This window comes from Bombina bombina, chromosome 2 (assembly GCF_027579735.1).
Source record: "Bombina bombina isolate aBomBom1 chromosome 2, aBomBom1.pri, whole genome shotgun sequence".
NCBI classification, from domain to species: domain Eukaryota; kingdom Metazoa; phylum Chordata; class Amphibia; order Anura; family Bombinatoridae; genus Bombina; species Bombina bombina.
The window spans coordinates 634,133,983-634,278,161 of record NC_069500.1 but is presented as its reverse complement, the minus strand read 5'-3'; the positions used below and the strand labels follow the sequence as shown (position 1 = coordinate 634,278,161).

At 36.9% G+C, this 144,179-nt stretch overlaps 2 protein-coding genes across 3 annotated transcripts; both read right to left on the bottom strand.

The window, feature by feature from the left end:
- Positions 1-8,516: 8,516 nt before the first annotated feature.
- On the bottom strand, positions 8,517-19,449 carry TYRP1 (tyrosinase related protein 1). Its single transcript, XM_053700614.1, has 8 exons — positions 19,232-19,449; positions 18,138-18,531; positions 16,108-16,430; positions 14,975-15,179; positions 13,885-14,052; positions 11,731-11,910; positions 11,031-11,177; positions 8,517-9,149 (listed from the first exon to the last, which is right to left on the bottom strand). Exons 2-8 carry the CDS (start codon positions 18,523-18,525, stop codon positions 8,959-8,961), a joined length of 1,602 nt encoding a protein of 533 aa, XP_053556589.1. The 5' UTR covers positions 18,526-18,531; positions 19,232-19,449; the 3' UTR covers positions 8,517-8,958.
- Positions 19,450-63,019: 43,570 nt separating this feature from the next.
- Positions 63,020-140,900, bottom strand: LOC128649350 (uncharacterized). 2 transcript variants are annotated; one of them, XM_053702568.1, is made up of 7 exons: positions 140,715-140,900; positions 136,486-136,650; positions 131,347-131,676; positions 105,557-105,680; positions 90,785-90,892; positions 77,787-77,894; positions 63,020-66,697 (listed from the first exon to the last, which is right to left on the bottom strand). In XM_053702568.1, the coding sequence occupies exons 1-7, from the start codon at positions 140,776-140,778 to the stop codon at positions 66,583-66,585; spliced, it is 1,014 nt and encodes a 337-aa protein (XP_053558543.1). In that variant the 5' UTR covers positions 140,779-140,900; the 3' UTR covers positions 63,020-66,582. The 2 variants fall into 2 exon arrangements, with proteins under 2 accessions (XP_053558543.1, XP_053558544.1); XM_053702569.1 differs by lacking the exon at positions 77,787-77,894.
- Between the last annotated feature and the right edge of the window lie 3,279 nt (positions 140,901-144,179).

Genomic DNA, 144,179 nt, shown 5'->3' with positions numbered 1-144,179 from the left:
GTAAATCTCACATTTGATGATGGACCACAGGTTCTCAATGGGGTTCAGATCAGGTGAACAAGGAGGCCATGTCATTAGATTTTCTTCTTTTATACCCTTTCTTGCCAGCCACGCTGTGGAGTACTTGGACACGTGTGATGGAGCATTGTCCTGCATGAAAATCATGTTTTTCTTGAAGGATGCAGACTTCATCCTGTACCACTGCTTGAAGAAGGTGTCTTCCAGAAACTGTCAGTAGGACTGGGAGTTGAGCTTGACTCCATCCTCAACCCGAAAAGGCCCCACAAGCTGGCGTCTGAGTCGGACTGGAGCTCTCTGCCCTTTACCAATCCAGCCACGGGCCCATCCATCTGGCCCATCAAGACTCACTCTCATTTCATCAGTCCATAAAACCTTAGAAAAATCAGTCTTGAGATATTTCTTGGCCCAGTCTTGATGTTTCAGCTTGTGTGTCTTGTTCAGTGGTGGTCGTCTTTCAGCCTTTCTTACCTTGGCCATGTCTCTGAGTATTGCACACCTTGTGCTTTTGGGCACTCCAGTGATGTTGCAGCTCTGAAATATGGCCAAACTGGTGGCAAGTGGCATCTTGGCAGCTGCACGCTTGACTTTTCTCAGTTCATGGGCAGTTATTTTGCGCCTTGGTTTTTCCACACGCTTCTTGCGACCCTGTTGACTATTTTGAATGAAACGCTTGATTGTTCGATGATCACGCTTCAGAAGCTTTGCAATTTTAAGAGTGCTGCATCCCTCTGCAAGATATCTCACTATTTTTGACTTTTCTGAGCCTGTCAAGTCCTTCTTTTGACCCATTTTGCCAAAGGAAAGGAAGTTGCCTAATAATTATGCACACCTGATATAGGATGTTGATGTCATTAGACCACACCCCTTCTCATTACAGAGATGCACATCACCTAATATGCTTAATTGGTAGTAGGCTTTCGAGCCTATACAGCTTGGAGTAAGACAACATGCATTAAGAGGATGATGTGGTCAAAATACTAATTTGCCTAATAATTCTGCACTCCCTGTATATTCAAATTTAAATGGATTTTCATAGCTAGGACCTCCATTGATAATAAAAATAATGGGGATAAGGGGCATCCCTGACATGTGCCATTGCATATTACAATAAGTGCTGATAAGGACTCATTAATTCTAACTCTTGCTGTTGGAAATCTATATAGTGTTAAAATTCTCTCATTTAGGGATGCCCCAAAGCCAAAACTTTGTAGGGTTGTTTTCTAATGTACTACTTTTATCTAATTTGTTTAGTTCTCTTTGCTTTCTTTGTTGAAAAGCATACCGCTTTCTGTATATATTTGCAATATGGCCCTGGGGAAGTCTTTCTAAAGGGTTATGGGGAAAACAAGATGTGGACACTTTACCCAATGTTCATAGAGGAATATGGCTGCACCTCACTGACGAGGCCCAAAGAAGGCCAAAATGATTGTCTGGGGATGCCATGTTCCTTTTTCAGAGGAGGATTGCTTGGTTAGGTGGGATCAGAATGATATACTTCAGGAAAGTTCTCCTCTGTGAAAAGCACAATTGGGCTAAACGAGACTGCTCCCAGGTGGTAAATTGCCATCGAACAAGCTACTGAGCTGTTGTTCATTCCTAGTAGAGTTCTTCTCTTTCTGTAAGTACATAACTAGGTATGCTCAGGAGCTGGGATCTAGCTGCTGAGTGGTGGCTGCATATATATATATATATATATATACCTATTGTCATTTTCGTACCAATGTGTTCAGCTAGCTCCCAATAGTGCTTTGCTGCTTCTTGGTTACTAGGAAAATGAAGCAAAATTGATAATAGAAGAGATTTCAAAAGTTTAAAAATCTAGGCTCTCTAATTGATTTGACAGATATTTTTGCACAGATACAAAAGGGTTAAATGTTTAAACAGTGCTCCTTCATGTGCACAATAGAGTTTGATGCCCTTTAAAGCGACAGAAAATTACATATTTTACAGTCAACTGTCAACGTTGACATTTAAGCACTGTACCACTTGCCTACACTGCTATCAAAACATAAAACAAATTTCAGAGTTGGGGCAGTCAGGGGACTATATAAACAAACACACATGAAGATTCTAAAATGTGCTTTATATTTATTTATGAGAACAATCTAGACAAGCAGTAATATTTTTAAAACCCACAATTTTCAGTAGGGTGTAAAAATATGTAGTTTTATGTCCCTTTAAGTATTTTCTTCTTAGGATGAAGAGTGGTTCATTACCCTTGCACCACATAAACCACACAGTCACATATGGCCTGCACTTACCTGAAGATGTATTTATTTATTGTTTACACAGCTGTGGCTGTTATCCTGTATTACCTTCACCCTCAGTGTACGCTCGCTCTCTCAATGAATGTACCATCAGCCTTCTCTTGCTAAGCAGCATAAAGCTGCATTAAACTGTTGGGCACAACTACAATAGCAGGAGGCCACCTTTCTATTGTTTTTCCTCATCTTCTTGCAGCCATCTTCAAAGCCGTTTTCTTATTTTATCTCTTTACTGTGGCAGGTTGGTCAAGCTTGTCATCTTCATATAGGGTGCTGCCATCTTGGAACTTAAGTATTCTTGCACTGTAAATGAGGCAGGACGAATTCACAGATCAGGGACATTGCTAGATTTTCAAAGCTGTTGTGTGCACTTTGAGTTAGCATGAAAGAGTTGGTACTTTTTATTTTTGCACTTGCTTCACTGCTCTATAGCACTGATTTTCAAACCTATGGTCAGGCCTCCCTAACAGGCCATAATTTGAAGATATATGAACTGGAGCACAGGTGAAATAATCAGCTAATTAGTAAACATCTTTATTTTACCGGCTCTCACCCAAGGTAATCCTGAAAATCTGGCCTGTTGGAGAGGCCTGAGGACAGGTTTGAAAACCAATGCTCTATAGTTTTCATAAGGATCAATATATGTATGTGTGTTATGAAACTTTTTCATTGTGTATAAACATGAAAACCTCCTGCTCTGTATTGTGTGCTAACACTATCACATATCTGTGAATATTTCCCACTTCTGTCATGGGGTACAAGTCTACTTGAGCTCCAAGATGGCAGCACCTAGTATGAAAAAGCAGAGCTTCAGAAACCGGCACCTGTAAATAGTTTAAAAAAAAAAGAAAATGGTTCTTAAATAAAGCTGCAGCCACAGCAAGAAAAAATAGCATGTTAAAGGGACAGTCTACTCCAGAATTTTCTTTGTTTAAAAAGAATCGCTTTATTACCCATTTCAAAGTTTTGTATAATTAAAGGGACATTCAACACTTCCCTTAAAATTATTTGCGCTAGAAATATAAGAACCGAAGATCCGCCTGCAGTATATCCCTCCTGCCATGCCGCCTTGCTTCTGTAGTAATCACTTTTGGTAACTTGTGTAATACCGGGTAAATATGGCAGCCGGACTCCCCCACCGTTAAGTAGCTGCCTTCTTCTTCAAATCATCATCAAATCAGAATCCAGTCCTCGGATAGAAATTGCACGCGTGTATTTATCTAATTATGCAAAGATAGAAAAAGAGAGCACAAAATGCTCTGAGAGAAGAGGCGGCCTTCAAGGCCTTAGAATTTAGCATATGAACCTCCTAGGTTTAGCTCAACTAATAATACCAATAGAACAAGGCAAAATTGGTGATAAAAGTAAATTGGAAAATTGTTTAAAATTACATTCTCTATCTGAATCATAAAAGTTTATTTTGGACTAGGCTGTCCCTCTAAATAAAACAAACCTTGAAGGTCCTCTTAGCAGAGTGTTTTCCGAGTAGAGAGTGATCTAAGTCTATGTCACAACCACCTGCTTCCTAGCATCTCCGGATCACACACGGAGCAGGGGCCATGTTACCTACGAATAACAGCTTTTATCTAGTTACACTGTGGATGAGTTAAATATTTGTAAAGGGATCATACTCAAATTACTTCATACACAACTAAAATAATCTAATTTAAATAATGAACAGAAGCTAATTCTTTAGAATAAATATTAGTAATCTGTTGATAAAATTGTTTTCTTCTGGTAGTAAAAGATTTAAAACCAGGTACCTCCTCATAAAACACATTTCCTTTTGGTTACATTTTATGGACATGAAACTATTTTTCCTTCATAATTCAAATAGAGCATGCAATTTTAAACTGTCCAATTTATTTCTATCAAATGTGGTTCATTTTCTCAGTATATTTTGTTGAAGAAAGAGCAGTGCACTACTGGGAACTAGCTAAAGATGTTGGGTGAGCCAGTGATCAGAGGCATATATGTGCAGCCAATCAGCAGCTTTCTACCATTAGTGCAGTGCTTTTGAGCCTACCTAGGTAAATTAGATAAATAGTAATTTGGAAAGTTGCATGCTCTATTTGAATCATAAAAGTTTAATTTTGATTCTATTAACCTTTTAAATAAATTTAAAAAATAAGCTCACGTCTATGGTAGCCTGACAGTATGCAATACATCCAAGTAGCTGTGTTTATCTGAGGAGGAGGATGGCAGAAAAAAAAAAAAAAAAATTAATGGCTCTCTTCCCTTATATATTAACAGGGCAACCAGGATCCCTTGTTCTTGAATTTAGAATATGAAAAATACTCAGCCTCGGCTTTACGAAGCCCCTTAATATACTTAAAAGCTGCTTTCATATCACCTGGTCTTTTCTCCTTAAAAAAAAGGGACAGTTTACCCAAAATGAAAATAATTTTTAAACAAAATAACTGACATAGTTAAATACATTACTGCTGGTCAATAATTACAGATCATTTTCTTTGTTTGTAAATTTTTTATAGTCTGCCTCTTTCACTGTGTTGGGGTTCCGCAAGGCTCTGTCCTTGCTTTCTCTTCTCAATCTACACATCTTTAGGTTCCTTAAGTCCCATGGGTTTCAATACCATTTGTATGCCAATGACACCCAAATCTACCTCTCTGCACCAGACCTATCTTCTTCCTTGCAAACCTGTGTCACTAACTGTCTCATCTTGGATGTCCTCTCATTACCTTAAGCTAAATCTCTCCAAAACTGAGCTCCTTATTTTCCCCCTTCTTCAAAAATCTCCACCCCCAACTTCTCTATAACTGTCGATAACTCCATCATTACCCCTACCCCACATACTCTATGTCTTGGAGTCACACTTGACTCAGATCTCTCTTTCACTCCTCACATTCAGTCCTTGGTTAAAGCCTGCCGCTTCCACCTTAAAAACCTATCTCTAAAAATTAGAAATTTCCTTTCACAAAACACAACTAAGATTCTAATCTACTCATACTTTCCCGCCTCAATTACTGTAACTCCATCCGCTCTGGTCTCCCTAGCTGCCACCTAGCTCCTTTACAATCCATAATGAATGCCTCTGCCAGGCTCATCTTCCTTACATGTCGCTCTTCATCTGCTGCACCTCTCTGCCAATCCCTTCACTGGCTTCCTCTTGCCTCCAGGCTTAAACACAAAATTCTCACTCTGACATACAAAGCCCTTAACTGCAATGTTCCACCCTACATCTCAGACCTTGTCTCCAGATACTCTTCCTCCCGACCGCTTTTCTCTGCCCACGATCTCCTCCTCTCTTGTTGCCTCTTAACATTCCCGTTTATATGACTTCTTCAGAATAGCTCCCATCTTGTGAAACTCTCTGCCTCACTCCACAAGACTCTCCCCTAGTTTTGAAAGCTTCAAGTGCTCCCTAAAGACAATACTATTCAGGGATGCATACAACCAACACTAAACTTTTCCCAACTCCACTGCTATCCCCTTGAACCCCTTACCATGTAAGCCTATCAGCCCAGCTGTTTGTAGATCACCCGCATAAGAGCCAATTACAACAGTGCAACTCTCGGCAGGGAACTCTACCCATTTGACCCCCCTATAAATGTTACCTTGTATACCACCTATGTTTATAGTGCTGCAGAATCTGTTGGCGCTCTACCAATACCTGATAAAAGTCTGTTTGCGTCATGCTCCAGCCCCCACGACGATGGTCACATCACACAGAGCTCTCGTCCTGTGAGCACTAAAGGCTGTTGTGTTTATGCACTCTGACCAGAATGTTCTGTAAGGCGGCCGTATCCAGTTTGTTATTTATACATATACACACACCTTTATAATGTTATTCAAAGCAACCACAAATATTGTGCTTTGAATAATATTTACAGATGTGATAGTGAGAATATATATTCTCACTATCACATCTGTAAATATTATTCAAAGCACAATATTTGTGGTTGCTTTGAACAACATTTTAAAGGTGTGTGTATATGTATAACTAACAAACTGGATACGGCCGCCTTACAGAACAATCTGGTCAGAGCGCATAAACACAGCTCTGTGCAATGTGACTGTTTAGCAACAAGACCGGACCACAGTCAGGGCAGCTGTTAGTTGAGAGCAGGGGTTGAGACCTGTATAGCTAAGTGTAGCGAGTGCACCGTTGAAAGAGTCCCTTGTACTCTGGCCTTGGAACCTATCACTGCATGCTGGAGAGTGTTATAGAGTACCCGCCTTATTGTATCTTGTCTAAATGCTGCAGTTTGCTGGCTGTTATTTGCAGAGAGAAAATCTTGCGTATGACACAAATGAGACGGACATATACTGATATATATATATATATATATATATATATATATAATCTCTCTCCAAATTACAATATTTAATTTGTAGATTCTACTTCGCTTGTTAGAGAGATTGCTTCTAAATGATTACATCTCCTTAGTGAACCGGTCCATTAAGGCTATACACATTTAGGCAATTGAGCCATTCCGGTTAACTTATTTTATATATTATGTACCATTTTAGTAGCTCTTTGCACAGATTTTAGATGGTTTATAGCCTTCTGGAAAGTCTCAGGAACTGCAAAAAATACTAAAGGGACACTGAACCCAATTTTTTTCTATCATGATGCATATAGAGCATGCAATTTTAAGCAACTTTCTAATTTACTTCTATTATCAATTTCTTTGTTCTTTTGCCATCGTTATTTGAAAAAGGCTTCTAAGCCAAGGAGCCAGCCAATATTTGGTTTAGACCATGGACAGCAATTTTGTATTGGTGCTGTCCAATCAGCAAGGACAACCCAGGTTGTTGACCAAAAATGGGCCATTATCTAAACTCTTGCTTTTCAAATAAACATACCAAGAGAATAAAGAAAATTTAATAGGAGTAAGTTAGAAAATTGCTTAAAATTACATGATCTATCTGAATCACAAAAGAAAAAAAAAATTGGGTTCAGTGTCCCTTTAAGGCACATTCCAGTCAATTTAAATGCACTTAGATCTTAAGAAAAACATATTTGCAATATACATTTATTGGCAAAAATGCGTTTAGTAAAAAAGTCACCATTTTTCTCAGCACATGCATGTGAAGCATAGCTAGATCATAGCAGTGTAACAGCATTTTAAATAATGTAGCTGCTCAGAGCACAAGTGGGGCTTGTTCTGCGTCAACAATTCAATTTAGTTAATATCAGATGATACAAGCACATTAGGCTCTTAACAAGTGCCGTTTAAAATGCTGGCACACAGTGCATACTTGAAACAGCTATTTTTGCTGATACATGCATATTACAAAAATGCTTAAAACTGAAATGCATCCATGTGGATTCCAATTTTTGGCTGGAATGTCCCTTAAGTTGAGGCATAACTAGTTATCTGTAAACTGGCATAAGAACCTTATTGCTACTTCAAAAACCTCGACCAGTACAACATTATTAAATTCTGAAGTAATTTCCAAGTCCTTTCTAACAAAAAGTCATTAAGTCTGTAAAAATGCATACCGTTGCACTTTAGATTCTAGTCATTTGTCAAATTTTCTTATCACCTCTCAATTGGTAATCCCCCTTGAACATATAATCTATTACACATTTTTGAATCTACACACACTTTACCTTGTAACTATTTGCTAATATCACTGAAAAATTAAACTAAATGGGTCCCATAACGACCACCACTAGTAACTGCCCCTCTTTGGAACGAAAGACACACTGTTTCCTATCTTTTCGCAAGCATTCTACACAATTTGAGTCTAAACCAAGGAGAACATCATGAATTTGTTGTGGGGGACAGAGTCACATGCTTTGTTGAAATCTAGGTATGCTACATCAACTGCTCCACTCTGGTTTGACTATATAACAAAAGTATTATATTAGCCGATCATTTTAGAGGATTGTGACTGGCCCTTTAAACTTGCTGATTTTTGCAACCTACCATGGACACCCTGACTGGTGTAAGAAAAGGGTCAGAGCCAAATCACAAAGTGAACGAAACTGGCTGTATTTCGCCTAGGCTTCCACCTCCCTATGATTATGGCTGGATTGGAAGTGTGACTAAATTATTTTCCTGCGCTTTTTGACTTTAAAAAAAAAAAAAAAAAAAAAAAAAGTTATGAAATCAATTTGGTCAAACAAAATTGCATTAAAAGTATGCTAAACATTCTAGGTTTTTAGTTTGTGATCAGATATTCTGCCCCCCAGTAAGTTGTACCAAAAAAAAAAAAAAAAAAAAAAAAAAAAATTACTACCGGAACAAAAATACACAAAAGACTTTGAAATTGTTTTTTATTTGAAGATTTTCATATTTTGTTTTAAATAGAGCTCAATGTGCAGACTGATTTTCACACTACAGAATTCACTGAAAAACTCTTGCCCCTTATGTCTAAATATAAATACTTCATAAAATATATTTTATCAACAGTATACAAAATATACTTTGTAAACAGGAAAGATTTGTGCACATTTTATCCTATGGTTAGAGATAAGCCCCATACTACAAAAGCAACTAGACATTAAGGACACATTTCAACTAATCATTTGGCATTTATTTATACTGTTACTATTCTATAGTGTATTTTACATAACATACTAGTAATGTCTTTATTGAACAGAGAAGCCTCATAGAATTTCTAAATATATAAAAAAAAAAAGTGATGTTTCATGGGGTAGTTTTAAAAATACAATTGCATTAAAGTTGGACTCTAACCAAGTTAGACAGATTGAGAATTCTCCTTTTCATCAGCATATCGAGGATGTTGTTCACCAAGTAGAGGCTGATGTACCTCATTCTTCTTTTTTCTGCGATGGATCAAACAAGAAGTGCCCGCAAACAGGATTGCAACAAATACTAAAGCGGATACAACTGCAACTGTTATGATCTCAGTTATGGTGAATGCACGTCCTGAGAAGACAATATACCAATTAGAGACACCAAAGATTACAGAACTTAACGCACATACCAAAAAGGATTTTCCAAATGTACAGAAACCCTCACACACAAAATTCAGGTTAAAAAGGGAGATTCTATCTTTTTTATATAACTCAAAACCTTGTTTGCTGCAATTGTTTTTTTAGTATTGAAACAACCCACCACTCTACTTATTTGGAGGAGACAATTTGAGCTTGAGTCTGCAGACAAGGCTAGCCAGTGTCATTAAAGGACCAGTCAACAGTAGTTTTGCATAATCAACAATTCTGTTATGTCTTTTTCCACTCCCCTGTACCATGTGAATCAGCCATTCACAAATGCACACACGCTTATTCTTGCACATACTCAGGAGCTGGTGACTCAGTTTAAATATAAAAAGCCTGTGCACATTTTGTTAATGGAAGTAAATTGGAAATTTGTTTAAAATGGCATGCTCTGAATAATGAAAGTTTAATTTTGATCGAGTGTCCCTTTAAGTACAAAGTACGTTCTTGTGGAATCACAAAGATTTGTGAAATCATGCACAGATGCAAAAATTACATACAAAGAAAAAACTCCATGGCCAAATTACGGTAATGTGTTGACAGATTTAACCATGTACATGCTCTCTAGTAGCAGATCACCATTCTTGAATCCTCCCATCCCACTCAGAAATATATGCTTATCCTATAGTAGAATAGCATATCATTTAAGTGATATCTTAGTTGTACATGCTCTCATTATGCCAGTGATACACATACCACGTGTATTAAAGGGACACTGAACCCAATTTTTTTTCTTTCGCGATTCAGATAGAGCATGACATTTTAAGCAACTTTCTAATTTACTCCTATTATCAAATGTTCTTCATTCTCTTGGTATCTTTAATTTGAAATGCAAGAATTTAAGTTTAGATACTGGCCCATTTTTGGTGAACAACCTGGGTTGTCTTTGCTGATTGGTAGATACATTCATCCACCAATAAAAAAGTGCTGTCCAGAGTACTGAACCAAAAAAAGCTTAGATGCCTTATTTTTCAAATAAAGATAGCAAAAGAATAAAAAAAATAGGAGTAAATGAGAAAGTTGCTTAAAATTGCATGCTCTGAATCACAAAAGAAAGAAAAAAAAAAATTTAGGTTCAGTGTCCACACATACTAATCCATATAGACAGCCATCTCATTGGCTAAATGCTAGAACTAGAGAGAGTGAATGAGTGTATTCTGTCATGCTAACAGTTGTGAATCTAAATTAGCTTTAATGTTACAGAATTGCCTAACAGGTAATGTATATAGCCATAGTAAGTTTTTTGCAAAGTGATCTAAAAAGCATTTTGTTTTTAAACTTCAATGTTTATTTAAATTTTAGCAGAGGGGGTTTGTAGGACCATAGTTAGAAGGGGCAAAGTGCAGCAACACAGGATGTTACAAAGCCACTGCTGTAGGCAGTATACTCACTACAGTTACCCAACAGTAAGTGGGGAAAGTGATCATTGTAGCATGCAGGAGCGTCAATGAAAACCTCTGTAAAAGGTGATCCATAAACAAGGTTGTGTAGAATTTTAGGTAAGAGGGTAGAGACAGTGGAATTATAGTGCTGAAAATGTGAGACAGCCAGGCAAACTGCATCTCAACATTCACTTCATGCTTTCCAGAACAGGGAAGTAAGGGGATATGTAGGCAGAGCAGTGACAGGAAGGGGTGGGAATGTTGTGAACTGAAACAGGGCCTACACTGTGGCATTTGCTCTGACAGTGAAAGCTAAGGGAGTGACAGCAAACTGACCCACCCAACCCATAATAAAAAAAAATTAAACTTAATTTCAATTTCTTTCCAAAACCACAAATGTAGAGACTAATATATGGCAGTAAACTTACCTGGGAAGTTAACAGCATAAGAATAGCCAAGATTTTCGGGTGCAGTTACAAACATCTCAATATTTGTTACTGGAGGCCAAAAAGGAACCATGTTGTATTGCCTGTTGTGGCCGATGGGGGCATTTTCCAGTGGATATTGGGAAGAATCTGAAAAATATAGCAACTCTTTGTTAAAAATGGAAACTTATATACACACTTTTATTAAAAAAAAACAAAAAAAAAAAAAAACCCACACAACTTAATGAAAGCATTTAGTCTACCGCGGATTCACACAAAGTCAGGAGTTTGTGCCCATTCAATAAATTTAGAATTATCCACCCTTTTTGATTCAGTTGAGAGAGTTTGCCGACTACATGACATTGCAACTTAAAAAAAAAAAAAAAAACCCACAAAAACCAAACACATCTTTCACTAATATGCATAATTAGTGTTCCTGGTTGATTAATTTAGTTAAAGTATTTAATATAAAGACGGCTGATGCAATTTTTTGCATGTTTGATATAAATCAAATCAGCTATATCCTCTATGCAATGGATGAGGTATATTTTGTTACAGGTAACTGTAAGGCAAAATGTATAACATGTCAACCAATTTTTTTTTATTTTTTGTAGGTTTAGATGTTAAAGGCTACAAGTTCTTTAATCTTTTGCAGTGACATTTGTCACTAATTTGTGAGTCAGGCTACAAGTTAAGCACTTACCGGCATTGTGTCTCCTTAGCCACTCATCAAATATAGCATCAGTAAATGTGTGCAGAAGTACAAATATTGGGTCATTTGGAGACAAATGGGTCTGTCCTCCTGTTCCATTTAGGAATAAATGAGCCAGATTATGAAGTGTTCTCACTGAGGGGTCATACCTTCCAGATGCCTCACTGTAGCCTACACAGGGGAAAAAAAATAAAATAAAAATTGTGGTTATTAGAGTGGCTATATGGATTAGTAGCAGAGCGCAACTTAGAGAATCTAATACTTATTCCTTTAAAATGAATACTTTGGACTTTGATTTTTTCACAACTATCCTACAAATCCAAGGTCTGAATTATCATGGCCAATTATAAATCTGAAATCAGCCAGAGACCATTTTTAAAATGGTTTTTGTTGCTTTAAATCTAACCACATGTTTAGGCTTCATGAATGGAACCGCTGCATTATATTTTTCAAGACTAAAATTTTGAACCCATAGTTAGACCAGTGTTTCCCAAACTCAGTTCTCCGGACCCTTAACAGGCCATATTCTTTATATCTTAAGGAGAGCACAGGTGAATTAATCGGTTCACCCATCAGTTCATCTGTGATCTAGTTAAGACATACATATGTGGCTGTTAAGGGTCCTGAGCACTGGAGTTGGGAAACACTGCCATAGACCCTAGAGAATGAAATATATTTGAGGGGTTAAACACACAGAAGTAATTCTGTGTGTTTAACACCTTTGTAGGCTGGCCTAACTATATCTATATATCCTTGAAGGCCGCCTCTAATCTGAATGCATTTTGACAGTTTTCTTTCACCACTAGAGGGCATTAGGTCATGTGCGTTATAGATAACATTGAGCTCACACATGTTAAGTTACCTAGGAGTCAGCACTGATTGGCTAAAATGCATGTCTGTCAAAAGAACTGAAATAAGGCTCAGTCTGCAGAGGCTTAGATACAAGGTAATCAGAGGCAAAAAGTGTATTTTAATTTTTATGCAAAACTGGGAAATAGGTAATAAAGGGATTATCAATATTTTTAAAACAAAAATTCTTGTGTTGACTGTCCCTTTAAGCAACCTGATTTGCATGTCAGTCTAGAGAACATAAATTACTTGAGATTTTAAATGACATCCCCTGTAAATCGTTCCCCAGTTTATTTTACCTTCAGGAGTTCATTAAATAGTTTACAAATAGCTAAATTTACCATTATTTTGGCATTTGAAATGGTTACTTTTGCCTGTGGTCCCTACTTAGACAGGTTTCTCAACTGTATTGGCAAAAAAAAAAAAAAAAAAAAAAAACTACATAAAGTTTGAAGTTACACACCCAGTGGAAGTTAGGAAAGAGGTAATAAAATGTTAATTTTCACTTGTTCTCTCTACTAGGCTTTGGAATACAGACATAATATAAAGAAGCATGTGTGTACAGAAAGTGGTAAAATTGGAAAGTTGATTTCTCTGCACGCTCAAGCCATTTTAATGGGCTGTGGTTGCAAAGAATATAAAACTGATATTTCATATACAAAAATAGACCTAAAGAATCAATGTCTCAGACATTTTATACACTGCAACTGGCATAACAAGTCATTGGAAACATTAAGTTTTAAAAGAATTAATGAAAAATATAACAGTGTGCTGTAAGATAAAATACAGCTTTTATAGAGACAGTGTCCCAGTTAATATTTTGTACAATGACGTTGCCAGTGACAAGGCTGCATTTGAGGTTACAGTTGTTGGAAGAGCAAGTCTCTATTAGACTAATAATGACAGGTGAACATTAGGGTAAAATCATTGGCTGTCAGTGGGTTATAATGTATCAAGAATACAAGATACATGTATTATATATAGGCTGACCATATTGCCGCTTTAAGAAGGAACACATATGAAAAATACATATGTGAGGGTTCTTATACAAAACCATTTCTTTAAACAGCCCTGAAAACAGCCCTGACATATGTATTTTTCATATGTGTCCCTTTTTAAAGCGGCAATATGGTCAGCCTAATTATATAATATGCTGCAGACTTGTTTAGTGCACACAAAAAACACCAAGCATACACCAAATTGTAGTGTATACCCATTGCTAATAGAAGCATATTGCAAAAGTACTTCTAAAATTAACCACTCTATTTTACAACTTTTATATATTAGTTATGTTACCTTCAATAGAATTTCGAAAGCTTTCGGAGGAGTTGGAAAAGAAGGGTGGTGTATCAAACATATTCACTTCTAAGCATAAGGCAACATCTTCTGGCTCAGGAAGCCTTTGCACCATTGGTCTTGCAGTGTTCCCTGCAGGATTTCTTCTAATAGGACCACCAGCTGTAGCTATAAAAGTGCAACATAACAAAAATTAGAACAAAGTGATTTTTACAGTAAAAACAAAAAAGTAGAAACGCAAATGGCAGCACTGAGCTATCAGGAAGGACAATGAATGCTCACATCAAGCTCAATCAGCTGTGTTAAAGGACATTAAAACTCAAATACATTTCATGCACCTTCCTTTAACCATGGATGCTGCCACTTTGGAACTTAGATTACGCTGCAAGTATCTGAAGGAGAGCTGCTGCACATATGCTAACAAAATTTCAACATGGCAGCACCCATGAGTGGAGGAAGGCCTGGAATATCCTCAATACGTTTTCATATTTAAACATTCACCATTGTTATTTTTTTCATCCTGAGGCACAGTTAACTCTACTGAAAGCCACCATTACATTTCAGATTTTCTAATACAATCTAAGGAGCGATTGGGGAGGACAGCAGCATCTCTACAGGAAATATTCTTCATTTGTTTTTTCCTCCCCACTAATAAGTATTCAGAGGCTCTAAATCTAAAAGACAGACTACGTATGTTAAATGACACACAAAAGATCTTTAGCTCAGAGGTCTTATGCACAACTTGCACCACTCATAGAACACTTAACTATACATTTTGCATTGCTGGTCACATTGAAGAGTGAGAAAGAGGCAAATCCTTAAAAACCCTTTTTTACAGGCACGTCTAGTTTTACATGCTTGAAAAATATGATTTTGTTTAGTTCTTTCTGGCTAAACATTACCACATACTATTAAGTCACTCCATAAAAATGAGTGATATAACTATGACGTGCAATTTCATTAAAATGTTTAGTTTGCAAGTTTAACACAATTGGATCTGTAAGACATTATGCTCACATAAGGATATCTGATTCATGGTCTGTTAGGATTTACTGCTGTGCACAATATGTTCTTAAAACATACAACTTACTATTGCAGATGGTTCCTAGCGATTCATAATCTTCTACAAATTGACACACAACTTGCCACCGAGAGAAGACTGAGTTAGGACTAAGCAGATTGATGTCAAAATTGCTTCTTGCACCAACAAGATCATCAGTGCAAATGTCACACTGATTCCCACCAATAGCAAAATTCCAGTAGGGAAGGGCAAAAGAGGGGTCATTAAGCAGGTCCTAAAGAAAGAAAACCCATACAACATTAAAGGATAATTTAGATAAACTGTAAAAAGTCCATGCTTTTTAATTTGATTGGAAACTTGCATTTACATAATTCTTCAGTTCAATTAAGTCATTTATTGTATAAAATATGTAAATGAAAATTTAGAAAACAATCCCATAGTCATTTCATAGGCACTCACTTTGTATCCATACTCTACATCCATTTTTTGTTCCAGTCATCTGCAATTCACTAATTCTCTATCCCCATTTACTATTGCCCCTTCTCTGCAATTTCTGTTCTGCCTCTTGACATTTATACAGTTTGTGTCCTCATTTTGCAGGTTTTATAGGAGGAAATTTCATAAGGGACATCATTTTCCATACATACTAAAGCAGCATGTATGTCCTATTTAGCACCTTGCCATATTCTCCCCACAAATAAATGGACTTCTGATATCCAACAATCAACATTTCAGTGTGCAACAATTAGTTTCAATTTAACTTTATTTTTACTCAACATTTTATACCAACAACAACTGCGGTTTTCATGTGCATGAACAATTGCCTGAAATTAAAATTTCCCCACCACACAGAATTCTGAAACTTAGATATCACTTTATAAAGGAGCCAATTGGTGCCGACTAACTCCATGGGAGAGAGAGCACATGGTTATCTATATGTCACACATGAACTAGTGCTGTCTAGTTGAGAAAAACTTAAATGCACTGAGATAAGAGTCAGGCTTTAGACTTAGAAATTAGCATATAAACCTACTTCGGTTTGGCTTTCGACAAAATATCAAGAGAACAAAGCAAATTAAATAAAAATAAAATTGGAAACTTGCATACCCTATCTGAATCAGTTTAAATTTAACTAGACTGTCTCATTAAGTAGAGACATTTTAGCAAGGTGACGACTCATTACTACAAGGATGACTTCATACCTGGATATCACGCTCTAGTTGGAATAAGTGGTATCTGTGCCATGTGAGGAAAGCTGGACCTTCATGAGAGAAGTCAATTCCTCCAGCACTCCCTTGCTCTGGATTAATAAATGTTTTGCTAACAGAATAGTAGTGAGTCCACACAAAAAAGTCATAGATGGAGATGTTTTCAAAGTTTGTTGTGTTTGACTCAGGATTTATGATCTCTGAATATCGCCTCGTAGCTATGACATACACAGGATGAATAGTGTTCTTTGCCAGGTTTAAAGTATTAATAAAACTTCGTCTTTCTTCTGGAGACAAATCCAATACATTTCTCCTGACTGGAATGAAAGGAATTAAGGTTAGGTAGTGGAAGTTTTACACGTGTTGCATAAAAGCCTTATAGATTTTGATAATGCCCTAAACATTTAGGCCAAATATTTACGCTAGGGTTGTCAAAACTATTGTTTGCCCGCTACAGTAATCCCTTCAAGGAGTTTGTGAGTCCCTCATTGCCACTTTTCATTAGGTAATTAAAGTTTCATTGTTGTGATGGACAAAAAAAAAAAAAATCTTTGAGAGTTAAAAAGATCAAAGTGCTAATCCACCTCAAAGTGCTATTCCCTCTCCCCCTTATAAGAGACTTTTAGGTTTTTTGATTTAATGTTTGTTTTTACTATAGGAGCACCGTTTATTATCCCTTTAAACATGTGTATGTAGTCTAAAATTTGAGAAGGATTTAGAGTTCAACATTACATAACTCTTAAAGAATTAAAAATGGTTTAAACATAAATTTTATATTTAAGTTTAGTTTGTGTAATCCTATAGTGCAGATTCACAAATTGAGAAAAACTTACGTCACATGCTCTAGTGATAAACATTAAATCCTAAATGTGCAGGCTTAATGAGGCTACAACAGTTTATATAATCAGCTAAGTAGTAAGAACTCTTGAAGGAAAATCCATAGTACCGTGTTAACCAAAATGCTGACTCCGTTAAAATTTTTAGACACCTCTTCATTTAGCAATTTAGTGTCACAGCACAATTTTCCAAACTCAGTCAATCTATATCACTGGTTTTTAAACCTGTCTTCAGGCCCCTAACAGGCCAAATTTTCATGGTTATATGTGGTGAAAGTAGGTAAAATAACCATGTTTACTAGTAAGCAGATTTCACCTGTGCTCTAGTTCAGATATCCTTAAAATCTGGCCTGTTAGGGAGGCCCAAGGACAGGTTTTAAAATCATTGATCTATACCAATCAGTATAAGTCTATCTGGCCTGGCATTAATAGCATTCTGTTACAGTCCTGGCTATTGCCTGACTTTTTTGCATAACCATCACTTATATTAATATAGTTTTTGCCTAATGATTACCTGTATTTAAGCTACTGCAGACTGACACTCATCTCAGGGCTTTTTACAATCTTGCATCTATATTGCACACATGAACTAGCACTGGCTAGCTGTTGTGCAACATTTAAAAAGCCCTGAAATAAGGGGCTTAGAAACAGGCAAAATTAGGTTATAAAGTATATTAATATAATATTTATAATTATGCAAAGCTGAAGAATGAGTAGTAAAGACTTTTTTTTAAAATATAAAAAAGTAATAATTCAATTGGACTGCTTTTAAATCAACCCCCCCCCCCTTTTTTTTTTTACTCAGTCAAAAAGCTCATTTGATGGATAAAATGTCTTTACCACATTTGATAGATATATAAGTGGTTAGCTTTAGATAATGAATACTGTAGTATGTAGTTATCTGCCAGTTTAAAATGCACTTGAACTTATTTTCCCAAGCTAAAATATAGGTTATATGCTGGCAACAACACAAAATCAATGCTGTTTTATAGTCTAGTTTAACATACAAGCAGCTCATCTTGTAAAGATTATACATGAATACATTTAACAGTATTGAGAGATTTGGTTAATGAGCGATTAACATTTGACCAAACCAGTTATAAAACTTGTGTCATTTGTGTTCATTTTAAGCATTTAAATCATAGATGTTGTGTAGAAGCTATTTCCTTTGGGTTGCTTATTACTTACCTACTTCTACTTTCTGATCACAATTGTCCCCCATCCATCCAGGCTTACAGCTACCACAATTGTAGCCATAGAAGTTACCATTGCACCTGCAACTCCTATTAAAGAAGCGTATAGGCCAGCGCTCCCGGTCATCAAGTCCATCAAGTTGATACTGGGGTCCATGAGGCCTGGAGTCCACAGTAATAGGCACACATTGTCCTCTGCCTAATGTAGAGCCACATTGATCGTTAGGGTCAGGGGACTGTCTAGGAAAGAGTCCTGGGCAACACTCTCCATTAAGTAGCGCCTGAGGAGTTACACATTGACGAGGAAATTGCGCAGAAACCAGTTTGTTAGCAGGTATCACCAGTACCAACATACAAAGCCACCAAATGCTGTGGTAAGACATAATGCGCTAGATAAAAGCAGAGGAAAAAAAAAAAAAAAAAAAAAAAAATTAACGAAATCTTAATATGCTACACTTAATTATAAAAGTCACAATATCAGAGGATTGTTTAAAACAATGGTGTTGCTTCTATAGATTGAAAGAAAACTAGCAGACAGAGCCTGTCAGACAAAAAAAAAATCCTAGCATTGTAGTGTGAACAAACAGGCTTTTATGGAGACTCGCAAACAACTTAGCTTGCTCACAGGGTTGCAATTATCTTTTAATTACTCCAACATTAATAACCTTTTCATGTAAAGTAGAAAAAACCCACACAAAATTAAATGTAGGCTCTATATTTAAGAATCTCTTGTAATAAACATAAAAGCACACATTAAGATTCTTGATAGTACTGGTGGGGTCCAGCAACATTGCAGAAGTTAATGCATAAACAAAACAAAAAAGTGCTCTTTTAAAATATATGTTACAGGCTTTATTGTCTACATTTCCATGATTATTAACAAATATCAGAGCAGTACATAAGATAGATATAACCCAGTAGGCTTATAAGTTAATATTATTCATTACCTTGCTTGACTAAAGCAAAACTCAGTTAAGAAGAAAAAAAAAGAAAAAACTGGAACCCCCCAAAAAAATAATGCAGCAATTTAGAGAATAAAAAAAACCCAACACAAATTGTATGTTAAGCAAACCTACAGCAGAGACTTACCTGCTCCTAGGTTGTAGAAATTACGTAGCGTCTGCCTTGAAGTGTAATGTGTTTTACAAGTTGCTAGATTTAAATGAGGCAAGCTCTAGTTTGTTTTATGGTTCATGTTTTGTTAATCCCATAAACACACTGGAAGGAGTTGTTTTCTGCCTCCTTTAATCCTTTTATATTAGAGTATACCTAGCACATGACCACTTTCATGCTGATTTCCTTGTGACCACAGGTCAAAGAGAAGCAAGCTAGAGTGCAACCAGTTATAAAATGCTTGAAATAAAGAGGATGTTTTAAAACATGTACTGGCATATCAAGGAGCGGACTAACTTCTTTCCAGCCCTTTTCACGTATTTGAAGAAAAGAATTATTGTCTAAGTCAGCTCTGCATCATACGCTCATTATAAGGATCAGATGGTTATGAAACAACTAATAAAATGGGTGATTAAAACACACTCAAAAAAATCATACTATATAGGCTGCAAAACAAGCATTAGATTATACCATTATTTCCAATATCCCTGACAAATCCTTAATTAAAATGCGGTATAAGAATTCCTTCATTGTGTTATTTAAGCATTTGACAGATCTACATTTGCATCAATAATTAAGCTTTTTATTTGTCTGTTAAACAGTAATCCCAATGTTAATAGAATTTATCCAACTATGTTTTCTAGAATTTTTTAATTTTTTTTTAATGTAATCTCTCCTGTCCAGTTGTGTATCAAGTGTATTATTCAACAGCTCCAGTGTTTAAAGTCACATTGTTAAAAAAATATATTTTTTAGAACATACAGTACTTCTTTTAGTAGTAGGTTTTGTGTAAAGAGAGTTAGAATTCCAGTCTTTAGGGACCCCCAACAGGCCTGATTTTAAGGATTACCTTGGGTGTGAGCAAGGCAATAATTATGGTCAATGACTAGTTAGTTATTTCACCTGTGATGGGCTGTAGTGCAGATAGCATGAACATCTGACATACTTGAAATACTCTGCTCTAACCTAAAGTTGTGAGGCCACAGTACAACCCAATCCAACTATTCCACAAATCCACAGTACTCTTCTAGCCACCCTTTTGCATCAAAAGGTGCTTTTATTTAAAGAGACACTGTACCCAATTTTTTTCTTTGGTGATTCAGATAGAGCATGACATTTTAAGCAACTTTTTAATTTACTCCTATTATCAAATTTTCTTCATTCTCTTGGTATCTTTATTTGAAATGCAAGAAAGTAAGTTTAGATGCCGGCCCATTTTTGGTGATCAACCTGGGTTGTTCTTGCTGATTGGTGGATAAACTCATCCACCAATAAAAAAAGTGCTGTCCCTAGTACTGAATAAAAAAAAAAGCTTAGATGTCTTCTTTTTAAAATAAAGATAGCAAGAGAACGAAGAAAAATTGATAATAGGAATAAATTAGAAAGTGGCTTAAAATTGCATGCTCTATCTGAATCATGAAAGAAAATATTTGGGTTCAGTGTCCCTTTAACAGGCCCATTCCAGTCTCACTGGGTGGATACATTGCATATGCTTTTGTGGCACTTGCCTCCCTTAAGGGGCATTGTAAACCTCTTGTTTTATGTAAAAAGTGTGTTTTGTCCCTAGAGATATCAAAAAGCAAAATCTGTAACCTAAGTTTTCAAATTGCTTTAAACTGCAGTAACCAGTTATTTGATTTGCAGGTTACAGAATTAGTTATTTTGCCTCTCTAGGGAGTGTGGAACAAGCACAATTTTCACACAATAGCAAAAAAGAGTTTAAAGGTATAGTAAAGTCTATGATTCAGACAGAGAATGCAGTTTTAAGCAACTTTCTAATTTACTCCTGTTATCAATTTTTCTTCGTTCTCCTGGAATCTTTATTTTAAAAAGCAACAATGTAAGCATAGAAGCTGGCCCATTTTTCGTTCAGCACCTGGGTAGCGCTTGCTGATTGGCGTTTTAATGTAGCCATCCAATCAGCAAGGGCTACCCAGGTACTGAACCAAAAATGGGCAGGCTCCTAATCTTACTTTCCAGCTTTTTCAAATAAAGATACCAAGAGAACGAAGACAACTTGATAATAGGAGTAAATTAGAAAGTTGCTTAAAACTGCTGCTCTATCTGAATCATGAGGCTATCCCTTTAATGTCCTTTTTAAAGTGTTATTGTTTATTTATGACCAACTGTTCCACTTAAAGGGCCACACTGAAAATATATTTTGTCAGCTGTTTAGGAATGCAATAATTTAAAGAAAAATGTTATACCATAATTTCATGTAAACAAACTTTGGTTCCATTTTTTATCAGGGGAGCCAAAAATATAAGGTTTAGGATTTATAGGGTAAAAATTAGATTTGAGTACCAAAGTTACAGTAGGGTTGCCAGCTGTGCTCCACAAAATACTGGACAAGCTGACGGTAACTGGGCCAAATGGTAAGCAGGGTCACACAATGCCCCCCCCCCAAAAGCTTTACCTTATCTCCTGCCATGCATATTGTTCACAACTGAGCAGTCATTTTACTCATTGACTGCCAGTAACATGTTAATAAATAAGTTTACCTCTTTGACTGATAGTAACAAACATAAACAGTGATTTGGCCCCCTTGATGGCCCCTCACTTTTTTCTGCCCCATATTTGTAATGTGTAGAGGCATAGGATGCCTAACCTTTTACATTCAATTAAAGGGAAAGGAAAGTCAAAATTAAACTTGCATGATTCAGACAGAGTATGTTACTTTAAGACACTTTTTAATTCACTTTTATTTTCAAATGTGCTTTGTTCTCTTGGTATCCCATGTTGAAAAAGAATACACACATATCCTACACTAGTGGGAGCTAGCTGCTGATTGGTGCCCGCACATTTGTCTCTTGTGATTGGCTAACTACATGTGTTCATCTAGCTGCCAGTAGTGCAATGTTGTTCCTTCAGCAAAGGATAACAAGAGAATGAAGCATATTTGATAATAAAAGTAAATTGGAAAGCTGTTTAAAATTGTATGTTCTATCCAAATAATGACAGAACATGTTCGGGTTTCCTGTCCCATTAACACTGATGCGTTACAAAAATGGACATTTAAAGGGACACTGAACCCAAATTTTTTCTTTTGTGATTCAGATAGAGCATGCAATTTTAAGCAACTTTCTAATTTACTCCTATTATCAATTTTTCTTAATTCTCTTGCTATATTTATTTGAAAAAGAAGGCATCTAAGCTTTTTTCTTGGTTCAGACTCTGGACAGCACTTTTTGATTGGTGGATAAATTTATCCACCAATCAGCAAGGACAACTCAGGTTGTTCACCAAAAATGGGCCGGCATCTAAACTTGCATTTCAAATAAAGATACCAAGAGAATAAAGAAAATTTGATAATAGGAGTAAATTAGAAAGTTGCTTAAAATGTCATGCTCTATCTGAATCAAGAAAAAAAAAATCTGGGTTCAGTGTCCCTTTAAGTGTCCGGTACTTTTGTGAGGATTTTACTGGGCAGGTTGAATACTGGACACCTGGGTTATCGAAGTAGTAGTTTATGGTTACGGTGTGGGTTTGGTATTGATATTTAGAGTATAATATAAAAAAATTATAAAATAAAAAGTTTCCATCTCTTGATGATGATGTGGATGTAATATATTTAGTTTTCCTTTATTGTTCCAGACCCCCTGGATTATATTATACTCTATTATGTGTTTACATCAAAGTTTTTTTATGCTTTCCCTGCATTACATATAGCACACCCAGAAACCTTTACCTCTTACTGTTCTCACCACACCCAAAACTGTTGAGGATGAAGTATCCATAATTCTATCTTCCCCTGTTCTTGAAAACTGCCCCTCCAACAATTACAATCATCTTTTCTTTTAATCCCAGTTTATCTCTTATATCACTTGCAACTACTTTAAAATATTCTTGAATTACACCCTTCCTTATAAACACCTTGAGTTTGTAATATCAAATACTTAATAGCAGTTAGTAAAAAAGCAACAACAACAAAAAAATAGCAACATACTTTCATATTATCATGTCCCCTCTTTACATATAATTTAACTCTGAGTTTTCTAGTTCTAAAAATTAGAAGTGTGCATTAGCACAGACTTTACAAGGCTAACCCTGGCACATATCTGTCCCAAATTGACATCAGAAGAAATTATAAGAAACAAAACTGTAAAACAATGCAATCTTTGCAAACAAAATGACAGTGGGTAGTCTTGTCTACTCAGTGCTAAAATGCAAGCACCATGGAGCACTAATATTGCTAGCACGAAATAGTTTCCATCCTGCATATATTTTTTGCCCTCAAACTACAAATAGACTGTGAATTTGTTGTGCTGGCGCAAAAACAAATACTTCCCTTCTGCCCTCTCATTGCACTATGTACTCCTAAACCTTCATAGCCCCCCTCACATCTAACCCCCTAAATGATAGACTTCCTGCTATTAGCCACCTAACGGCAATAACTGCACACTATAAACCCATTCTAGCTGACATTCTAGGATTCTTCTTAAACTCACTGAGCATTCTGCGCTTTTCTATAGCAGTCATACTTGCAGGACACCTATTCTTAGGGAGAGTAGCAAAAGTGCAACTGCAAAATTTGTGTCTGGTTTTTATAGGAGCAGCTCTAACCATCAACTCCAGTCTCATCTATTTTATTGGACTCCAGGTTAACTGACTTCTGTCTCCAAGAGCTCGATTTATCAAGCTGTTCGCCCAGCTCCAACTGCAGACCGCTGCTTTCTACCCTCTTCTCTACCTCTTAGGTGGAGAATTTTAATCTCCCAGGATTGACAGCTCCTGTCCATGTGTGATTGGCTGTGCGCGGGCAGGGGGCGGCATTGCACAAGAGCGCAAAATATTGCTTTTGTGCAATGCTGAATTCCAGCAGCAGATTGCTGACCGCCAGAGGAGAGCTGAGGCAGCCAGGGGTGCATATGTATGCTCCTCTCCACCCTATCTTGATAAATCGAGCCCTTACAAGTAAGGGCCAATAATCCTGGTCAGTTAGGATTAATACAGTAGGGTTGTAGAAGAAGGGGTAATTGTGATGATGGAGTGGGATATTTCTAATTTTAATAGGGGGTCTTGAGGGATAAAAGGGTTTTACCCATTATATACAAAAATGCTGCTATCCATGTACATAAATACGCATCAGAGGTTAGTGCCAATAAGATACAAGCATTTAAATATGGCCCACATATGGCGATTGTGATATTTGCTCTCCACTCATAATACCAGTGCACACAATTGTGAACGCGAGGAAGCTAGGTGCTCAATAGAGTGTGCTTCCATAGGCTCTAATGGGAGCCTCGTTCTCATGCCGTGAACTAGTGCAGCGAAGGGGATAAGTCAAGCAGCGGTGGGCTGCAAATGTAAATATATATTTATATGAATATATACATAGATATTTATGTGTTAATATGTGTATATACACACATTAACACATAAATATATATTTATATAAGATATAAATATATATTTACAGGGATCACACAGTCCCCAAAGACCACAATATAAAGGCACTTTTAATTGCTGGTTTTTATCACCCCAGGCCTGTCACATTTAACCCCATAAAAGTGCATCATGCAGTTTTTTAATTATTTTTTTTATTATTAAAACCCAACCTCTCACTAAAGTTTGTGGTCAATTGAGGCACTTTTTTTTTTTTTTAAATTAACCAGAGGTCTGATCTTTTATATTACTGATTACCCAACAAACTGTGATAAATATAAACTATACGTGAAATAGTGATAAACGTGGTTAAGTATCACAATATCCATATCCACTGTCCCACAAAGGAATCCTTTTGGTCTTTCCTTGAGTCCCAACAGCACCTCAAGAAAACAAAAGGGGAAAATAGTGCAATCCTGTTCATAGAAACCAAATACAGAGCTCTAAATGACTGTTTTTGATGTGTTTCAGAGCTTTTACCGAGCTCTATTGTATTATGGAAGTGTTATAATAGGCCTATAACCAGCAACACATCCGGTCAGGATTAAAAAGCTTTTATTAAAGATTAACATAAAACACATCAGTGGATAAGTGGTAAGTAATATACTGTTATACTGTAATATCGAACAATACCCTTATAGTCCCTTGCTCTTGCCTTAGAGTAAGAACTTCTTGTTAACCTCATATAGAGGGGTGTATAACAGTACAATTTTCATTTTTTTTTCGTTTTCAAAGCTTTATTAGTAATGAAAGTTAAATTACAAATACATTCCCAAACACAGTGGGAAGTGAATAACAAGTCGTGAAAGAGTCATAATACATATAACCAGAATTGTTTCCATTAGCATATGGGAGGAAAGAGAAAGAAGAGACATGAGAATTAGGGGAAGGGGGAGCTCTTATAAGAGAAAAATGAACAGGCTAGATGGGCTGGGGGGGGGGGTAATCTAGGTATCTGTTCTGGGATACCAGTTAGGTTTAAATAGATTGGTTCAGTATTCCCAGATCGCCTCAAATAGGTCAATCTTATCCAGAATAAAGAACACATTTCTTTCCATGGAATTGATATAGGCCATGGTATCTAGGACAGAAGCCCAGTTAGTGGGACTCTGTTGCTTCCAAGCTCTAGTGATCGCAAGTCTGGTGGCTGAAAAGAGGTATACACATATGTAGCTCTGGAACTTGGGGAGAGAGTGTAAACCTACATGTAGTAGAGCTGTTACAGGAGACTTTGGGACATGAACACTTAATCTGGCTAGTAAGGAGAACACCATGTTCCACAGCGGTTTGAGTTTGGGACAGTCCCACCAGATGTGGAGGGAGTCGCCTGGTGTTCCACAGAGCCTCCAGCATTGAGGAGTGGGGAGTAGGTTAAGGCTAAAAAGTCTCATGGGCGTGAAGTACCAATGTGGGATTAATTTATAATATGATTCGAAAAGAGTTGTGCAATGAATGGCTTTTGCCGTGAGGTCAAAGGCTCTAGTCCAAAGGGGCTGGGGGAAACACAAGTGTAGGATGTCTTCCCATTTTTTAATATGAGGAGCTTTATCGTCTGGGGTTGTCCCTTCCACTAGCAAGTAGAAATGGGATAAAGGCTTGCAGATTTTGCTGCCTTTTTTCCAGAGGGTTTCCCAAATGGTCAAGGGGCGGGAAGGTGACGGGGTAAAACCCCAATATTGTAGCATGCTCTTAATCTGGGTGTATTCGAAGCATAATTTGGGAGAGGCAGGCTGCGTGCCGGTAATTTGGGTTAAAGATAGGAAGGTGTCTGGAGATTGGGACGTCATTAGATCCGAGACCTGGGAGAGGCCCAAATTGGACCAAGCATTAGGTTGTGAATCAGGGAGACCAAGGAGCAGACCAGTGAGGGAGTGAATGGGCGAGAGATGAGGGGCAACCCCCGTGTTATGTCTCAGTTTATCACAAGAGTGTAAGCATTCCCTTATTATACAATTTCCAATATTGAGATTGCGTCTATAGTGTGGGGGGATCCAAATTAAATCACGTAAAAAAAATATGGTTGGGTAGGGATGCCTGTTCGAGGGAGCTCCATCTACTTGTCAGTTCCTTATTTCCCCAGTGTGAGATATGTGTAAGCATAGCTGCTTCGTAATAACGGGTAACAGATGGGGAGGCTATACCTCCGAAAGATTTTGGATATTGTAACGTTTTGTGTGCAACCCTGGCTGGTTTTCCTTGCCAAATATATTTAGAAAATCCGCTTTGAAACTGCAGAAGCAAGCATCGCGGGAGCCTAATAGGCAGGCATTGGAATAGGATTTTATTAGCTGAAACGCGTAGATCATACTACTCAGCTCCCAGATCTAAAGACACGCTAAACAGATCTCCCAGGACCTGTATCAGTATTGCACTGACATATTTAGGTGCAAACTGAATTGGTAGGAGACTGTTTGATCCCACTCCCAGAACCAATTCTGAATATAGATAGAAGCGGTAGGAGACGGGAATTCAACAGACAAGATTTTCAAAAAAGTGCGCGCACTCATCATACTCCACACGGATTGGATAAGATTGGACACAGCAAAACTCTGTATATAGACCAGTCGGTCGAAGCATCAAGTGAAACAAAGTAGCTTCTAAGAACTGTGAGTAAACATACAATATTACCAGCTCTGAAGCCGAAGAAACAACAGTGAGTACATATTGAAATCTAAATATAGCAACCATCTGGAACACAAACAAACCATATCTTGAAACAGTTGCTCATTTATCGAAAATTTGAATATCATTGTACCCAAACACACCACGATATACACCTGGACATTTCTAATTCATTATTCATACACTAAAAGAGAGTAATAATGGACTAATGTATTACTCATAATTTCACTGTATATCGGAACACATTTATCATTATTTTTGAATATATTTCCAGTATCTTATATTATCTTCATGCATGTAATACGTGGCTGTTAGTAGCAGCAATATTGAAATACCTCTATCATCAGATGATTGTATCAATGTTTTTATGCAGAGTTACTAACATTAGTATATTTTATTGATAGCGACACCGGTGTCTATATTTTATTGATTAATAATATTAGCATATACCGAGATATTGAATTGTCAATTTCTTTTTATTTTATACATTAAATTTTATTTATATAGATCCATCTTGTTGCATTATTTTTGACTAATTTCTCACTGAGCGAACATTGGGTCCGTAAGTGTATTCTCAAAGTATCGTAAAACACCATTTGAACACCCACACAGGGTCAAAATATAATTAAGGTTATTTATTTAATTCGCATCAGGGAATATTGTACTTAGTATATCTTCACATTATAGATACAATTTTAGTTTATATATTTTAAGTAAAGTCACATTCACAGTCAGCCTTTAGGGGCGCTCCTAACACAACGTCACTCCAAGGCATCGGAATAGGTAGGTTAAAGGGACATAATACTCATATGCTAAATCACTTGAAACTGATGCAGCAACTGTAAAAAGCTGACAGGAAAATATCACCTGAGCATCTCTATGTAAATAAGGAAGATATTTTACCTCACAATCTCATCAGCTCAGCAGAGTAAGTTCTGTGTAAAAAGTTATACTCAGCTGTTGCTCAGCTGCAGGTAAAAAAAAATAAAAAAATGAAGAAATGAACAGCAGCCAATCAGCATCAGCAGTGCTGAGGTCATGAACTCTTACTGTGATCTCATGATATTTGACTTAACTCTCATGAGATTTCATAGTAAGCTTCCTTTACCTGAATGGTGAAATAATATGAGAGTTCACGAGGCTCATCCTTTCAGCTGTCCCGGGACAGACATACTGATATGCTGCTTAGAAATCCTTTACAATGGGAGGTGGCTACTGAGGAACTTTTGAGGTAAAATATCTTTCTTTTTTACATAGAGATGTTCAGGAGATATTTTCTAGTGAGCTTTTTACAGCTATGCTGCATCACTTTCAAGTGTTTAAACATTTGGGTATTATGGCCCTTTAATTTATGTACAAATGTACAAACGACATCTTAAGGCCTGTAACCCTAAATAGCCAAGAGATGGACTTATAGTCCCATTTAGTCGTTAGGGATCTTAGTTCAGACAGAAGGGGAATGTAGTTGTCTCGTATTAATTGTGCTTTGTCAGGTCAAATGAACATACCCAAATGTTTGATATTGTCCCGATCCCAGTTAAAATCGTATGTCTGTATTAGGGCTTGGGTGTATTCTGTCAGAAATCCCTTAGAATAATACTCAGTCTTTGAGGGGTTAAGTTTGTAATAAGACATGTCACCAAATAATTTTAGCAAAGTCATAAGGGAGGGTATGGTTTAAGGGGCAGATGTAAGTATTGTGATATCATTAGCAAAGAGAGCAATTTTGTGAGTAGTGCCATGAAGTGTGATCCCTGATATTAGAGGGTCTTGACGTGTAAGCTCAGCTAGGGGTTCTATGGCGAGGGCGAAAAGTAAGGGAGATAAGGGGCACCCCTGTCGTGTACCATTGGACAGAGAGAAGGAGCACCGAGAAGGGTTTCCCTAGTCTGTTGGCTTCCATTACTATGTTAAGTAGGCATCTGGTGTTGTTGGGGCCCTCACGATTATGGATAAAACCCACCTGGTCTTCATTAATTAAATGAGGTAATAGGGTCGATACACGATTGGCTAGAATCTTAGAGTAGATTTTAATGTCTGTGTTTATGAGAGAGATGGGCCTGTAACTAGGGCATAAAGAGGGGTCCTTACCAGGTTTTGGAATAGTGATAATGGTGGCTTTGAGGAATTCCTTTTTAAAGGAGCCCTGTGTACCAGAATATTGAAAGAAGCGGTGGAGTATGGGGATAAGCTCTTTTCTGTAAGTTTTATAAAATAATGCAGGGAAACCGTCAGGGCCTGGGGCCTTAAGCGGCTTAAGAGAGCCAATTACTCGTTTGATTTTGAGAATGGATATTGGTGCTTTAAGAGAGTCCTGTTGCTCATCTGTTAAAGTAGGGAGATTAAGTTTATTAAGGGCTTGCTGAATATTGGGCAAAGTAGTAGCAGTAGGGGATTCTGAGGTCTGGATATTATATAGTGCTTCGTAATATGAAGCAAACAGAGATCCTATTTGGCTGGGCAGAGTGGAGGATTGACCTTTATAATTCAGGGTTTGTATGCGAGAAATACTTTCTCTATGTTTGAGTTTGTTTGCTAGCATATTATCTGCCTTATTCCCTTTGTAATAAAATAGCTGTCTGATTTTTAATAGTTGTTGTTGTGTCCTTTTTAATTCCAAGGCACAAATGTGGGCTTTTAGGTCCCTTATTCCAGTAGAGTGTGCCAGAGAGGGGGTAATTTGATTATGTTTCTCTAAGTCATTCAGCTTGCTAAAGGCTTGTGAGAGGGGTAATCGCCGAGCCTTCCTAAGAATAGCCTGTTTTCATATTAATAGGCGTCTAATTGAGGTTTGACAGCCCCCCATAAAGTGTCATCTTTAACTGCCTGATTGTCGTTAATTGGGATTAATTCCCTTAGGTCCTTCCCTAGTTCCTCCTGGAAAGGAATGTCAGACAGGATGGTATGTGGCATAGTCCACGCTGGTGGATATAACAGTACAATTTAATACAAGATTTTACATCCTGATCGGATGTGTGGCTGGTTATAAGCCTATCATAGCACTGCCATAATGCAATAGAGCTTGTTAAAATCTCTAAACCACAGGAGTAACAGTAATTTGGAGCTTTATGTTTGTTTTTTATCAATAGGATTGTACTGGAACTCAAGGAAAGACAAAAGGATTCCTTTATGGGAAAGTGTATCTTCATATTGTTATACTTAATCACGAATATCACTATTTCACTTCTCGTTTATTCTTTATTTTTATCACAGTTTATTGGTTTATCATTTGATTGTGATTATTTACTTTGTTACATTTTTATACACTATATTACTGATTACACCAAGAAAAGAGTAAAAATTGTTTTTAGTTGTTTTACCACTAAAATATTTATATTGTTTGGAGATATATTTGTATGATGTGTGTGATTTTCCAAACACTCATACTGCGGCTCCAAGCTGGTACAAGCATCCAACCACAAAGTGCATCACTGTAAAGTTACCCCAGCTTGGAGTGCCGGTAACGCGGTTTATCAGACTGCAGGCTTGAAGCCAAACAATAAAAATGAAAAAAAGCACTGCGTAGTGTGCTGTAAAATAAAATCCTTAATTTATTTGCATTCAAGTTAAAAAGCAACAGCATCATGAAGACAGGGTCACGTCTAGGAGAGGAGGATTCATGCATGTGATTCTCTATCTTATAAGCCTGAGGAAATTCTCACAAATTTTATGAATAGAAATGTCGAAAAAATACGTGTATAGTAATTCACATGTTTACCAGAAGATATTTTTTCAGATTTAATAGAGTGACTGTGGTGTGCTTTACAGGAGTTTCATAGAAAAAAGAAAAAGTTACATAAAAAGAAAGACCTTATTGTTTTCCATTTGTGGTGAACCAGTGCTCTATATATACATGCATGATGCACACATTTCCTAGAATGCTGACTACTTTATTTTCATAAATGTTTAAGGGTAATCATGCTATCATTTCATTACACAATATTATATATATACTGTATATATATATATATATACAGTATATATATATATATATATATATATATATATATATATATTATTTTTTGCTTTCACTTTGCAACTAAAGTGATAAACCAGAGTGAAACAGAGGGTATGGGCACATGTTTAGTTTATTTGCAAGTAGATGTGCACCAATACCCTGCCCCTCTTCAAATACCTTTAAAGGAACAGTGTACTGTAAAATTGGTTTCCCCCTAATATACCAGCTGCTGAATTTAAAATGTATGAGAATTTGCTCCTTTAGGTTTATTTGTTTATGAAATAGCTGTTTTTGTTCTTTGGCACCACAACCCTTAAAATGGGAGGAGCTTGCAGGGAAATCAGATTTCCTTATTTTATCACTTTCTATACCCTTATCTTATATGTGTATGTACACCAAATCCCCGATAATCAAAACACCCACAATGGGGCATTATATTCAAAAGGGATCCGGCACGGGAACGAGATTGCAGGTGAAATATTCAAATCTGCTGACATCAGTTTGAAGGCAGTCCCGTCATGTGGTGTTTTACTATACATCTCAGTGCGTGGCGATGCTGGTGATATTTTCAAGGCAGCATCGCCACTTACATTGAATGTGTAATGTAAATGATCCTTTTAGACAGTATTGTTTGGCAATACAATTTATATGTGTCAACAGAAACTCAGACCCTTTTGTTAAAATACAATAGTGAAACATCAGTAATAGACATGTCGCATGCATTTATTTTCTGAATGAATGCACCAACTAAATTTAAAAGAATGCACTAATTGACAAAATTTATCAGTATTCATTAGTTTTCTTCTTTTTTTTTAAGGATTATATAAATAAATACCTTAATGCGTTCATTAGTTTTCTTCTTTTTTTTTAAGGATTATATAAATAAATACCTTAATGCGTTCATTAGTTTTCTTCTTTTTTTTTAAGGATTATATAAATAAATACCTTAATGCGTTCATTAGTTTTCTTCTTTTTTTTTAAGGATTATATAAATAAATACCTTAATGCGTTTGTTAGTGCACTAACCCCATCGTCTTCTTGGCAGATCCACGGCCGTGTTAACAGGAGACATTGGGCTAGATTTAATTAGCAGCAGATGCTGCTTTCTCCGACTCGCTGGAAACTTAAATTAAGATGCAGCGGTTGTAAGATCGCTGCTCCTTAACTTGCACGCCACCTTTTAGGTTGCAGGCTGCAATCATCCTGATCTGATACATTTGGGATGATTGACACCCGACTGATTGGCCGTGAATATACAGGGGACAGCCTTGCACAAACATTTCACAAGAAATGCTTGTGCAATGATAAATGCCGATAATATATACTGTCGGCATTTAGCGATGTCCACCCGGCATTTAATAAACTGAACCTTTAGTGCGCTCAGTTCCCAGGACCTGCTCTAAAGTTAATGCAGGTCCTGGGAACCGAGAGCGTTGAGCAAGGTGTTAGCGTGGCCAGGCTCTTGCAAGAAGAGGATCGGGTTAGCGACGTGTTCTTCAGAGTGCGTTAAGGTAAGTATTTTTAGTTTTTTAAACAAAATAAAAATTAATATTGCAGTCAACGAATATAATTGGGGAAACAAATTTTCTTGAATATCCAAAACAAAAATTTCATCCGAAATGAAATTTTCAGGCCTGCACATGTGTAATCAGTAATACACATTTAGGAGCTGTGGGGATGTGGCTATATTATACATGCATATACAATGTTTTATTTATATATTTTATTATATTATGCTAGAATATGTATTGTAATTATTGTTGTGTTTTTAAAAATGCTATATTTTGTTTTTGCTTGTTTTTTGTTTTTTTTGGAAGAATATTTCATGTTTGTGATATTAATATTTCATAGAAGACAGTAGCTGTGACTTTCTAGTTTTCTTTCTTTATTGCCGATATAGGGCCTAGATTTGGAGTTTTGCGTTAGAAGGGGTGCGTTAGCTACGCGTGCTTTTTTTTGGCCGCACCTTTTAAATACCGCTGGTATTTAGAGTTCACAGAATGGCTGCGTTTTCAGTGGGTTAGGCTCCAAAAAGGGAGCGTAGAGCATAATTTACCACCACTGCAACTCTCAATACCAGCTGTGCTTACGGACGCGGCCAGCTTAAAAAACGTGCTCATGCACGATTCCCGCATAGGAAACAATGGGGCAGTTTGAGCTGAAAAAAAAACCTAACACCTGCAAAAAAGCAGCGTTCAGCTCCTAATGCAGCCCCATTGTTTCCTATGGGGTAACACTTCCTACGTCTGCACCTAACACCCTAACATGTACCCCGAGTCTAAACACCCCTAACCTTACACTTATTAACCCCTAATCTGCCGCCCCCGCTATCGCTGACCCCTGAATATTATTTTTATCCCCTAATCTGCCGCTCCGTACACCGCCGCAACCTACATTATAGTTATGTTCCCCCAATCTGCTGCCCCTAACACCACCGACCCCTATATTATATTTATTAACCCCTAATCTGCCCCCCACAACGTCGCCGCCAGCTACCTACAATTATTAACCCCTAATCTGCCGACCGGACCTCACCGCTACTATAATAAAGTTATTAACCCCTAATCCGCCTCACTCCCGCCTCAATAACCCTATAAGAAATAGTATTAACCCCTAATCTGCCCTCCATAACATCGCCGACACCTAACTTCAATTATTAACCCCTAATCTGCCGACCGGACCTCACCGCTACTCTAATAAATTTATTAACCCCTAAAGCTAAGTCTAACCCTAACACCCCCCTAAGTTAAATATAATTTTATTCTAACAAAATAAAATAATTCTTATTAAATAAATAAATCCTATTTAAAGCTAAATACTTACCTGTAAAATAAACCCTAATGTAGCTACAATATAAATAATAATTATATTGTAGCTATTTTAGGATTAATATTTATTTTACAGGCAACTTTGTATTTATTTTAACCAGGTACAATAGCTATTAAATAGTTAATAACTATTTTATTGCTACCTAGTTAAAATAATTACAAAATTACCTGTAAAATAAATCCTAACCTAAGTTACAATTAAACCTAACACTACACTAGCAATAAATTAATTAAATACAATACCTACAAATAAATACAATTAAATAAACTAACTAAAGTACAAAAAATAAAAAAGAACTAAGTTACAAAAAATAAAAAAATATTTACAAACATTAGAAAAATATTACAACAATTTTAAACTAATTACACCTACTCTAAGCCCCCTAATAAAATAACAAAGCCCCCCAAAATAAAAAAATGCCCTACCCTATTCTAAAATTAAAATAGAAAAGCTCTTTTACCTTACCAGCCCTTTTAAAGAGCCATTTGCGGGGCAGCTCTTTTGCCTGGAAAAAAAACATACAATACCCCCCCCAACATTACAACCCACCACCCACATACCCCTAATTTAACCCAAACCCCCCTTAAATAAACCTAACACTAAGCCCCTGAAGATCTTCCTACCTTATCTTCACCACACCGGGTATCAGTGATCGGTCCAGGCTCTGATGTCTTGATCCAAGCCCAAGCGGGGGGCTGAAGACATCCATCCTCCAGCTGAAGTCTTGATCCAAGCGGGCAGAAGAGGACATCCGGACTGGCAAACATCTTCATCCAGGCGGCATCTTCTATGTTCTTCCATCCGATGACGAGTGGCTGATCTTCAAGACCTCCAGCGCGGATCCATCCTCTTCTTCCAATGACTAGACGACGAATGAAGGTTCCTTTAAGGGACGTCATCCAAGATGGCGTTCCTCGAATTCCGATTGGCTGATAGGATTCTATCAGCCAATCGGAATTAAGGTAGGAAAATTCTGATTGGCTGATGGAATCAGCCAATCAGATTCAAGTTCAATCCGATTGGCTGATTGGATCAGCCAATCAGATTGAGCTCACATTCTATTGGCTGATCGGAACAGCCAATAGAATGCAAGCTCAATCTGATTGGCTGATTGGATCAGCCAATCGGATTGAACTTGAATCTGATTGTCTGATTCCATCAGCCAATCAGAATTTTCCTACCTTAATTCCAATTGGCTGATAGAATCCTATCAGCCAATCGGAATTCGAGGGACGCCATCTTGGATGACGTCCCTTAAAGGAACCTTCATTCGTCGTCTAGTCGTTGGAAGAAGAGGATGGATCCGCGCTGGAGGTCTTCAAGATGGAGACGCTCGTCATCGGATTGAAGAACATAGAAGATGCGGCTTGGATGAAGATGTTTGCCGGTCCGGATCTACTCTTCTGCCCGAAGATGGAATTCTTCAGCCGTCGCTTGGATCAAGACTTCAGCTGGAGGATGGACGTCACTCTTCAGCCCCCGCTTGGGCTTGGATCAAGACTTCGGAGGCTCTTCTGGACAGATCGGGACCCGGTGTGGTGAAGACAAGGTAGGGAGATCTTCAGGGGCTTAGTGTTAGGTTTATTTAAGGGGGTTTTGGGTTAGATTAGCGGTATGTGGGTGGTGGGTTGTAATGTTGGGGGGGGTATTGTATGTTTTTTTTTTACAGGCAAAAGAGCTGAATTCTTTGGGGCATGCCCCGCAAAGGGCCCTTTTAAGGGCTGGTAAGGTAAAAGAGCTTTTCTATTTTAATTTTAGAATAGGGTAGGGCATTTTTTTATTTTGGTGGTCTTTGTTATTTTATTAGGGGGCTTAGAGTAGGTGTAATTAGTTTAAAATTGTTGTAATATTTTTCTAATGTTTGTAAATATTTTTTTATTTTTGTAACTTAGTTCTTTTTTATTTTTTGTACTTTAGTTAGTTTATTTAATTGTATTTATTTGTAGGTATTGTATTTAATTAATTTATTGATAGTGTAGTGTTAGGTTTAATTGTAGATAATTGTAGGTATTTTATTTAATTAATTTATTGATAGTGTAGTGTTAGGTTTAATTGTAACTTAGGTTAGGATTTATTTTACAGGTAATTTTGTAATTATTTTAACTAGGTAGCTATTAAATACTTCTTAACTATTTAATAGCTATTGTACCTGGTTAAAATAATTACTAAGTAGCCTGTAAAATAAATATTAATCCTAAAATAGCTACAATATAATTATAATTTATATTGTAGCTATATTAGGGTTTATTTTACAGGTAAGTATTTAGCTTTAAATAGGAATAATTTATTTAATAAGAGTTAATTTATTTCGTTAGATTTAAATTATATTTAACTTAGGGGGGTGTTAGGGTTAGGGTTAGAATTAGCTTTAGGGGTTAAAAAATTTATTAGAGTAGCAGTGAGGTCTGGTCGGCAGATTAGGGGTTAATGATTGAAGTTAGGTGTCGGCGATTTTAGGGAGGGAAGATTAGGGGTTAATACTATTTATTATAGGGTTATTGAGGTGGGAGTGAGGCAGATTAGGGGTTAATACATTTATTATAGTAGTGGTGAGGTCCGGTTAGCAGATTAGGGGTTAATAAGTGTAGGCAGGTGGAGGCGACGTTGGGGGCAGCAGATTAGGGGTTGATCAATATAATATAGGGGTCGGCGGTGTTAGGGGCAGCAGATTAGGGGTACATAGGGATAACGTAGGTGGCGGCGGTGTGCGGTCGGCAGATTAGGGGTTAAAAATTTTTAATGGAGTGGCGGCGATGTGGGGGGGCCTCGGTTTAGGGGTATATAGGTAGTTTATGGGTGTTAGTGTACTTTAGAGCACAGTAGTTAAGAGCTTTATGAACTGGCGTAAGCCCAGAAAGCTCTTAACTCCTGACTTTTTGCTGCGGCTGGAGTTTTGTCGTTAGAGTTCTAATGCTCACTTCAGCCACGACTCTAAATACCAGCGTTAGAAAGATCCCATTGAAAAGATAGGATACGCAATTGACGTAAGGGGATCTGCGGTATGGAAAAGTCATGGCTGGAAAGTGAGCGTTAGACCCTTTCCTGACTGACTCCAAATACCAGCGGGCGGTAAAAACCAGCGTTAGGAGCCTCTAACACTGGTTTTTACGGCTACCGCCAAACTCTAAATCTAGGCGAAAATCTTCTTCCTGAAAAAAAATAAAAAAATAAAATATTGTATATGCATATATAATATACCAGGATCCCCACAGCTCCTATAACTTTAATAGGACTTTTTTTTTGGTCTTTCTTAACAATAAAGATTGCAGACATAACAAATATATAGTAACGTTGAAAGATAGAGTAATTTTAATTACAATTATATATTTTCTAACTGAAGACCTTGTTTTGGATTAAATTGTATCATAGGTCATTACAGGTAGTTGTGTTTAGGCATATCAAACATTGCACTCAAAACCCACACAAGAGTAGGTAGTAAAGGATGCCTTTGGACACAAAAACAAAAATAAAGTTAAAAAAAGTAATACATAAGACAAGTTAAAAAAAGTAAAACATAAGACATTGGGTTCAATTTATCAAGCTCTGTACGGATGAAGCAGCAGTCTAAAGACCGCTGCTCCATAACCTGTCCACTTCCTCTGAGGCGGCGGACAGAAATCAACCAAATCGAATACGATCGGGTTGATTGACACCCCCTGCTAGCGTGAATCTGCTGGGGGCGGTATTGCACCAGCAGTTCACAAGAACTGCTGGTGCAATGATAAATGCTGACAGCATACGCTGTCAGCATTTATCAATGTGCAGCGGACATGATCCGCTATATTGTATCATGACCCCTTATAATGTAACTTTTAATGATGCTACTTGTCACAGATACCAGGCTGCCAAGGCCACCTCCTCCCATATTGTGGAATTATTGTGTCCCCACCAGCCTCCATTGTATTGTTACCCTAATTGCATATTGTCACGGAAAAAGCTGATCTCTGCGGCTTGGCCCCTTCATGCCTTGCCGGGCTTCTGGAACTACTCGCCAGCTTCCTAGCGGGCCCCGCTGAACTTTAACCTTGGTCACCCCAGTGGCCCTTTGCCCCAGAGCTTTGCTCTTTTGAGTTTTTTTTAGGCCTTTGGTGGACAGGGGTTGGGGTCAGTGCTGAGGGGAAGCTCGCTCGGGAACTGGGGGTTTTGGACACCCCCCCACCTTAGGCTGTTCCTGAGTACCTTTGCCAGACTGTCATTTTGGTCCCCAGTAATGGATCATGTCACTTTCTGTGGCATCTAGGGGCCAGGAGCTTTCCAACGACACCCTGGAAGGGCTGCTGCTCCCCTGGGATCACCCAAAACCGTGACCTAGATACTGTGGGGGTCTGTATGTGACTATGGCTTCTATGGAGGCGCCAGCCTGTCTGGAGGGGTGGGAATGGCGGGATCAGATAAGGCTCTTATCAAGATAAGATTGCGCATAAAAGCTGTGTGGTTTTCTCAATAAAGTCTGTTCATGTTTCACCTTAATACTGGTCTTGTCTGGTTATTAGGGTGGGCTCTTGCTAAAATCACTTTCTTTGCTCTATAGCTACAAGTTCCAGGTACAGGAAGGACCCTTTTGGCGGAGCTACCCAGTCAGGGTAGCCGGAGTCTGTCACACTACTATAAAAACAGACAGCAGGAAAAGATACAAAAGTTAGCTGCCATGCTTAAAGGACCAGTCAACACAGTAGATTTGCATAATCAACAAATGCAAGATAACAAGACAATGCAATAGCACTTAGTCTGAACTTCAAATGAGTAGTAGATTTTTTTCTAACAATTTTAAAAGTTATGTGTCTTTCCACTCCCCCTGTACCATGTGACAGCCTTCAGCCAATCACAAATGCATACACTTACCATGTGACAGCCATCAGCCATGCTCAGTAGGAGCTGGTGACTCAAAAAGTTTAATTATAAAAAGACTGTGCACATTTAGTTAATAGAAGTAAATTGGAAAGTTGTTTAAAGTGGCATGCTCTATCCGAATAATGAAAGTTTAATTTTGATTGAGTGTCCCTTTAACATTAAAAACACTATAATACTAGTTGTGTTTCTATAAATAAGATACTTAAAATAAGTAGCGATATAATGAAAAATGACTCAGCCTATATTATTCAGATGAGAGGCTAAATAGCTGCACTCTTGTGCTAGTAACTAAGAGATCACCACAATGTGCTTAATAAATATAATATATACCTACACATGATCTGGTATGAATACTCAAATTTCACAAGGTATACTGGCTCTTAAATACAAAATGCCGACTGGAGGTATGAAATTGCTGTGCTTCGATATATACTATAAACTTGAACTGGGGAAAAATAGTGTCCCTTCAAGCTTATGGGTTAGTCAGACCTTGGAAAAATGTAATTCAGATACTTGTTGTGAGGTATAAATGCTCAAATGTATCATTGAGCATCTGAGAAAGTACATTTTTAGTTGATATTTAACCAAGTAAATTACCGCTATTGCTATCCACCACCCTGGCTTTGTGGCAGAAATGTGGTGGCATGAGTAGTTATATAAGTATCAAGTGACTAAGAATAAGTTCAATTAGCCAACTAGTAGAGAGCAAATTAAAATAGCGGGGCTGCGAACTGCCAGGATGTATTGTCAGTGTAATATCGCCCTTAGAATCTGATAGGTTGTTTGGCAACAAGATGTACTCTCTGAATTGGTCTATTGAAATGTCAATCAATTGTTGGCTTGTCATCACATGATGTGTTGTTCACAGAAACATACGTCTTAATGTATTGCTATGGGAACCATGCTTGTTTGGTAAACATCTACAGTTTATATGTGTTGAATGAGCAATCATATTGTTTTGGTTTACATCTGTGTGTCTTACCATCGGAACCCAGTTAGTCGATACACATCTACAATTTGTATGTATTCAAATGGATAATAGTACTCATTTATCATTGTTTTGATTGAAATATTCTCAAGGCAATCCCCAAAGGAGAATTTATTAGGCTAAGACGCAACTGTTCAGACTATCAAAAATTAAGCAAGAATCAGAAGATATTTCGAACAGACTCCGTGAGCGAGGTTATAGCAACAGATCTATCAAAACAGCCCATACAAATGTAATGAAAACCAAACGTGAGACCCTTTTGCAAACTAAACAAAAACTATTTGATAATAATATAAGGTTAATCACTTTTAATCCACAAATGAACAAAATCATTATTATTCTCAACAGCAACTGGAAATTGCAATCAATAAAAACAAGTACATTCAAATTCACAATTTAACACCTACTTCTCTTGTACTACTTCAGGAGTGATATGTTTTTAAATGCCCATGTGATTTATTTTACATGAATATGACGACCAGACAGGTCAGAACTCGCATACTAGAACATTGCAGAAATATTCGCAATGCCAAAAAAGTAATAGAAAAAGGTAAAATAATACCCAGTGTGACCAGACATTTCCATCACAAACATAATGGCAATGATACCACTCTTAAATATGCGGTCATGCAACAAGCCTCTTTGTTAATAAGAGGTGGGAATTTAGAAAGAACTTTACAGATGGAATGTGGATGGATTCACTTACTAAACAGTGTTAAGCCATTTGGCATGAGCAATAACAATAATTATACAGTGTATTTATAACATTTCAGGTCATCCACGTGATTTGTTAATTCACTTTTTATCTGAAGATTTTTCTCACTCTTTATTCAAGCAGTATTTTTTTTACACACCCCTTAAGACTCAACTCATATGTCTTATCTGTATTTATCTGTATTTAGTACAGCACCTAACGTTTGGATACTATTCCCAATATTACAAAATCCTATAATTGTTTAATCATCATGCACTCACTTTGATCGTTTAAATGTTATAATTTTCTTAAATAGTTTATATTCTTTCAGCACTTTACATTGCCATATGTCATATTAAATATGTGCTTCACTCGTTCTTCCTAACATCTCACATTCCTAGCACCATTAATTACACACATTATGGTACCTAAGCACATTAGCTCCTTAGAAATATGAAAAGTCCCTCACCATATACCCATATCCTGACTCCTCACAAATGTCCCAATTGTACACACTGTTTATCTCTTAATTTATATTTATATTTATTAAATTAATTCTTTAACACAGTTAATAAAAAAGAATTGTCTTTATTTAACTAACTCTTAGTCACAGTAGCAAAGTTTAATCTTTATTATATTATACACCAATCCATGTCCAAATTTAATAAGCTTTTGATCACAGAAGTCATATATAAATTCTTGTCACGTTCTGCTGTTCCTTTAAATTACTGAAATCCAACTTCCTGTTTAAGTCTATAAAGGGAACTCCTCTTCCTTGCTTCCCTGCTTGATTATTATAGTGTATAGGGATAGTTAGCTAGTGAAGCTTGTGTCTCCCTCTATCCTGGATTATAAGTATTCCAAAAACTTTACTTCATCACATCATCTGAACTTCAAATCAACCTAAACCATCTAACTTCAAATGGGACATTGACTTTTTCTCCTAACATCCAAATTCAGTTTCAAAACAAAAATCCACCTGCTGCTCTGAGCGTGTTCCGTGTGCCTGACAGAAATTTACACAGCATCGTGACGTCACACGCTAACCGCAGCGCAGTTCCTTCTCCTCTCCTCCATCGAGTGTTGGAACATCTGAAAGCCTGTCTCACGCTTACATCGCGGACAGGGTAAACCAAGCTGGATCAACTCTCCCTGATCCCCCTCAGTGGAACCTCACAAATTCAACAGAACCGGAGGTGACTTGGACAGATCCTGTCTGTCAATCACTGCAGTGGAATCAACCGCAAGTATTACTATTTGGTAACAATTGTATCAACAGCCAAGTACTTATACAAACTGTGTTCATATTTATCTAATCCGATACTGTTGCTACCTACACTTTGAATATCCACAGATTCTGAATGAGTGTTTTCTTTACAATACTACCAAAGTAGTTACTGCTGATTCACTAAAAACGTTATACAACTTTACTCATTGTGATTTTGTGTCTCAATCTAAAGTTTACACAATCCATCCATTATCTGCTATTTGGGTTTAACTTCCTCACAAAGTTATATGTGAATGAAGTAGTAACAAATAGCTACAAACTATCATTATACATTTTAACATCACTTATCATAAAATTGGTTGGTGAAACGTTACAGAATAATCAAGCCATAAAAAACTGAAACCGTTGAACATGGACCCAGTAGCCATGAGTAATGAAATAACCACAATTAATCAAAAGATGGACTTACTGGCACAAGGTTTAAGAGAAGTACAAAGCGAAAACTCCACTTTAAAAAGAGCACAAAATGAGTTAATAACTCAGAAAGCAAATGAAAGGCCTGAACCACAGGTTAACCCTCCTACTCCCTTTTCGGGTGACAGAACCAAGTTTCGTGAGTTTAGAAACTCTTGCCTGTTACTATTTGCAATGAAACCCAGGACCTACTGTAATGACAAAATAAAGGTCTGCACCACCATTTCATATTTAAGTGGAGAACCTAGGGCTTGGGCTAACAGATTTTTTGAATCTGATGACCCAATATTAAGTTCCTTAGAAAATTTCTTCCATGCTATGGCAGTTCTCTACGAAGATATGAACAAACAACAAACCGCAGAAACTCATCTGCGTTCCCTCAGACAGGGCAAAAGAGCCGTCGAGGACTACATAGCCGAATTTCAGCTATGGAGTATTGATTCACAATGGAACTCCATCTCTCTTAAAAATCAGTTCCGTTTAGGACTCTCTGAATATGTAAAAGATGAGCTGTCAAGGGTTGAGCTTCCTGAGACTTTAGAGGGACTTATCAAGTTGAGTATCTCTATAGACAGAAGATATAGAGAACGAAGACATGAAAAATTCCAACCTGACTCTAACCCTAGGAAACATTACTCAACAACTCATGAAAAACCCGCTACAACAGTAGTACCTATGGAAATCGGAACCATAAGAGGTCCACTATCGATAGAAGAAAAATTAAGAAGAAAACAGGCAAATCTATGCATGTACTGTGGAAATAGAGAACATGATGTTGCTACTTGCCCTCTACTAAACAGACCTAGAAAGGGTAAGATAAAATTATTACTTATCTCTGAAACTCATGAATCACGTACTCATCTAACTCTAACTCTATCATTACAGTGGGACCAGTTGCAGATCCAGGAACAAGCCACAATTGATTCCGGAGCTTATGGCAACTTCATTGATCAATCAATTGTTACAAAAAATAAAATACCCTGTGTGAAGAAAGCAATCCCTGTATTTGTGAGAGTTATTGATGGGTCTCAATATCTCAAAGGACCCATCACACACCACACTGTTCCAATACTCACTTTAACCAACACAGGTCACAAAGAATTAATCACCTATGATATAATACCTAGTTTTTTACACCCAATCATACTTGGTTTCCCTTGGTTACAGAAACATAACCCAGTTATTAACTGGCATAATTGTACACTCACCTTTGATTCCACATTCTGCTTACAAACATGTTTTCTGTATGTTTCAATTAATCATTTAGATCCGTTATTACCAAAACAATACAGTGATTTCTCTGATGTTTTCAATCTTAAAAGTGCAGAAAACCTTCCACCTCATTGATCCTTCGATTGCCCTATTGATCTCAAGGAAGACGCTATACTGCCAACTAACCGCATTTTTCCTTTATCACAAAAGGAACTACAACATCTACGTGAATACCTCGATGAAAATCTCAGAAAGGGTTTTATTTCACCATCATCATCTCCAATTGCTTCTGCCATCTTTTTCGTTACCAACAAAGACGGAACCCTACGCCGCATTATCGACTACAGACCATTAAACGCAATAACTATAAAAAATCGCTATCCACTTCCTCTAATACCAGAGTTGTTAGAACGTCTAGCTGGGGCCACCATTTTCACTAAACTGGACCTGAAAGGGGCTTACAATCTCATCCGGATGAGACCTGGTGATGAGTGGAAAACAGCATTTAAAACCCGTTATGGATTATATCAGTATAATGTTATGCCTTTCGGCCTCACTAACGCTCCCGCCACCTTTCAATTCTTCATAAATGAGATATTTAAAGATCTTATGGATATATGTGTTATAGTATATCTCGACGACATCCTCATTTACTCTAAGAATCTGTCGGAACATCAAAAACATGTGAGGTGGGTACTATCTACTCTGCGGGAACATCATCTTTGCGCTAAGATGGAGAAATGCTATTTTCATCAAAATACTATCAAATTCCTTGGTTACATCATTTCACCAAATGGAATCCAAATGGATCCAGAAAAGATCACTTCTATACTTAACTGGCCTACTCCAACCAATGTAAAATCCTTACAGAGATTCCTTGAATTTTCCAACTTTTATAGAAAGTTTATTGATCACTACTCCAGCACCGTACAACCACTTACTCGATTAACTGGGAAAAGCAAGTTTCAATGGAATTCTGAAGCAGAAAACGCCTTCCAAACATTAAAGAGGAAATATACATCTGCTCCGTTTTTACAACTGCCCAATCCATCCCTACCATACACTCTGGAGGTAGATGCATCCAATACCGGGATTGGTGCAGTCTTGTCTCAAACGAATCAAGAAACCAAGGAGGAACGTCCTATTGCTTATTATTCACGTTTGTTAACCCCAGCAGAGAAGAACTACTCAATAGGGGACAAAGAGTTGCTAGCTGTTAAGGCAGCACTTGAACAATGGAGACATCTGCTAGAAGGTTGTTCAACCCCTTTTACAATATTTACAGATCACAAGAATCTCCAATATTTGAAGAAAAGTAAAACCTTGACTTCTAGGCAGGTACGTTGGGCCTTATTTCTCGACAGGTTTAATTTCGTATTAACCTATAGACCAGGAAATACTAATGTTAGAGCTGATGCTCTCTCAAGAACTACAGAACCAACTTCCGAAAATATGGAAAATGTGTTTATCATACCTCCTACTAAGCTTATTTGCACCTTAACTACGCTTCAATATGATATTTTAGTGGCTCTCCAATCAGATTCATCAATACCCAACCACTGTATAAAGGATGCCACAACAGGGTTATACACATATCAAAATTTAACATACATTCCACCAACTATACGGAATCAAATCATACAAAATCATCATGATTCTCCTATGGCCGGCCATCCGGGCATAACTCGTACTACAGAACTTATAAAAAGACAGTTTTGGTGTCCATCAATGAAAAAAGATATTCATTACTACATAAATTCCTGTCTCACTTGTGCTACCAAGAAAAAACTACATACTAAACCTAGTGGTCTATTAACTCCGTTACCAGTTCCTATGAAACCTTGGAGCATCATAGGTATGGACTTCATTGTTGATCTACCTACATCCAATGGATATACTGCCATCTTAGTAGTTATAGATCATCTGACTAAATTGGCACATTTTGTACCATTAAAACAAGTCCCAAATGCAACAACAACTGCAAAAATCTTTTTATCGAATATCGTAAAATTACATGGTCTTCCCTCCTCTATAGTAACGGATAGGGGAACACAATTTACTTCAAGATTCTGGCTGAATTTATGTCACCAACTCAAAATCTCAAACAGGTTTTCCACAGCCTACCATCCCCAGTCAAATGGTCTAACCGAACGCCTAAATCAGACTAGAGCAATATCTTCGGTGTTATATTAGTAACTCGCAAGATGATTGGTCTGAATGGCTCCCACTGGCTTAATTTGCTTATAATAATTCTGTGAATGATTCTATTAAACAATCCCCGTTCCATGCAACCTATGGATACCACCCTGTCACTTTACCAAATCCCACCACTTCCTCCAACTCTCCTGCTGCTCAAGATTACTCAATGACACTCAAGAGTACTCTTGACACTCTTCGGGATCAATTGTATATTGCTAAAACAACCCAGAAGAAATATTTTGATGCCAAACACTCTACACCTCCTGCTTATGAAGAAGGGGATTTGGTATGGTTATCTACTAAGAACATTAAAATGTCAGTACCCTGTAAGAAATTAGCCTCTCAATATTTGGGACCCTTTCCCATCTCCAAAGTCATCAATGATAATGCAGTTTGTCTCCAGTTGCCATAAGACCTACATATCCATCCTTCTTTTCACGTTTCGTTGTTGAAACCGTACAGAGGCAATCCGGACACTCAATTACCATCTCCTACTGAGTCACTCTCACTAGTGGATGATCAACAAGAATACGAAGTGGGCAAACTTCTAGATTCCCGTATTCACAATCGTAAGCTTGAGTATCTAGTGCATTGGAGAGGTTATGAAACTTCCGAAGATTCATGGGTTCCAGCACATGATGTACATGCCCCACGTTTATTGGCCTCTTATCATGCCAAGTACCCGTTAAAACCGGGTCCTGGTCCTGCTTCCAGGGGATCTTAAGAGGGGGGATCTGTCACGTTCTGCTGTTCCTTTAAATTACTGTAATCCAACTTCCTGTTTAAGTCTATAAAGGGAACTCCTCTTCCTTGCTTCCCTGCTTGATTATTATAGTGTATAGGGATAGTTAGCTAGTGAAGCTTGTGTCTCCCTCTATCCTGGATTATAAGTATTCCAAAAACTTTACTTCATCACATCATCTGAACTTCAAATCAACCTAAACCTTCTAACTTCAAATGGGACATTGACTTTTTCTCCTAACATCCAAATTCAGTTTCAAAACAAAAATCCACCTGCTGCTCTGAGCGTGTTCCGTGTGCCTGACAGAAATTTACACAGCATCGTGACGTCACACGCTAACCGCAGCGCGGTTCCTTCTCCTCTCCTCCATCGAGTGTCGGAACATCTGAAAGCCTGTCTCACGCTTACATCGCGGACAGGGTAAACCAAGCTGGATCAACTCTCCCTGATCCCCCTCAGTGGAACCTCACAAATTCAACAGAACCGGAGGTGACTTACACAGATCCTGTCTGTCAATCACTGCAGTGGAATCAACCACAAGTATTACTATTTGGTAACAATTGTATCAACAGCCAAGTACTTATACAAACTGTGTTCATATTTATCTAATCCGATACTGTTGCTACCTACACTTTGAATATCCACAGATTCTGAATGAGTGTTTTCTTTACAATACTACCAAAGTAGTTACTGCTGATTCACTAAAAACGTTATACAACTTTACTCATTGTGATTTTGTGTCTCAATCTAAAGTTTACACAATCCATCCATTATCTGCTATTTGGGTTTAACTTCCTCACAAAGTTATATGTGAATGAAGTAGTAACAAATAGCTACAAACTATCATTATACATTTTAACATCACTTATCATAAAATTGGTTGGTGAAACGTTACAATTCTATTTGGCTGGGTATTATAAATTCTTTTACCAATATTAAACATAAGAATTACCTAGTCATCTATGATCTGATCCGCAGTTTATGATTCAATCTCAGCTTCATACATAGATTTGTGGTGTGCCGACAATGATTTCTGCACTGCAAGTTATGCGCCTCCTAATATGTTTAATAAGAGTTCACCTAGAAAATGGCAATCGACTGTGGTAATTTTCAGTAAAATCAATGATAAACGAGTACGATTACCCATTTTAATAAATACAAATTGTAGATGTGTATCACTATCAACTAACTGGGTTCTGATTGTAAGACACACAGATGTATAACACAACAACACGATTGCTCATTCAACACGTATAAACTGTAGATGTTTACCAAACAAGCATGGTTCCCATAGTAATGCATTAAGACGTATGTTTCTGTGAACAACACATCATGTGATGACAAGCCAACAATTGATTGACATTTTAATAGACCAATTCAGATAGTACATCTTGTCGCCAAACAACCTATCAGATTCTAAAGGCGGGATTACACTCGCAATAAATTCTGGCAGTTCACAGCCCCGCACACCCCTCTGAGGAAGCGTAAGTAAAATGCGACCATGTCAGGGGCCTTCTTCATATTTTAATTTGCTCTCTACTAGTGGCCTAATTGAACTTATTCTTGGTCACTTGATACTTATATAACTACTCACACCACCACATTCCTGGTGCAAAGCCAGGGTGGTGGATAGCAATAGCATTAATTTACTTGGTTAAATATCAACTAAAAATGTACTTTCTGAGACACTCAATATAACATTTTAGCTAAGTACCACAATATTTGAGACATCACATTTTTACCTCACAACAAGTATCTGAATTACATTTTTCCAAGGTCTAACTAACCAATAAGCCTGAAGGGACACCATTTTTCACCATGGCACATTTATAGTATATATCCATGCACTGCAATTTCATACCTCCAGTCGGCATTTTGTATTTAAGAGCCAGGAAACCTTGTGAAATTTGAGTACTTATACCAGATCCTGTGTACGCATATATTATGTTTATTAAACACATTGTGGTGATCGCTTAGTTACTAGCACAAGAGTGCAGCTATTTAGCCTCTCATCTGAATAATATAGGCTGAGTCATTTTTCATTATATCGCTACTTATTTTAAGTATCTTATTTATGGAAACACAACTAGTATTGTAGTGTTTTTAATGTTAAGCAGGGCAGTCAACTTTTGTATCTTTTCCTGCTGTATGTTTTTATAGTACCATCAATAATAGTTACATTTTATGGGGCCCATTTATCAAAGCATCAATCTAGACGCATTTGCGGTGGTTAATACACTCGCCAGACATCACTGAAGTGAATCTACATTCGATGGTCTTATTTATCAACACGTCTGTCAAACTCACGGGTGTCAAGTCAGGTGCGAATATCATCAGGCAGTTGATAAATAAGAAGCATTGATGTCGGGGATATCCTTATTTTTCAAGTCATCTACCCTGAATGTCCATAAAATTAAGACATTTTTGCAACTTTATTAATACCATTTCATTCCTGTCCATGAACAAGCACATTTCTTCAAAGCTAATCAATCTAGATGCATTCGCTGTGGTCAATACACTCGCCAGACATCACTGAAGCATGTGGCTGGACTGTTATCGGACAGACACTTGTCCAACGGACATTTGTCCGACGGATAATAATCCGAAAAACTTTTATCTGGCTGCTGGGTGGGAATGAGGCTTAAAAATCACGGTTTTAGCTAAAACATTTTTAATAGTGGACTGGGTATAAAATATTAATAAACAATGACATTTATTAAAAATAATGTTTTATTTTTATTAACAACTAAGAACATAAATATTAAAAGATTGTCCTCTATTGGAATTTTTGGGAATCAAGAAAAGAAAAGACAATTAAATTAACTTATATATAACATAAATGTATATAAACTTCTTTGCTATATATATATATATATATATATATATATATTTATATATATATATATATATATATATATATATACATACATACATATATATTATATACTGACTTACATATACATATTATAATATATTAACTTATAAGTATATTATGTGTTGAAAGTAAATCGTGAGGGTAGGGACCCATAGATAGGTTCCCAGAAGCAGTTGCGGCGCCCGAGTCACTGATTATAACCGAAAACTTTGGATCGTATGTGCCCTCAGCCGAATGTCTCTTGATTTATTTAAGTAAATCTTATATATTATGTGCTATTGACTTTAAAAAGTCTAATCTTGAGTATTCACTGTTTTTTTCTAAAATTTTCTTTATCCTGTTCTTTATGATTTCATTTTTTTGTTTTGTTTTCTCAGTTCAACTCCAAAATCAATCTATTCAATTGTTAACTCCCATTCTGCTTGTTCCTTTCTTATTTTTGAAACTAGTCTGCAAATGCTTGGGTGGGTTACAGACATTTGTTTGTCAAATGCTCTATGCCATCCTTATAGAGAGTTGTTTGTTCTAGGTAACCCTAGTTTTGTTCTTTCAGAAGTGTTCCACATTGTAATATCAAAAGTAGATTTTCTTCTTGTACCTTGTTGTAGTTCGCCAATCCAGGTTTTTTCAAAATAATTTAAAAATTCAGATAAAATGTTACTGTTTTATTTTTTTCTATTGATTTTACAAAGTCATTAAATGTTTCAACTACATCTTCCACTGGCACAAATGCTAATGCTTCTAAGCATTTTATGATCAGAGCATTTTATTCATTATTATACCATATTTTTAAACCCAAAAGATTGTATTTTTCTCCACAGGCATTGGGAAAATGGAAAAAGTATCCATAAATTATTGTATTTTGTAAAAAATTTGTCAAGCAATTTATTGCTGCTCTTTCAAAATGTACAGTAATTTATATAGGATTAATATCTGGATTTTTTTCTTTTATAATACTAAAAAATTATAAGTTTCCTTATTTTTATTTTTTGATACGCAGGAAACTAATGGTATGGTTATCTTCTATTAAAACATGTATTGTATACAACTGAAAACCTAAAGGAGCTGAGTCAAATGTTCCGTCACAGAGCCAGTGTTGTTTTTTTGAAAGAAGATCTACTTTTTTTTAGTAGACAGAATGAATAAATTTTCACTTTTGTGCATGATAAAATCTTCTCCTCTGGTTGATTTTCTTAATTCATCATTTAAAATGTTTCCATTTGGTGTTGTTCGCTGTCGACGTACCATTCTGGCAAGAGTTTATTTTTTAGGTAGTGCTCCTGCTGCTTCAAGGGGGAAATTAGATGTGCAATTTTGTATTATGCTTAATGCTACTTCTGAATTTTTAGCAACTTCTTTTATTTTTTCAATTGTTTTCATAGATAAAAATCTTGCTGCATCAGGTGGATGTGAATGATTTGATGCGTCTTTTTCAATTATATCATTAATGGTTTTCTTCCTCTAAAATGTTACATTTTCTTTCTTTTGTCTACAATGTATGCATAACCTTCATGTAACATTTTTCTTCCTCCTTTACAGGTCTTTATGAACTCCATTTTTTTAATTTGATATGGGTTTTTAAATGTATTTATTTAAGTGTTTGTGTTGTCTTTTTTACCTCAGTAGTGCACAATATATATTTAAATTCTCCTCTTTTTTTAGTGATGACAATTACGCAATTACATGATTGCGTGATTGTGCTGTTCGGGCTGCAGTCGGAAGCAGTGTATCTCAGACATATGTCTGATGGACGAATGAGCTTCGGCATTCTGTCCGTCTGCATTTTTTCCGAGCACCACTGAAGTGAATCTACATTTGATGGTCTTATTTATCAACTGTCAAACTTAGACGTGTCAAGTTTGCTGCGAATAGTATCGGACAGTTGATAAATAAGAAGCATTGATGTCGGGGATATCCTTATTTATCAAATCATTTACCTTGAATGTCCATCAAATGAAGACATTTTTGCAACTTTATTTACACCATTTCATTCCTGTCCATGAACAAGCACATTTCTTCAAAGCTAATCTTTTATTTTTCATCTGTTAATGTCCTTGAAATAACTAGATTTATATCTGAACAAACAATAAATATCATAGAAATGTACTTTTACTTTTTTTTGTAAACAAAAAATCTGATATATGATATTTTTACATAGATTAAAGTTTATTTGTATTTCTAAAAAACATGATGTGCTTATCTCATGTTTATTTTTTTAAAGGATTATTAATGCTAATTAATGCTAATGACTGTTTGCGACACCCCCTTTTCTAATACCTTAACATCCTATTGATTTCTATGGCATTCGCATGCTCAAAGGTGGTGGATCTAAAGTTAGGTACGCTGCGTTGGAATAGATGCGAGCGTATGTGTTGAATGGTTGATACATTTCTAATTTGGGCTCATAGAGTCGCATGTGAGGGCGGATTACCAGTGATACGCTCAAATAATGCAAGCATCGATTTGCGCCAAAGTGATCTCTGCGGGAGCGAATGTTTTATCGGACTGTTCTACATTTTACAATGTTGATGCCGTGTTAACTACAGCATATCAATTTAGCGCAGAATTACAGAATATTCACAATTGAAGCTTTGATAAATGTACCCCTATGTCTTATATTGTATTACTTTTTTGAACTTTATTTTTGTTTTAGTGCCCAAAGGCTTTTTTTGAGGGGTTTTTGAGTGCAGTTGATAACAAATATATAGATGTTCTGTGGAAGTTTAATGTGCATTCTATGTGAGTAAACCGTCTTTTACTGGGGATACATTGCCATGAGTTTGTAATATTCAAAGCACTGCCATCCATCTTAGATTTTTTATTATTATTATTATTATATGGAAATATTTTCTTGCCAGATTTTAACAGCACTTTTATGGTATTTAGCTAAAAGTAAAATGTCACTTTAAGGATAAATACAGTAAAGCAAAGCAAATCAAGAATTACTGTCATGTGCATAAAGCTATCTTAAAGATGTAATCCAAGAATAGTGACAAAGTAGCAGATCCAGAATCAAATATATTAGGAGAGAAAAGTTACATTTAAAACATCCACTTTATTGCTATATCCATAAAATTTACAGGGCACAGCAAGTAGACAAACAGCTGACGCGTTTCCTGCCTCAAAGGCACTTCATCAGAGCTGGAGAACAGGTGAGTTAGCTGGTAATATATTGCAAAAGGGGTTGTCCATTTGGACCAATCAAATCTCTAGTTGTCAGGTGCCATACATGAAACCTTTTAGGAGAAACTCCAATTTGCAATTTATAATACAAATTTACACTGAAACTTACTTTTTGACATATATAAATTCTGACACTCTGTTAAAAATACAGTTTTAAAAATATATAGTGATGTACCTAGCAAAAACGAAGAGAGAGGTAAATAATGTTCTAATATTTCTGCTGGAATGAACAAATCTACATTATGATGCAAGATTAAAGTGTGCTTTAGTTTTTTGGCTTTTAATAATTACTGTTATTATTACTCCAGGGTTAAATGTGTAATGGGAATACCTCCTCTAAAGATCCCTTGCATAATTACATTTGTATAAAAGATAAATGCACTGCAACATTCTGATTGAAAAAACTTGACCAAAGGCAAGAGACCCCCAATGCAGAACTGCAACCCAGGTAAAAACAAATCCCACATTTAGAAAAAAAGGGAAGAATAACTAAATGAAAAAACCAAAGCACATAATACTATGGTGCTAAAAAATTCCAAAGAGAGCAGGTGCTCCCTAATTCTGTCCTTCAGAAATCTGGAGGGAAGTCTAACATATTGAAAATCACAGTAGCCACAGGTAATCACATAAATAACAAATGTGGAGTTGCAAGTAATCCTGTCTCTTATTTTATAGATTAACCCCGTGTTGAAGGACTTGAAACTATCACCAGTTAGTGCATAGCTACAGCACTTGCACGGTTTTACACCACACTTATAGAAACTAGCTTTCTTAGAGAGCCAATTATTCCTGTTTGCACTATTTTTTGTGGTATTCGCACCAAAATTCTTTGCAATTTTGTCTCCTATAGTTTCTGACTTACTTAAATTTACAGTTTGATGAAACTGTTTTTAAATCACTGTCCTTCTCCAATATTGATAATCTAATGTTGCAAATATCATTAAACTGTCTGCTGTATGTAGTAATGAAATTTATACTCTCTTGTTTCTTTTTCTCTTTTTTATTATCCCTCAGTAAATTGTTCCTGTTAAACCCAGAGACTTGTTCAGATAGCCTGTTTAATGTTAGGGGATCATATCCCCTCTCTACCAGCCTTTTAGTTAGTTCTTCTGCATGTTGCCAATATTTATCTAGATTAGAACAATTGCGCCTGAGTCTAATATATTGGCCTTTAGGGATACCCTGTTTCAAATTATGTGGATGTAGTGAGTCCACTCTCAGTATAGTATTCCCACTTACTTTCTTTCTATAAACCTCTGTTGTAATGGCATCATTTTTATGAGTTAGCAAAACATCCAAATATGGCATATTATGAGTAGAATAATTGAACGTAAATCTTAAATTGCCCATATTATTATTTAGGTGATTTACAAACTCATTCAGATTATCTATTGTACCATCCCAAACCATTAATACATTGTCAATGTATCTAGTATATAATTTAATGTTTTCTTTACAGTGATTTTGCTCACTGAATATGTAAGATCTTTCAAATTCTGCCAAGTACACGTTTGCAAAAGATGGGGCAAATTTTGCCCCCATCGCACTAATTATTAAAAGCCAAAAAACTAAAGCACATTTTAATCTTGCAGCATAATGTTGATTTGTTCATTCCAGCAGAAATATTAGAACATACTTTACCTCTCCCTCTCAGTTTTTGCTAGGTACATCACTATATATTTTTAAAACTGTATTTTTAACAGAGTGTCAGAATTTATATATTTAAAAAAGTAAGTTTCAGTGTAAATTTGTAGTATAAATTGCAAATTGGAGTTTCTCCTAAAAGGTTTCATGTATGGCAACGGACAACTAGAGCTTTGATTGGTTCAAATGGACAACACCTTTTGCACTTTATTACCTGCTGACACACCTGTTCTCCAGCTCTGATGAAGTGCTGTTGAGGCAGGAAATGCGTCTACTTTCTGTGCCCTGTACATTTTATGGATACTGCAATAAAGTGGATGTTTTAAATTATATAAATTAAACTTTCATTATTCAGATAGGACGTTTAATTTTAATCAACTTTCCAATTTACTCATCAAATTAGCTTTTTTCTCTTGGTATTCTTAGTTTAAACTAAACATAGGTAGGCTCATATGCTAATTTCTTAGCCTTTGAGGGCTGCTTAAGGGAGGGGCTTCTGGAAGAACAATAGGCTGGCTAGGTGTGCCAGAGTGGGGGTAGCCAAGAGGGGTTACCTGAGAGGAGTGGCAGGGGCTAGCGAGAGACCATTGGACAAGAAAAGGGGAAGGGGGGAGCAGAGCAAAGGAGATATAGAGAAAGAGACAACAGGAAGCAGTCACTAACCTTTGTTTTTTTCCTTGTTTCCCACCCTCCCACCCTAGAGACAATGAAGGACAATGCAACAATCCGGAGAAGTCACGTGAAAGAGAACAGTAGCAGCACAGATAGGGGCAGGACGTTGACTACTTGGTCGAGTGATAGTAAGACCGCCCGTGCTCCTCCATAAGGGGAACAATGCAGCGCAACCAAAAGACAGCAGGTGACCCGGCGGTCTTCACTGGCTGGAGGGTAAAAACATGGCAGCTGTTTTTGTCTAGTAAAGTTGTGAATCCCAGCAGGTGGTGAAGTACGGGTACCACGTGGGCGGGGCATTGGGGAGATCTGATGGTCTATGTATGGAGTGGGCTATGCCATGGGTTCTCCTTTTCCCATTCTGCCCTGCCAGGGGGGGTATTTGTGGTCCACACCCCCTAGACGTGGGTCCCAAAATTATTGTTAATGCAGTGGCATTTTTGTGGTGTGTAAATTTGATTTATAATATGGCTGAATTTTGCTCTATAAAACTTAAAAGTAAAAATGGCAACATTTTATTTATTTAATAAATCGTGACCTTTCCATATTTCGCCATAACAACTGTGCCCGTGTTTTTATTTTAAATAAGGTTGGATAAGTAAAATAGAGTTAAGTGTTAAGAAATTGGTTTGGTGGTAATTGGTAAAAGAAATGAAGCCTCCTTAAGTGCACGTGGGCCATATAGATAACACTGTGTTCAGGCACAGGAGTTTATTTAAGATTTAGCACAAAACAATGCTAAATTTAAGAGAATAGACAATAAACAGTCACAGTCATGTGATCAGGGGGCTGGAAGAAGGTTCCTAGATACAAGGTAATCACAGAGGTAAAAAGTGTATTAGTGTTGGTTATGCAAAACTGGGGAATGGGTAATAAAGGGATTATCTATCTTTTAAAACAATAACAATTCTATGGTAGACTGTCCCTTTAAACTTAACTTTTCTCTCCTAATATCTTTGATTCTGGATCTGCTACTTTGTCCCTATTCTTGGATTGCTTATTTTTCAGGGGCAGAGTGGAGAGCCCCAGCAGCTCCAGTATCAGGGCCATTGCCGATGTCACAAGATTTGGCACAGAAGCAAGGCTATACGCCGTGAGTGTAAGTGCTGTACAGCAGCCAGGACGTACTACCGTGGGTGGTTAAGCAGTGAATAGTTTCAGAACATGGCTTTTCTGAACTTCATCTCCGAGACTACATGGGTAAGCCTTGCATCTTCTAACATTGACTTTGGGATTCATTGTACTCTTAACATCCTCACACTAGCCATAACTTGTGCGACTTGGAGTGAGTCGTTATTGTGGAAGTTACCACTATTATTTAAAAATGTCTGTTTGACTATTTGTCTGGGGACTGTGAATTTCTGAAGTGTTTGTATCTTAAAGATGTGTTAGGTCTGAGCTTCAGATGTAGACATGGAAAGAATAAAAACCTATATGTGGCCTCTCTGCAAATTCAGTGACATATAGGAACTGAAGAATGATATAATCAATTTACATTTTATCGCTGTGTCTAACTGATGCAATTACCCAGACACTCTAATAGATCAGTATTTAAATATCTCACTGTTCCAGTTCAGGTGCATACATTTGCTGACCATCTATTTAAAGCAGATATACAGTATTAAAACATTATTAGCAGTTGAAGTGCCTTTGAGGCAGGAAATGTGTCAGCTGTTTTGTCTACTTGCTGTACCCTGTAAATTTTAAGGATACTGCAATAAAGAGGATATTTTAAACGTAACTTTTCTCTCCTAATATCTTTGATTCTGGATCTGCTACTTTGTCCCTATTCTTGGATTGCTTATTTTTCAGGGGCAGAGTGGAGAGCCCCAGCAGCTCCAGTATCAGGGCCATTGCCGACGTAACTGATAATAATAATAATACATCCTCACACTAGCCATAACTTGTGCGACTTGGAGTGAGTCGTTATTGTGGAAGTTACCACTATTATTTAAAAATGTCTGTTTGACTATTTGTCTGGGGACTGTGAATTTCTGAAGTGTTTGTATCTTAAAGATGTGTTAGGTCTGAGCTTCAGATGTAGACATGGAAAGAATAAAAACCTATATGTGGCCTCTCTGCAAATAACTGATAATAGTAATAATACAGTGTTCAGTGACATATAGGAATTGAAAAATGATATAATCAATTTACATTTTATTGCTGTGTCTAACTGATGCAATCACCCAGACACTCTAATAGATCAAGATTCAGGGGCGTATCAAAGGATATGCCAACAAGGTCGGTGCCTATTGCGATCAATTCTGGGGGGCGGCTGCACACTTGAATATGGCTGTTTTAAAAAAAAAAATAATAATAATTTTAAATGGGCAGATTACCGCCAAGCGGTCACGTGACCGGCTTTTTGCCAAGGTCACATGATGTTTTAGACCAGCGCCAGCTCAGCTTCCACCTGTGTTCCCTAACTTCCCTTCCTTCTGTTTACTGCCGACGCCGCACATGGCTTGAGGGAGTCACGCACGTGCGCACGTGATCTCCTAGGCCAGGTGGCAACAGGGTTGGAGTCGAGAACTGAAGATACGTCGGGAGGAGAGGAGACCCACACTGTGGAGTGGAGCGGCAGAGCCAGTGATGACTGGAGTGGTGACAACAACTTCAACTCAGGTAAGGAGGGCACCCCTGCTACTCAGTCTCCGGCCACACTGCCACAGACAGAGTCACTCGTCAAACTCTCAGTAGTTTACTACTGTCTACCATTGGTCTGAAATTGCACTATTGCAAGGTTTTTCATAGTGTGTACATTGGAAGTACCTTCAATAATTTTTATTTTATTGAAATTTGTTAGTGCGATCACCTTCGGTTTGACTTTGTACTGTCACTGTCTGCTGCTCTGGACTGTACTACTGTCACTAGTACTAGTAGTCAACTGTCAAATGTCTCTCTTGGTAACGGGTGGGTGTCACTTAGGTAATTTGCTCAAATTCTTTAACATTGCTGCACTTGTGGCAAAGGAATAATTTTATTACTCAGGCTCTCACTCACTTACAAACAAACACTACAAAAGTCATACAAACTCATACAAAAGTATTCTACCTTTGCATTGAAATGTATTCCTGTTATCTGTAAATTAGAATTATTGTCTGTCAAACACAGCTGTCAAAATAAAATGCTCTAATTTGAGATAATGCTATTCTTGTACTTATGTCCCTTTCCAACTATTTGCTTAAAGGGATGTGAAACCGATATTTTTTATTTCATGATTTTTTAAATCATTTCATGATTAAGTAGGCTGACCATATGTCCCGTTTTGAAAGGGACAGTACCGTTATTTTATGTTTCTTCCCCTGTCCCGTCGTTTCTTTAATAATATTCATTTTGTCCCGTTTTGAGGGTTATTAGACTGTACGACCAGCGCAAGTGTAATTTTTTAGCACACATACCACTTACTAACATTTTTTAAACTCCCTGCCGGCAGGAAGGGTAGTTTTTTTTAACTGCAGGGTTTGGGTTGGGTGGCCATGCCCACATGATCCACAGCACCGCGTCTATGCCGCCCGCACTCAAAATTAGGGGCGTGATCATTGAAAGCAAGTGACAGCAGATCAGTAGTCGTGAGCTGTCAGACTGAACTGCGGAGAGAGACTGGTCACGAGAGGGAAGTTAGAACTACTAGCTAGTGCCTAGTACTTTCACTCTGAAAGAAAAAAGCGCAAAAAGGACTCAAGTGCAATTAAACACACAGTAACAACCGCGCTTTAAAAATCACACTTACAATGTTTATTAAAGATACAAGCACTTAAACAACAATCAGCAGCAAACTGTGTATATTATAAGGACTCCTGGTACTCAGCTGCTTCGAGGACGCTCTCCCCTCTGTATATAAACTGTTCCACACATGCGCCGGGACTTTGGTAGCAGGGAAAGACTTATTACTTCAACTACGGAAGCCCTGTGTAACCAAACAAGGCAAGCGTATTCTTCCTAGGAAACTTGAGACTACGGATCCTCTAAACTGTCACAAGTCCTCAATGATTACCCCAACGCGTTTCATCTGCTAACGTGCAGACTTCCTCAAGGAGAATAGTAAGTGATGTGATATCGGATTTCCCGGGAACTCTTGAATAAAAACCCTCCATTGTTTTCCTATTGGTTGTTCATATTCAGGCTAAATCGTTAGAAATGCCACACGGTCCTAAAAACCCACACTAAACAACATAATATTATACAAATATACATCCAAAATCTACTAACTATGACTATCTCATATAATTATCCGATAATTCATAATCTATGTCACATTTAAAAATTTAAATACATATATAAATAATTAGTTAAAACTCATAACTACTTCATACAAATATACAGATTCATTTGAGTATATAAATTAGCATTCCAAATATGTTTAACACATTTTACATACTTTTTGTCTTTTTTTCTTTTCAAAAGCAGAAATAAAAACAATACACATTCCTATATTTTCTTAACCAGGGATAATAACAGATAGTATCTAACCCTTAATCTATTATAGTATAAGATGTAAAAAATGAATATATGACGAATTTCATGATATTTATACAAATATGGGGAGAAATGAAATTCATAATGTTTACTCAAAAAAAGGCAATTTAAAAAATAGTTTCAAACAACATATATTATTCCCTAAAAATGAGATATAAAAAAACTATAATATAATGGGAGGTAGAGGAAGAGATTCATAGGATTTCAACAAATAGGGAATGAAATGATGCATAAATACATATCAATTCATAAAAATTTAAAAACTTAAGAATTGGAAATGGACCCCAAAAAGACCCAAACAAACTTTAAAAATCTACATAAAATCTACATAAAAGCAGCTATGTCAATGTCTATATTTAATCCTTAGCTAAGTTTGAAACCAGGTACATATAAGTGTGGTAAGAAGATATGTAGCATGTGTAAGCATATTAATAAGGAAACCAAATTTAAGGATAGTGAGGGTTTAAGATGTTTTGACATTAGAAGTAGATGTACCTGTGATACCACATATGTGGTATATCTCCTGTCTTGTGGCTGTGATAAAATCTACATAGGGTGTACTAAAAGGAAAATTAGACGTAGGTTTACAGAACATTTATACAACATAAAAGAGAAAAGTGACAAACATAGTGTACACCTACATTTTGCGGAATTTCATGGGGGGGATGCAAGGTCTCTGAAAATACAGGCCATAGACTGGATACCAAGTAGCTGCAGTAATAGAATGATTAGTCTCAGAAAGCAGGAGACTTTTTGGATCCAAAAATTGAAAAGTTTACAGCCCAAAGGATTAAATATAGACATTGACATAGCTGCTTTTATGTAGATTTTATGTAGATTTTTAAAGTTTGTTTGGGTCTTTTTGGGGTCCATTTCCAATTCTTAAGTTTTTAAATTTTTATGAATTGATATGTATTTATGCATCATTTCATTCCCTATTTGTTGAAATCCTATGAATCTCTTCCTCTACCTCCCATTATATTATAGTTTTTTTATATCTCATTTTTAGGGAATAATATATGTTGTTTGAAACTATTTTTTAAATTGCCTTTTTTTGAGTAAACATTATGAATTTCATTTCTCCCCATATTTGTATAAATATCATGAAATTCGTCATATATTCATTTTTTACATCTTATACTATAATAGATTAAGGGTTAGATACTATCTGTTATTATCCCTGGTTAAGAAAATATAGGAATGTGTATTGTTTTTATTTCTGCTTTTGAAAAGAAAAAAAGACAAAAAGTATGTAAAATGTGTTAAACATATTTGGAATGCTAATTTATATACTCAAATGAATCTGTATATTTGTATGAAGTAGTTATGAGTTTTAACTAATTATTTATATATGTATTTAAATTTTTAAATGTGACATAGATTATGAATTATCGGATAATTATATGAGATAGTCATAGTTAGTAGATTTTGGATGTATATTTGTATAATATTATGTTGTTTAGTGTGGGTTTTTAGGACCGTGTGGCATTTCTAACGATTTAGCCTGAATATGAACAACCAATAGGAAAACAATGGAGGGTTTTTATTCAAGAGTTCCCGGGAAATCCGATATCACATCACTTACTATTCTCCTTGAGGAAGTCTGCACGTTAGCAGATGAAACGCGTTGGGGTAATCATTGAGGACTTGTGACAGTTTAGAGGATCCGTAGTCTCAAGTTTCCTAGGAAGAATACACTTGCCTTGTTTGGTTACACAGGGCTTCCGTAGTTGAAGTAATAAGTCTTTCCCTGCTACCAAAGTCCCGGCGCATGTGTGGAACAGTTTATATACAGAGGGGAGAGCGTCCTCGAAGCAGCTGAGTACCAGGAGTCCTTATAATATACACAGTTTGCTGCTGATTGTTGTTTAAGTGCTTGTATCTTTAATAAACATTGTAAGTGTGATTTTTAAAGCGCGGTTGTTACTGTGTGTTTAATTGCACTTGAGTCCTTTTTGAGCTTTTTTCTTTCAGAGTGAAAGTTCCTGCCCTACTGCAAGTGGTACGAAGGATACATTTGGTAAAATAAGCAGCAGAGTTCTCAAGTGGGATACAGTTGATTCCATCTGGAGGTGGTAATATACATTTTTTTATTGTTGCATATATTTGCACATTTGGGCTATTTCGTTGTTAACAAAAGGAGATAATAACATTGTCCCCCTTTTTATTTTATTCATTTATTTATTAAAATTTTTTTATTTTGTACATGTATCGATTTTATATGTATGTTTAATGTGGTATTTTTAAACAAGTGAGGTATTTTATTTTTTCCAGAGAGGGTTAGCGCCATTGTTCTCTATTGTGTGTGTTTTTAGCTAGTGCCTAGTAAGGACAGGAGTCGGACTAGATCTGTCATCATCTGATGTGATGATCATCTGCCTCTGCCATCACCCGAATTAGTGGCTGACCATCACCAGAGAGATAATTCTTACCATCTTCTTGTGTCACAGTGTGAACATACAAACATAGTGATCAAGTAGATCAAATGTCTAAGTTCTGCAAGAATTGTGCATGTGCCAAAGTAAGACCAGTGTCTGTGCCTGTCAATCAATTAAATTGTCATTAATTATGCTTATTATTATGCTGCTGCAGTGCTGGTTGTACAGACGTTATAAATAACAATTATCATTATCAAGTAACTATTTCCACATTTTTCTCAGTTTATCCACCATGTAACAATGATTTTGGGCAACTCAGCAAAGGATAATTGTTGGCTCAATAGTTTATATTCATGTCATAAAAGAACTTTTGTTAAAATCTTACTTTTTTTCCCTATGAATAAAGAATTTTAACCCTGTCCCGTTTTTGACATCTCAATGTCCCGTTTTTGTCTCAAGGAAATATGGTCAGCCTATGATTAAGCAACTTTCTAATTTACTCCTTTTATCAATTTTTATTTGTTCTCTTGGTAATATTTAGTTGGAAAAGCAGGAATATAAGCTTAGGAACCAGCCCATTTTTGGTTCAGAGCCTTGGTAGTGCTTGCTGATTGGTGGCAAATGTAGCTACCAATCAGTAAGCGCTACCCAGCTGCTGAACCAAAAATGGCCGGCTGCTGTGATTTTTCAAATAAAGATACCAAGAGAAAAGTAAAAAAAAAATGATAATAGGAGTAAATTAAAAAGTTGCTAAAAATTGCCTGCTTTAATCTAAATCATGAAATAACACATTTCTGTTTCATATCACTTTAACCCACATGAGCTAAAAGCCACTCAAAGCCTGTGTGTATACACATGTGCTAATTGAACCTACCTGAGTGTATGCAAGCTTATACAAGCCCTGGCTGGTGAACATTTAATTTGAAAATGCAGCAAAAAAAAAAAAGTCACATTACTCCCTGACCAAAAAAATTTATATGGCCAAAAATTACCTAAATCCAGGGGGGGGGGGGGGGGGGGCAGCAGAAAACCTAAATATGCCACTGTTAAGATATAAATATCTCACTGTTCCAGCTCAAGTGCATACATTTGCTGATTATCTAATTAAAGCAGAGATATTAAAACATTATTAGCAGTTGATGTTTCTTTCCTAATTAATGGAATTCATGATCTCTGACATGGAGACTAAATTCAATATAAAGCAGATTTGTTTCGTATATTCTTGATATAGTTCTCAGTATGGACTAAAATATCAAGATCATTTTTGTTAAAATGCATTAAATGAAAATATTATAATAATATGATGTTTAAATTAATCTTTATTCTACAGAAAACAACAAGAAAATAATCATTATTATAATTTAGGCAACATTTTATTTATGATGGTTGCAAACATATCTCAGATATGATGATGACCTTACATAATAAAAATAGAAGGATATTTGTTATTTTTATAATACTGTTGACTTACAAATAGTTATCATATTTATGAAAAAAATAAGTTTTTAAAACGACTTATCAAATTGTCAAATTGAATAAATATATGATAGCTCAAGAGAGTTAAGATATACACACATACACAAATACAAATGTTCATATATATACAAACCCATTTGAAGGAATTTTCTGTTAATAATGGTATGAACAAAAAACAAAGAACATAAATCATACTTTAAGGATATTTCTGTAAATCACAAGTCATATTCACAGAAAAGTATAATTTATTGGTCGCAATACTGGTAAATACATAACTCATATTTTTTTTATAAAGAACTTGTATAGAAGATTTGTTCATAGAAAAAAAACACACTTTTTATTTAAACTTTATAATATTTACTTTTATACTTCAATGAAAATATGAAAAATGAAACAGATAAAATGTGAACCAGGAGTATCAATCAAAATGGAAACAATACTGTACAATTATTATTCTACAAACACCATTGCTTATTAAATATATATCATGATATCAGTACATATTAAAATCACTTTAGAGCAAGTTTTTCTGTACTGTATGTTTTTCCCTTTTAATATATTCCCAATTATCTATTTTACCCTTAAAGGGACATGAAACACAAACATTTTCTTTCATAATTCAGATGGAACCTACAATTTTTAACAGCTTTTCAGTTTACTTCTTTTATTAAATTTGCTTTGTTCTTTTGATATATTTTATTGAAAGAGCAACAATACACTATTGGGAGCTAGCTGAACACACCAGGTAAGCCAATAACAAGAGGTATATATGTGCAGCCACCAATCAGCAGCTAGCCCCAAGTAGTGCTTTGCTGCTGCTGAGCCTCTTTTAAAAAAATGGATAGCAAGAGAACAAAAGCAAATGAGGTAATTGATGTAAATTAGTAAGTTGTTTAAAATTACAAGCTCTATCTGAATCATGAAAAATGTAGGTTTTCAGATCCATTTAACTTTGTTTTGCTATTTGAAATAGCATTTGTTTCCTGTTGAAGCCTCCACCTATATTAAAATGTTTAATACTTCAGTTATGATTACAGGAAAGCTATGCAAACAAGAGGCTTTAGAAGAAATCAGGCTCCCAGTGGGGGTGGGAGTGATCCAGCCCTTTTCAAAGGGTGTTCCTGCACCAACTTTAAATCATATCTGCCTCTTGCCTGAGTGTACTGACCCTTTAAAAGGGACAGTAAACACTGACATTTTAATATAAAATGTTTCTTTATGCATAGTAAAACTCTCTGCAACTCTTATTTATGTTGCCCCATTTTCCTGTAATTTAATTATGAAATTTCAAATTGTGATGACTGAAAGAGCACATGGCAGGCTTCACAAGCCTTACCTTGTCATATATCTCTAATTATTGCTTTTGTATCTTTTCTGCTGAAGCCAAACAATGAAGATTTTGTTAACACAATGATAATGGCAAGTTAAGTCATATGCAAACATACGTCCTCCAATAAGAGAAGTGGTGGGTGGAGTTTTTATCACTGGGAAACAGATGCAGCAAACACGTTGTTAATCTATTCTAATAACATTCAGTTTCTGCTGTGATGCTAATCTCTTGGAAGACAACAGAAAATGTTCTTATTGCATGTTGTTTAAGCACCTTGCAAATCTTGACCTCTATGCAACACTGGATGTGTCTAGTCAATTCCTTCATTTTTTTCCTCACTGTACAGATTAAATAGTCTGGGTGTATATGTACAGATCCAATAGTCTTGGTTAGTGTTCCCTCTAAGGCAACTTTTGTGAGTGGCCCAGCAGTGAAACAGTTAATAAGGCAACCATATCTTGCAGTCTGCATTGTGTAGTGTTTGATAATTGATCTAATTACTGCTAGGCCACTCATAAAACTGTCCTTAGAGGGAGCACTGGTCTGGGTGTATAGGTATTGGTCCAATAATCTGGGTGTATGTTTACAGATCCAATAATCTGGTTTTATGTGTAGAGATCCAATAGTCTTAGTGTGTATGTACAGATTCAGTAGTCTGGGTGTATATGTACAGATCCATTAGTCTGGGTGTATAGGTACTGGTTCAATAGTCTTGGTGTGTGTGGGTGTTCAGATCCAATAGTTTGGGTGTATAGATACTGGTTCAATAGTTTGGGTGTGTGTTTGTACAGATCCAATAGTCTGGGTGTATATGTACTGACCCAATAGTCTGGGTGTATAGGTACTGGTCCAATAATCTGGGTGTATAGGTACTGGTTCAATAGTCTTGGTATCTGTACAGATCTAATAGTTTGGGTGTATATGTACTGATCCAATAGTATAGGTGTATAGGTACTGGTTCAATAGTCTTGGTGTGTACAGATCCAATAGTTTGGGTGTATAGGTACTGGTTCAATAGTCTGGGTGTGTGTACATATCCAGTAGTCTGGGTGTATATGTACTGATCCAATACTCTGGGTATACACATACAGATTTAATTCTCTGGGTGTATATCTACAGATAAGATATTTTAGTCTGAGGGCTTCATGTACTAAGAGGCGGGCTGACAGCTTCTTAACTCGCGAAGCTGTCCGCCCGCCTTCGCTACACACAGGCAGCGGATCTATTGATCCGCTTGCCCGTATGTACCATTACACACTCAGAGGAGTGTGTAATGCCCGCCCCTTCAGTCGCACGACCAATCACGCGACTGAAGGGGCTGTCAATCACCGAGAGCGAGCAAGCTCTCTGTGATTTTGCTTCACCACCTAAGAGGTGGCGTAGGGTGTAGGAAGCAGCGGTCTAATGACCGCTGCTTCTTACATTGCGGGAAGCAGGCTCACATATGCGAACCTGCCCCGCAAAGGCTCCGGAGCAGCTTTTGCTGCTTCGTACATGGAGCCCTGAGTGTGTATGTACAGATCAAATAGTCTGGATGTATATGTGGAGATCTAATAGTCTGGGTTTATACGTACAGATCCAATAGTCTGTGTGTATGTGTACAGGTCCAATAGCCTGGGTATATATGCACAAATCCAAAAGTCTGGTTTTATATGTACAGATCCAATAGTCTGGGTGTATATGTTGACTTCAGCACTTGCTGACAAGTGCTTATCTTAAATGTGTTTTGTAGGATAATACCCTTTTGTTTTGCTTTTTACAGTATATATATATATATATATATATATTATTGTTTTATATGATAATACACTTATGTTTTGATTTTTACAGTATAAATAATTTATTTAAAGGTTTGCGGAGTGAAAGTAAATATCCAAAATGTCCCTTAACATGAAAATGCTGTACACCTTTTCTTTAGAAGGTCAAGAGAGAAGTTTTGATGACAATGTAATTTTGTACTTTTCTTGAGGATCAACTCATTCCTCGACATACAACATGAAGTTAGCTGATAAATATTGGTGCCCAAATCTTCTATCAAGTACAAGTAACAGAAGTGCAAAAGTTTCTACTGTCTTGATTCTGCGAAAAGATAAAGGAATATATTTCAACTATACATCTGTAGATCTTTTGTCCATAGTTACATCACTCAAATCCCCTCGTCTTTGTTCATCTTCTTGCTGTTCATATTGATATGTGCAGGCCATAGCGTGTTGACCCGGTCCTCTAAACAAACATTAATAATAGCAATCATTAGTACCTATAAAACAAATGTTGCCTCTTGATGTAGAATATAAGTTTTATAAGAAAATATAAGATACAAAAGTATGCAATACACCCCATAATGATCATTAAAGGATTACTTTCTGTTATAATTTTTAAGCTAAACAACTAACATATTAAAGTTAATAAACATTAATTAAAACCTACTGACCTATATTTTCTCCAAAACGAAGTTTCATAACGTTCTAAAAGTTATATCTTTTATTCGCCGATGATGTCATGTTATCCTGCCCACTATTTTCAGCACTGAGTGTTCAAAATACTTAAACCAATAACTTTTTGTTTAAAGCGCCATTTTGAAACCTAGGTATTGTAAACGGATTGGTACAGAGCAAAGGATACCCACGGAGTGGGTTTGGAAAACAATTAAATTTGCAGACAAGATTTCTGATATACGGTAGAGATATGTTAATGAAATGCTATTGATAAAAAGCGTATTTGGGGTAGTTAGTTAGTAACAGGCATAGAAAATATTTACTTACAGTGGCCCTTTAAATTAAAATATCTTGCCTATAACCATATCACTAATTCTCACATGAACATATGTATTTATGTTTTTGTCTTGCTGTACATTAGGATGAAAAACCTCTAAAAAATGTACACAACAATCTAAACCGTAAACATATGGTTACATTATCTGCTCTTTATAATTTCTCCTTTTATATTGCTAGGTTTTCAGTTTTTGTAAAAAGCGCATTCTGACTCTTCCTACCAATGTTCTTAGCAATCCATAGTTCAGTGCTAAAAGGTACAGTCTACTTGATTTTTTTTTATTGTTTAAAAAAGATAGATAACACTTTTACTACCCATTCCCTAGCTTTGCATAACCAACATTGTTATAGAATATACTTTATAACTTCTAAACTTGCCTGTTTCTAAGCCACCGAAGTCCGTCCCTTATTTCAGTCCTTTTTATTAGCTTTTTACAGTTAGTCAGTGCTAGTTCATGTGTGCTATATTCAGTAGAAACCATTGTGCTCACTCCCATGAAGTTATGCAGGAACCAGCACTAACTGGCTAAAATGCACATTTGTAAAAAGCACTGAGATAAGGGGCAGTCTCAGTGTACTTAAGCAGAGTCTTAGATACAGGTAATCATAGAGGTAAAAAGTATATTAATATAACAACGTTGTTATGAAAAACTGGGGAATGCGTAATAAAGTGGTTCAATGCTTCTTCATAAATTGACATTTGTTGCTTACTATTGAATAAAATCCCACTAGTGAATATAGTTTAGTCTGCTTTCTAGAGTATGTATTATTCTTTGCATACTTCCTTTATTAGATATTCACTTCTTTATAGCTACTGGCATTGTATTTCGCACACTCAATACACTCAATACAGATTTAGGGCTAGATTAAAAATCAATCTAAAAAGCAATCGGTAGTGCAAATAATAATTCACAATCTGTTAACCAATGCATCTTGACACAACCAAAACTTTTTTTAATGTGCCCTATGGATAGCACGGAGCGGTATTAGTGTGCTCATTGTGCTTGTATTACAAGTGTTCAGTTAAGTATTATGCTTGTGTGCAATCCAAAATACTGATTTAGAATTCAGCGCTTTTTGCAAAAAAAAAATATTATCTCTTGCTAGTTTGCATTACAAAACACATGAAAATGCTATTAAAATAAAGGATTTAAATTATATTTTGACTTAATACTCGGAAAACAATGCTTTAATAATGAAAGTAAGATTTTGTTTCAGAATTAAAAAACAAACAAAAAAAAAACAGTATATATCTATCTATATATATATCTATATATATATATATATATCTATATATATATCTATATCTAAATCTATATATATATATATATATATATATATATATATATATATATATATATATATATATATATAAAACACACAGAGAAAGTCCAACACTTACTTACAAGCTCTCAGCTAAAATTAAAAGCAAAAATGGAAGGGTTAGTTACCGCATTTGGCCAAATGGGACAAGCCCAGGTACCACGCCAAGGTCCCTTCCAAATCCTGGGACCCTAAAACAGCCATACAATGCAAGTTCTTAATCCAACAAACTAGGAACAAGTGAAGCGTACACAGGCTTATGTAATCACCCTAGACATATACAAAACACAGAAGGGGACTGCACTCTCAGACTGGACTGGGTATACATCCCATGACCCTGCAACATGCTCACCCCTGGGTGCTCACTGGCACTCACAGGAATCTGTGCTGTCCCCAGAGTCACAGGCAGTTAACCCCATAAAGGTCTGGGTTCAAGAACCATAGGGAAAATTACAAAATAAATTAATACAACACACAGAAAGTTCAGCACTCACTTACAAACTCTCAGCTAAGATTAAAAGCAAAAATGGAAGGGTTAGTTACCAAATTTGGCCAAATGGGACAAGCCCAGATACCAGGTCAAGGTCCCTTCCAAAACATGGGACCCTAAAACAGCCACACAATGCAAGTTCTCAATCCAACACATTTAGAAACAAGTGAAGGGTGCACAGGCTTATGTAATCACCCTTGACATATACAAAACATGGAAGGGGACTGCACTCTCAGACTGGACTGGGTACACATCCCAGGACCCTGCAACATGCTCAGCCCTGGGTGCTCACTGGCCCTCACAGGATGCTGTGCTGTCCCCAGAGTCACAGGCAGTTAATCCCAGACAGGTCTGGGTGCAAGAACCATAGGGAAAATTACAAAACAAATTAATACAACACACAGAGAAAGTCCAGCACTCACTTACAAGCTCTCAGCTAAGATTAAAAGCAAAAATGGAAGGGTTAGTTACCAAATTTGGCCAAATGGGACAAGCCCAGGTACCACCCCAAGGTCCCTTCCAAACCTGGGACCCTAAAACAGCAACACAATGCAAGCTCTTAATCCAACAAACTGTGAACAAGTGAAGGGTGCACAGGCTTATGTAATCACCCTAGACATATACAAAACAAGGAAGGGGACTGCACTCTCAGACTGGACTGGGTACACATCCCATGACCCTACAACATGCTCATCCCTGGGTGCTCACTGGCACTTACAGGAAGCTGTGCTGTCCCCAGGGTCACAGGCAGTTAACCCCAGACAGGTCTGGGTGCAAGAACCATAGGGAAAATGACAAAACAAATTAATACAACACACAGAGAAAGTTCAGCACTCACAAGCTCTCAGCTAAGATTAAAAGCAAAAATGGAAGGGTTAGTTACCGCATTTGGCCAAATGGGACAAGCCCAGGTACCACGCCAAGGTCCCTTCCAAATCCTGGGACCCTAAAACAGCCATACAAAGCAAGTTCTTAATCCAACAAACTAGGAACAAGTGAAGGGTGCACAGGCTTATGTAATCACCCTAGACATATACAAAACACAGAAGGGGACTGCACTCTCAGACTGGACTGGGTATACATCCCAGGACCCTGCAACATGCTCATCCCTGGGTGCTCACTGGCACTCACAGGAATCTGTGCTGTCCCCAGTGTCACAGGCAGTTAACCCCATAAAGGTCTGGGTTCAAGAACCATAGGGAAAATTGCAAAATAAATTAATACAACACACAAAGTTCAGCACTCACTTACAAGCTCTCAGCTAAGATTAAAAGCAAAAATGGAAGGGTTAGTTACTGCATTTGGCCAAATGGGACAAGCCCAGATACCAGGTCAAGGTCCCTTCCAAAACATGGGACCCTAAAACAGCCACACAATGCAAGTTCTCAATCCAACACATTTAGAAACAAGTGAAGGGTGCACAGGCTTATGTAATCACCCTTGACATATACAAAACATGGAAGGGGACTGCACTCTCAGACTGGACTGGGTACACATCCCAGGACCCTGCAACATGCTCAGCCCTGGGTGCTCACTGGCCCTCACAGGATGCTGTGCTGTCCCCAGAGTCACAGGCAGTTAATCCCAGACAGGTCTGGGTGCAAGAACCATAGGGAAAATTACAAAACAAATTAATACAACACACAGAGAAAGTTCAGCACTCACAAGCTCTCAGCTAAGATTAAAAGCAAAAATGGAAGGGTTAGTTACCGCATTTGGCCAAATGGGACAAGCCCAGGTACCACGCCAAGGTCCCTTCCAAATCCTGGGACCCTAAAACAGCCATACAAAGCAAGTTCTTAATCCAACAAACTAGGAACAAGTGAAGGGTGCACAGGCTTATGTAATCACCCTAGACATATACAAAACACAGAAGGGGACTGCACTCTCAGACTGGACTGGGTATACATCCCAGGACCCTGCAACATGCTCATCCCTGGGTGCTCACTGGCGCTCACAGGAATCTGTGCTGTCCCCAGTGTCACAGGCAGTTAACCCCATAAAGGTCTGGGTTCAAGAACCATAGGGAAAATTGCAAAATAAATTAATACAACACACAAAGTTCAGCACTCACTTACAAGCTCTCAGCTAAGATTAAAAGCAAAAATGGAAGGGTTAGTTACTGCATTTGGCCAAATGGGACAAGCCCAGATACCAGGTCAAGGTCCCTTCCAAAACATGGGACCCTAAAACAGCCACACAATGCAAGTTCTCAATCCAACACATTTAGAAACAAGTGAAGGGTGCACAGGCTTATGTAATCACCCTTGACATATACAAAACATGGAAGGGGACTGCACTCTCAGACTGGACTGGGTACACATCCCAGGACCCTGCAACATGCTTAGCCCTGGGTGCTCACTGGCCCTCACAGGATGCTGTGCTGTTCCCAGAGTCACAGGCAGTTAATACCAGACAGGTCTGGGTGCAAGAACCATAGGGAAAATTACAAAGCAAATTAATACAACACACAGAGAAAGTCCAGCACTCACTTACAAGCTCTCAGCTAAGGTTAAAAGCAAAAATGGAAGGGTTAGTTATTACCGCATTTGGCCAAATGGGACAAGCCCAGGTACCACACCAAGGTCCCTTCCAAACCTGGGACCATAAAACAGCCACACAATGCAAGCTCTTAATCCAACAAACTGTGAACAAGTGAAGGGTGCACAGGCTTATGTAATCACCCTTGACATATACAAAACATGGAAGGGGACTGCACTCTCAGACTGGACTGGGTACACATCCCATGACCCTACAACATGCTCATCCCTGGGTGCTCACTGGCACTTACAGGAAGCTGTGCTGTCCTCAGAGTCACAGGCAGTTAACCCCAGACAGGTCTGGGTGCAAGAACCATAGGGAAAATTACAAAACAAATTAATACAACACACAGAGAAAGTTCAGCACTCACAAGCTCTCAGCTAAGAGTAAAAGCAAAAATGGAAGAGTTAGTTACCGCATCTGGCCAAATGGGACAAGCCCAGATACCACAAAACCTTCCAAAACCTGGGACCCTAAAACAACCACACAATACAAGCTCTCAATCCAACAAACTGTGAACAAGTGAAGGGTGCACAGGCTTATGTAATCACCCTAGACATAAACAAAACATGGAAGGGGACTGCACTCTCAGACTGGACTGGGTACACATCCCAGGACCCTGCAACATGCTCAGCCCTGGGTGCTCACTGGCACTCACAGGAAGCTGTGCTGTCCCCAGAGTCACAGGCAGTTAACCTCAGACAGGTTTGGGTGCTAGAACCATAGGGAATATATATATATATATATATATATATATATATATACATATACAATACTGTACAAAAGTCTTAGGCCACCATTAGATTTGTTGTTTTAGAACAGTTTTGATGACCATATATTTTTTTTGGTCTGTTTATTAAGATACAAGCAGAAAGTACAGGAAATATGTACACAAAATATAAAAAAAACCCTCAATTTTCGGAACAAAATGGCTTCCTCAGGAAAAAGTCAGTATTTAGTGTGACCTCCCTTCGCACTAAGCTCATCTTGAACTCTTTTGAGGAGACTGTCCTGAAATTTTCTGAAGTAATCTTCTGGTATATTATACCAGGTATATTTCAGTACTTCCCAGAGTTCTTATTTAGATTTAGGTTGTCTTTTATTTCTTTCTCTGTCCAGGTGATCCCATATTACCTCTATAAAACTGAGGTCTGGAGTCAGTGTTTTATTATCTGTTTTACTCTCCAAATATGATTTCACTGCATTAGCAGTGTGCTTGGGATCATTATGATGCTGAAAAAAACCAAACCATTCCCAATCATTATGATGAATTAAAACTTGTCTGGATTTTTTTTAGTATTCATGATCCCATCAATTCGGACAACATCACCAACACCACTGGCTAAAATACAGCCTCAAACCGGACAGACCCTCAACTCTGTTTCACTGAAGACCGCAAGCACTCATTCTTCCATTTCTCACCAACTCTTCTTTCTCACATATTGTCGACGATTGGACCCAAAAATTTCAAACTTGGATTTGTCACTCCATAATACTCTTTTCCACTGATCTTTATTCCAATCTTTGTGAGCTTTGTAAGGCCTAAGGCGTTTGCACAGTACTGTATATGTATATGAACTCCACTACTTGAGAACAGTTTTTGGAGTTCAGTGGCTTAGGGTTTGAACATTATACAAAGTGAATTTCTATTATGTGAGAGAATTAATGGACCTGTACTATCCCACATGAAAATGTTGGCACACACTAGATTATCGCTCAAGCAATAAAAAAAATTGGACTGGAATATAAACGCAAAAAATGGAAGGAATGTGCTCTAGCAATGATAACACACGTTACCATTTGCTTTTTTTGTGCTCCACTTGTTTTCATTTTGTGATATTTATGTGGTTTCTTGTTCATTCTTTGCGAAACTGGTGATGCATTTTACAAAAAACAGTGGTTCATATCTCATTTTTAGTCATCTTTAGCAATTCCTTTGAATGAGACTAACAGGTTGAGAAACTATTATTTTTTTTAAACATGTTACACATCATCTTCATCTATAATCACAATAACAAAATAGTTTCTTTGATTTTTTTACCTGTGGTTTCCACGTTATGGAGAGTAAACTAGGTGATAATGAACATCATAAATATCCTGAATTCAAAAGCCAATAATCTGCAAATGTGTTATTTCACTGGTGCTAACTGTTCAACATTCTTAAAAAAGGAAAGCATTAAATATATAAAGTACATAGCAACAATAATGAAATATAATTGGGGAAAAAAACACACAAAACAATAATTTAAAGTTAAATATAATTTACCAAGCAGATAATTATTAGCCTAGTTTATATAAGTGGAGCACTATTGATAACACGGAGTGTGCTATCTATCTATTTATCTATCTATCTATCTATCTATCTATCTATCTATCTATCCATCTATCAATCTATCTATCTAGCCTCTAATAAACTCTCTTGGGAAATGTTAAATTTTGTCACATGATGCTGCATCAAAAGTGGCAATTGCAGGCCAACAGGTTCTCTACTTGAGATCTTGTCCGCCTGCAGTCATGATTCATTTTTCCCAGCATTTCCTAAATTTGTCTTTAAACACATAAGTCTTAATTTTCCATTATAAAATAATTTTAAACTAGGACACTTAACTCTTCTAGTAAACTAAAAAAAAACAGGAATGAGTCAAAAGAAATATGGTTTTATCCCCCTATTGTTAAAATTTAACTTTTAATTATGACAATTAAATAATTTCAGCCCACACTGGTAAGTGATATAATTATTCAAGTGAAGAGATTTATGTATCAAAAATATAGTCTCATTAAGACTGCTAAATAACTAACGCTCTCCCAAAAGGGAAAGAAACTCCGCTAACAGAAGGTTCCGTCTCTTTTCTGGCCGATAGATATGTTGGCGCCCCTCCTTTGTTTTTCACTTCATTAAGCTTTAAAGGATTGATTGCACCAGGTCAATTGTATCAGTTTCACACAGGTATATTTAATTTTCGAGCCTTCTAGAATTTTTTGTAGTGCCAACTTGCTTTTCTCCCTTTTGTAAACTTTTTTAGTGACAAATTTGACATGGTAATTCCTATTTTTTTTAAACTATATAAACAATAACTTCTTAACAGCTTTACAACAATATAGGGTTAGATTGCAAGTGGTGAGCTAACGAAACTTTTCACTCACACACTACCTACTGTACTCTCAAAGGGAAGTTTTAATGGGGCCGGGTTAGTGTATGAACAAAAGACCAATGCGTGCTAACTTCAGGACTTCTTCTCCCTATAGACTTCAATTGGGTGCTAACCCATTACCGCATTAGACAAACAGCGCTAAAGCCAAAGGTAATTATGAATATTTTACATTGCAATGTTCTTCACATAGAAGAAAATGTTCTTTTACCTGCTCTCATCCAAGGTAATCCAGAAAACCTGGCCTGTTGGGGAGGCCTGAGGACAGTTTTGAAAACCAGAGCTATATATCTATGCAAAAAATAATATATATATATATATATATATATATATATATATAGTAATCCAACAAGTTCAGCACTCACTATTCAATAATGGTTCAGGGGTGCCTCCCAAACAATGATTATATATAAGCCACAGAGAGCACTCACTGTTTAGATATGAATCAAGCAATGTAGTTTATTGTGAACGTTTTCAGGGAGTGACCCCGTCCTCAGACAATTCCAAGTGAAAATAACAATCCAATGATTGTTATTTTCACTTCGAATTGTCTGAGGATGGGGGTCACTCCCCGAAAACGTTCACAATAAACTACATTGTTTGATTCATATCTAAACGGTGAGTGCTCTCTGTGGCTTATTTAAAAAAATAAATATATATATATATAAATACTCTATATATGCATGTACAGTATCCCACAAAAGTGAGTGAGTACATCCCTCACATTTTTGTAAATATGTTATTATATCTTTTCATGTGACAACACTGAAGAAATTACACTTTGCTACAATGTAAAGTTGTGAGTGTACAGCCTGTATACCAGTGTAAATTTCTGTTCCCCTTCAAAATAACTCAACACACAGCCAATAATGTCTAAACCGTTGGCAACAAAAGTGAGTACACCCCTAAGTGGAAATGTCCAAATTGGGCCAAAGTAGCCATTTTCCCTCCCTAGTGTCATGTCACTCATTAGTGTTACAAGGTCTCAGGTGTGAATGGAGAGCAGGTGTATTAAATTTGGTGTTATCGCTCTCATACTCTCTCATACTGGTCACTGGAAGTTCAACATAGCACCTTATGGCAAAGAACTCTCTTTGGATCTGAAAAAAAGAATGGTTGCTCTACATAAAGATTGCCTAGGCTATAAGAAGATTGCTAAGACCCTGAAACTGAGCTGCAGCACGGTGGGCAAGACCATACAGCAGTTTCACAGGACAGGTTCCACTCAGAATAGGCCATGGTCGACCAAAGAAAGTTAAGTCCACTTGCTTAGCATCATATCCAGAGGTTGTCTTTGGGAAATAGACATGTGTGTGCTATCAGCATTGCTGCAGAAGTTGAAGGGGTGAGGGGTCAGCCTGTCAGTGCTCAGACCATACGCCGTACACTGCATCAAATTGGTCTGCATGGCTGCCGTCCCAGAAGGAAGCCTCTTCTAAGGATGATGCACAAGAAAGCCCACAAACAATTTGCTGAAGACAAGCAGACTAAGGACATGGATTACTGGAACCATGTCCTGTGGTCCGATGAGACCAATATAAACTTATTTGGTTCAGATGGTGTCAAGTGTGTGTGGTGGCAACCAGGTGAAGAGTACAAAGACAAGTGTGTCTTGCCTACAGTCAAGCATGGTGGTAGGAGTGTCATGGTCTGGGCCTGCATGAGTGCTGCAAGCACTGGGGAGCTACAGTCCATAGAGGCAACCATGAATGCCAACATGTACTGTGACATACTTAAGCAGAGCAGGATCCCCTCCCTTCAGAGACTGGGCTGCTGGGCAGTATTCCAACATAATAATGGCCCCAAACACACCTCCAAGATGACCACTGCCTTGCTAAAGAAGCTGAGGGTAAAGGTGATGAACTGGCCAAGCATGTTTCCAGAACTAAACCATATTGAGCATCTGTGGGGCATCCTCAAATGGAATGTGGGGGAGCGCAAGGTCTCTAACATCTTCCAGCTCCGGGATGTCATGGATTAGTGAAAGAGGACTCCAGTGGCAACCTGTGAAGCTCTGGTGAACTCCATACCCAAGAGGGTTAAGGCAGTGCTGGAAAATAATAGTGGCCACACAAAATATTGAAACTTTGGGCCCAATTTGGACATTTCCACTTAGGGGTGTACTCACTTTTGTTGCCAACAGTTTAGACATTAATGACTGTATGTTGAGTTATTTTGAGGGGACAGCAAATTTATACTGTTATACAGGCTGTACACTCACTAGTTTACATTGTAGCAAAATCTAATTTCTTCAGTGTTGTCACATGAAAATATATAAAAAAATATTTACTTTGAGCATAAATTTTGTTTGTGCTTGAGTTCAATCGTTTACTTTCAACTTGTAATATATGTGTTAGCGCAGTCACAACATTGCTCACCACGTCCTGAGCTAAAAGTAGTGCACCACTTGTAATCTAGTCCATAATGTATTGCATTTAAGAGATTAAGTAGATTTCCTTAAAGAACCTATTCATCCACAAAAGGTTTCATTACAACCCATTAAGTATCTATATTGCAGCCTTCAGTAACAATTTCCCATAAACCCGAATAAACATATGTTTTATTTAACTATCTCACAGGCTAAGGAAACTATACACATTGAACTTTATAATTCTATTGTAATTATCGGTAACTCATGAGATACCTAATTTCAGTCAATTTATTCCAATCTACAATTATCTGCATATAGACAATTTCTGCACAAAAAATGGAATTAAAACAGTGTAACAGTGTTTAGTGATTTTTGTTAAATGTATAAAAATACATACATATTTCTTATATCATCATTATTAGACAAATAATTATAAAATGTTTTAGATGAACATTTTAAAACTTACTTTAACAATCATTTTCATTGACATTCAGAGGGAGGTAATCTTATTTTTGCAAATTCTGAAACATTATTCAATATGACCTCAGATTCTTACAAAACAGGAATGCTCTAGAGAACAACTATATTCTTTTGGGAAGCAATTAAATATGACTTTTACAATATCTTCAATGTGACTGCAAGTTTAGGAATTACATTTTTTACTCACCCATTAATTGTCCCTTCCTGGCCTGTTAAAGTATTATCATTAGACTCCACATTGATTGTATCGCAAGCTTCAATATCTTGCTCACGGTTCTTTGCTAAAATTGCTCTCCTAAATTCAAATAATATTTACCAGATTAGGAATTAACATATTCAAGATTGACATCAGCATTAGGAAGTTGTTATCTATTTAATACAAGGGTCTCCAGCTTTTAAAAATGCAATGCCATTCCCCCAGCTCTTGTTCAACCAATCGAGTTACAGCAGCGCTTGTCAATCACCCGAGTTGGATGAGTCTGGTGGGATTTTTAACCACTGTTTAGAAACAGTGGTTATAAATTGCAGTTACAAGCATGAACAAATAAGCCTGCAATGTATAGGGCAATTCTCATTTTAACACAGTTACTCCATAGTCTGTGAAGACCAACAATATAGATATTGCCCAAAACATTACATCAGTGCTTGTAATTAGGTTTAAGCACTTACTCTATGTCATAGAATATATAAGCAATGTATTAGTGACATGAAACAATTTTACTTAAATGCAACACAGATAAATCAGGGCTGAACCAGCTTCATTGGACATGAGCAAGGTGTGTGACACAAATGGGCAGTGGGATGTGAAGGGCCAAGTAGAATGAAATGGAGGGGACATTTCTTTCATGTAATTAGCAAGAGTCCATGAGCTAGTGACGTATGGGATATACATTCCTACCAGGAGGGGCAAAGTTTCCCAAACCTCAAAATGCCTATAAATACACCCCTCACCACACCCACAAATCAGTTTTACAAACTTTGCCTCCTATGGAGGTGGTGAAGTAAGTTTGTGCTAGATTCTACGTTGATATGCGCTCCGCAGCAGGTTGGAGTCCGGTTTTCCTCTCAGCGTGCAGTGAATGTCAGAGGGATGTGAGGAGAGTATTGCCTATTTGAATTCAATGATCTCCTTCTACGGGGTCTATTTCATAGGTTCTCTGTTATCGGTCGTAGAGATTCATCTCTTACCTCCCTTTTCAGATCGACGATATACTCTTATATATATACCATTACCTCTGCTGATTTTCGTTTCAGTACTGGTTTGGCTTTCTACAACATGTAGATGAGTGTCCTGGGGTAAGTAAATCTTATTTTCTGTGACACTCTAAGCTATGGTTGGGCACTTTTTTTATAAAGTTCTAAATATATGTATTCAAACATTTATTTGCCTTGACTCAGGATGTTCAACATTCCTTATTTTCAGACAGTCAGTTTCATATTTGGGATAATGCATTTGAATAAATCATTTTTTTCTTACCTTAAAATTTGACTTTTCCCTGTGGGCTGTTAGGCTCGCGGGGGCTGAAAATGCTTCATTTTATTGCGTCATTCTTGGCGCTGACTTTTTTGGCGCAAAATTTTTTTCTGTTTCCGGCGTCATACGTGTCGCCGGAAGTTGCGTCATTTTTGACGTTTTTTTGCGCCAAAAGTGTCGGCGTTCCGGATGTGGCGTCATTTTTGGCACCAAAAGCATTTAGGCGCCAAATAATGTGGGCGTCTTTTTTGGCGCTAAAAAAATATGGGCGTCACTATTGTCTCCACATTATTTAAGTCTCATTATTTATTACTTCTGGTTGCTAGAAGCTTGTTCACTGGCATTTTTTCCCATTCCTGAAACTGTCATTTAAGGAATTTGATCAATTTTGCTTTATATGTTGTTTTTTCTATTACATATTGCAAGATGTCCCACGTTGAAACTGAGTCAGAAGATACTTCTGGAAAATCGCTGCCTGGTGCTGGAGCTACCAAAGCTAAGTGTATCTGCTGTAAACTTTTGGTAGCTGTTCCTCCAGCTGTTGTTTGTATTGAATGTCATGACAAACTTGTTAATGCAGATAATATTTCCTTTAGTAAAGTTACATTACCTGTTGCTGTTCCGTCAACATCTAATACTCAGAGTGTTCCTGATAACATAAGAGATTTTGTTTCTAAATCCATTAAGAAGGCTATGTCTGTTATTCCTCCTTCTAGTAAACGTAAAAAGTCTTTTAAAACTTCTCATTTTGAAGATGAATTTTTAAATGAACATCATCATTCTGATTCTGATAATAGTTCTTCTGGTTCAGAGGATTCTGTCTCAGAGGTTGATGCTGATAAATCTTCATATTTATTTAAAATGGAATTTATTCGTTCTTTACTTAAAGAAGTCCTAATTGCATTAGAAATTGAGGATTCTGGTCCTCTTGATACTAAATCTAAACGTTTAGATAAGGTTTTTAAATCTCCTGTAGTTATTCCAGAAGTTTTTCCTGTCCCTGGTGCTATTTCTGAAGTAATTTCCAGGGAATGGAATAATTTGGGTAATTCATTTACTCCTTCTAAACGTTTTAAGCAATTATATCCTGTGCCATCTGACAGATTAGAGTTTTGGGACAAAATCCCTAAGGTTGATGGGGCTGTCTCTACTCTTGCTAAGCGTACTACTATTCCTACGGCAGATGGTACTTCCTTTAAGGATCCTTTAGATAGGAAAATTGAATCCTTTCTAAGAAAAGCTTACCTGTATTCAGGTAATCTTCTTAGACCTGCTATATCTTTAGCGGATGTTGCTGCAGCTTCAACTTTTTGGTTAGAAGCTTTAGCGCAACAAGTAACAGATCATAATTCTCATAGCATTATTATTCTTCTTCAACATGCTAATAATTTTATTTGTGATGCCATCTTTTATATCATTAGAGTTGATGTCAGGTATATGTCTCTAGCTATTTTAGCTAGAAGTGCTTTATGGCTTAAAACTTGGAATGCTGACATGTCTTCTAAGTCTACTCTGCTTTCCCTTTCTTTCCAGGGTAATAAATTATTTGGTTCTCAGTTGGATTCTATTATCTCAACTGTTACTGGAGGGAAAGGAACTTTTTTACCACAGGATAAAAAATCTAAAGGTAAATTTAGGTCTAATAATCGTTTTCGTTCCTTTCGTCACAATAAGGAACAAAAGCCTGATCCTTCACCCACAGGAGCGGTATCAGTTTGGAAACCATCTCCAGTCTGGAATAAATCCAAGCCTTTTAGAAAATCAAAGCCAGCTCCTAAGTCCACATGAAGGTGCGGCCCTCATTCCAGCTCAGCTGGTAGGGGGCAGATTACGTTTTTTCAAAGAAATTTGGATCAATTCCGTTCACAATCTTTGGATTCAGAACATTGTTTTAGAAGGGTACAGAATTGGCTTCAAGATAAGGCCTCCTGCAAAGAGATTTTTTCTTTCCCGTGTCCCAGTAAATCCAGCGAAGGCTCAAGCATTTCTGAAATGTGTTTCAGATCTAGAGTTGGCTGGAGTAATTATGCCAGTTCCAGTTCTGGAACAGGGGCTGGGGTTTTATTCAAATCTCTTCATTGTACCAAAGAAGGAGAATTCCTTCAGACCAGTTCTGGATCTAAAAATATTGAATCGTTATGTAAGGATACCAACATTCAAAATGGTAACTGTAAGGACTATCCTGCCTTTTGTTCAGCAAGGGCATTATATGTCTACAATAGATTTACAGGATGCATATCTTCATATTCTGATTCATCCAGATCACTATCAGTTTCTGAGATTCTCTTTCCTAGACAAGCATTACCAGTTTGTGGCTCTGCCATTTGGCCTAGCAACAGCTCCAAGAATTTTTACAAAGGTTCTCGGTGCCCTTCTGTCTGTAATCAGAGAACAGGGTATTGTGGTATTTCCTTATTTGGACGATATCTTGGTACTTGCTCAGTCTTCACATTTAGCAGAATCTCATACGAATCGACTTGTGTTGTTTCTTCAAGATCATGGTTGGAGGATCAATTTACCAAAAAGTTCATTGATTCCTCAGACAAGGGTAACCTTTTTAGGTTTCCAGATAGATTCAGTGTCCATGACTCTATCTTTGACAGACAAGAGACGTCTAAAATTGATATCAGCTTGTCGAAACCTTCAGTCACAATCATTCCCTTCGGTAGCCTTATGCATGGAAACTCTAGGTCTTATGACTGCTGCATCGGACGCGATCCCCTTTGCTCATTTTCACATGCGACCTCTTCAGCTCTGTGTATGCTGAACCAGTGGTGCAGGGATTACACAAAGATATCTCAATTAATATCTTTAAAACCGATTGTACGACACTCTCTGACGTGGTGGACAGATCACCATCGTTTAGTTCAGGGGGCTTCTTTTGTTCTTCCGACCTGGACTGTAATTTCAACAGATGCAAGTCTTACAGGTTGGGGAGCTGTGTGGGGGTCTCTGACAGCACAAGGGGTTTGGGAATCTCAGGAGGTGAGATTACCGATCAATATTTTGGAACTCCGTGCAATTTTCAGAGCTCTTCAGTCTTGGCCTCTTCTAAAGAGAGAATCGTTCATTTGTTTTCAGACGGACAATGTCACAACTGTGGCATACATCAATCATCAAGGAGGGACTCACAGTCCTCTGGCTATGAAAGAAGTATCTCGAATTCTGGTATGGGCGGAATCCAGCTCCTGTCTAGATTCTGCGGTTCATATCCCAGGTATAGACAATTGGGAAGCGGATTATCGCAGTCGCCAAACGTTAAATCCGGGCGAATGGTCTCTTCACCCAGAGGTATTTCTTCAGATTGTTCAAATGTGGGGACTTCCAGAAATAGATCTGATGGCCTCTCATCTAAACAAGAAACTTCCCAGGTATCTGTCCAGATCCAGGGATCCTCAAGCGGAAGCAGTGGATGCATTGTCACTTCCTTGGAAGTATCATCCTGCCTATATCTTTCCGCCTCTAGTTCTTCTTCCAAGAGTAATCTCCAAGATTCTGAAGGAATGCTCGTTTGTTCTGCTGGTAGCTCCAGCATGGTCTCACAGGTTTTGGTATGCGGATCTTGTCTGGATGGCCTCTTGCCAACCGTGGACTCTTCCGTTAAGACCAGACCTTCTGTCGCAAGGTCCTTTTTTCCATCAGGATCTCAAATCCTTAAATTTAAAGGTATGGAGATTGAACGCTTGATTCTTAGTCAAAGAGGTTTCTCTGACTCTGTGATTAATACTATGTTACAGGCTCGTAAATCTGTATCTAGGGAGATATATTATAGAGTCTGGAAGACATATTTCTTGGTGTCTTTCTCATCATTTTTCCTGGCATTCTTTTAGAATTCCGAGAATTTTACAGTTTCTTCAGGATGGTTTGGATAAAGGTTTGTCTGCAAGTTCCTTGAAAGGACAAATCTCTGCTCTTTCTGTTCTTTTTCACAGAAAGATTGCTAATCTTCCTGATATTCATTGTTTTGTACAAGCTTTGGTTCATATAAAACCTGTCATTAAGTCAATTTCTCCTCCTTGGAGTTTGAATTTGGTTCTGGGGGCTCTTCAAGCTCCTCCGTTTGAACCCATGCATTCATTGGACATTAAATTACTTTCTTGGAAAGTTTTGTTCCTTTTGGCCATCTCTTCTGCCAGAAGAGTTTCTGAATTATCTGCTCTTTCTTGTGAGTCTCCTTTTCTGATTTTTCACCAGGATAAGGCGGTGTTGCGAACTTCTTTTAAATTTTTACCTAAGGTTGTGAATTCCAACAACATTAGTAGAGAAATTGTGGTTCCTTCATTATGTCCTAATCCTAAAAATTCTAAGGAGAAATCATTGCATTCTTTGGATGTAGTTAGAGCTTTGAAATATTATGTTGAAGCTACTAAGAATTTCCGAAAGACTTCTAGTCTATTTGTTATCTTTTCCGGTTCTAGGAAAGGTCAGAAGGCCTCTGCCATTTCTTTGGCATCTTGGTTGAAATCTTTAATTCTTCATGCTTATGTCGAGTCGGGTAAATCTCAGCCTCAAAGGATTACAGCTCATTCTACTAGGTCAGTTTCTACTTCCTGGGCGTTTAGGAATGAAGCTTCGGTTGATCAGATTTGCAAAGCAGCAACTTGGTCTTCTTTGCATACTTTTACTAAATTCTACCATTTTGATGTATTTTCTTCTTCTGAAGCTGTTTTTGGTAGAAAAGTACTTCAGGCAGCTGTTTCAGTTTGAATCTTCTGCTTATAATTTCAGTTTTTTTCATTATAAAATTTAAACTTTATTTTGGGTGTGGATTATTTTTCAGCGGAATTGGCTGTCTTTATTTTATCCCTCCCTCTCTAGTGACTCTTGCGTGGAAAGATCCACATCTTGGGTAGTCATTATCCCATACGTCACTAGCTCATGGACTCTTGCTAATTACATGAAAGAAAACTTAATTTATGTAAGAACTTACCTGATAAATTCATTTCTTTCATATTAGCAAGAGTCCATGAGGCCCGCCCTTTTTGTGGTGGTTATGATTTTTTTGTATAAAGCACAATTATTCCAATTCCTTATTTTATATGCTTTCGCACTTTTTTCTTATCACCCCACTTCTTGGCTATTCGTTAAACTGATTTGTGGGTGTGGTGAGGGGTGTATTTATAGGCATTTTGAGGTTTGGGAAACTTTGCCCCTCCTGGTAGGAATGTATATCCCATACGTCACTAGCTCATGGACTCTTGCTAATATGAAAGAAATGAATTTATCAGGTAAGTTCTTACATAAATTATGTTTTTGTGGTCTCCAGTCTTAGGATGGATAACACAAAGTTAATTTCTTGACAGCTAGAGAGGAGAACAAAGTACTGCACAGACTACAAATATTTTACTATTCCTTTCATTTTGTAAGAGGAATTCTTTTTTGTTAATTCCGACAAATAACTGACAGTTAAATTAACCACTGAAACACATTTGCAATGCTAAGTAGAAAAATCATGGAGGCGTCTCGCTGAAGAAGGAATAATTTATTTCAAATCAGATGTCTAAGTCATAGCACTTGCCCTACATTCTCAAAATCAGTGGTGATTATCTGACAGCTTCAACATTATTTGATGATGCCTCATGTACTGTAATTAAGAGTTCCTGGCAGCTTTAAAATATTTAGGTCGAGTGGAGCTTTACTGATGGTGAGAGGTTTGCTTTTTACTACTTTTGGTATTACATTATTTATGAAACCCTGGCAATAACGATTAAAAAAAAGATTAGGTGTTGAGAATATGGATAAGGTATATGACAAGGAGGCTGGTAAGGTGATGGGCCAGGAGTAAGTATGTGTATGAAGTGTGTGCCCTAATCCTATGGGGCCAATTTATCAAGGGCAGAAAGGCCCCTGATGCCCTGTTTGCTTGTGAGCCTCTAGGTGTCAATCAACCCGATGCTCCATTACTGGTCCGCTACTTCTGAGGCTGCGGTCTGGAACCTGCCCGATCCTATAAGATCGGGTTGATTGACACCCCCTGTTAGCAGCCGATTGGCCACGAATCTGCAGGGGGCCGCATTGCACAAGCAGTTTACCAGAACTGCTTGTGCAATGTTAAATGCCAACAGCGTATGCTGTCAGCATTCAGCGATGTCTATCAGACCGGTGCTATATATATATACAGGGAGTGCAGAATTATTAGGAAAGTTGTATTTTTGAGGATTAATTTTATTATTGAACAACAACCATGTTCTCAATAAACCCAAAAAACTCATTAATATCAAAGCTGAATAGTTTTGGAAGTAGTTTTTAGTTTGTTTTTAGTTATAGCTATTTTAGGGGGATATCTGTGTGTGCAGGTGACTATTACTGTGCATAATTATTAGGCAACTTAACAAAAAACAAATATATACCCATTTCAATTATTTATTTTTACCAGTGAAACCAATATAACATCTCAACATTCACAAATATACATTTCTGACATTCAAAAACAAAACAAAAACAAATCAGTGACCAATATAGCCACCTTTCTTTGCAAGGACACTCAAAAGCCTGCCATCCATGGATTCTGTCAGTGTTTTGATCTGTTCACCATCAACATTGCGTGCAGCAGCAACCACAGCCTCCCAGACACTGTTCAGAGAGGTGTACTGTTTTCCCTCCTTGTAAAGCTCACATTTGATGATGGACCACAGGTTCTCAATGGGGTTCAGATCAGGTGAACAAGGAGGCCATGTCATTAGATTTTCTTCTTTTATACCCTTTCTTGCCAGCCACGCTGTGGAGTACTTGGACGCGTGTGATGGAGCATTGTCCTGCATGAAAATCATGTTTTTCTTGAAGGATGCAGACTTCTTCCTGTACCACTGCTTGAAGAAGGTGTCTTCCAGAAACTGTCAGTAGGACTGGGAGTTGAGCTTGACTCCATTCTCAACCTGAAAAGGCCCCACAAGCTCATCTTGATGATACCAGCCCAAACCAGTATTCCACCTCCACCTTGCTGGCGTCTGAGTCGGACTGGAGCTCTCTGCCCTTTACCAATCCAACCACGGGCCCATCCATCTGGCCCATCAAGACTCACTCTCATTTCATCAGTCCATAAAACCTTAGAAAAATCAGTCTTGAGATATTTCTTGGCCCAGTCTTGACGTTTCAGCTTGTGTGTCTTGTTCAGTGGTGGTCGTCTTTCAGCCTTTCTTACCTTGGCCATGTCTCTGAGTATTGCACACCTTGTGCTTTTGGGCACTCCAGTGATGTTGCAGCTCTGAAATATGGCCAAACTGGTGGCAAGTGGCATCTTGGCAGCTGCACGCTTGACTTTTCTCAGTTCATGGGCAGTTATTTTGCGCCTTGGTTTTTCCACACGCTTCTTGCGACCCTGTTGACTATTTTGAATGAAACGCTTGATTGTTCGATGATCACGCTTCAGAAGCTTTGCCATTTTAAGAGTGCTGCATCCCTCTGCAAGATATCTCACTATTTTTGACTTTTCTGAGCCTGTCAAGTCCTTCTTTTGACCCATTTTGCCAAAGGAAAGGAAGTTGCCTAATAATTATGCACACCTGATATAGGGTGTTGATGTCATTAGACCACACCCCTTCTCATTACAGAGATGCACATCACCTAATATGCTTAATTGGTAGTAGGCTTTCGAGCCTATACAGCTTGGAGTAAGACAACATGCATAAAGAGGATGATGTGGTCAAAATACTCATTTGCCTAATAATTCTGCACTCCCTGTATATATATATGTGAAAAAAATAATATATAGTATAAATATATATATATATAAAAAACACAAACGTCTAGATTTAGAGTTCTGCGTTAGCCGTCAAAAGCAGCGTTAAGGGGTCCTAACGCTGCTTTTGGCCGCCTGCTGGTATTTAGAGTCAGCCAGGAAAGGGTCTACCGCTCACTTTCAAGCCGCAACTTTTCCATACCGCAGATACCCTTACGCCAATTGCGTATCCTATCTTTTCAATGGGTTCTTCCTAACGCTGGTATTTAGAGTCTTGGCTGAAGTGAGCAGTAGAGCCTCTACCGACAAGACTCCAGCCACAAAAAAAAGTCAGTAGTGAAGAGCTTTCTGGGCTAACGTCGGTTTATAAAGCTCTTAACTACTGTGCTATAAAGTACACTAACACCCATAAACTACCTATAAACCCCTAAACCGAGGTCTCCCCACATCGCCACCACTATAATAAATATTTTTAACCCCTAATCTGCCGACCGCACACCGCCGCCACCTACATTATCCCTATGAACCCTAATCTGCTGCCCCTAACATTGCCGACACCTACATAATATTTATTAACCCCTAATCTGCCCCCCCAACGTCGCCGCTACCTTACCTACACTTATTAACCCCTAATCTGCCGACCGGACCGAATCTTCTGCTTATAATTTCAGTTTTTTTCATTATAAAATTTAAACTTTATTTTGGGTGTGGATTATTTTTCAGCGGAATTGGCTGTCTTTATTTTATCCCTCCCTCTCTAGTGACTCTTGCGTGGAAAGATCCACATCTTGGGTAGTCATTATCCCATACGTCACTAGCTCATGGACTCTTGCTAATTACATGAAAGAAAACATAATTTATGTAAGAACTTACCTGATAAATTCATTTCTTTCATATTAGCAAGAGTCCATGAGGCCCGCCCTTTTTGTGGTGGTTATGATTTTTTTGTATAAAGCACAATTATTCCAATTCCTTATTTTATATGCTTTCGCACTTTTTTCTTATCACCCCACTTCTTGGCTATTCGTTAAACTGATTTGTGGGTGTGGTGAGGGGTGTATTTATAGGCATTTTGAGGTTTGGGAAACTTTGCCCCTCCTGGTAGGAATGTATATCCCATACGTCACTAGCTCATGGACTCTTGCTAATATGAAAGAAATGAATTTATCAGGTAAGTTCTTACATAAATTATGTTTTTGTGGTCTCCAGTCTTAGGATGGATAACACAAAGTTAATTTCTTGACAGCTAGAGAGGAGAACAAAGTACTGCACAGACTACAAATATTTTACTATTCCTTTCATTTTGTAAGAGGAATTCTTTTTTGTTAATTCCGACAAATAACTGACAGTTAAATTAACCACTGAAACACATTTGCAATGCTAAGTAGAAAAATCATGGAGGCGTCTCGCTGAAGGAGGAATATTCTATTTCAAATCAGATGTCTAAGTCATAGCACTTGCCCTACATTCTCAAAATCAGTGGTGATTATCTGACAGCTTCAACATTATTTGATGATGCCTCATGTACTGTAATTAAGAGTTCCTGGCAGCTTTAAAATATTTAGGTCGAGTGGAGCTTTACTGATGGTGAGAGGTTTGCTTTTTACTACTTTTGGTATTACATTATTTATGAAACCCTGGCAATAATGATTAAAAAAAAGATTAGGTGTTGAGAATATGGATAAGGTATATGACAAGGAGGCTGGTAAGGTGATGGGCCAGGAGTAAGTATGTGTATGAAGTGTGTGCCCTAATCCTATGGGGCCAATTTATAAAGGGCAGAAAGGTCCCTGATGCCCTGTTTGCTCGTGAGCCTCTAGGTGTCAATCAACCCGATGCTCCATTACTGGTCCGCTGCTTCTGAGGCTGCGGTCTGGAACCTGCCCGATCCTATAAGATCGGGTTGATTGACACCCCCTGTTAGCAGCCGATTGGCCACGAATCTGCAGGGGGCCGCATTGCACAAGCAGTTTACCAGAACTGCTTGTGCAATGTTAAATGCCAACAGCGTATGCTGTCAGCATTCAGCGATGTCTATCAGACCAGTGCTATATATATATATATATATATGTGTGTGAAAAAAATAATATATAGTATAAATATATATATATATAAAACACAAATGTCTAGATTTAGAGTTCTGCGTTAGCCGTCAAAAGCAGCGTTAAGGGGTACTAACGCTGCTTTTGGCCGCCTGCTGGTATTTAGAGTCAGCCAGGAAAGGGTCTACCGCTCACTTTCAAGCCGCAACTTTTCCATACCGCAGATACCCTTACGCCAATTGCGTATCCTATCTTTTCAATGGGTTCTTCCTAACGCTGGTATTTAGAGTCTTGGCTGAAGTGAGCAGTAGAGCTTCTACCGACAAGACTCCAGCCGCAAAAAAAAGTCAGTAGTGAAGAGCTTTCTGGGCTAACGCCGGTTTATAAAGCTCTTAACTACTGTGCTATAAAGTACACTAACACCCATAAACTACCTATATACCCCTAAACCGAGGTCTCCCCACATCGCCACCACTATAATAAATATTTTTAACCCCTAATCTGCCGACCGCACACCGCCACCACCTACATTATCCCTATGAACCCCTAATCTGCTACCCCTAACATCGCTGACACCTACATAATATTTATTAACCCCTAATCTGCCCCCCTAACGTCGCCGCTACCTTACCTACACTTATTAACCCCTAATCTGCCGACCGGACCTCGACGCTACTCTAATAAAGTTATTAACCCCTAAACCGCCGCACTCCCGCCTCGCAAACCCTATAATAAATAGTATTAACCCCTAATCTGCCCCCCCCAACGTCGCCGCCACCTAACTTCAAGTATTAACCCCTAATCTGCCGACCGGACCTTGCCGCTACTCTAATAAATGTATTAACCCCTAAAGCTAAATCTAACCCTAATCCTAACACCCCCCTAAATTAAATATAATTTTAATCTAACGAAATAAATTAAATCTTATTAACTAAAGTATTCCTATTTAAAACTAAATACTTACCTGTAAAATAAACCCTAATATATCTACAATATAATGAATAATTATATTGTAGATATTTTAGGATTTATATTTATTTTACAGGCAACTTTGTATTTTTATTTTAACTAGGTACAATAGCTATTAAACACTTATTAACTATTTAATAGCTACCTAGTTAAAATAATTACAAAATTACCTGTGAAATAAATCCTAACCAAAGTTACAATTAAACCTAACACTACACTATCAATAAATTAATAAAATAAATTACCTACAATTACATACAATTAAATAAACTAAACTAAATTACAAAAAACAAACAAACACTAAATTACAAAAAATAAAAAAAATTATAAGAATATTAGGCTAATTACACCTACTCTAAGCCCCCTAATAAAATAAAAAATCCCCCCAAAATAATAAAGGTCCCTACCCTATTCTAAATTAAAAAGTAACCAGCTCTTTTACCAGCCCTTAAAAGGGCTTTTTGCGGGGCATGCCCCTAAGTAATCAGTTCTTTTGCCTTTGAAAAAAAATACACCCCCTTAACATTAAAACCCACCACCCACATACACCTACTCTAACCCAAACCCCCCTTAAATAAACCTAACACTACCCCCCTGAAGATCATCCTACCTTGAGCCGTGTTCACCCAGCCGGAGCGGCAGAAGTCTTCATCCTATCCGGGCAGAAGAGGACATCCGGACCGGCAGACATCTTCATCCAAGCGGCATCTTCTACCTTCATCCATCCGACGAGGAGCGGCTCCATCTTCAAGACCTCCGGCGCGGAACATCCTTCTTCCCCGACGACTAGACGACGAATGACGGTTCCTTTAAATGACGTCATCCAAGATGGCGTCCCTCGAATTCCAATTCCAATCGGAATTAAGGTAGGAAAAATATGATTGGCTGATTGAATCAGATTCTTACAAAACAGGAATGCTCTAGAGAACAACTATATTCTGTTAGGAAGCAATTAAATATGACTTTTACAATATCTTCAATGTGACTGCAAGTTTAGGAATTACATTTATTACAATACTCACCCATTAATGGTCCCTTCCTGGCCTGTTAAAGTATTATCATTAGACTCCACATTGATTGTATCGCCAGCTTCACTATCTTGCTCACGGTTCTTTGCTAAAATTGCTCTCCTAAATTCAAATAATATTTACCAGATTAGGAATTAACATATTCAAGATTGACATCAGCATTAAGAAGTTGTTATCTATTTAATACAAGGGTCTCCAGCTTTTAAAAATGCAATGCCATTCCCCCAGCTCTTGTTCAACCAATTGAGTTACAGCAGCGCTTGTCAATCACCCGAGTCGGATGAGTCTGGTGGGAGTTTTAACCACTGTTTAGAAACAGTGGTTATAAAATGCAGTTAAAAGCATGAACAAATAAGCCTGCAATGTATAGGGCAATTCTCATTTTAACACAGTTACTCCATAGTCTGTGAAGACCAACAATATAGATATTGCCCAAAACATTACATCAGTGCTTGTAATTAGGTTTAAGCACTTACTCTATGTCATAGAATATATAAGCAATGTATTAGTGACATGAAACAATTTTACTTAAATGCAAAACAGATAAATCAGGGCTGAACCAGCTTCATTGGACATGAGGAAGGTGTGTGACACAAATGGGCAGTGGGATGTGAAGGGCCAAGTAGAATGAAATGGAGGGGACATTTTGTGGTCTCCAATCTTAGGATGGATAACACAGAGTTAATTTCTTGACAGCTAGAGAGGAGAACAAAGTACTGCACAGACTACTAATATTGTAATATTCCTTTAATTTTATAAGAGGAATTCTTTTTTGTTAATTCCGACAAATAACTGATAGTTAAATTAACCACTGAAACACATTTGCAATGCTAAGTAGAAAAATCCTGAAGCATCTCGCTGAAGGAGGAATATTCTATTTCAAATCAGATGTCAAAGTCATAGCACTTCCCCTACATTCTCAAAATCAAAGGTGATTATCTGACAGCTTCAACGTTATTTGATGATGCCTCATTTACTGTAATTAAGAGTTCCTGGCACCTTTAAAATATTTAGATCCAGTGATGCTTTACTGATGGTGAGAGGTTTGCTTTTTACCACTTTTGGTATTAAATTATCTATGAAACCCTGGCAATAAAAGATTAGGTGTTGAGAATGTGGATAAGGTATATAACAAAGAGGGTGGTAAGGTGATGGGCCAAGAGTTTGTATGTGTGTGAAGTGTGTGCCGTAAACCTATGGGGCCGATTTATCAAGGGCCGATTGGCCCCTGATGCCCCTGTTTGCTCAAGAGCCTTTAGGCTCAGCAGAAACAGCAGTTATGAAGCAGCGGTCTTAAGAACGCTGCTCCATAACTGATCCGCTGCCTCTGAGGCTGCGGTTGGCAATCCGCCAGATCCTATACGATCGGGTTGATTGACACCCCCTGCTAGCGGCCAATCTGCAGGGGGTGGCATTGCACAAGCAGTTCACCAGAAGCATGCTAGAATGGATTTCTGCATCCTTATGCGGAATAGGAATACTTTTAGCACATTCTATAACACAAATCAGTTATTTGAGGGAACTAGTGCACTAAAGTTGCTTTAGGCATCTTCACAACCTTGCATGAATAACTTTAGTGTACACAATCCTAGCTTGCGCTTGATAAAGACAATTACCTTTTACTTGTATTTTGAGCCTGAACAATGAAAACATTATAAATAATGATAAATGGTATTAGCACCAATATTACTATATGATTAGAGGGAAAAACTTTTATTTATTTCCATAAAATATTTGATCTACAATCTGCTAAATAAGTTTCATTCCTTTTTTGTTAATTCACAATAATGCATATGTAACATTCGAACATATTAGGGTTACCTTTAAACCACTTAACTATGGTTTATAATTTTACTATAGCTATAAATGGCATTCTATTAAATTTTGTTTTCCTGTTTATAATAGAACATATATAGAACTTGACAAACATGCCTGTGTAATGAAATAAAAATGTGACAGAGTACAATGATTAAGACATTATTAATATATATGTGGCAAAAACGTACTCACCCATCTTGTGAGTAAAGAGGGCATTTGTATAAGGCTTCTTAAAAGTTGGAACCTCCCTGATATATTTGTTACACATATTGGTCATGGTTATGTAAACTTATTTAATGACCAGCAACACATAATAAAATGTATTTTTCACAGTTATTAGAGTTCATTATTGTGTTATCCTATTATTTATAATGCTGCAGCGGTTAACTTAACCATTATACTTACAGTGAGTAATAGTAAAGAGGAACAAAACACTATGTTAAACAGCAAAGGGCTAGATTACAAGTGGAGCGCTGGTATTACAAGTACATTGCAATGCGAACCTTGCGCAGCAAAGGAGGTAAGTAGAGCAGTGATGGGCAGCATATTGTAAATATATATGTTTGAATACATATATATTTATGTGTTAATATGTGTACATAAATATATATGTATCTAAGCATGTACATATATTTTTACATTGCAGTCTATGAGAACACACAGTTCCCATAGACTGTAATGTATAGGCACTTTCCAGTGCCCCACTCCCACCAACTTTAAAGCCACAAAACTGCCTAGTGCCGTTATTTTTAATTAAAAGTGAATGCTAGATTTTTTTTTAACAAAAAATTATAATGCCCTCTATTTTGAGATAATTTGGGCACTTTTAGAAAATTAAAGGATTACTTTCTGTTATAATTTTTAAGCCAAACAACTAACATATTAAAGTTAATAAACATTAATTAAAACCTACTGACCTATATTTTCTCCAAAACGAAGTTTCATAACGTTATAAAAGTTATATCTTTTATTTGCCGATGATGTCACGTTATCCTGCCCACTATTTTCAGCACTGCGTGTTCAAAATACTTAAACCAATGAAATTGTGTTTAAAGCGCCATTTTGAAACCTAGGTATTGTAAACGGATTGGTACAGAGCAAAGGATACCCACGGAGTGGGTTTGGAAAACAATTAAATTTGCAGACAAGATTTCTGCTATACAGTAGAGATATGTTAATGAAATGCTATTGATAAAAAGCGTATTTGGGGTAGTTAGCTAGTAACAGGCATAGAAAATATTTACTTACAGTGGCCCTTTAACTAGAGATCAGATCTCTGGTTAATTTTTTGAGCACTAATTGCTATGGCAAGCTCATGATAGCAATAAACAGCCACTTGTAATAACTGGTTAATTATCATGCTCCCAAATTTGCCCGTTTGCGGGAGCGTGATAATTTAGAACTCCACTTGTAATCTAGCCCAATATATTTTATAAATCTTATATCAAAATAGATAACACAAAATGTTTTTTTTAGAATAATAAATTGGGTTTAGATCATAGTCACCCGACTTATGGTCTGTGGGCCAGATCCGACTATGAAAGTGTTTTTGTTTTTGTAGCTCACAGCACCACTGAGTAGAAAACAGACATCAATAATGTTTAATAAAAAACAAAAACAAAAAACAGTTCTACACTTCTAAGCTAGGGCCTGATGATCAAAGATTCTCCTGCTTGGAGAGAAATTGTAAATTGTAGTGCAGACTTCACAGGGGATGAACTATCTGAATGGTCAAATCAAAAGGGCGGAACTCTCCAGCGCCCTCTTTTCTCTGTATCAAACTCAGTGCAATATAGCACTGCATGATATGAGAGTTTTGTTACACTTATACTTTGTGCATTGTATTTTAAATTACTTGAATCATCAGATTGGGTCCTTTCAGCATTATAACATATAAGATTTGCACTTTCTATTTTCTATTTTAATTCATTTACATTTAGATCCAGCAGTGATTTTACAAATTCTGATTATGTTTTGGAAGTTTCTGGGTTAGGATCATACTTTGTATATTTCTTTATATATTTTAAACCTTATATTGGGCTTTGTATTTTAACTATTGTAAAATAAAAGACAGCTTCTGAAAGTGGGTTGAACAGGGGAGTTCCCAGTATATGTCTGAAGCTCTCTCACAAGCCTTGTGAAATGCTGTAAGCATTTTAAACAAACTGGTCTCACTGATTTAAAAGTAATATATACTGAACTATAGGCAAAATACATTTAAATTGTAGTGAAAACATGTCAGTTTAATCTGCAATTGTTGCAAACTGAGCCTTTATATCAGCCCAGGTGTTCTCCAGGTACTTTCCCTTTCCGCTGTGAAGTTCTGTATACAAAAGAGCTTAATTTACAACTATGGAAGGCAACTCTCATCTTTCTGGGACTTCCAGGTTAAGCCCTTTTCTAACAGAATTCAGTAAGTTCAGCCCCTGTAAAGTCTGCACTATAATTTCCCTCTAAAATAGAGGATTTTTGCTTATTGGGCCCATAGAGAGTAAGGAAGCTCTATGGAAAACTGAAGCTGTCAGCTTTTCAGTTTTAGTTTAGCTAGAATAAATACAAAGTGCCATGTAATTTGTAAAAGACACACACACACACACACACACACACACATACATATATATATATATATATATATATATATATATATATATATATATATATATAATGTGTATAATCACAATTCTAAATGCTCTGCTCTATACAAAATAAAATTCAAAATAGAAAATGCAAAGTTTAAATTAATAAAATGTAATCTGAAGTTTAAAGTAATATAAATACAAAGCACACAGTGTAAATGCAGCAGAACTGTCATGTCATGAAGTGCTATATTGCACTAGGCTTGTCTCTCCTTCACATACAGAAATGCTGGGAATAAAGAAGTAAATCTGTCTTTTAAGAATTTCACTAGGGATATTGCAGTGCTGAAGGATCATTTTAGATCATCTCACATAAGCGGAGAGCTATAGATCATCAGTCCCTTAATTTCAATATGTATTTGTATCAAATTTTAAAAATGTGAGTAGTATATACAAATGAATTAATTTATTTAAAGGGACACTAAACCCAAAATTTTCCTTTCATGATTCAGATAAAGCATGCAATTTTAAGGAATTTTATAATTTACTCCTATTATCAATTTTTCTTTGTTCTCTTGCTATCTTTATTTAAAAAGCAGGAATGTGAAGCATAGGAGCCAGCCCATTTTTGGTTGAGAATCTGGGTTATGCTTACTTATTGGTGGGTAAATGTAAGCCTCCAATAAGCAAGCAATATCCATGGGGCTGAACCTAAAATAGGCAGGCTGCTAAGATTTACATTGCTTCTTTTAAAATAAAGATAGAAAGAGAACGAAGAACAATTGATAATAGGAGTAAATTAGAAAGTTGCTTAAAATGTCATGCTCTATCTGAATCATGAAAGAAAAAAAAATTGGGTTCAGTGTCCCTTTAAATTAATTCACAGTAACTAATGTACATATGTTATTGTAATCTAATTTTGTTATGAGGTGTTATCTTTTTCATAAGTGTGAGTATATTGCAATGTGGCCCTTGGACATTATTGACTGACTTCCTGGTTTGGATGCAGTATGTTTAAAGAGACTTGGTTATAACTTGTGCACTATACCACTACTAACAGTAATAATACCTTCTTCAACAATATGAATGACAATTTTATTCAGTTACATATTATTTTGTACTTGTTTGGGTGTGTGTGCATGTGTGATTATGACTCTACTACAGAACCACCTTTTCCTTTACAGTTGCCTTGTTTTCAAGTTAAGTCAGCAGTAAACTGATTGTAAATTGATCAAATCTAAATAGCATTTTTCTTATACGTAGTATAAGCTGATGCTGGTAAGCAAATTACTATGGGATCTCTGTGAATTATTGAGAATAAACACAGAAATGAGGAAATAATTAGTACTAAAAGAAGCACAAGTCCATCCTTGATTCAAGGTAACATTTATTTACAAATGTAAAAACAAGTTAAAATTGCACTTACTTGATAATTAAAATAATGTGCAAAAACTTTTACAATCAGAACGTGTTTTCCAGGATAATTTGTTTTTTTTTTTTAATATAGAATTTTAACTAAATGTTAAATTGAATCAAGGTTCTGCTTGTGCTTATTTTAGGACTTATTGTTTTCATTTGGAGAGATTTATACAACTGATTTCAGTGAAGCGGCTACCGCAGTTCAAACAAGCAGAAGTGTTTATTTCACAGAGACTTATTCACTGCTTTTATGCACTGTCTTTTATTTTTGTTTTTATACCAGAACTAGCTGAAGCCTTTATTAAGGTAGGACTTTGGGGGGATCTTAATACTGGGGGTCATGGAATATGATTCTTGATTGCTGTTTGAGCTATTATTGAGTTAGTTATTGAGTGAGTTAGGTTTTTTTATTTTACTTGAAAGTCCTTGGACTTAGTTTTAAGTGGGGTGTTATGTTCTTAAGACTTATTTATTTAAAAGGCCTTGGGTGCTATTTAATAACACAGTAAGGTGGTTCTGAAGATTTGCTAATGGGTGCTGGTTAGTTTGGGGTGTGGGACCTTGGGTTTCAAATGGGAGTTATGTAGGGGAGAATCACTATGCATGGTGGGGTCCACTGGTGAAATTATAGGTGGTAGGGGTCCTTGGCGGGATTGTGTATAGGGGTGGTTATACTATGTTAAAGCACTGGTAAAGGCACTGGCAGTAGGAGCATTGATGGTGCCACAACATGACTGAAGTTAGTAAAGGAAGGGACTATTGCAGGTGCTGGTGTGGGTAAAATTTAATAAGCAATTGAGGTCTGAGTATAAGGTATCAGTTGTAAGACTAGTAGTCAGATGTAATTAATTTCATTTGCGGGGTCACAGTTATGGTTAATTATTTTAAAAGGCTTTGAGCCAGATTACAAGTGTAGCACTATTTAATGCTCCCGCTCAAGCGTTAAGTGCACTAGAAGTAAGCTTTTTGCGCTCATCGAGTTTTCACTCTTTCGCAAACCCGACAAGAGCAAAAAGCAGACCTCAGAATATCACGCACGTTCATGTATTCCCCCATTGAAGTCAATAGAGCAACTTATTATACCAGCGGTAAACCTGACAAGTGCAAAAACCAGCAATAAACCCCTTATCACGGATGTGTAACTGTTAGCGCTCCACTAGTAATCTGGCCCTTTGTAGGTATTTATTTATAGAGGTAAGAATTGGAAGGGGTTATTGTGGTGCTGTAGTCTGTGGTTAAGCCTTATTTGAATAAGTGGTGTAGTGTTTATTGTGATGTTAGCAGTTGGATGTAGTTAGGATTGTTATAGTAAGAGAGTTGTGGACTTTCATTTTTTAATAAATGCAGCTGCATTCAAACAAACCTTTTATATGATCTTAATGATCACATGGAGGAAACCATACATTTTAAGATCCATGTAATTTCTATTGGCAGATTAAAATTACCTAATTGATTGTGATAAATTAGGGAGAAGGCACATGGTAACAAAAGTTTATTTTTTTCACAGAATTTGGTGTAACACTGAACCAGTAATAGTAAAAGACTCATTTAGTATTTTGTCCTATGTTAAATATAAATGTGCAAAGTTACAATGGTTAAGATGACTTTCATGATTACTAAGTGCTAAATCAGGGGTTATCAACCTTGGCACTCCAGAGGTTTTGAAACTACATTTCCCATGATGCTGAGCCAGCATTTCCCATGATGCTGAGCCAGCATTTCCCATGATGTTTAGACACTTTGACTGGGAAAGCAAGCTGGCTCAGCATTATGGGAAATGTAGTTCCAAAACCTCTGGAATGCCAAGGTTGACCACCCCTGTGCTAAAATAAGAAATGTTTCATATATGACAACATTTCTGTCACAGCGATTATTACATCATAATTTATTATAGATCCATGTTTCTCTGGCATTTCAATACAATTCTTGTGCTTGTTTGTGCTGATTGAAAAACCTACAGCTTTACTCTTGCATTTTTAAAACAGTTAGTGCTAGATTACAAGAAGAGAGTAACTAATTGTGCTGTGTACATTATCCTTAGTGTGACCTTGCTCTAAAAATAGCGCACAATCTCGTATTACAAGTAGATTGTAAAAAAGGTTTACCAGAGACCTGAAGATAAAGTTTTAAAACTTGAATATATGCATAATAAAACACATGTATAATATATTAATATATTAATATATTAAAATAAAGTATTTCACTCATATTTATACAAAGTACATGTAAAATATGGTTTATTATTGAAATACATGTTTTAACAGTGATTTAAAGGGATATGGTATATGACAAGGTGCTGGACTGGTATGGAAAGAGAACAAGAGGATCCTTCTGTGTTAGACATATAAAATCTTGTGTTTTAACCGTCAAGATAATGATATAAAGTCCAAAAGATTCCCATATATTATGTCCAACAGTGAAAGTCCAAGATAAAAAGAAAAAACAATTGGATTAAGTGACCGTGGTATATCCCAAATGTGTACAGATAAAAAAATTTTTTTTATGACAATAGCACCAAAAGTGAAGGTATGACCCTCGTGGTGTGTAGATTTTCTATTACAACTCATCTTTGTAGAAGAAAAATTAGAATAAAAAAATGAAAAGAAAATGAAAAAATAAATTGAAAAAATTCTAGAATCGGATACCTATGGAGAAAATACGCAAAATAGTGCAATAATGCTAAAAATTCAAGTGATATGTGATTGAAATAGAGCTCACCATATAGGAAACTTGAGCAATGCCTTCCTCAAAGCTTTTTGGCCCTGTCATGGGCCTTTCTCAAGATGACTAATGCTCAAGAATCCTGAGCTTAAATGACTTTTACTAGCAATCCGGCCTCCTGGGATGTGTAGTCATATGTCATATAGATAACTTTATTGAAATCTAATACGTAAGGGGGATAGTTAGAGCATATAATGATTACCCTCTGTTATGATTCCAGGTATTGAAAAGCATACCACATAAATTACATTTTATACAATCAATTGGCATAGTTTAGGTTCTAAATATTTAATGGGACTTATGTATTTATAGTCAAATGTAAATGAGTGTAGAAAAGGAAAAAATATAGACATAAAACCCAACTTAAAAATGGAATGTTAGAAATATATTCATAAAATTCTCGAGTTTCCCAAGGTGCTTGTACGATTTCTTTGGGAAACTCAAGCATTTTATGAATATATTTCTAACATTCCATTTTTAAGTTGGGTTTTATGTCTACATATTTTCCTATTTTTACACTCATTTACATTTGACTATAAATACATTAGTCTCAATAAATATTTAGAACCTAAACCATGCCTATTGATTGTATAAAATTTTATTTATGTATGTTTTTCAATACCCGGATTCACCTAATGTATGCTTTTCCAATACCTGGAATCATAACAGAGGGTAATCATTATATGCTCTAACTATCCCCCTTACTTATTAGATTTCAATAAAGTTAATCAAATGACATATGACTACAACATCCCAGTAGGCCTCAGACCCGTAGAGGAAGTGATGTCATGATAGATGAGCCGATCTGGAGGTGGAGGTGACGTCACGTGTGACACACGATCCATGTAGACATCCATATCCGCCGGCAATTGCAGCCATTTTATCTAAGGGCATTATATGCAAAGATATACTCCACCATTTAAGATTGAAAGGTCAGAAATGGGCAAACTATTTTCTAACACTATTCCAGTCATGGTAAGTTTACGCTTTTGGCGGGAAAAAGCTATCAGCCTGATTGGCTAGTAAAAGTCATTTAAGCTCAGGATTCTTGAGCATTAGTCATCTTGAGAAAGGCCCATGCCAGGGCCAAAACGCTCTGAGGAAGGCATTGCTCAAGTTTCCTATATGGTGAGCTCTATTTTAATCACCTATCACTTGAATTTTTAGCGTTATTGCACTATTTTGTGTATTTTTATCCATAGGTATCCAAATCTGGATTTAATTTTTATTTATTTTTTCACTTTTTTAATTTTTTTAAATTTTTTTATTCTAATTTTTCTTCTAAAAAGATGAGTTATAATTGAAAATATACACACCACAAGGGATATATCTTCACTTTTGGTATTATTGTCATAAATTGAACATTTTTTTATCTGTACACATTTGGGATATACCACGGTCACTTCATCCACTTGTTTTTTCTTTTTTTCTTGGACTTTCTCTGTTGGACATAATATATGGGAATCTTTTGGACTTTATTTCATTATCTGGACAGTTAGAACACACTGTTTATATACGTCTAACACAGTAGGATTCTCCCGTTCTGTTTTTCAACATCACTGTTTTTAATATAGTTATTATAATATTGCTATTTTTATAGGGTACCCTATTATGTTGTTTACATTTTTAAATTTATTTTGATGTCTAAATAAATGTTACTTTTTATACAGTTATAGCATTTTATACAGTTATAACATTTAACTCTAAGAGTTGGATTATATTATATATTTTATATTTATGTTCACACTTAGGCCCCCTTTTTCTATATAATTTTAAGCATCTAGATTTTTAGGGAATCTGTTTTGGGAGCTTGTGAGTTTCTCTGACTGTAGGCGCTGTACTGTCACTTTCTTCTAAGGTGCTGAACTGGGAAGGGCTCATGTCTAGATATATGTGTATATGTATGTGTATATGTGTGCAGTGTTTTAAACATATATTTCAATAGAAAATCATAGTTTAAGAGTCAGTGAAGAATTCAACTATTTGACCTTAGGTTTAGCATACCTTCTGCTTAGCGCCTTCAGCTTATTGCTCGAGTGATAGCCAACAAGAGTTTTTCAGCGCCCTCCCATAGATATCACTATTAACTGGGGGATTTAGATCATCCACTCTAGCAGATACCCAGATGCTAGCACACTCTACACTTTTGTTCAAGCGCTTATATATTACTTTGAACTGATAGGGGCCCATTTATCAAAGGGCTTGCGGACCTGATCCGACACTGCGGATCAGGTCCGCAAGACCTCGCTAAATGCGGAGAGCAATACGCTCTCCGCATTTAACATTGCACCAGCAGCTCACAAGAGCTGCTGGTGCAACGCCGCTCCCTGCTGACTCGCGGCCAATTGGCCGCCAGCAGGGAGGTGTCAATCAACCCGATCGTATTCGATCGGGTTGATTTCCGGCGATTCCTGTCCGCCTGCTCAGAGCAGGCGGACAGGGTTATGGAGCAGCGGTCTTTAGACCGCTGCTTCATAAGTTGTGTTTCTGGCGAGTCTGAAGACTCACCAGAAACACGGCCCTTCAAGCTCCGTATGGAGCTTGATAAATGGGCCTGATAATATGAAGGAAAAAATAAAAGCGTTATTGATTTAACTTTTTTAGCGAGCTGAGCTGATTAACCTCTTGGATGCCAGAAAGAGCTGCAGCATTGCCTAACAACCATTACAATTTCCCTGCATTTTGAGGGGTTCCAGAATGGTTACTTTATGCCAGTTTGTTGCTGAAAATTCAGAAGTTACATAATTCAAATACATTTTCCAACTGGCATATTTCTAATCCTGATTTTTATTTTTCTACAACATTTACTATTAAAGGGACCCTTAACACCTGCCTTCTAATAATCCCCAAAACCTACTTTTTCTGATTAATAAAAATAAAATAATCACTGCTGTCTATTTTATCTGTTCCTCTTACCCCAAACTGTTCAAGGAGATTGTTTTGAATTGCAGCATTGATTCAGTGCTTGATTTCCTATGTAAGCTGCCATTTTGTAACGTAAATTAAAGGAGCACAGTAGTCACATGGTCATGATGCAGTCACGTGACACACAGACCATATTGTCTGTTACATACTGTATATAGTACTACTTAGACAGAGGAATCCCATCTGCCTGCAGCGTGTGAGTAGCAGACTAGCAGTGTCTGAAGGCACATATTTATTTCTCAATCAGGGTATACATATATTAAATTTACCAGTCTATGTATATAATACACATTATACAGCAGGATTTAAATAAAATGCTTAAAAGTAAGGTGCTTCTGTTTTTATGTTTTTCAAAACTGCCCACAAGTTTTATGATAGCTGTTTTCTGTGCACGTTTAAGTTCAGGCAAAATTATCAATCATTGTCAATTACTGACATGCTATGGGAGGGGGAGAGGGAGGAGGAAACTCTCACGGACTGTGTTTCGGCAGAGGGTGTAGTAGCAGCAGATCACACTGCTAAATAATGCATATGATCCTTGCTAAACAATCACTAAGCTGGGTGTCAGCCCTTAGGGATTTATATTAACAGGAGGAAAGGTGATAAAGAGCAGAAAACATCTGCACAAAGTATATGCAGTGCCATGAGAGCTTCCTCCTCCCTCTCCCCCTCCCGTAGCATGTCAGTAATTGACCATGATTGATAATTTTGCCTGAACTTAGCCGTGCACAGAAAACGGCTATCATAAAACTCGTGGGCAGTTTGGAAAAAATTAAACTGTGGGTGGAGTTAAAAACAGAAGCACCCTACTTATAAGCATTTTATTTAAATCCTGCTGCATAATGTGTATTATATACATAGACTGGTAAATTAAATATATGTATACCCTGACTGAGAAATAAATTTGTGCCTTCAGACACTGCTACTCACACACTGCCGGCAGATGGGATTCCTCTAAATAGTACTATATATGTAACAGACAATATGGTGTGTGTGCCACGTGACTGCATCATGACTATGGGGCCTATTTACTATAGTGCGAGCAGACATGATCCGATATAGAGGATCATGTCCGCTGCACATCAATAAATGCCGGCAGCATTTTGTGAACTGCTGATGCAATGCCGCCCCCTGCAGATTCGCGGCCAATAGGCTGCTAGCAGGGGGTGCCAATCAACCCGATCATATTCGATCAGGTTGATTTCTGTGCGCCGCCTCAGAGCAGGTGAACTAGTTATGGAGCAGCGGTCTTTAGAACGCTGCTTCATAACTTCTGTTTTCGGCGAGCCTGAAGAATCGCCGGAAACACGGGGCATCAAGCTCCATATGGAGCTTCATAAATATGCCCCATGTGACTATTGTGCCCCTGTAACGTAAGTTACAACATGGCAGCTTACATAGGAGAATTAAGCTCTGGATCCATGCTGTATTTCAAAACAATCTCCTTCAACAGCTTGGGGTAAGAGGAAGAGATACAATAGACAGCAGTAAGTACTTTATTTTTATTAAAAAGAAAAAGTAAGTTTCAGCAATTTTCATCAGGTGTTTAATGTTCCTTTAAAGGCTTTTTAAAGTAATTTGAAAGAACTATTTAATCAGAATATTTACTCCTAAATTAGATTATGTGGTTTGTTTGTAAGTCTTATATCACTAAATTCAAAGCAGTTTGCCAATGTTTGAGTTGTGGTGAAGAATTTGTTGCATTTAAAGTTTAAAGCTTTGTGCATTAAATTTTAGGGAAACAAAATGCTTCTAAATAAATTGCACATGCAACATAAAATCAATGTTGCAGACGTAAGTAAGTGTTGTGTGAGGCGATGCTAAGAAACAACATTCTTTTAAACATTTATGGCTAGATTATGAATGGAGCTCAAATTTGCCCTCCCGCGAGTGCTTTATCTGCACTCAATTTTTTTTGCCATTGTGCACTCAATAGTGCAAGTATTACAGGTCACAAATAAAACATTTGTGCTTTCATGATTGCATCCTTGCACAAAAAAAAGATGTAGTGAAATTGCAAACGAGAACTGCTTGTGCAATGATAAATGCCGACAGCGTATGCTGTCGGCATTCATCGATGTCTGTCGGACATTACTTGCTAAGAGGATCTTGTCGGACAGACTGATGATATATCAGCCTCATAGAGGCTCATTTATCAAGCTCTGAATGGAGCTTGAGGGCCCGTGTTTCTGGCGAGTCTTCAGACTCGCCAGAAATAGCAGTTATGAAGCAGCAATCTAAAGACCGCTGCTCCATAACCCTGTCCGCCTGCTCTGATGAGGCAGACAGAGATCGCCACAATTCAACCCAATCGAGTACGATCAGGTTGATTGACACCTACTGCTGGCGGCCGATTGGCCGCGAGTCTGCAGTGGGTGGCGTTGCACCAGCATTTCACAAGAGCTGCTGGTGCAATACTGAATATAGAGAGCGTATTGCTCTCCGCATTCAGCGATGTCTGTCGGACCTGATCCGCACTGTCGGATCAGGACCGACAGACATTTGATAAATAGGCCTCATAGACTTTAATGGATCCTTGTTTTGAAAAAAAAAAAAAAAAATAACAGCTGCCAGCTTGCGCAAACAGGAACACAGGATTGCAATGAGATATATGTATGTATTTCTATACAAATGTATATCTGTATTTATAAGTGTATATATGTCAGTAAATACATATATACACATTTAAATACACATATACACATATGCATATATATTTATATACATACATATATTTACACATGTGTTCCTGTGGATCCCTATGTAAAAAACCTGACATCTCATATCTTTGAGCCCTTAAAAATTGCAATAAAAAAAAAAAATTAAAACATTTTTTTTATTGGATAGTGTTATTATGAGTGTAGCTGTACTTTTAACTGTATTTGTGGTGTGTTTTGTGATACTTTTTTGACTCTCATAACAGTTAACCAGAGTTCTGAAGTCACAGTAATCTTTCTAGCGTAAATCACGATTGTGCTCAAGCGTTCATATTTACTTTCAACTTGTAATACGGGTGGAATTTAACTTGCATGCAAACAGCCTCAAAAACCCGATATCGCTCACTTGCAAACAATAGAGCTCCACTCATAATCTAGCCCTTAATACTTAATTAAATAGATTGTTACTCCATTGGCAACTCTTAGGTCCAAAATGGGAGACCTGCACTAAAGTGATTCATAGAAGCTTGTATAATGTAAGCTTTTCCATAAAAAAAAAAAACATATTTAAACTGCTAAAGTGTTAGCTTACTTATACAATTAGTTTAACTAAGATGCACATGCAATAAACAGTTTTCATAACAACGTACCTTCGTTTTCTACACACAAAGCAATAGATAACCAAGACCATAGTTTCTATTGCAATGAATGCAGCTGCAAAGATGAGACCAATTTTCCAAGGTTCCATCCCTAGTTTTGCATTGGAATTAAAATCTGGAAATAGATAAAACATTTAGTTACTCATAATTATATTGAGAGTTTCTTTACATGCATTTCAGTTTTTCTAATTTAAAAAAAAAGAAAAAAAAACAGTCACAAGCTGTCAGCAGTTCTTGAATTGTAATAATCAATTGCTTCTATATACTGTTAAGTATCGTTTTCTGAGGTGAATTCCCTGAAACCCGTATATAAAGTTAGTTAGATATGTTTTTATTTTTTTATTTTGTTACTATACATTTCAAGGCTCTAGAACAACCAAATGTATATTTTAATATTATATGAACCTTGATATTTTGCCTGTTTTTTTTGCCTGCTTTTTAATTACTTTGTGCTTACTTGGATAGCTTTCAATTGTGTTTCAATGTATAGGTGCTGTAGCAAATGAAAACAAAGAGGAGTTTCCGTTTTTTTTTTGTTTTTTTTTTTACAAATTACTATGCTAAGGAAAAGGACTGTCTGAAACCTGTTGCCAGACTGAAGGAGGCTAATAATAGGGATGATTCAGGTAGAAAGAATCGCTATTTGTGGTTTGTAAGGTCTTATTTTTTGTAGTGCTATTAAAAGAGGGGATTCCTTAGGTGCTAGAGGGCCCTGTCTTAGACGTTGGGGTGTTTCTGTGGAAGGGTCCTGTAACTGGAAACTTAGGGGTTGAGAGCCACTTGAATTCTAGGACAAGTGGTCTTAGGGTCTGGGGGTTGAACATGATGGCTAGGAGATTTGTACTGGGTGGAGAACAGGAAGGATTATTCTTGGGTTCATTTTTAATGGGAGAGACTAGTAACATAAGAAGGGTAAATTATAGTGTGTATCTTGGTGGTTATCAGTTACCAGTTAGATGATTTTAACAATAGGGGTCCTGGTGAAGTTTGCTTTAATGGCAGTTAAATTGCTAGGGTTAATAATGGTTAGGCAGGTTGGAGTTAATAGTGGTTGGGGTTTGCTGTTAATAGATTTAAAGGGACAGTCTAGTCAAAATTACACTTTCATGATTCAGATAGGGCATGCAATATTAAACAATTTACTTTTATCATTAAATTTGCTTTGTTCTGTTGGTGGTATTTTTGAAAAGCTAAATCTAGCTAGGCTCAAACTGATTACTGAAAAGTTGAAAACTGCCTCTTAGCTCAGAGCATTTTGAACTTTTCACATATAAAAAGTACTAGTTCATGTTTGTTATATATATATATATATATATATATATATATATATATATATATATATATATAACATTGTGCTCACTCCCATTGAGTTATTTAGGAGTCTGATTGGCTAAACTGCATGTCTGTCAAAAGCACTGAGATAAGGAGGCAGTCTGCTAAGGCTTAGATACAAGGTAATCACAGAGGTAAAACATATATTAATATAACTGTGTTGGTTATGCAAAACTGGGCAATGGGTACTAAATGGATTATCTATGTTTTTAAACAATAAATATTCTGGTGTAGACTGTCCCTTTAATAGTGGTGATGGGAGATTTGCAGTTAAGGTAAATAGTAGAGGAGAGTCTGGCATGACTAGGATTAACAGTGGTTGGGGAGGGTCACAGTTATAATTAATAGCAATAGGGTATACATCACTTAGGGGATTTACTGCAAGGGGGGGGGGGGGCTGCATTGTTAAGGTTTATTGCTGTGAAATGTTTAAGCAGCACATATACTAAATTTGAAGTTTTATTACTGTGTAGTATCTGGGAGCATCACAGGATCTGACCAATGTAGGAGATTATTTAACCAAACAAAAAATGGAGAATCATTTTATATTTGATCTGTACATAATGCACAAAACAACAGGCAGCACTGTTACTCCCACATTCAAAAGCAAGGCGCTATATAAAGGCAGTCACTATTATTTGTAGCCTTTTGCAAATTAATTTAAAGACCATTAAATACAGAAGGATTGCATAATCAATAAATGCATAATTAAACACAATGCAATAGCACTTACTCAGAATTTTAACTGAGCAGTTAATTTTTTCTGATAAATTTAAAAATGTACTTCAATTTGCTGTCCCCCTGTGTCAAGTGTCAGCCATCAGCCAATCACAAACTCACATTTGTATAAACTGTGTACTCTTGCACATGATAAGTAGTAGCTGGTGTCCCAGAAAATGTGCACAATTTCAAAACTAGAAGTAAATTGGAAAATGTTTTAAAACACGCTCTATCTGAGTCATTTTAATATAATGTCCCTTTAAATGTTCCAAACATTCTGTCTAATGTCTCTTGGTGGAATTTTTCTTACAATACAAACAAATTTCTTTCTACAAATCCCACTCTCGCCTCCTGTGACTTTCTCCATCTGATGCTAGCTGCAGGAGACATCTCTACCAACCCAGGATCCTCCTTAACACACAAATGTTCCCAATATTTGGCTAGATTATAAGTGATGCACTAATTTTTTTTCTGCTTGAACGCTAAATACACTTAAAGTAAAAAATTAGCGCGGCTGGATTAGTGTGCATATTACTAGTTGAAAGTAAAAAGTTAATGCACAAATGAAAGACTCAGAACTAACTTCAGGACTTCTGATATCATGACCATGCTAAATCCTTCTCCCCATAGACTTCTATGGGGCATGCTACAAAAATCCCTGAGGTAGATTACGAGTTGTGCGTTCGGGTTTTAACGCTGAAATAATTGTAAATTCATTGTTAAAACAGCAATGCAGCCATTACAAGTCTCGTCGGTATAGCTGTACCGCAAGCCTTTTAGCCTGTAACGCAACGTCAGTCCTGCACTCGTAAAAATTTGTTTTTTTTATGGGACTTCCATAGCGCAGCCATTACAAGTTTTGCGGTGAGGCTAAAAAACTTGCACTATAGCCTATACCGACAAGATTCGTACTGCCATCTGAGAGCAGTAGTTATGAGTTTTACGCAACAAAACTGTTACACAAAACTCATAACTAAAGTGTTACAAAGTACACTAACACCTATAAACTACCTATTAACCCCTAAACCGAGGCCCTCCCGCATCACAAACACTATATTAAAGTTATTAACCCCTATTCCGCCGCTCCCTGACATCGCCGCCACTATATTAAAGTTATTAACCCCTATTCCCCTACACCCCAACATCGCCCACACTATAATAAATATATGAACCCCTATTCCGCCGCTCCCCGACACCACCGTCACTATAATAAACCCCTAATTAACCCCTAAACCGCAAGCCCCCCACAATGAAATATACTAAATTAAACTATTAACCCCTAAACCGGAAGCCCCCAACAATGAAATATACTAAATTAAACTATTAACCCCTAAACTTGAAGCCCCCCACAATGAAATATACTAAATTAAACTATTAACCCCTAAACCAAAAGCCCCCACATCGCAGTAAACTCATTTAAACTAGTAATCCCTAAACCTAATGCCTAACCTAACTTTATATTAAAATTACAACTACCAAATAAAGAAAACTAAAATACACATTAAAAAAATTCTAACACTACTATACAAATTACAAAGTATCTAATTACAAAAAAATAAAAAATACTAAATTACAAAAAATAACAAACACTAAATTATGAAGAAAAAAAAAAAAGAAATTATCAAAAATAAAAAGAATTACACCTAATCTAATAGCCCTATAAAAATAAAAAGCCCACCCAAAATAAAAAAAACCCTAGCCTACAATAAACTACCCTTTTGTAGGGCATTGCCCTAAGTTAAACAGCTCTTTTACCCCCAAAACTCAAACCCACCACTCAACCAACCCTCCAAAATAAAAAAAAACTAACTCTAATCAGCCAATAGCATGAGAGCTGCTTAAATCCTATTGGCTTATTTGAGCCAATAGGAATGCAGTGGTACTCCCAGTATAAAAGGGGTACCTTGCATTTCAATCCTCAGTGTGCGGCGGACGATCACATGAAGAGGACCAACACGTCGGATTGATGGACCTCTGCCTTGGACCTCCGCCTTGGACCTTTACCTGGACCTCCGCATTGGACCTTTACCTGGACCGCCGCCTCTGCGCATCGACTGTTCTGCCTCCGCAGGGATGAAGAAGATGCTGGTCCCGTGATGGATGAAGACGGAGCCACCTGGATGAAGATGCCGCCTGGATGAAGATGGAGCCGCCGGGATGAAGATCGTTCAAGCGGGACTTCAACAACTGTGAGTACCTAAAGAGGGGTTAGTGTTAAGTTTTTTTAAGGTTTTTTGGGGTGTTTTTTTTTAGATTAGGGTGGGCACTCTTAAAAGAGCTGAATGTCCTTTTTAGGGCAATGCCCATACAAATGCCCTTTTCAGGGCAATGGGAAGATTAGGTTTTTTAGATATTTTTTTTTTTATTTTGTGGGTTTAGGGGGTGGGTCTTAGTATTTTTTTTGAAAAAGAGCTGATATCTTTAGAGCGATGCCCTACAAAAGGCCCTTTTAAGGGCTATTGGTAGTTTATTCTAGATTAGGTTTCTTTTATTTTGGGGTGTTTTAAAAAAATGGGTATTAAAATATGAATCATTTTCATTATTTTGGATAATTTGGCCTAGATTTAGAGTTTGACGTTAGCCGTCAAAAGCAGCGTTAAGGGGTCCTAACGCTGCTTTTTAACGCCTGCTGGTATTTAGAGTCAGGCAGGAAAGGGTCTACCGCTCACTTTCTTTCCACAACTCCAGGCTACCGCAGATCCCCTTACGCCAATTGCGTATCCTATCTTTTCAATGGGATTTACCTAACACTGGTATTTGGAGTCTTGGAAGAAGTGAGCGGTAGAGCCTCTACCGACAATACTCCTGCCGCCAAAAAAAGTCAGTAGTTAAGAGTTTTATGGGCTAACGCCGGAACATAAAGCTCTTAATTACTGTGCTATAAAGTACACTAACACCCATAAACTACCTATGTACCCCTAAACCGAGGCCCCCCCACATTGCAAACCCTCTAATAAAATTTTTTAACCCCTAATCTGCCGACCAGACACTGCCGCCACCTACATTATAGCTATGAACCCCTAATCTGCTGCCCCTAACATCGCCGACACCTATATTTATTACCCCCTAATCTGCCCCCCCCCAACGTCGCCGCTACCTAACTACACTTATTAACCCCTAATCTGCCGACCGGACCTTGCTGCCACTATAATAAATGAATTAACCCCTAAACCGCCGCACTCCCGCCTCGCAAACACTATAATAAATTCTATTAACCCCTAATCTGCCCTCCCTAACATCGCCGCCACCTACCTACAATTATTAACCACTAATCTCCCGTCCGCAACGTCGCCGCTACTATAATAAAGTTATTAATCCCTAAACCTAAGTCTAACCCTAACCCTAACACCCCCCTAAGTTAAATATAATTTTAATTAAACAAAATAAATTTACTATTATTAAATAAATTATTCCTTTTTTAAAACTAAATACTTACCTAGAAAATAAACCCTAATATAGTTACAATATAACTAATAGTTACATTGTAGCTATTTTTGGATTTATATTTATTTTACAGGCAACTTTGTATTTATTTTAACTAGGTACAATAGCTATTAAATAGTTAATAACTATTTAATAGCTACCTAGTTAAAATAAGTACAAAATTACCTGTAAAATAAATCCTAACTTAAGCTACAAATACACCTAACACTACACTATCATTAAATTAATTAAATAAATTACCTACAATTAGCTAAACTAAAATACAATTAAATAAACTAATCTTTAATACAAAAAAATCAAACACAAGGCCACCAAGGTCCAGACTACACAAGATGCTTAATTATGATATTCTCAGATGCCCTTAGGAATGGAACCCCACTGGTGGCCCTAGCTCTGGATGCCGAAAAAGCTTTCGACAGGGTCCGGTAGGAATACATATGGGAAGTTCTCAGAGTGTTTAATTTTCCTCCTCAAATTATTTTGGCCATTCAGGCCCTCTACTCATCCCCCCACGCGCGAATTAGAGGTCCAGGGTTTTTTTCGCCGGTAATAAATATTTCCAATGGCCCCAGGCAAGGGTGCCCCCTCTCTCCTTTAATTTTCTCCCTTGGTGATGGAACCCTTTGCCCAGGCGATTTGGCTGTCAGACAAAATTACTGGAGTTCCATACTTGTCACGCGAGGAAAGGATTGCCCTCTTCGTGGATGACGTGACTCTATTGTTGACTAATCCGGAATCTTCGATTTCGAGGGTCTTTGACCTAATTGAAAAATTTGGCAGGTATAGTTACTACAAATCTAATGTAGCTAAGACTGAAGCATATGCCATGAACATCTCCACAGAACGACTACTTGTATTGCGAGATAAATTTGACTTTCAGTGGTCTACAGAATACTTAACCCATTTGGGTGTAATGCTTAGCGGCAATGTAGACACTATGATCAAACTCAACTTTGACAAACTGCTGGCCTACATTAGATTTTTGAAAACGGCGTGGGACCACCGGGAAATTTCCTGGTTGGGACGTGTCACACCTTTTCCAATGCCTCCCACTTAATGTGCCTCACCGGATTCTTCAACAGATCCACAGAATTTTCTTCCGTTATGTATGGAGACACAAGGTTCCCAGAATAGCATACAAAATTCTTCAGAGACCCTTTTCTAAGGGTGGTATTGCGTTTCCAAACATCTACCTATATTACGAAGCAATGAGACTCACACATGTTTCTGCATGGGGAGTAGAGACAGATAGACCAGGCTGGTACCACTTGGAGCAATTAGCCCTACCGGCAGACCTAGACCTGTGGGATGCCATCTGGGTCCCTAAGCACGCGAATCTCTCTGCTCAGATCAGCAATCCCATTGTAAGTCATTCACTACGCATCTGGTATGAGCTAAGTCACCGGTTGGGTGTTTCACCCTACCCTTCCCCTATTCAGAGCCTGAAGGGGTTGCTGTGGAGCTCACCGGAGATCCACTTCGACTTTTGGAAGAGTAAAGAAATTGCTAAGATTTCTGATCTTTACCACTCAGGAACCCTTGTAACTGCTTCACAATTAGTAGGACCCAGTGGGGAAAACCCGCTGTGGTTCAGATTTGAGAGCTACAGAGTACTGAGTATTGTCAGGGCTAGGGGATTCCCCATGACATCTCTCCGAGAAAAAACAAAGTGGGAAACTAGGTGGTGCCAGGGGGGAATGGGATCCCGACCCATATCATTTCACTATGCCACTCTTCTTAATGACTACATGCCTGGTTTACCATGGCAAATACATGCCTGGTGTCATGAATTAAATACAACCATTTCGGAGTGTGACATTGCATATGCAATTAATCTCTCTAAGAAGATGCTTCATTGTGTCAAAGTCTTTGAGACATATATGAAAGGTGTGTTGAAATGGTACAGAGTCCCGACGCGAGTAGCAGCAATGTTCCTGTCCACCACCAGAAAATGCTGGAGACAGTGTGATCTTGAAGGTTCTGACCTTCATATATGGTGGGACTGCCCGAAGGTTGCTCCTTTATGGAGAGAGGTTGTAATATTACTTGGCTCCATAAACCTAGATTTACACTTGACACCTAAGATGGCTTTGCTCCACATTTTCCCGAGGTCTTTCTCCCTGAGCGCCAAGAAGTTCTTAATCTATTCTTTAGCGGCTACCAAACTGTGTATATCCCAGGAATGGAAGCAGACTGAACCCCCAAACTTAAATGAGGTCTGCGATGTGATAAATCACTTCGCAACCATGGAAAGATATGTCGCTGGGGAAACCAATACTCTAGACTCTTACTGGGAGACTTGGTCTGACTGGCTTGAGTTCTAATAAATAAGACCTACCTGCTTCGCTGTTTCGCATTCGAATTTTGAGGAGGGTGTCTATGTGACCCCATCTCCCTTCCCCATTTTTTTTTTCTCTTTCTCTCTTCTCTCTCTTCCTTTTCTCTTTCCCCCTTTCCTCAGTGCCCTAATCCCCTTTTCCTTACCCCCTCTCCGAGGGAGATGTGTATTTTAGTCTGACCTTTATATATCAAGTTTCCTGGAAAATCATTATATGGGCCATGATGGCTCACCTTTTACTTGTTCTCCTATTAGGGCCAATGAACGCCCAGTTTTTTGCTGTTCTTTCTTATCTGTTATTATGAATAAGCTTACTATTGACTTGCATGCTTAAATGTTTTTGAATATCTCAGTAAGTGAAATGTATGTTTCTATTGAGCTCTACCTATTAGTACATATTTGTTCAATGTATAATATGCTACTACGATGCTATGATACTAATGTACTGTACATTTCTATTCAATAAAACCATATATGCAGTTAAAAAAAAAAAAAAACACTAAATTACAGAAAATAAAAAAATATTACAAGAAGTTTAAACTAATTGCACCTAATCTAAGCCCCCTAATAAAATAAAAAAGCCCCCCAAAATAATAAAATACCCTACCCTATTCTAAATTACAAAAGTATTCAGCTCTTTTACCAGGCCTTAAAAGGGCTTTTTGCGGGGCATTGCCCCAAAGTAATCAGCTCTTTTACCTGTAAAAAAAAAAACCAACCCCCCTAACATTAAAACCCACCACCCACATACCCCTACTCTAATCCACCCAAATCTCCCTTAAAAAAAACCTAACGCTAACCCCCTGATGATCTCCCTACCTTGAGTTGTCTTCACCCAACCGGGCCGAAATCTTCATCCAAGGTGCGCAGAGTAGGTCCTTCATCCGGTAGAAGTCTTCATCCAGGAGGCGTCTTCAATCTTCATCCATCCGGAGCGGAGCGGGGCCATCTTCCCAGGAGCCGACGCGAAGCCATCCTCTTCATCCGGAGTTTTATAACACAATGACGGTACATTTAAGTGACGTCATCCAAGATGGCGTCCCTGCCTTCAATTCCGATTGGCTGAGAGGGTGAAGACGACTCAAAGAAGGGAGATCTTCAGGGGGTTAGCATTAGGTTTTTTAAGGGGGGTTTGGGTGGGTTAGAGTAGGGGTATGTGGGTGGTTGGATTTTAATGTTGGGGGGGTTGTATTTTTTTTTACAGGTAAAAGAGCTGATTACTTTGGGGCAATGCCCCACAAAAAGCCCTTTTAAGGGGTGGTAAAAGAACTGATTACTTTTGTAATTTAGAATAGGGTAGGGCATTTTATTATTTTAGGGGGCTTTTTTATTTTATTAGGGGGCTTAGATTAGGTGTAATTAGTTTAAACTTCTTGTAATATTTTTTTATTTTCTGTAATTTAGTGTTTTTTTTTGTATTATAGATTAGTTTATTTAATTGTATTTTAGTTTAGCTAATTGTAGGTAATTTATTTAATTAATTTAATGATAGTGTAGTGTTAGGTGTATTTGTAACCTAGGTTAGGATTTATTTTACAGGTAATTTTGTACTTATTTTAACTAGGTAGCTATTAAATAGTTATTAACTATTTAATAGCTATTGTACCTAGTTAAAATAAATACAAATTTGCCTGTAAAATAAATATAAATCCTAAAATAGCTACAATGTAACTATTAGTTATATTGTAGCTATATTAGGGTTTATTTTCTAGGTAAGTATTTAGTTTTAAATAGGAATAATTTATTTAATAATAGTAAATTTTTTTCGTTTAATTAAAATTATATTTAACTTAAGGTGGTGTTAGGGTTAGGGTTAGACTTAGGGGTTAATAACTTTATTATAGTAGCGGCGATGTTGCAGGCGGGAGATTAGGGGTTACTAATTGTAGGTAGGTGGCGGCGATGTTAGGGAGGGCAGATTAGGGGTTAATACAATTTATTATAGTGTTTGTGAGGCGGGAGTGCGGCGGTTGGTCTAGGGGTAATACATTTATTATAGTGGCGGCGAGGTCCGGTCGGCAGATTAGGGGCTAATAAGTATAGGTAGGTGGCAGTGACATTGGGGGGCAGATTAGGGGGTAATAAATATAATATAGGTGTCGGCGATGATAGGGGCAGTAGATTAGGGGTTCATAGCTATAATGTAGGTGGCGCCCTACAAAAGGCCCTTTTAAGGGCCCACAAAAGGCCCTTTTAAGGGCCCTTGTTAGTTTATTATAGATTAGGCTTTTTTATTTGGGGTTGTTTTTTTTTTCTAAACAGGGTATTAGAATAGGAGTACTTTTTATTGTTTTGGATAATTTTCGGGTAGATTACGAGTTTTGCGTTATGAGCTTACGGTGCTAACGTGCAGTTTATTCTCACTGCTCACTTCCCTGTAGCGCTGGTATTACAGGTTTTTACAAACCCAGCGTTATTAGGCAAGAAGTGAGCATAGAGCAAAATTGCGCTCCACACTGCACTCCAATACCAGCGCTGCTTAAGTCAGCAATGAGCTGGTTGTACGTGCTCGTGCACGATTTCCCCATAGACATCAATGGGGAGAGCCGGCTGAGAAAAAGTCTAACACCTACAAAAAAGCAGCATAAAGCTCCGTAACGCAGCCCCATTGATTCATATGGGGAAACTAAAGTTATGTTTACACCTAACACCCTAACATGAACCCCGAGTCTAAACATCCCTAATCTTAAATTTATTAACCCCTAATATGCCACCCCCGACATCGCCGACACCTACATTATACTTATTAACCCCTAATCTGCCGCTCCGGACATCGCTGACACCTACATTATATGTATTAACCCCTAATCTCCCTCCCCCAATGTTGCCGCAACCTACCTACATTTATTAACCCCTAATCTGCCGCTCCCAACGTCGCCACCACTATATTATATTTATTAACCCTTAAATCTAAGTCTAACCCTAACCCTAACAGCCCCTAACTTAAATATAATTTAAATAAATCTAAATACAAATTACTATCATTACCTAAATAATTCCTATTTAAAACTAAATACTTACCTATAAAATAAACCCTAAGCTAGCTACAATATAACTAATAGTTACATTGTATCTAGCTTAGGGTTTATTTTTATTTTACAGGCAAGTTTGTACTTATTTTAACTATTTAATAACTACCTACAAGATATTTAAACTAATTACACCTAATCTAATAGCCCTATCAAAATAAAAAAAGCCCCCCCAAAAGTAAAAAAAAAACCCTAGCCTAAACTAAACTACCAATAGTCCTTTAATGGGCCTTTAACGGTGCATTGTCCCAAAGAAGTCAGCTCTTTTTCCTGTAAAAAAAAAAATACAAACACCCCCCCAACAGTAAAACCCACCACTTACACAACCAACCCCACAAATAAAAGCCTTACTAAAAAAAAATGAAAAGGGCATTTGGATGGGCATTGCCCTTAAAAGGGCATTTAGCTATATTTCTGCTCAAAGCCCTAAGCTAAAAAATAAACCCATCCAATACACCCTTAAAAAATCCTAACACTAACCCCCGAAGATTCACTTACCAGGAGAAGTCTATATCCAAGCGGCAAGATGTCCTCAAGGAAGCCCGCAGAAGTGGTCCTCCAGAAGGGCAGAAGTTTTCATCCAGACAGCATCTTCTATCTTCATCCTTCCGACGCGGAGCGGCTCCATCTTCAAGACATCCAGCGCGGAGTATCCGGTTCCAATGATGGCTTCTTCGGAATGAATGTACCTTTAAGTGACATCATCCAAGATGGTGTCCCTTAGATTCTGATTGGCTGATAGAATTCTATCAGCCAATCGGAATTAAAGTAGAAAAAATCCTATTGGCTGATGCAATCAGCGAATAGGATTGAGCTTGCATTCTATTGAATGTTCCAATCAGCCAATAGAATGTGAGCTCAATCCTATTGGCTGATTGGATCAGCCAATAGGATTGAACTTCAATCCTATTGGCTGATTGCATCAGCCAATAGGATTTTTTCTACCTTAATTCTGATCAGCTGATAGAACCAACGACCCAAAGCATACATCCAAATCAACAAAGGAATGGCTTCACCAGAAGAAGATTAAAGTTTTGGGATGGCCTAGACAGAGCCCAGACCTGAATCCAATTTAAAATCTGTGGGGTGATCTGAAGAGGGCTGTGCACAGGAGATGCCCTCGCATTCTGACAGATTTAGAGTGTTTTTGCAAAGAAGAGTGGGCAAATCTTGCCAAGTCAAGATGTGCCATGCTGAAAAACTCATACCCAAAAAGACTGAGTGTTGTAATAAAATCAAAAGGTGCTTCAATAAAGTATTAGTTTAAGGGTGTTCACACTTATGCAACCATATTATTTTAGTTTTTTATTTTTATTTCCATTTACCTAAAAGATTTCAGTTTGTTTTTTAATTGAGTTGTGTAGTTTATAGGTCACATTAAAGGTGGAAAAAGTTCTTTTTTATATCCACTGTATATACAGTATATATACACACACAAATTGTACACATTAGAGGCCTTTCCAGTCATACTCTTCACCAAATACCATATCCCTTTTAAAAACTTTTTATTAATATTTCAATTATATTTTTATAATAAAAAGTATATATCTGAGTTTAACACTTTATTTTGACATGTTTTTGATGTGTTTTTTTAACCCTTACACTTTAGTTTTTAGCTTTCGCTCGAGTGCAACCTATAACTTTCAACCTGTAATATAAGCACTATTTAGCACAGTCTCCATATCCATTGAAAGTATAGATTGTGCTAGAGTGATAATGGCTACGCGCTAAACCTTTTCTGGCAAATGAGATTACCAAGAAATATCAAGTTGAATGCTAAAGTTATAGCAGCCCATTGATAATGCTTATTGCATCACGCGCTATCCTTAGAGCACCACTTCTGGCCTATTGTCTACTCTCCTAAACCTACATTAACAAATAAAATCTCAACAACCTTATATCCAAGAAATAAACACCTAGATTACGAATTTTGCGTTAGAGGCTATGCAGTGTTAACGAGCAGTTTTGTCTCACCACTCACTTACCTGCAGCGCTGGTATTACGAGTTTTTATAAACCCGTGTTATTAGGCAAGAAGTAAGCGTTGAGCAAAATTTTGCTCATTACCGCACTCCAATACCAGCGCTGCTTAAGTCAGCGGTGAGCTGGTCATACGTGCTCGTGCACGATTTCCCCATAGGAGTCAACGGGGAGAGCTGGCTGAAAAAAAGTCTAACACCTGCAAAAAAGCAGTGTAAAACTCCTTAACGCAGCCCCATTGATTCCTATGGGGAAACACATTTAACGCCCTAACATGAACCCCGAGTCTAAACACCCATAATCTTACACTTATTAACCCCTAATCTGCCGCTCCGGACACCGCCCCCACCTACATTATACTTATGAACCCCTAATCTGCTGCCCCCAACATCGCCGACACCTACATTATATTTATTAACCCCTAACCCCAGATTAGGGGTTAAAAATTTAATTTTAGTGCTTGCGATGCGGCAGGGCCTCGGTTTAGGGGTTAATAGGTAGTTTATGGGTGTTAGTGTACTTTTTAGCACTTTAGTTATGAGTTTTATGTTACGGCGTTGTACCATAAAACTCTTAAATACTGACTTTAAAATGCGTTAGGACTCTTGACGGTGTAGAGTGTACCGCTCACTATTTGGTCTCCCAGGATAGACTCGTAATACCGGCACTTTGGAAATCCCATAGAAAAAAGACTTTACAAAGTTTACTTAAGTCGTTTTGCTGTAAGGCCAAAGAAGTGTGCGGTGACCCTAAACCTTCAAGACTCGTAATACCAGCGGGCGTAAAAAAGCAAAAGTAGGACCTCTTAATGCTGCTTTTTCAGCCTAACGCACAACTCATAATCTAGCCGAAAGTGATTAAAAGACTTGAAGGTTGGTTTAGAGGCTAGTATTTCACAGCAGACCCAGAGGGAGAAAAGGAAATATTCAAATTTAATGACTTTGATGAAACAGGATATTAAATGGAAAGTGCTAGACTTGTGCAGCACAGAGTAATTAATTTCAGACAAATCATTCGGAAACAAATATTTAAAAAAAAAATGTTTTTTAGAAAATGTATGTGCGGCAGTATTCAGTATTTTGTTTTTTTTAAAGAGAATTGAATACTGAATATTTGTTAATATTTACATTTGTTCTCTTAATCTTCTTATCTCTAGGTATTTACCTAATCCCAGAGCCTGCGCTTAAGGACCTTGTCCTTTACTGCTGGTGGAGGGGCTTACTTAACTGAACCTTCTTCACAGAGTCCAGAGCCTTATTCTCCTATTAGCATTAGCGTTGAGTTCTTATATATATTCTTACCAGTCTGGTTTAATGTAGACAGATTAGTCTGGTTTAATATAGACAGATGACATTCTCTAAGTCCAAAGCAGCTTAAATACTCTATAAAAGAATTTTGCTTCAGAGACTTAGCTATGTTTAAAGAATGGTAAGATATCACTTGATCCATCAAAGTCTCCATGCTCTGTATGACTAAGGGCCACAGGTTAATAAGGTAGCACCTGTGTTGGTATTTATGTTGTATTACATATCCTTGGATTCAATGTAAAATCAAACTTTTATACATGGGGATAGTTGTCCTGGGTGTCAAAGATTGCACCCATGTGGCTATCAGAAATGTCAAAACAACACCAAGAGGCACTCTTTTGGAAGTGCAAACTATTTATAGACTATTTGAAGAAGACAGAGTTATTTTGTGAGTGTTGGAAAGCGCTCCTATTAAAAAGTAAAATTTGAAAGTAAAAAGTTTGCATTTGACAGTAAACTCGAAACTTGCAAGAAATGATCTCAACCACATTAACTTCTTTTCCCTCAATGGAGCGTGAAAACTTTAAAAAAAACTAACAGCTCCCATATTGCCGCTACTAAATTAACCTATTAACCCCTATTCCCCGCTCCCAACATTGTCAACACTAATAAAAGTTATTAACCCCTATTCTGCCGCTCCCCGATGTCACCACCAGTATAATAAAGTTATTAACCCCTAATCTGCCGCTCCCAACATTGCAAACACTAATAAAAGTTATTAACCCTAATCCACTGCATCCCGACATCACTGCCGCTATAATAAAGTTATTAACCCCTATTGAGCTGCTCCCTGACATTGACGACACCATAATAAAGCTATTACCCCTAAACCTCCGGACCTCCCACATCTCAGCAACTAAATAGACCTATTATTCCCTAAACAGCCAGCCCCTCACATCTCAAAACACCCCTAACTTTAAATTAAAATTACAATATAACTTTCTTAAAATAAATAAAAACTTACCTGTGAAATAAAAATAAACCTAACATTAAATATAAATTAACCTAACCTTACTTATCTAATAAAATAGAAAATACTACCAATTAAAAAATCTAAATTACAAATTTAAAAATACCTAACACTACGAGAAAAATAAAAAAATCTAAAATGACAAAAAATAATAAACACTAAATTATGAAAAATAAAAAACTCTAAGCCCTATAAAAATAAAAAAGCCCCCACAAAATAAAAACACCCCCTAGCCTACAATAAACTACCAATAGCCCTTAAAAGTTACTTTTGTAGGGCATTGCCCTAAGTTAAACAGCTCTTTTACCTATAAAAAATACAAAGTTCCCCAATAGTAAAACCCACCACCCATCCAAACCCCCAAAATAAAAAATCCTTACTCTAAAAAAAAAACTAAGCTACCCATTGCCCCTAAAGGGGCCTTTGTATGTGCATTGCCCTTAAACGGGCATTCAGTGCTTTTTCATTGCCCTTAAAAGGGCATTTAGCTCTTTTTTAAAAGCCCAAACCCTTATCTGAAAAAAAAAACACAGCCAAAAATTAAAAAAATACCTAACTCTAACCCCAGAATATCTACTTACGGTTGCTGAAGTTCAATCAGCCAATAGAATGAGAGCTACTAAAATCCTATTGGCTGATTTGAACAGCCAAAAGGATTTCAGTAGCTCTCATCCTATTGGCTGATTTAAATTTGAAGAATCAAATCAGCCAATAAGAATGCAAGATATGTCATTTTGAAATGGCTACCTTGCATTCAACTTCAGTGTGCGGCAGGAACTGTATGAAGAGGACGCTCTGCGCTAGATGTCTTCGGAGCTCCTCATGGCGGGATGAAGATAGAAGACACCCCCGCGATAAATGAAGATGTTGCCGCCTGGATGAAGACTTCTCGCCACCTGGATGTCCGGACTTCAGCAACCATAAGTAGATATTCCGGGGTTAGTTTTAGGTATTTTTTTATTTTTTGGGGTCTTTTTTTTTAGATTAGGGTTTGGGCTTTTGAAAAAGAGCTAAATGCCCTTTTAAGGGCAATGAAAAATATCTGAATGCCCTTTTAAGGGCAATGCCTATGCAAATGGCCCTTTAGGGGCAATAAGTAGCTTAGGTTTTTTTTAGAGTTAGTTTTATTTTATTTTGGTGGTTGGTTGGGTGGTGGGTTTTACTGTTGGGGGACTTTGTATTTTTTTTACAGGTAAAAAGAGTTGTTTAACTTAGGGCAATGCCCTACAAAAGGCCTTTTTAAGGGCTATTGGTAGTTTATTGTAGACTAGGGGGTGTTTTTATTTGGGGGAAGGGCTTTTTTATTTTTATATGGCTATTAGATTAGGTGTGATTGTTTTTATTTTTGATAACTTCATTTAATATTTTTTGTAAGCTTAGTGTTTTGTATTTTTTGTAATTTAGTGTTTATTATTTTTTGTAATTTTAGATTTTTTTATTTTTTCTCGTATTGTTTGGTTTTTTTAAATTTGTAATTTAGATTTTTTTAATTGGTTTAATTTTATTAGAATAGTAAGGTTAGGCGTTAATGTATAGTTTAATGTTAGGTTAATTTTTATTTCACAGGTAAGTTTTTATTTATTTTAAGATAGTTATATTGTAATTTTAATATAAAGTTAGGGGGTGTTAGGTTTAGGGGTTAATAGTTTAATTTAGTGTTTTGCGATGTGGGGGGGCGGCGGTTTAGGGGTTAAAAATGTATTTAGTGGCGGAGATGTGGGTGGCCTGAGGTTTAGGGGTTAATAACTTTTTATAGTGTCGGCGATGTCGGGGAGCGGCAGAATAGGGGTTAATAACTTTATTATAGTGTCAGTGATGTCGGGGAGTGGCGGAATATGAGGTTAATAATCTTTATTAGTGTCGGTGATGTCGGGAGCGGCAGATTAGGGGTTAATAAATTTATTTAATAGTTGCAATGTTGGTGGGTGGCAGATTAGGGATTAATCGGTTTAAGATAGTGTTTGCAAAGCGGGAGGGTGGTGGTTTAGGGGTTAATAGGTAGTTTATGTGTTTCAGTGTACTTTGTAACGCTTTAGCTATGAGTTTTGTGAAACATTTTTGTGACACCAAAACTCATAACTACTGCTCTCAGATGGCGGTATGGATTGTGTCGGCATTGGCTGTAACGCAAGCTTTTTAGCCTCACCGGCGTCACCGCACAACCTGTAATACTGGCGTTATGAAAATTCCACACAAAATTCATAACTACTGCTCTCAGATGGCGGTATGGATAATTTTTTTAAATGTGGAATGGACTTTGCTTGCAGTATATCTATACCGACACTACTCGCAATAGCTGCGTTACTGCCATTACACTGAAATTGTCATTTTTTTTAGCGTTTAAAGCCGTAACGCAAAACTCGTAATCTACCTGAATATTATTAAGTGTAACTCTTATGGTTACCATCCTTTCCCTCTCAGTGAGTTCCTAAATGTGCAGATAAAATTCAGCTAATTTTTATGGCTTGTATTTTTCATGATGATTTAATGATGCACTAAAAATGTATTTTTGTTAGGATATGTGAAAGTCTGTGAATTTACCATTAATGCACATAATTTTGTATGCTTATCTACAGGCATGATCTGCATAAATTCCTGAAGAACTGTGTGATAAGAGTGGGAAGTGACGTCACCGGATGGGGGCGGGGCTTAGGTCTGTTAGTCTATGTCGCAGTTACTAAGTGAGATCAATGCTACCAGATGTATCTTTCCATGCTCTTCAATAAAATAGTGTTGTACCCTCTGTGCTGTGTCCTGCATCTCATGACATGGTATCAGAAGTCTTTGCCTGCGCTTCTGTTTCCTGATTGATGACAATGTCGAAGTTTACCCCACCTGAGCCTTTTGATTTCTCTCAGCCTGCAGCTTGGCCCACATGGTGTCTGCGGTTTCAGCGCTTCAGGATTGCTTCTAAGCTGGACAAGGAAAGTGGTGAAGTACAAGTTAATTCTCTTTTATACTCTATGGGGAAAGATGTGGAGCCAGTATTCAATGCCTTTACTTTCCAAGAAGGGGAAGAATTTGACTTTGAAATAGTTATGAACAAACTCAGTGCCCACTTTGTGCCCAAAAGAAATGTGATTCATGAGAGGGCTTGTTTTCACAAACGTGCTCAGCGTGTGTGAGAATCTGTGGAGTCATTTGTGCGCAGCCTGTATGAACTAGCTGAATTCTGTGAGTTTGGTGTTGCTAAAGAAGAGCAAATCAGAGACAGAATAGTTATAGGAATTGCAGATGCTGAAGTCTCACTGAAGCTACAGTTGGAGGCTGATTTAACATTGGATGGGGCTATTAGGATGGCCCACCAGAGTGAACTGGTGAAAAAGCAAAGTGCTGACCTGAGGTCTGAGAGTATTGTGGATGAAGTGCAGCAGTTTAGGAGGGCTGCTAGTGAAAGGCACAGTGTGAGTGGTAGACCAAGGGCAACAGATAGGCCCAGAAGCGGATGGGCGCAGTATGCCCACTGCACACGGTGCAACCGTACCCATGATCAGAGTGTCACATGTCCTGCTAAACACAAAAGATGTAGAAAATGTAACCGAATGGGCCATTTTGAAATGGTGTGTAAAACTAAATATATTAAGGAGATGCAGGTGGATAGCAACCAGGAGGGTCAAGAAGTGTCCTTTTTAGGGTCTGTTGTTGAACGGCCTGGTTCAGATGAAGATTGGAGGGTTACTCTTACTGTTATGGAAGCCAAAGTTGCCTTTAAGATTGACACAGGAGCAGACATCACTGTTATATCCCTTGCAGCGTTCATAAAACTGCCTCGACAGCCTCAGCTTGCGAAAGTTACAACAAAAGTCCATAGTCCTGGTGGCTGCAATGATTGTGCGGAGAAATTTCTTGCCAGCTGCAAGTACAAGCAGAGGAAATTCACCATGTGGGTGCATGTGATTAGAGGTCAGTGTGCTAACAACCTATTGAGCAGAAAAGCAGCCTGTGGTTTGGGCCTAGTCGCCAGAGTGAATTAGATTTCAGAAGATATGTTTGGTGAATTGGGCCTACTGAATTGCAACCCAGTCCGAATATCACTTAAAAGTGACGCAGTCCCATACAGCATTACCACTCCACATAGAATTCTGTTTCCGCTCATGCCTCAAGTGGAGAAGGAGCTTCTGCGTATGAAGAATATGGGAGTTATTGAAGAGGTTGTTGAAGCATGTTGCGAAGAAAAATGGGAAAGTACGCATCTGCGTAGACTTGAAAATGCTGAATGAGGCGGTGAAGAGAGAGAGATATGTGCTGCCGACACTTGAAAACATAGCTCCGAAATTGGCTGGGGCGAAGTCCTTCTCTACATTAGATGCTTTTAGCAGCTTCTGGCAGATACCTCTAGATCCAAAGTGCTGCAAACTGAATACCTTCATTACACCGGTAGGTCAGTTTTGCTTCTGCAGACTCCCCTTCGGGATATCCTCTGCTCCTGAAATCTTTCAAAGATAAATTAGTTCTCTCCTAAGAGACCACGTGGGCATGGCAGTCGTCATGGACAACATCTTGGTTTATGGGTCTACATTGGAGGAACATGATCAGCGACTGAGCTGTGTGCTGCAGACTATTAGAGAGTCAGGGCTGAAGTTAAATAAAGAGAAATGCTATTTTAGGAAAGCTGAGTTATGTTACTTTGGGCATATCATCAATGGGGATGGCATCAAGCCATACCCCGAGAAAATTTGTGCTATTGAACAGATGAAAAGTCCTTCTGATGTTCATGAGCTGAGACAAATATTGGGCCTTGTAAATTATGTGGGCAGGTTCCTCCCAGATTTATCCACTATACTACACCCTATCACAGAGTTGCTAAAGAAAGATGTTGCAGGAAGAATCTTTTATGCAGGTCAAGTCCCTACTGGGGTCTGCCCCAGTGTTGGGGTTCTTCGACCCTTCCAAAAAGACTGTGGTTAGTACTGATGCAAGCAGTTATGGGTTGGGGGCCGTCCTCCTGCAGTTGAATGAGATCAAATTACAGCCTATCGCCTACTGTTCCCGTACACTGGCTGCCGAGTCGAAATACGCCCAAATTGAGAGAGTCTGGCTGCTGTTTGGGCCTGTGAGCGCTTTCAGTGTTACCTAGTGGGTTTAGGGAAATTTAGTCTGGAGACTGACCATAAACCGCTAGTCCCTTTAATCAACTTCTATGATATTGACAAAACACCTCTAAGATGTCAGAGACTTCTAATGAGGCTGCTCAGGTTTAACGTTCAGGCAGTGCCATGTGCCGGGGAAACAACTGGTTGTGGCAGATACACTTTCCAGGCTCCCGCTGGCTGCTGCTGAAGAGTCTTCAACGGAATCAGATGTTAAAGTGTATGTAGATTCAGTTCTGGCCTCCAAATCCATTTCTTCAGGGAAGCTAGAACAAATAAAGAAAGAGACATATTTATATACAGACCTTCAAGAAGTTATAAAGTACATAAAAGAAGGTTAGCCCGAGAGTCAGGCAGCCTGGATGTCTTTAAGTTCTTACCAGTCAGAAAGGTTGCAGCTCACGGAGCTGGATGGGTTGGTGCTGTTCCAGGACAGCATTGTTATTCCTGTTAGCATGTGGCAGTAGATGTTAAACAGGATTCATGATGGCCACTTAGGCATTACAAAGTGCAGAGAAAGGGCAGCTACGGCAGTATGGTGGTCTGGGATCAGTTCTGACATTGCAAGCCATTTGTCAAAATGTGCCTTTTGCCGGGAAAGCCGGCCTACTCAGAGAAGGGAGGCCTTGATTTCTACACTGCTGCTTGCAGGCCCGTGGCAGAAAATAGCTGCTGACTTGTGCGACCTGCATGGGAAAAAGTACCTAGTTGTGATTGACTACTATTCCAGGTATTTGGAGATTGCACCCTTGAATGAAATCACAAGTCAAGCCATTATCACTCGTCTCAAAAGCTTGTTCGCCCGGTGGGGCAGTCCAATGGAGTTGGTGAGTGATAACGGAATGCAGTTTGCTTCTACAGAGTTCAGTTCTTTCAGCAGAGAATATGATTTTGTACATTACAAGTCCACATAACCCGCAGGCCAATGGAATCGCTGAAAGTGCAGTTCAAATAACAAAGTTCATTTTGAAGCAATCTGAGCCATACCTGGCCCTCTTATTCTATAGGGCAACTCCCATTCAAGTCACAGGGTTTTACCCAGCACAGCTGATGCTAGGACACCAGATTACCCTCTGTGGGTGTCTTCCAGCCAAGTAGCTCTATTCCTCGGGATGAAGTCCTTAGGAGGGATGAAGAGGCAAAAAGGGGCTATTGATTCTTCTACGACAGGAGACATTCTGTGAGGCCCTTGCAGGAGCTGAATGCAGGGCAAAGTGTCAGAATTAAACTGGATGATGAGAAGAAATGGAAGACACCTACTACGGGAATTGGACGCTCTCCAGAACCAAGGTCTTATGTAGTCCTTACTGCTGGAGGGACAGTTACACGTCGAAAGCGAAAACCTCTTCAGCCTGTACCTGAGAGTTTGGAACTGGATGCCTCAGTACCACCGCCGGTGGGATCCCCTGTTTTAAAAGGGGTGCCTTCCCCTCAGCAAGATCACAGCGGGGATATGTCATTGCCTCCAGCAGACTCTCAATCACCTTCTTCTGTATCAGAGGACAGTTCATGTAGAGTTACATCAAGCGGAAGAGTGGTGAAACTTCCGGCCCGATATCAGGATTAACAATAGTTAGAACAGTGACCGGAAGTATGGGCAGAATAATCCTATGGTAACTGTAGACTAGGGTAGTCTACCCCGATGTTCAAGTCAGGATGTAATTCATGTTGTTTATACAGATATTCTCTTTAACTTGTTATTTGTTATATTCTATACAAAACTGTTGTTGTATGCTTCTTGTATACCTTGTTATTTGTTGTATCCAAATGGAAAAAAAATCTATGCTTTGTACTTTGAAAAGAGGGAAGATGTGAGGGCTGCTAGTGAAAGGCACAGTGTGAGAGTGGGAAGTGACGTCACTGGATGGGGGCGGGGCTTAGGCCAGATAGTCTATGTCGCAGTTACTAACTGAGATCAATGCTACCAAATGTATCTTTCCATGCTCTTCAATAAAATAATGTTGTACCCTCTTTGCTGTGTCCTGCATCTTAGGGATGGGTGAATGTTTCTAAAAATTCAAAATTTAAAACGGATTTTGATACATTCGTTCATTCGAATCGAATTTCGCATGTTTATATAACATTCTAACATTCTATTTTCGAATTTTCGTTTTAGAATTTTTCAATAAAATTTGAAAATATTCGTTCGAATAATAGAATGTTTAGCTATGTATTCATTCAATTTCAAAATGTAATATTCGAATTCGAATGTGACATTCGAATTCGAATGTGACATTCAAATTTGAAATAGTATTTCTAGTCTACAACTGTGTTTAATAAATGTAATATTCAAATTTGAATGCTACATTTGAATTCGAATGTCACATTCGAATTTGAAATTGTATTTCTAGTCTAATACTGTGTTTTAAATGTGATATTCGATTCAAATGTGATATTCGATTCGAATGTGACATTCAAATTCAAAATAGTATTTCTAGTCTAATACTGTGTTTTCCAAATGTAATATTCAAATTTGAATGTGACATTCGATTTGAATGTGATATTTGATTCGAATGTGACATTCGAAATAGTGTTTCTAGTCTACAATTGTGTTTTATAAATGTAATATTCGAATTAGAATGTGATATTCGAATGTAACATTCAAATTCGAATGGGACATGCGAAAACTGTAAATAACATTCGAAAATCGAATTTTTAAGAATATTCGTTCTTATCAACATCTATTATGTAAATCGAATTTCTACAATAACATTCGTTCTAACATTCGAATTCAGATATAAACACATTCGCCCATCCCTACTGCATCTCATGACAAACTGTATATGCAATATGGCTGGATTACTCATCTGAAAGAAGGAATACTAGAAAGGAGGAAGCTAAGACTATCTAAGGAATAGTCAAAGCTTTCTCCCAACAAACTCTAATTAATTGGATTGTGAGCCCTTGTATATTATATAATATCAGAAAATGCCTATTTAGTATTTCTCCCTCACTAAAAATAAATAAATATTGAAATGACTGGTATTCACTTCTAAAACAACTTTGCTCCTTGATATTTCCTTTACTGTTAGTGGCTAGATATGATAAACAGTAAATACAAGCCATAACTATCTATGTAAAACATATATTAGACTTATAATAATAAATAGATGTATTTGTTTACAATATTAGTTGTTTAAATATTCAAAATATGTTTTTATAAAGTACAGTGTGAAACCCTTTATGGAAAATCCTATGTTCCCTACAGCCATGTTTGTCTTTTTTAAGGCTTGTCTTATATCTGCCCCTAAGTGTCCTCAGCAGGAAAGATAGATAAGAGGAAACAATTTAAAACATGCCCATTACTTTATAGAAAATCAGTGGAATTTAAAGGGACAGTCAACACCAGAATTTTTGTTTTTTTAAAAGATAGATAATCCCTTTATTACCCATTCCCCAGTTTTGCATAACTAACACAATTATATTAATATACTTTTTACCTCTGTGATTACCTTGTATCTAAGCATCTTCTAACAGCCCCATGATCCCATGACATTTTATTTATTATCACAATGATATCTATATGGTTTACATGAACTAGCTCTCCCCTCTTGTGAAAAGCAAATAAAAAAGCATGTGATAAGAGACGGCCTTCAAGGACTTAGAAATTATAATATGAGCCTTCCTAGGTTTAGCTTTCAACTAAGAATACCAAGTGAACAAAGCAAAATTGGTGATAAAAGTAAAATGGAAAGTTGTTTAAAATTACATGCCCTATTCAAAACATGAAAAGTTTTTCTTGGACTTGACTGTCCCTTTAAGTTAAATTAATGAAATAGCAGACAAAATAAATAATGGAAGTATATTGCCATTTTTTAACTACATAAAATTAAACATTTTACATTAAAATATCATACTGTTTAATATCCTTTTAACCCTTTTACTGATGAGCCTTTTCCATTTGTGTTCAGCTGTTTTGGAGTTTTTAGATGTTGCTCACATTTAAGCCCCACTGTAGGTCTAATTTCAGTGAGAAACTCACACATATTATATATTGTTTTTTTCAGCAGACACAGCAGATTCACACTATGCCATAATTGTATGAATATATCATGACATGAGAGAACTCAACAATATGAGTAAAATAAATGTTAAAAAATAGTGTGTGTTTTTTCGAAACTCTGTTATAAAAAGAAGCAGGGGTTATCCACATATAAATAGGCCCTTTTGGTATATGTATATAACTTTGATTTGCATATAGGGGCTCCCATAAGCCTCTACTCAAACAAATGCACAGTTATATATGCCAGGTGATCACTATGACCACAGTGATCACCTTTCTATAAAAACCTGTAGAGGGGCTTTAGTTTAAAGATGGCATTCTTGGTGCTAAAACAAGGGGTCAAGTTGTTTTTTTATTTTTTTTATTTTTGATGACCTTTTATACGTGTCTAGAGACCCCCTGCTTGTAAAAAAGGTGGGGAAGTGTGGGGATTTTTTTTAATATTATTTAATATTATTTATATATATATATCTGTGCTGTAACATTTAACCCCCAGGTACGTCTTGGGTGTTTCTAGGACTTAAGTAAACTGAGATCAAAGGTTTTTTTTATACTTACCACCCATCCAGCTCCCTTAAGTCTTATGGAGCTCATCTGATGTCACCATGGTGATGCCGTTCCTCTGGACTACCAGAGGTTTGGGAATAAGTACAGGGGGGTCGGAATGAGCTCCAGGATTACAACACATGGTTTGCATCTGACCACGTATCGTCATGCACAGTTAAGCTGTTAATGACATCATCTACCCCTTAAAATTTGCTGATTTGCAATCATACTATTCTATCCTTTAATCCCCTTTATCATATTCAAGGAGTTGTCAATTCCTGCTGTAATAATTTGTTTTTCATCTATCAAACCTTTCAATTCTATACACCAGACACCAACAAAACACTAATTCACACTGTTAAATATCTTGCCTATATTCATACAAATCCTCTCTACCAACCCAGCTACAATCAAAGTAAACAAACATGCTTTGACATTTCTTGCAGGGTTCCCATATTCATTAGAATACTGTTTGACATATTTCCTTCAAAGATCTTACATACACCGCTACCTTTTTTTAAAAATCACCTCTACCTATGCCAGCCTGAAATATATTTCCTGTTCTGCATCAATGCTGTGGATCTCAATCTTCTTTCATACTCTTCCCCCAGAGTGCTTCAAACAACTCATTAATTCAGATTTATTTTTTATTCCCCTTACAATAAAAACATGTAGATATAGTTATTTTCAACACAACCTTTACATGTTTAGATTATCATTAGCCACACAATAATCTCACATCTTCTTTTATATTAATCACATAGATATTATTTTCCCACTGGAATAAGGGTCTGGAATACTTTTGTATCAGAATTGATATTATTTGTTTGTTGAAGGCCATAACAATAAAACCTGTTTTGAGTTAAAACTGTGACTTTTTTGTACTGCAATTCAATAATGTAAATTGATAGATGGAATGTCATTAGACAGAAAATGTCTACAAGCATTATCCGACAAATGTGTGTCTTTGAGAAACTACCTTACATATGATACATGATAAACAATTATTACTTAGCTACAGACCTGATTGTGTATTATCTCCACGTATATCTGAGGACTCATTTTCCTCTAAGAATGCTTCAAAATCTGTATCTTCATAAGGTGTGACCCATTGCTCACTAACAGTCAGCACTGGACTGGTGGATGGTTCCACTTTGACAATATTTCTTACTTTTGGAGATTCTTGGTTGTCTTTGGATAGTTTGTTATCTCTATTAATATTGTCATTTATGCTATTATCTTCCTTACTGTCTTCATCAGTGTCTGAATTTGAGCTTTGTGGAAGCTGTGATGGCTGTAATGTCTCATGTGAAAGAGATGACAGTTTGCTGTACATCAGATCTGGACTGGTATCTGCAAAAAATAAAATAAAATAAAGATGTACGTTAAAATAAAACAATTGTTTAAAATATTGAATATATCAAACTTAAAAGAACATAAAACCCAATTTTTTTTCATGATTGAGACAGAGAATATAATTTTAAATAACATCCCAATTTACTTATATTATCTAATTTGCTTAATTCTCTTGATATCCTTTGAAGAAGCAGCAATGCACTAGTGGAAGCTAGTTAATGCACTGGGTGAGTCAATAACATTGCATATATGTGCAGCCACCAATCAGCAGTTCCTGTGCCTACCTAGGTATCATTTTCAACAAAGGATGCCAAAGAACAAAACATATTAGATAATAGAAGTAAATTGGAAAGTTGTTTAAAATCACAAGCTTTATCTGAACCATGAAAGAAAAAAAATTGGGTTTCATGTCCCTTTAACACATTTTTTTTATTTTATGAAATAAAAGAAAATAATTTTCCCCTTTTTACTAATATTTTTATCATTGTGGTAATGACATTTTATGCTATGATAAAATTGAATGCAGTGACTTGAAATAACATTATGTATGTAAACAGTAGAAATTATCAGTGAGCTTACATTATTAACCAACAATAAAGAGGCAGGTATTCCTTTTTTCTACAGAATTTTGTAATGTTATGTGTTATAAACAAATGTTTTGGCGAATGTTATTACTCTTACTAAACAAAAATGTTATGCTTGTGGAAGCATATCCCTGTTCAGCAATAGAGCTTGGGGAGTTATTCTTTGCAAAAGTAAATTTTGTGAAAGTAAATTAAACAAAAGAGAGGTGTTTTGGATTTTTTAAAACTAGTTATCCACTAGGACTTAATATAAGTAGAGATCTTGACTTATTTTTATGAAGTGGTTTTTGAGGACACTTTTTTGACATTAGACATGATATTATGTAATTTTATATTCAAATTATGTGATTTGATTTTCTATTAAATTTAAACGTATTCTTGTATAATCAAATTATATTATATTCTATATAAATGCTTTTGAAAAAATAGTCGGCTAGATTACAAGTGTTGCGGTACGGCTATTAACGCTGAAAAATTTGCCATTACGCTGGAATGGCCAGGAAAGCATTTTAGCCTGTAACGCAGTAGTTATAAATTTAAGCTGTTAATGACATCATCTACCCCTTAAAATTTGCTGATTTGGAATCATACTATTCTGTCCTTTAATCCCCTTTATCATATTCAAGGAGTTGCCAATTCCTGCTGTAATAATTTGTTCTTCATCTATCAAACCTTTCAATTCTATACACCAGACACCAACAAAACACTAATTGACACTGTTAAATATCTTGCCTATATTCATACAAATCCTCTCTACCAACCCAGCTACAATCAAAGTAAACAAACATGCTTTGACATTTCTTGCAGGGTTCCCATATTCATTAGAATACTGTTTGACATATTTCCTTCAAAGATCTTACATACACCGCTACCTTTTTTTTTTAAATCCCCTCTACCTATGCCAGCCTGAAATATTTTTCTTGTTTTGCATCAATGCTGTGGATCTCAATCTTCTTTCATACTCTTCCCCCAGAGTGCTTCATAAAACTCATTAATTCAGATTTATTTTTTATTCCCCTTACAATAAAAAAATGTAGATATAGTTATTTTCAACACAACCTTTACATGTTTAGATTATCATTAGCCACACAATAATCTCACATCTTGTTTTATATTAATCACATAGATATTATTTTCCCACTGGAATTAGGGTCTGGAATACTTTTGTATCAGATTTGATATTATTTGTTTGTTGAAGGCCATAACAATTTAAACTTATTCTTGTATAATCAAATGATATTATAGTCTATATAAATGCTTTTGAAAAAAATAGTCGGCTAGATTACAAGTGTTGCTTTACGGCTATTAACGCTGAAAAATTGGCCATTACGCTGGAATGGCCAGGAAAGCATTTTAGCCTGTAACGCAGTAGTTAGGAATTTTGTGTAACACAATTGTTTCACAAAACTCATAACTAAAATGTTACAAGGTACACCAACACCCATAAACTACCTATTAACCCCTAAACCGCCACCCTCCTGCATCGCAAACACTATATTAAACTTACTAACCCCTAATCTGCCGCCCACCCACATTGTGACTATTAAATAAACCTATTATTCCCTAATCCGCTGCCCAACAACATCGCCAACACTAAATAAACCTATTAACTCCTAAACCGCCGGACCCCCACATCGCCAACACTATAATAAATTATTAACCCCTAAACCTCTAGCCCCCCACATTGCAACTAATAAACTAAACCTATTAACCCCTAAACCTCCAGCCCCCACATTGTAACCACTAAACTTAACTTATTAACCCCTAAACTGCTGGCCCCCCACATCGCAAAACACTAAATTAAACTATTAACCCTTAACTCTAACACTCCCCTAACTTTAAATTAAAATCACAATATAACTATCTTAAAATAAATAAAAACTTACCTGTGAAATAATAAACTAACATTAAACTATGCATTAACATAACTTAACTATTCTAATAAAATTAAAAAATACTACCAATTAAAAACCTAAATTAAAAATTAAAAAAACCTAACACTACGAAAACAAATTTAAAAAAATCTAACATTACAAAAAATAATAAACACAAAATTCTGAAAAATAAAAAACTCTAAGATTACACAAAATAATAAACAAAATTATAAAAAAAAACAATTACACCTAATCTAATAGCCCTATAAAAATAAAAATGCCCCCCAAAATAAAAACACCCCCTAACCTAACAATAAACTACCAATTGCCCTTTAAAGGGCATTTTGTAGGGGATTGCCCTAACTTAAACAGCTCTTTTACCTTACTAAATTACTAAGTCCCCCCTAAAAGTAAACCCCCCACCCAACCAACCTTCCAAAATAAAAAACCTAACTCTAAAAAATCCTAAAATACCCATTGCCCCTAAATGGGCATTTGTATGGGCATTGCCCTTAAAAGGGCATTGAGCTCTTTTACTGCCCTTAAAAGGGCTTTCAGCTCTTTTACAAATGCCCATCCCTAATTTAAAAAAAAAAACACCCCAAAAAATAAAAAAAACTAACACTAACCCCATAAAATCTACTCACAGTTCCTGAAGTCCAGACATCCATCTTCATCCTGGTGGCGAGAAGTCTTCATCCAGGTGGCGACACCTTCATCCATCTCGGGGACATCTTCTATCTTTATCCCGGAGGCGCAGAGCAGAGCTATCCCGGAGGGCGATGACATCCTGCGCCGAGCGTCCTCTTCATACGGTCACTGACGTACACTGAAGTTGAAAGCAAGGTACCCGTTTCAAAATGGCATACCTTGCATTCCTAGTGGCTAATTTAATTCTTCAAATTCAAATCAGCCAATAGGATGAGAGCTTCTGAAATCCTATTGGCTGTTCAAATCAGCCAATAGGATTTCAGGAGCTCTCATCCTATTGGCTGTTTAAGGGATAGTAGTTTAAATTAGTGTTTTGAGATGTGGGTTTGGCGGGGGTTTAGGGGTTAATAAGTTTATTTAGGTGTCGGCTATGTCGGGCGGTGGATTAGGGGTTAATAACTTTTATTAGTGTCTGCCATGTCGGGGAGTGGCGGATTAGGGGTTAATAACTTTTATTATTGTCGGTGATGTCAGGGAGCGGACGATTAGGGCTTAATAACTTTTATTAGTGTCGGCGACGTCAGGGAGCGGCGTAATAGGGGTTAACAATTATATTTAGACATCAATGGGGTTGCGTTACGGCGATCTCCATTCTGCGATTGCAGGTGTTAGTTTTTTTCTAACACTCTCTTTCCATTGATGTCTATGGGGGAAAGCGTGCACGAGCACGTAAACTCAGCCCTTGGCTTTTGTGCGGTATGGAGCTTAAAGCACCATACCACACAGCACAAGAAGGCTTTTCAGTAACTCGTAATGCCAGTGCTATGGAGAGTGCAATAATGCAAATTTTTTGGCGTTATTTTTGCAACCTATTTAGCGCAAAACTCATAATCTAGGTGAGTGTTTCTTATTTTTTAAGTACATACACAGGGTCTCAATAAAGTACAGTGAGATATAACCTTTCAAAAAAGAGGTAATACAGAATACATCATTGAATGTTTAAATTAGACATAATGGTAATAAGACTTCAGTCCTAATAACATGTTGCTAAAACATATATTATGTATTATATACAAGTGTTTAAAAAAATTGTGATTCATAGTGACTGTTATACGTTGTGCAACAAGAATTTAAGTAAGCAGTTTCTCTTATAATGAGTATGTTTTGAATAATGAGTATACCTTTAAATGTTCTAGATAAATGACGGTACTGACAGGCAATATAGTATGTAGTGAGCAAGTGTGCATTGTTTTATATGTGCTGCTTTGACTACATTTTGTGTTTTTAATTGACACATTAAACTTTGGACTTTTACATGCTGGCTTGGGATGATATGTTTCAGTGCACAGTATTTGGATACTATGTAAAAAGACCCCTATCCCTCTACTGCACTGTGACCAATTATGGAAAGCAGTAAATGTGTGTGTCCTTTGCCCTAAACAATATCTACCATACAGTATAGCTGGTTTAAGTAATTTACATATTATAAAGGAAACTTTCCAATTTGGCTTTTTGACCACTCTAAGGAGTTTGGGGTCAGCATACATTCTACCTAAGGCAAAACTAATGAAAATAAATAATGAATGTATGTTGCATTTTTGTTATGAATAATGAAAACGTTGTATATTACAATATCATAGTGTTTCAAATCCCTTGAATTACAAGTACATTATTGTAAAAAAGTGTTACCATTATACCTGGCTTATTAGTTGTTGTAGTTCTTCCTTCTGGTGCTTCTGTATTAGCTTGATATAGATGTACATTTTGGAAAATTTGACTTAAATCAGTAAAGTTTTTCATTACTGGAATAGGAACAGATGATGGTGCAGCAGATTGCAAGGACGGTGAAGGTGAAACATTTTCTGTGAGGTAAAAAATGAAACAAATCAATATTTAAAACTAACATTTGTGGTTTATTTACATTCCTTTCTAAAATGGATGACAGTAGTGAGGACATTTTTATAACAGCTGTATTTAGCTTGCAACACATACCCCTGATTTGCTACATAATGAGCTAAACATCGGACAAACAGAAGATTTATCATGTATTTAAATGCCTAAGGAAAACTGCTCCCAATCTGAAAATATTTTATGCCAGTTTTTAAGATAGTGATATATAACAATTGGCCACAACCTGATCAAAGTACATTTAGCTACCTAGAAAAATGGTACTTTGGAAATATTTTACCAGGCCTATAGTCTGCATTTTACACAACATTTTAATGGTAAATGGAAAATATCAACTACAGTTTTATGACTTTAAAAGCATTTGAAATATTTTAGTAGCTGTGAAAAGTAATAACAGACCAGAAGACCAATTTGCACAATATCAAAGTCCACAATCCCTAAATGCTAGGTGCACATTTTTATATTATCTAAAAGTTTAGCTCATTTAATGCTGCAGGCACTAAAATTATGTTGCATTTATAGTTTAATGCTGCATCCATTTATGAATATATATATAAAAAAACATTAATGTGCTTCACTTTATGAAAGTCGTATTTTTTTTAATTAACATTTTTAAATTACATAGCATAGTAAGTTCAATACTTCATAGTAATGTGACAATCCTCTATCAGTGAAACATGTATATAGAGATATCCAGCAAGGTCATTTCTATAGCATTATACAAATAATAAAACCAGCTATTTTAAAATAATTATCCTAAACATATCTCAACTTGGGTGGAACAATTCTTTTTTGTTAAAACACTTTTTCAACCAATTAGTTTCCTTGACTCCATGGAGAAACATGCTAAATGCAGCGAGAGGTATATCTTCCAACCTTTCCAGGTTCACTGGACTCCCCTATCTAACCAGCATAATTAATTATTGTGCTATTCACTGCATCTAATTCTGTAAGGTCCCTCAAAATTTTTTAGAAAGATAAATTTTATCTTAAAGGGACAGTCTACAATCTAATTTGTATTGTTTTAAAAGATAGATTATCCCTTTATTACACATTCCTAATTTTTGCAGAACCAACACAGTTATATTTATATAGTTTTTACCTCTGTGATTACTGTCTATTTAAGCATCTTCTGAAAGACCCCCTGATCACATGACTTTTTATTTATTGTCTATTGCTTTGCATTTTAGCCAATTAGTGCTGTGTTATGCTGACTTAAATATCTCCATGGATTTTAACACAATGTTATCTATATGGCCCACATGAACTAGCAGTCTCCTGTTGGGAAAAGCAAATAAAAAGCATGTGATTAAGAGGCTTTCATTAGTGCCTTAGAAAAAGACAGAAATTTAGAGTTTTAAAGTATATTAATATAACAATGTTGGTTGTGCCAAGCTGGGGAATGGGTAGTAATGGCATTATCTATCTTTTAAACAATAGCTATTTTAGTGTTGACTGTCCCTTTAAGAGCTGTTTATCTCCTAAAGGCCTGATGATCTTAAGCTCCCCCATCAGATGAGATTATCTAAAATTATTCTGCAGCAGTGTGAGATCTCTTCCAAAATTCTAGATATACATTCTGCTATATTTTTCTAAGATATATTGCCTGTAGGTATATATGTGAAGAAGAGACATACCCAAATTAATATAATACGTCTTGACATAGAGATTTGTTACATTTACACTTTGTTCTTTGTTTTTATATTACTTTAGACTTCAGATTATCTCCTTTAAATTGTATTACATTTAAGCTTTTCCCTTTCCATCTTGTGTTTAAATGCTCTTAGATTCTGTATACAGCAGTGTAATTAGGATTGCAATTTTACAAACTGTGATTATGCTTCTCATAATATTATCTAACAATGCTATATCTGCAGATCTCACTGATGTATCTTGTCAGCTGTATGCAGGTGAAGTTTGCTCAAAACTCATAATACACTTATTAAGCAAACTGTTTGAAAAGTACTGTGTACTAAACTAGAAGCAAATGCATGTTACTCTGCATTTGCTGCCCTTTTTCTTAGATAATTCAGTGAGTTCAGCCCCTGTGAAGTCTGCAATTTAATTTCTCTCCAAACTGAAGAGTCTTCGATAATCGGGCTCTAAGTGAGGTTCTGGATGTGAAGGAGAGACAAAAACATTACAATATTATGGTCTCTTTCAATCCTGGTGAGTACAAGATGATTTTTAGGAATAAACCACTTGAAAACCCTGATAAAAACACATACTTTAACTCCTTTGATTGTTACCAATAATGTGCTAGATGTAAAATGGTTTGTGAACTGGTCTAAGCAATTACTGTGTAGTATGTTGCAAAATGTAATTATGCAAATTGCAGCATACTTAAGTACACAATATATGCTCCAGCTTCTATGTAGTGAGTGGAACAAAGAACATTTTTAGAGGTACATTAAATTAAAATGAAGCAAATAATGAATAAATGTATATTGTAATAGTGTTATATTTTATTAATTGAACATAATATGAACTTAATAATATGTCCGCAGGCTTTGAGAAAAGAGATGTATCACGTTAAATCTTTTTTATATCCACCAGTTTGCTCTCAGAAATCTGAGGAGCTGTTTCTGAACCCCATATAAAGGCACTGCCTTAAAGGGACAGTCTACACCAGCATTTTTATTGTTTTAAAAGATAGATAATCCCTTTATTACCCATTCCCAAGTTTTGCATAACCAACACAGTTATAATAATATACTTTTAACCTCTGTGATTATCTTGTATCTAAGCCTCTGCAAACTGCCCCTTTTTTCAGTTCTTTTGACAGACTTGCAGTCTAGCCAATCAGTGCCTGCTCCCAGATAACTTCTCGTGCACAAGCACAGTGTTATCTATATGAAATATGTGAACTAACACCCTCTAGTGGTGAAAAACTGTTAAAATGCAATCTGAAAGAGGTGGGCTTCAAGGTCTAAGAAATTAGCATATGAACCTCCTAGGTTCAGCTTTCAACTAAGAATACCAAGAGAACAAAGCAAAATTGGTGATAAAAGTAAATTGGAAAAGTGTTTAAAATTACATGCTCTATCTGAATCATGAACGTTTATTTTGGCCTAGACTGTCCCTTTAAGCAGTGTACATGTGAATTACCACATTTCTCTTAACCTTACAGCGATTTAAAAGAGGTAACTCCACGTGATTGCAATAACATGGACAATGTATTTTTACACAAACATAAAAGAGACACATAAGCATGTGAAAGCATTTTCATTGTAACAAACATTTCCACATTGAATTATTACTTTGTGGATTCACCAAGGCTGAAATATCTGTTATAGTTTCTCTGGGCTCTCACATTTATATGTCCATCTATGTGACCAACTTACCTAGGGTCAGCTCTTCATACTAAGTTGAAACCCAAAACTGTTCTTTTTTGGTTCTGACTAAGTATACAATTTTGAAAAAACTTCCAAATTACTTCTATTATCAAATTTGCTTTGTCCCTATTGTATTCTTTGTTAAAGAGATACCTAGGCAGGCATCTGGTGCACTACGGGAAATAGTACTGCCATCTAGTGCACTTACAAATGGATAAAATGCTTGCAAAATTACTGCCATACAAGGCTCCAGATATGTTCACACTCCTAAGCCTACGTTGCTGCTTTTGAACAAAATATGTATACAGATGAAATAATTTGATAACAAATGTAAACTAGAAAGTTGGTTGCTCTATCTCACTGGTTTTTAAACCTGTCCTCAGACCTCCCCAACAGGCCAGGTTTTCAGGAATACCTTGGATGAGAGCAGGTAAAATAACCATGTTTACTAATCAGCTGATTGTTTCACCTGTGCTCCAGTTCAGATATCCTGAGGTTTGTAAACCAGTGCCCTATCTGCAGAATTTTACTGATTAGGTTCTATAGGATAACAGAAAATGGAGGGACTAGAGAATCCAGAAAGACTGTTATAGTCATAGAAAATCTGTGTTTCTCTATTTAGCTACTTTATCCAAATGCTATTAGTATTATTTTTTATGTATATAAATGCAATGCAAACTCACCTTTAGCTGCACAGAGAGTAAGTAATACACTAGAAATAAAGCAGTTAAATCCAGAGGTATTCATCTTATTTTAGTATAAATCCTTGAAGAGAAAATGTTTTGCACTGAATCCTGCAGCTTATGAACAGGGTGTAACTCATACTAAGGAAAACATTTTAGCTGTTCACTATTTAGCTTTAAAATGGCTCTGCAATATGATCCCACTTAAAAGAAGTCACTGGGGTCAGCCATATTAGTCATCCCTAAAAACTCACACATTGCTTCCAAATACCATAGAGAGCAGGCCCAAAGGATTCGTGGCATCTTGCATACACCCTAAACCTCTTTTCATGACAATATCAGTTCAATTAGATATAACATGATAACATTCAAAGAATGTGGAAATTTAAACTAAAAGTAATTGAGTAAAAATATAAAGCTACAATTGAAAAACAATGACATATCCTAGCTGCTTTCAAGTTGCATTTTACTGCTGTAGGTAAAATAAGGGAAATATTATTTTGTGATTTTAAAAAATGAAAACCAACTTTTTACATTTCAAATCTCCCCAGTTTTTTTTTAGTGAGGGATCACTATAAATTATTTTACTCACTGGCTAATAAGGACGATTAGACAGCAATAACAATATGGCCTTTTGTTGGACGCCTCTTTGATGAGACATCCCTCAGATTCTGCCTCAGCAATTGAGCAATCAGTCTTTAGGCTCACCTATACACAGAAATCAAAATCAAAAAAGTAAATCCTAGCGTTTTACAAACTATCGACTATTGAAACAAATAAAGAGGACTTTTATTCATGAAGTATAAGATACGTTTTCACCTCTTAGCCAATAGCCGTTCGGTAAATCTGGCTTGGTGCCCATGGGAGCCAAATTTACCGCACGGTTATTGGCCTCTTAGCAACATTTTTTTTAGCCATGGGCTGCTGTAGCAGCTAAGAACTGCGATCGATTGAAACAAATAAAGGAGCTTTCTACATGAAATATCTTATACTTCATGAATGAAAGTCCCCTTTATTTGTTTCAATATTGTAAAACGCTAGCATTGACTTTCATTTTATTTTTGTCACGAAAAGTATTTGTAATGTAAATGATGCTCTTTCATTTGCATGATATAATTTGTTAGAATTTACTGTTCCTTTAAAAAAACCTTTGCTTCCTTTTTTGTTGTTGGGTGTTTTCCAGTTTAACTCTGGAAATGTTATCTCTATGTAAAATCCAATAATAGTTATTGATATAATTTGATGTCTCTCAGGTGGTTTATATTAAAACAAAAGTTGTGTGTGTCTCTGTTATGAATTATGTTTAGAATTAAAGGGACAGCCTACTCCAGATTTATTTTGTTTTTTAAAAAGATTAATAGTCCCATTTTTAACTAGTCCCCAATTTTGCATAACCAACATGGTTATATTAATATACTTTTTACCTCTGAGATTACATTTTATGTAAGCCTCTGAAGACTGCCCCTTTATTTCAGTTCTTTTGACAGACTTGCATTTAAGCCAATCAGGCATATGAGCCTACCTAGGTTTAGCTGTCAACAAAGAATACCAAAAGAACAAAGCAAATTTGATGAAAAAAGTGAATTGGAAAGTTGCTGAAAATTGCATGCTCTATCTGAATCATGAAAGTTGACTAGACTGCCTATTTAAATGGATAAATTGCAATGTAGCTACATATTTTTCTAGCAATTTATACAGACCTTTGATCTATCATTCAGTAATAACTAATGCCTTATTTAATTAGATGATGCACCAATTGTTTAAAGGAAGAAAAAAAAGTGATTCCACAACAAGCGGATTTAATCTAAAACAACACACCCTAGATAATTCATAAATGGCTCACAGGTACTGTTTTACAAAAAAATATACACTCACTATATGATACATCCAACATTTATAACTGCATCATTTAAAGAAAAAGTCTCATGAATGTTTATTGTGAGAATAATGTAAACTACTAAATATAAACAGGCTTTATGTATTAAGTTAAAAGGACACACTTTTGAAAAAGCCATAGCCTTTAATAGAAGCATTTTTGATAATGCATGTATATTACAAAATGCTTCTATTCAAAACTGCAATGCATCCATGTGGATTACAGTTTTGGCTGGAATGTCCCTTTAAACAGTAACAAATAGGATACCATGTTGAACATGTGTAAAGATATTTGTATAAATTGATATTTTATAAGTAAACATAATGATTTATAAACAGACATAAGAACTCATCAGCATATATACCCTATAACCATAATCCTCGAGGTGTCACAACTTTAGGTTGTAATGTCACCTAAAAAGGTATATATGGATGCACATAGTTTAAAGGGACATTAAACACTTTAAGATGGTAATATAAACTGATAAATTGTATAAATAAAAAAACTTTGCAATATTCTTTCATTATTTATTTTGTTCCCTTTCCATTCTGAAATTGTGAGCTTTTCAGTTGCTGATAGAAATGGAAGTACAGAACACTGTTCTATTCCACACAGCCATTGGCTGCACACTCTAGTGACCTATGTATAACTGTTACTAATTGGCCACAGCATAGAAGGTAACCTAAGTTACAACATGGCAGCTCCCATTGTTTTATAGACACTAAGGGGCTGATTTATCAACGGTCTGTCCGACATGATCCGCTCAGCAATAATTTTCATAATAGCTTAAAGGTCTATAATAATGTGAATGTGTTATATAAATTATAACCACTGTTGTGCAATTATAATTAACATTCATCAAAATATCTAATATTAAACGGACAGTCTACTTGATTATTTTTTTATTGTTTAATGCCTTTACTACCCATTCCCCAGCTTTCCACAACCAACATTGTTATATAATGTACTATATAACCTCTAAATCTCTGCCTGTTTCTAAGCCCTTGCAGGTGCCTCTTATCTCAGTGCATTTTATTAGCCTTTTACAGCCAGACAGTGCTAGTTCATGTGTGCTATATATTTAGCATTGTGCTCACTCCTGTGGAGTTATGCATTAAAGGGCCACTAAACCCAAAATCTTTCTTTCATGATTCAGATAGAGAATACAAATTTAAACAACATTACAATTTACATCTATTATTTATTTTGCTTCATTTTTTAGTTATCCTTAGTTGAAGAAAAAGCAATGCACATGGGTGAGCCAATCACATGAGGCTTCTATGTGCAGCAACCAATCAGCAGCTACTGAGCATATCTAGATATGCTTTTCAGCAAAGAACATCAAGAGAATAAAACAAATGAGATAATAGAAGTAAATTAGAAAGATGTTTTAAATTGCATTCTCTTTCTAAATCATGAAAGAAAAAATGTGGGTTTCATGTCCCTTTAACACGCACTAATTGGCTAAAATGCTAGTTTGTAAAAAGCACTGTGATAAGGGGCAGTCTGCAATGACTTAAAGGGACATTAAACCCAATTTTTTTTTTCATGATTCAGATAGAGAATACCATTTTAAACAACATTCTAAT

What these genes read in the sequence shown, in the direction of transcription:
- TYRP1 (XM_053700614.1), bottom strand. Translation starts at nt 18,525, where the DNA reads ATGTCTTACCACAGCATTTGGTGGCTTTGTATGTTGGTACTGGTGATA. An exon ending in TGATCAGAAAGTAGAAGTAG is followed by an intron (nt 16,431 to 18,137) that starts GTAAGTAATAAG and finishes CTTTCATTCCAG; the next exon opens with TCAGGAGAAATGTATTGGAT. An exon ending in GCTAAGGAGACACAATGCCG is followed by an intron (nt 11,178 to 11,730) that starts GTAAGTGCTTAA and finishes TATATTTTTCAG; the next exon opens with ATTCTTCCCAATATCCACTG.
- LOC128649350 (XM_053702568.1), bottom strand. Translation starts at nt 140,778, where the DNA reads ATGAATACCTCTGGATTTAACTGCTTTATTTCTAGTGTATTACTTACT. An exon ending in TACTCTCTGTGCAGCTAAAG is followed by an intron (nt 136,651 to 140,714) that starts GTGAGTTTGCAT and finishes TTTACCTCACAG; the next exon opens with AAAATGTTTCACCTTCACCG. An exon ending in CAGGAAGGGACCATTAATGG is followed by an intron (nt 77,895 to 90,784) that starts GTGAGTATTGTA and finishes ATTTGAATTTAG; the next exon opens with GAGAGCAATTTTAGCAAAGA.